The 119,640-nt window shown below is 38.5% G+C and overlaps 2 protein-coding genes across 5 annotated transcripts; both read left to right on the top strand.

Annotated features, from left to right (window-relative positions):
* The first annotated feature begins 6,267 nt into the window (after positions 1 to 6,267).
* lrrc49 (leucine rich repeat containing 49) lies at positions 6,268 to 44,819 on the top strand. 3 transcript variants are annotated; one of them, XR_013971967.1, is made up of 20 exons: positions 6,268 to 6,298; positions 6,406 to 6,527; positions 6,653 to 6,718; positions 6,814 to 6,862; positions 7,317 to 7,517; positions 7,644 to 7,737; positions 8,267 to 8,470; positions 9,293 to 9,359; positions 12,314 to 12,457; positions 16,788 to 16,849; positions 19,578 to 19,725; positions 21,637 to 21,720; positions 23,017 to 23,192; positions 24,124 to 24,219; positions 33,432 to 33,666; positions 34,207 to 34,392; positions 34,978 to 35,087; positions 38,465 to 38,618; positions 40,991 to 42,276; positions 43,183 to 44,819. XR_013971967.1 is itself a non-coding variant. In XM_080885218.1 (19 exons), exons 2-19 carry the CDS (start codon positions 6,444 to 6,446, stop codon positions 41,204 to 41,206), a joined length of 2,376 nt encoding a protein of 791 aa, XP_080741344.1. In that variant the 5' UTR covers positions 6,268 to 6,283; positions 6,406 to 6,443; the 3' UTR covers positions 41,207 to 44,819. The 3 variants fall into 3 exon arrangements, 2 of the variants coding, with proteins under 2 accessions (XP_080741344.1, XP_080741343.1); XM_080885218.1 differs by having other exon boundaries at positions 6,268 to 6,283; positions 40,991 to 44,819; XM_080885217.1 differs by having other exon boundaries at positions 40,991 to 44,819.
* Positions 44,820 to 45,375: 556 nt separating this feature from the next.
* thsd4 (thrombospondin type 1 domain containing 4) lies at positions 45,376 to 95,627 on the top strand. Of its 2 annotated transcripts, none has more exons than XM_080884893.1 (18): positions 45,376 to 45,623; positions 46,547 to 46,601; positions 46,844 to 46,913; positions 48,083 to 48,405; positions 49,621 to 50,053; positions 51,094 to 51,196; positions 54,747 to 54,883; positions 84,981 to 85,185; positions 87,703 to 87,878; positions 88,068 to 88,164; positions 88,338 to 88,529; positions 88,936 to 89,065; positions 89,490 to 89,694; positions 89,915 to 90,088; positions 90,785 to 90,958; positions 91,077 to 91,256; positions 92,358 to 92,502; positions 92,673 to 95,627. In XM_080884893.1, the coding sequence occupies exons 2-18, from the start codon at positions 46,573 to 46,575 to the stop codon at positions 92,813 to 92,815; spliced, it is 2,916 nt and encodes a 971-aa protein (XP_080741019.1). In that variant the 5' UTR covers positions 45,376 to 45,623; positions 46,547 to 46,572; the 3' UTR covers positions 92,816 to 95,627. The 2 variants fall into 2 exon arrangements, with proteins under 2 accessions (XP_080741019.1, XP_080741018.1); XM_080884892.1 differs by having other exon boundaries at positions 45,376 to 45,800.
* The last annotated feature ends 24,013 nt before the right edge of the window (positions 95,628 to 119,640 follow it).

Genomic DNA, 119,640 nt, shown 5'->3' with positions numbered 1-119,640 from the left:
CTGTTTGGGCATGCATACATTAAAGTAATTCTTTCAGTTTTGTTACACTGTGTGTTTTCTCTTATTACACTTTTTTTTCAAACACTGACCTTGTTATGTAACATATAATGATACTGTGGATCATACAATCTGTCTGTAGGCAAAAAGACAGAATTACAGTTATACTTAAAGAAGCACAAGGAAATAAATGTTTAAAATGATTAACCCCTCATTGTCACGTTCATTTAATTTCACACAATCTGTGATGTGACATAAATCGTTTCAGCTATTAAGGGTTAACCAAAAATGTTTGCTAACCGATTTGAATGACAAGAAAAACTGACGCGAACTCAGTCACCCCCTTGCAATCTTTCTCTCTTTTTTTCTGTCTTTCTGTCTTTAACCCAAGTGTTCGCCCTACACTGTAACCATGTACACGTACATGGGGGTTGCTTTTTGTCCGTAGCAGGGAGGCAGATCGCTTCAATATGACTAAAGGGGATCTGTTATATATCCCCACAGCATGAGAAATGCAGGCATACACACACTTCTTTCTTTTTTCCTTTTGAATGTTTAGAAATGATGTTTGTATATCTAGATTTCATCTGTCAGTCAAGGCAAAGGCCACACTGTGCTTTTGCCAACAAATCAGCACTGATGGTACAATTACACTATATTTTGATTATTTGTTGTTTCATGATGAAAAAACACATCCCCCGAGGGTATCCGGTTGTTCAGTGATGACGCGACGACTCCTACTTCCGGGTCTAAAGTAGTCTGCGTTTAATATGGCTTTTGTGTTGTTAACATGTTTAATGTTATGTATTTTCTTCTGTTTGATCTCAAAAAGCTCCTAAAACAGTCAGTGATCACTGACCTCCCTCGGCTTTTATTACCGCTAATCATTTATTTAAGCTCAGTTTTTAAAACCTTAGGATGTAACTACAGCCCAGCCCATGCAGCAGTATATGAATGACTAACCTCGTATTGTGGATGGATTATCTCAGTTGTTCTCCTGGCTGAAGTTTGGTCCTTTTACAGCATCCTGCCATGCGATTACATTTGTTTCTGACCACTGAGAACACTCACGTTAACTTTTATCGAGTGGAAAAAAAGTTAGCTTGTTTATATTATGCTAACACAGCTGTGTCGCTAGCAGTCACGTAGCACATCATTATATACCAGCTAGCCCAACTTCAGTAACCCTACAAACGTCACTGCTGTTTAGTTTTCTGTCTTCATTTATGCTGGAAGTGATAACAGAGATGTACGTTTTAATTTGTTTTCAAAACCCTGCAGTCAGGACATGCTATATTGTATTTAGATAGAAGCTAGCGAGCTAACTCCCTGCTAACTTCTAACTCCATTAAATGTCATAAATTCCGTTTTCATGGATGCCTGGATGTTAAACTCAATTGTTACACCTGGTAGAGCAGAACGCTGATCATTTTATTAAAGATGAAAGACTTTAGACAGTTTTTCAACTCTCAATAATGCCATAGTGATCGTTTGATATATGGACCTGCAGCGGAGTTTAGACCCAGACACGGCTAGTGACGTCAGACTGAACAACCGGATACGTTTCTCTGGCAACCAACAATATATGTACCTTTTGCTGTGTTGTATGTCAGACCTATACAGAATGTGATATTTTCAGGTTCACATTTCAAATGTTTGAGGGCAAGCTGTACTCATTTCATATTTATGTGTGGACATATCTACCTCTTTGATCTTTGTTAACTATAATTATAATCTTTTGTAGTTGTTTTTTGGCCAATTTAAACTTTTGATGTATTAACAAAATATGTAATGGCAGAAATTTGCAAAACAAAAATTTGGTGCTGTGTCTGTTTTCTGTCCAGGAAACAACAATCTGAATTAGAGCACCAAATATCTGTCTATATAGAGCTAAATTTAAATAGTACTTTGTCAATATGGCCTGCCACTCAAACTGTTCATCACCTCCCATCATATGTGTCAGCCTGTGCTTCATGAATAGACAATGACAGGCAGTGTGTGGGATGTCCCTTTTGATGAATCTGGACTTGTCTTCACTTAGCAACAGCTTATTACTGCCAGAGTAAAAAGGGCTGAAAATACATCATAATCTATTTTATGACAATTGTTGTTTTGGCAAGGCTGCTGACTAACCACCCCCTGGATTAAATGGTTCTTAGAGTGAAAAGACTGGTAAATCTATGGATAAAGACAAGGTGCAAAATACCCTCTGTTTACGATATTACAAGAATAAAACAAAAATATAACTTGTATTCCGACTTTGCTCTGTACTTTGTTGAAGCACCTTTGGCAACAATTATTGCATATGATGCAACGAGCTTTATATGCAAGAATGCACACCTATTTTGGGGCAGAACCTCTCAAACTCCATGTGGCTGGATGGGGAACAGCAGTGCACAGCCATTTTCAGATCTTTCACGAGATGTTCAATCAGGTTCAAGTCTGGGCTCTGGTTCTGATAGGACATTCACAGAGTGGTCTTGAAGCCACTCCTTTATTATCTTAGCTGTGTGCTTAGGCTTGTTGTACTGTTGGGAGATGGGGTATTCTGGAGCAGGTTATCATCAAGCATGTACATTCCTCCACCCATCTTTCCCTCTACCCTGACTCAACCCTCCCACTTTTTGCTGCCAAAAAGATATCCCCACAGCATAATGCTGCCACCACCATGCTTCACTACAGGGATGATTTTGGCCAGGTGATGAGTGGTGCCTGGTTTCCTCCAGACATGACACTCAGCATTCACTCCAAGGTGTTCATTCTTTGTCTCAGACCACAAGATTTCATTTCTCATGGTCGAGTCCTTCAGATGCCTTCTAGTAAAGTCCACACAGGGTGTGTTTTTTATTGAGTCCTCTCTACAATACAAGCCTGGAAGAGACCTAGTGGTTCCAAATTTCTTCCATTTGATGATGGAGGATGGAGGCCACTGTGCTTATTGGGTCCTTCAGTGCCACAGGAATTTTTCTGTTCCCTTCCTTGCTTTGACAGGGACTGTCGAGTATGAGACCTTACATAGACAGGTGTGTTCTATGTCCAATCTCATGTCCAATCAACTGAGCATCCTACAGATGGACTGTGAATACTTATGTACTGTTTGTTAATGGTTTTTTTTTTGTCTTTTTTTAAAGATTTGCAAGAAATTCAAACAAACTTTCTACACATTGTCATTTTGGGGTATTGAGAATGGAATATTGAGGTAAAATGAACTGAATCCATTTTGGAATAAGGCTGTAACATGATGAAACAAGTGAAGCATTCACTGGATTATCAGCAAGGGTTCTGCATCATTTTCTGTGAACAAGTGGATGATTTCTGGGAAGAAACACCGTGGATGAGTTTTTCAAAATCATTTTTTTGGCCTTTGAGCACCACAAGGTCATCTAGTTCATTGTCTTTAAGAGAAAAAACTGTACATATGCTCTCCAAAATACACCAATCAATAATAATCCCTCTCAATAATAATACATTTGAAATAGTATTTTTCCATCTCTACTTGACAATGGTCAAGTAGACACTAAAAAAGCAGTTTGGGAACAGGGCCAGTGTATTTTCTTATTCTGATTCTACAGTCATCAACTCAGTATAGCAATTTGTGTTTTTAATTCAGATCCCTTTTTTTGTTTTTTTTGTTTTCAGCTTAGTACTCATACATGTTGTGTACTTTCTGTAGCAGCCATATAAAGTATGGCTATGTCTATAAACTAGTTTAGATCTATTAGGCCTGTGTTACATACACCACATACTTTTAACTAACTAACTGTCATTCAAATTCAGGTAGCTGCACAGATAAAATGTTAAGAGGGCACAGGAAGCTAATGCTGTGGATGAATCAGCATTCTGAGAAATTCCAAAATTGCAGCTATGACTTAGCGACACAGCTAAATAGAACATAATTAGTGCTATGTGTTGCACCTGTGCCTTTTCTTATACTTACAGAGAAAAACAGTGCAGAAGGTCTGCTACGAGTGTTAATGTGTGTTTAATTTTATTTTTTGTCAGCACTGCATCAATTATATGGAGTGCAATAAAGTAGTGAAAAAAAAACCCTCAATATTTTCACAGGTGCAGGTCGAAGTAATTACAGGGTTTTGAAATACTTTGGTTTAATTGTATTCAGAAATTTGATGGGAGAAGTGCATACAATACACAGCTAATGTGTTTTATATGCAAATGTTGTTTAGTTGTGTTACATATTACACATTACACTACAATTAGGATATGCGGAAGATACTGCTGCTCATATTCTTTCGACCTATCTAACTTTCTTCTGTTGGTTGGCTGGCTTGAAAACACTGACTCTACCTCAGTCTCAAAAGTTGGTGTGACTGACCAGGGCAAAGGTTAATAGTTTTTGCTTGGTCTACCTCTATGTCAAAGCAGTGCTTTTTTCTTCTGCATTAACTTTGAGATAGGTGTCTTCTGAGAGGGGATATTTGATTGGCTGAATGCTATCCCTGACCTGTTTAACTGAGAATGATCTTCAGTGTGATGTAAAATGGAAACAAGACTCAATACTCTGTAAACACGGATAGCCCCAAGTGACCCTCGTACTGCCCACTCTCTGTTATTTATGTACTTTGTCAGATGCAGCTTATAAAGTGAAAGACTAATTACAGCAGCTTAGAGAGCCAGTGCTGCTGCTTTGGGATACTACTTTCAGTACCCCAGTTCTACTGTTTCATGATAATTTGACCAAAAACAAATTAACTTGTGACATAACCTTGATGTAAACATGGTATGAAATAATAGCTTACAAGGCAATAATATATTCTATTAAAAGATAAACAAATTAAGGGGTGTTTAGTAATGGATTACATGTAATCACAATTATATAACCCAAACACAAAAAAAAGTAAACATAATTAGCCTGAATTAGATTTGCAAGATGTGAGACCAGGTTATAGTTACAGTACTTGATTGTATTTTGATTACTTAATAAGTAAGTAAAGTTTATTTAGATATTGTTTTTCACAGTCAAAGCACTGTACAACTGAAATGACAAAAGAATGTCGACAGAAGGAATGATTAAATAGAAAAGGTTTTAGCAGTTTTTTAAAGAGTCCACAGTCAGCTAAACTGAACTGATGCGGTCAGCTGTTACAGAGTCTTGGTTCTTTATATATATTATGTATTCTTTCAAAAATGACAATTTGATAGGGAATCCATTGTTTGCTATTTTTAAGGGATTTATTTTTATTTATTTATTTATTTATTTATTTATTTTTACCAACTTTAAGTATCTAGATCAGGATATATGATTTTAAGTTAAAAATTGTATTTATAATTTTTATGTTTAATAATTTGGCAACATTTTAAACATATGTTTAAACAGGAGAATGACAAAAACACTTACATAACACTAAATGATGGCCGGGTCTTTTTTCTTCAACAACTGGGCTTTTTTTTAAAAGACAAAAATATGAATACATGAACACAGCTGAACCTTTTGTGGCAAACTGTGATTATTCCTGACACATATTTTGATAAAGAATTTATTGCGATCAAATTCAGAAGCAGCACAACTTCTGCTGTAATTCTATGTGCATGAAAGCAGAATAATAGCTAAGAAGGATTTAGAAGGGAGAAGGAGAAGGAGGTCTGCCATTAGGAAGTTTTCCCTCAAAGTCTAAATAGTAAGCAAGTTGTTAGATGTTGCTACTTTTCTAGACAATTCTAGGTAATTTTGCCTGCCCTTATTGTGTTAGTATAGATTTTTCTAACATAGTCTACATCATATTTATTCCTAAAATTATTCCCAAACTTAGGAATGGCATGTTTTAAATATATGGAAAGACTTGAAAGAGGGCAGAATTCTTCCTGAAACAGATATGAGCAGTTAAAAACCGGGAGTTGATAAAGTAATATGAATTGTTTTTCCTTGTCATGCACATATTTCAGCAGGCTATTTCTCAAACAAACAAACAAAAAAAACCCCACAAGACACAAAAGCATCAATCAGGCAGGATGCACTCTGACACCAGAGCACAGTAGATGTTTTCTATAGGCTATGTATCTTGACTCACTAGCAGTAATATTAAATAAGAAATATTCAGGATCAGTTTTTGAAAAAGGGTAAGGAGACCCATGTAAATTCCCGATTATTATTAAGTCTTATTACTTAGAAAAACCCACGTTGACTTAATTAAACACCACCGAAGCGGGAAACGTGTTCTCATTTCCTTGCACAGTGCTTATTAGCGACACCGGAAGTGAGTGTAACCAAGCAACGCCCGTCGTTGCCGTGGTAACAGTGTTGCCCTCGGGGAAGTTTGTAGCTGCAGAGGTGAAGAGCTATTCTGTACGAGAAACGAATCTAGGCTATAACTTAGCTGTAGCAGTTGAATTCACATATTTATTTTAATCATTCATAAATAATACGAGTTTTCTTTTGTTTTGTTTTGTCAGGTGTGCTTTAACTGCCATCTTCAATAAACGTTAGCTAGATGGAGCAGGATTTGGCCGAGGGTAAAATCATCCGCTCTCATAAACAGAACACAAGCGAAAAATGGATGTTTCTCACCCCTATGGTAAATACCGTTTTTAATAATTTTACGGACGCTTTCCAAACACTACTTAAAGTGTCGATACACGGTTATGTCTGAGCATATTTGCCTGTGTCTTATTAGATAAACACTGTTCAATATTTCTGTAGATCAACAGCTGCAAGTTGCACCTCACGACTGTGAAATCTCTCGTGCCAGCGAGAGCACAAGCGATGGTGAGTCATTAAAAGAGCACACTGGAATAGTAATGGCTATGTAGTGCTTATAGTTTTCAAGGCGTTTAGAGGTTGGTCTCTTTATCTTTTTTCAGAGTGAATCTCAAGATCATGTAAAAGAAACATTTAACCACTCTGACCTAGGTAGGTTTGACCCACTTAACTCATTCAAGTACTCACCACCCAAGAGGATTTTGTGTGATTCAGCAGCATATTTGCATATATTAATTACTGGGCATGGCTGTGGTTCTCAAACTTTCTCTGGAGATGCCCTGCTTCAGAAGACAATAAAGGTCATCTGGCATGCTACAGTTTTAAAATAAATCATCAACAATAGTAAGTATCTATTTTGGATTATAGAGAAATAAAAGTCATCATAATAGTCTCAGGAAAAATCTGTTTTGTGCATTTTCCCTTCAGAGTCATATTAATTTAACCAAAGTTTACATCACACATTTCTCTGGTTGTCCACAGCCCACTTGCAGTGGCTTAAAGTCTAATCAGTGGGGCCTGCTCCGCAGTTTTAGAACCACTGACATGCAACTGCTGTGTAAAAATGTTTTCTTTGCACTTATTTACTATATTTTATCTTTCGTAGAAAACAGTTTACATGCAGGCATCCAGAAAAGAGTTGTACAGGAACTATTTGCAAGTGACAAATGTACATATAATCAAAAAGTGCTGCTCAGTGGAGCTGCCGTTTCAAATGCTGCATACAAAGCAAGACACACAGCAAGGAGACAAACCCAGTGTACGGGGGAAACTTTTGGCCATGCCTTAAAAAATGCAAAACCTGCAGGTACTATTCAATTAAAAAATGATAGAATTAAGATAACCTTTGCATGCACAGTTTTGTAGACATATTTTATGTTGTGCACTTTGCTTTTAAGTGTACCCTGATTTCAGTTTGTGATATCTATTTCAGGTGATTTTCCTGGATGTAATTACAGTGCTGTGCCTGGTTTTCTCTCCACTCAATTGCCTTTCACATCCAGTTTTCAACGAATTGACTTGGAAAGGTACCCTTTATCTGCCTATGTATTCTATATTGTCTGTAAAGTGTTGTAGTACAGAGTTGTAGTACATTGCTGTCTAGCTTAAAGTCACTGTAAGCTGGAACTATCTTTAACATGTCATATGTATCAGCTGTTCTTTGAATCTTTTACCTGCAAAGGCATTCATATTCTTCTGACATGCTTATGCCACTGAATTTTATTAACTCATTCTGACCTTCACAGTCATCATTTGCTGTAGGAACCATGAGACTAACTAAAATGGCAAAGGCTTAAGATTGCCACAAGGGAGCAGCAGAGTCTCTTTAAATAACTAACCAGTATCTCCAGATAAAATGGCAGTAATTCTGACTAAATATTCTACTGACAGACTGAGCAGAAATCACTTAGTTAATATGTATATTGAAAAACTGATCTAGTTATTTGAATCATTAACCTGAGCTGACAATATTTGTTTCATTAATTCTGTTACAAAAATGTATAGATTTTATTTAAAGTCTAAATCTTGTGATATGTTTTCCCCCCAATACTTTAGACAATCTCTGGAGGAATGCCCACAGTTGGACTTTGTAAAAGAACTGCAGTTTCTCAACCTTCAGCACAATCTAATTACAAAGATCCAAAATTTGTCACATTTGCAGCAGCTGGTTTTACTGAATTTGCATGACAATCACATCAGTGACATGGCTGGCATTGAAGTTCTGAGGTCTCTCAAGATCCTCATACTGGGGAAGAACAGGTTAGTTGCCATGACAGGAAGTGTAAACAAACAAAGACAGCACAGATAGTACAATTATAGATATTATGAAGCTTATTTTTAGTATGATAAAAACATAATCGACTTTGACAATGTGCAGTTCAGTTGTGCTAATGCAAGATAACCACTTGAGTAGCTTTATTGTTCTTTTGTTAAACATCTCTAATAATATGGTCAATATGCAATGAAAGTTGCAGCATTTATTAATAGTTAAAAGGGGTTCAACAGTGCTGCCATGAAATGAAAATGTTGTTTACATTTAGCATTTAATACATTTGAATTAACTAGGTACGGCTACATGGTCAGCATCAGAAATGATTAAACCCAGTTCCATTTGAAAAGCAATCATCTTAGTGACATTTTTGTTTCAAAAGGTCAGCAGGTTCAGGATCAAAGTCACATCTTTTTGACATAAAGATCTTACAGGTGAACTCTGGCATTTCTTCCACTTTCTTTCAAACATGACATTTGTCTTTGCAAATCAGTATCTGAGGTCATAGTAACTGAACAGTAAGAAATTCCTCTACTTTATTTGTTGGCATTTTCAAAAGACCACAGCAAATTATTGTTCAGTGTTATATGATCTCCATCCACATGGAGAGCTCTGAACAATATATTACTGGATATTACCTGTACTGCTGCTGTTCCCTCAAAAACTGCAACCTTTTTAAATTTTCCTGTTGGTTTTTCATTAAGCCAGAATTAACATAATACGTGTTACGTAACTGTTGCCACTCTACAGACAAATTCTGTTTCATGTTGTGTTTTCCCATTATGTGTCACATTTTTCCTTGTACTTTGCAGAATTCATGAAATCTGCTGCCTGGACAGCTTGTCTAAACTGAATATGTTGGATTTGCATGACAATCAGGTGCTGTTCCTTTACCGTCATCCCTCCTACAGGACATGTATATTAAACAGTGTTAATTTAGTTGCCAGTGGTGTAAAGGCTGATCATGGTTGTAGGCTTCAAAGTTCAGTATGAGCGGATTGACTCTTCCATGTTCTAAACCATGTATTAGGAGCAGTTAATTCACTTTAATACCGAGGTTTGTTTTTAAAGCCAGAAATCTGGCTCGTTGTTTTGGGCACTTAACTTCAGCTTTTCACATAGTTCACAGCACTCTAAGAGAAGAAAGCACTGAAAACCATCAGAACCCACAAGCTGTTGTCTAATACCTACTCCCACATTAATTTCCTCAGTGGCCATCGCATAATTTATCGAACAGATGGAACTGGTTTTTTTTATGTTTTCAGCACTGGGTAATGTTTTGAACTCTTGTAGATTATAGTGTTCCTAAATTGTCTCATTCTATTATTATCTATTATTATACTGTTTTGTTCCTTGAGAATAGAGCCTGCTTAATGATATTAAAAGCCTGAGAAATAAAATTATGTCAAATGAGAATTTTAACAACTAATGGAAAAGGAAGACAACATAGAAAGGCTTCCCTTGGTCAAATTAGTGTTTTGCCAGAATGCCGCCTACACGCCTCCTCAGAGAGCTACTCCAGAGCTCTGGTAAGACTTGCTCTCTTTCTGAGGTCGGTTGCTCTTTACACGAGCAAGCATTACAGTTGCCATTCAATGATTGTTAGTTTTACGTTATTTTTCCTGACAGAGATTTCTCTGTTGCCTCAACAGTGTTGACTTGTGCTTACTAACTACATCTATATGGTTAATTTTAGCAGTTTTTATAATCTTGCAGTTGAATTAATAATGAAACTTCTTTAGCTCTTTTGCTCTTATTTGTAATGCAAGCACATTATATTTAGGCTCGTACTCTGGCAGACACCTATTGTGAAGCAGATGATAAATCTATCATTCTCACAAGGCCAGTTTGTCTTTCAAACACTGAACTTAAAACCTTCTGTTTTGTGCAGCTCAATAACTGTTCAGTCATATTTTTAACACATTTTCCAAACTCACAAGAGATCTGACCACCCAAATGTATTCTGAATTGCTGCATAATGATAATTCAAGATTATGAAGTGGATGAATTATAGTTGTTGTTTAGTGACTTTTGGCCACAGAACACCAGCTGCTTGTCTCCCCCCCCCCTTTTGACCACAAGCTTTGCATCACTGTTATCCTTTCTTCCCCCCATCCTTGAGCTGGGAAGCTCACAAACATCTAAAACTCAGCCATTTTACCCATTTATTGCTGTACCAGCGAGAGGTTTCTTTTCCAGTTTGCTGGAGCTATTCAGAATGAGATATTCTCTCTGGGAGTCGGCCTTCAACCCACTCAGTCTCAGTGACCAAGTCTTGGGGTTACAATGTGAACTGAGATTGTTGAATAACCAATTCTTTACTTAGGCTGTGATGTTTTCCACTTGAACAGTTTGACTTAAATGTTCTCAAGAAATAGCTGAGAATGCCCTGTGGGGTCACTGAATTGAAAGACAAAAAATATCACTCTCTTAGAGAAGTTGGCTAAAGTCATGTAGAACTCTCGCTCCTACAAATGATGATGTTGATTAAGTTTGACTCTGTCTGCCATGTTTGGTTGGCACATCACTCTGGGATGAGGTGAAGTTTAGACAGGATTTCCCCACAAGAATATCCGTGACCAACGATACTTGTGACACATACTTATTTTTCCTATGTCATTTGAAATAAACATACCAAGTGTAGAAGAACAGGCCTTTACCTGTGAGACAGAAGCCTCTTGCCAAACTCCGGGTCCTGACCTTCTTCACTGGAAATCACCAAATTCATAGTCTGTAACTTAAGATTCTTATATATTTTTAGAATGGGGCTATCCAAAATCTATTTCAGTGTGTACAGAGATACAGAGTTTATGAATTCATATCCATGTGTCTGTCCGTTGTAAAGGTTATGTCCTTTGATTTTAAAATGCGTGTTACAGAACAATTAGTTTTATCAATTCCCAAAGTGAGATATAGGTAAAAAGTCTACACTTGCCCCTTTGTTTAATGATTCTCAGCAACATTTATTATGGTGGCTCGATTGTTTAAATTGATGAACACTTACAGTGTGCAGACTGTATTTCGGGCCAAAATTCATAATCTATTTATTCCTATTTTAATGAACACCTATCTAAGCTCCCAAAACTGCATTTCGTTGCCCTGTACCTGTGCATGTGCAATGACAATAAAGTTGAATTCTATTCTATTCTATTCTAAAACAAGATATAAATCAGATGCAATTTATGCTGTGGTGCTGACTAAGATCATACTGCAGTGTTTCTGCTTTATATTACTAAATAAATGTCTCTTTAGCTTTTACATTTATAAACACTGATATTTCAGACCATCTGAAAAGATATCCTAGACAAGAACTTTTTTAGTCTCATATTCAATATAGATTTTCAATCCATCTGTTCTGTTTACCATTTAAACAGCAGTTATGTTTGGATTTTGTGTTTTCACAGAATCATCAACTCGTAAAGCATTGTCCGCCTTTTCTTAATGTTTATAGTGTGCACAGTAGGAATAGGCAAATACATCACCATCTTGATAACAGCCACTGGGAATTTGTGTGAAGTATTAAAAATGTCACTCTTACAGAGGTTTATAAATGTTTTTCTCCAAGCAGTGTGATGGAGAAGGTGGGGTAAGATTCCACCATTGACTGACTCTTAGTTATTTCTTTTGTTTTCATGATTTGGTTAGCCAGACAGCATGTGTGTCATTTTAGAGAAAGAAATTCAAATATACAATTCAAGTATGTTATACTCTGCTAATCCAGCCTTAATCTGTGCCTCACTGCATAGAATTGGGTAATATATGATATGATTGCTCTTTTACATGCATTTTAGTTTTGTTTTTAACTAATTTTGTCATACTGTGCTTTCCTTTAGATCTGCAGGATAGAAAATGTGTCTCATCTGAGTGAATTAAGAGTGTTGAACCTAGCAGGAAACAACATCTCCAAAATGGAAAACTTGCAGGGTCTTGACTCTTTGACTGAACTGAACCTAGGGCAGAACTGCATCTCTGTTGTGGTGAGGGAACTCTTTTCCAACTAATTATAGATTTTTGTATGTAAGTGTTTTGCATGCGTACTGTCCTTTTCCTTCATGTTAAAAAACAAAAAGCAAAAGCACTTCCTGCTTTTTGGCCTTTCTTTCTGTTCGCTTATTTAGTTCCCTTATTTCCATCAGTTTGAAAGTACAAATACAAAAATGTTTGCACACTTAGATCTTACATTGTGCATTGATTTAACTTAGCTATATCCGACTTGTAGACCCTAGTGTGATGCAGCACACAGCTATATCCCAACACTACAGCTACCCTGTGGTTCTTTGAAGTTCCTGCAGCTACCAATTATTTTTTTTCTTATTACTGTTCAGAAAATGTGCCTCTGAAGATGAAAGCAATAGCAATTGTACTTTATCTTTCATGTTCAAATTACCACTTGTGGACCAGGTCCCTTGGATGGTTACTGTTACCTTTGCTATGGATCAACATATCAGTTTTTACAGCCACAAAATAACAAAAATAAAAATAACATTAATGGAACCTTTGTGAGAAAGTGGTGGTGGAGTATATCACTGTTGGTGTTACCTAGGGAGACATAACTCATTACCCACAACCTCCCACCGACTTTCTGGCACGCTGAAAGAGAAACTGGATATTCTAAACACGGAAACTTACTCCCTTTGGTTTCTATAGTTTTAATCTGATAAACACAACAGTGCATGCCAAAACAGGCCCCTTCATTTGTATGCAAATCCCCTAAGCCCTTTCATGCTTTTTAAGATAGAAAATAAAAACGGATTTCAACATTTTGAATCAGTTGAAAGCCCTTCCCGTCACTCAGCCTGCCGTCTGCCTGCAATTTCTGATCACAAAACACTTCCAGTCCTAATTATCGGATGTTGTATTTTATTTGATACACAGGAGAGGAAAAATGCTACCCCTCAGCAGTTTCTTGGTCTCTGTCATTATTGCTGCTTGCTGCCAAGTGCTTATACCTTGTACAAACTAAATAACCACGTTCCAGGTGCTCAGGTTTTCTCTCTGTCATGAAAGGGAAAGCAGATAAAAAGTGAAATTCTTAACCTGAAAAAAACACTGACACTGTCTTTCTTTGAAAGCAACTCTTAAACTTGATTACTTTGCACCCAGTCATCCATCCTTCCTCTTAGGTGTTCCTTTCCATTATGAAATTCGCTGCATGTCACTAAGGGATCCATTTTATATTTTTGGCTGTGGGAATGATGATTTGTTTGAAAGAAAAGTGCAGTCAGCTTGAGCAGTGATAAAGCAGTCTAAGAAAAAAAGGCATGGCACTGGCAGACTGACTTTATGCATTAACAGAAGGGTTTGTCTGTGAGCCAAAAGACTACATAGAAAAATGTAGAAACTCTATATTGCTCTTTGGTAGTTTTACTGTAGAGTAATTAATTAGGTGAGTTTTATATATTGACACGGTTTATGGGAAAGAGGATTTTTGGATGTTCCTGAGTAAATAGCTTGAAGTGTTTCCCAAAACAGGTCAGTAAACAGTAACAGCAACTTAGTAATTTCTATGTTTTTCCAGTATGGCCTGGGAACATGGAAACTGTGTGTTATGTTATGTTGTTGCAGGGAGAAACTCTTAACTTCTACAACTTAAAAGCCAAGTGAGGACCACAAAATGTTTTGGCTGACATGTGAAGTGTCTCAAAGGTCATGCAAGAACAACACAGGAGTGTGCCCCATGTCACAGCATCTGCAGTTATAATGCGCAGTCGCATAAAGCAGATGAAATCACATCTCAAGCCTGTGCTATTGAAGGAACTTCCACAAAACCCACCAGCTTACGGTCTTAGAAACCCTCCCAGCAGCAACATGTACCTGTGTTTACATGAGCAGCTTTCTTGCTCTTTTGTGGTGTGTTGGTATTGCATGCAGATGAGACAGCGGTGATGAGAGGTTTTTCTGTGTTTATTGAATAATGCCTCAGCCAGAGCTGAGTATGAGTGTGAAAATGAAGACACGCAAGCTGTCAGTAAAGAGAGGGTGGAGCTGGGATAAAGAGGTGAAGGCACGGGCACACAGATACATAAATACACACCCGCAGGCATACAGGCAAACAAGAATACACACACACACCGCTCTACCCAGCCTCATAAGAGATCCTGTAAGCTGATCTCTTATGAGACTTCCTAAAAAAGGACCACATTGGTGGGCGATTGTTATGCAGCTCATCAGCTCAGTGATGACATCATTCTGTCTGAGACAGGGCTGCTATATTTAGTTTCAGACAGCCAGGAGTGGCTGCTAGTTCACTAGCATCCATACAAAAGCAGGCATAGACAGAGACTGTAAATGTGATTGATGGTTGAGTTGGTTGAGCACTGCATAGCATGACTTGCATTTGTCATAGAAGAAATAAATAAATAAACCCTGCTTATCTATCTATCTATCTATCTATCTATCTATCTATCTATCTATCTATCTATCTATCTATCTATCTATCTATCTATCTATCTATCTATCTATCTATCTATCTATCTATCTATCTATCTATCTATCTATCTATCTATCTATCTATCTATCTATCTATCTATCTCATTTCTATTGAATTATCTCCTTTGAGCAATAGCTCTCGTATGTGTTGTTAGATGTTGCTGGCCCCATGATCGGAAAGTCAGGGGTTCAAATCCACTGAACGTCTACCCTGAGGTACCCCTATGCAAGGTGGATCCCACGGGGATCAATAATGTATAAATGATTATTTATTACATATACCGCACAGGACCCACCTTATGTGCCAATTAGAAATTTGAGTTTACAACCCTGATTTAGTGTTTACTAACTCCTTGTCTCACCACTATTTCATGCACGTATTTCTAATTCAACATTTTTGGTTATCATGACGCAGAAGTCTAGATAAGGAGGCATAGTGTAAACTAATGTAAATTAATGTGTTAAACAAGCTAAAACATCTTGCTAAAATCTCATGCAGAACTTAAAAATTATGTGTAGGTTGTTACTAGCTTAAAAAAGCCAAGTTGTAAATATTAAATGTTTCTTTTAACTGAGTTTTGATGTGTATAATTGTAGGGGAGGAACGGCACAGTGATGCAGTGGTTACCATTGTTAGCACTGTGTCTGTATGGATTTTCTCTCGGTACTCCAGCTTCCTACAGATGATCTTTGGCATTGGCCTTGTGAGTTTTGTGTTGGTCATGTGATGGACTGATGACCTATCTAAGGTTAACCCAGCCTATTGTCAGCAGGAAAAACCTCCTCCCCAGTTTTTTCTGTAGAAATCTTTCACAGTTATCAGTATCTCTAGCACTACTGCTGATGTTGCATAGCCTACTACTCTATCTGTAGTAAATATACTGTATTCAGCTTGTTGGTCTTATATGCAGTTGATAACGCAGTGTTGCATAACTGTGTTATATCTATATGCTTGTGTGGGAGGGAATTTTGTGGATTTCTAAATGACGAAACCTGGCTGCACTGTTCTTCTGCAGGGGTGCTAGCATGACCTGAACACCAGTCTAACCTCATAATAGAACAGAGCCTAGCAGGAAACTGAAGGAGGTTTGTGAGGCATTGGCTGCAGTGTGGGTGGATAGTGACGCAGCCCAGTCAGACTGCTGATGGGAGTGTCCTCTTTGCTTCCAGTATAGCCAACATTGTCCAGCGACACACATAAAGAAAGCCCAGACCTTGATACTAGAGAATGTGATTTACCCCATGCTGTCATCCAAATAGTTTACGTGATTATGACATTGCACTTGTCCCTGTGTGTCCAATTCAGCGTGCCAGCTGCCCAGCTGCTGCTTTTCCCCCACCCCCTCAGTAAATTGTGCATCGATTTTTGATGCTGAGCCTGCCTGATGGTAAAACTCTCCACATCCCTGTCAGTTTCCACTGAATTTTCTCCAGCTATTGCATGATGAGGTGCACTACCTTAGTAAGCTGCTCGTTTTATATCACTATGCTTTCCACTGAGCATTTCAAGTTAGCTTCCTGCAGCAGGGGATCTCTGCATTAGCGCAGCACATTCTCCACTCTCCCCTCCCCCCTTTCCTCCTCATATTCTATCTATTCTCGCTCTCTTCCTCTCTCTCTCTCTCTGTTGCCCCTCCTCTCCATGTGCAGACAAGGCAGCATGCTATATGTGTGTGTGTGTGTGTGTATGTGTGTGTGCATGCGCAGGGTGGATGGGGATGCTGCATGCTGGAGCTGAGAGCTGCAAGGTGACTGAGGGAATGGAGAGGGATACAGAGCCTTGACGACAGTGACGATGCAGTGCCCTCTTCCTGAGCACCTTCTCATCTTCACATCCCTCCATCTCTCTGTCTTCCCTCTCCCTCTTTCTCTTTATAGACTGAGGTGGACCGCCTGCCCTTGTTGCAGCGCCTCTTTCTCAGCTGCAACAACATCACCAGGTAAGAGCTTGTACCGCTTAACTCCCTCCTCCCCGCAGGATAGAAATAGGGATGGTGGCCGGACAGTGCCACGTCCCCTCCCATGGCTTTGGGCAGAGAATACACACCCACAGCCAGACACACTCACAGATTTGCTGTAGTGGGCAATTTCTGCAACCTAGAAAATAACAAATCCTCGATGTGCTCTTTATTGTTAGTATTTAATCATCTGTTACCTAAGAAATGGGTGTGAGAATGTTTAAAGTTATTTGGGCAACAAAGAAGCAGGTTGTGAGAAGATAATTATTGATGACAGATTTGGAGGTTGGATGAATTAATGGAAAATATACCTAGGTAAGGGCATGTAGGATGAATGAGAGGTATGATTTTTTTGTCTTAGTGCTAACTGTCAGACAGCTTTACACACTTTTTTCCAGTATCTGTCCTCCTTTCTTTTCTTTTCTTCTTCATTTCTGAGCCCAGCTCATAGAATAAACTTAACACAGCATCATCTTGGCACTAAATGAGGCCATTTGCTTTATTTTTGCCTAGTGGAGGATAATTTCTGTGGGATCATTGGCTCCCTTGACCATAGTCACCTTGTGCTCTGATAGATCTGAGCTGACAGTCCAAACCAGCTTTGCTGTTCTTGTGTCTCCATGCTTCACACATTGTGAGAATCATGACATAGTCGCAAGGAATAAAATCCTATATTCTTAAACTTCTGATTTTACAGTGACATCTAGTTCCAGATATAATATCTGAATAAAAATATAAGTAAATTTTGATTATGCGAAACATATATGTATCATTTATCCTGCTCCATGATAGGGTATTTTAATGTATCGTCTTTAATGTACTCATGTAGTGGCAGGTTAGCGTGTGTGCACCTTTTTGAACTCTTTAGTGCTGATAGGAGAACAGCTGTGCTCTGTTGCTAGGTAAAGAGACAGAGCACACTCATCACCTTGATGGAGTCAGTTTACTCAGTTCAGGATCTTGGATCAAACATCTCTCATGAAATAATATTAAGACTGAAATATTCATTTGAGCTTACATTGATATTGATTTTTAAAACAAAACAAAACAAAACAAGACACCCTATGAAAATAGGATCAAAGCAGAACTAATAATTACCAATAAGTCATTGAAGAATATGTGCAGGGTAGTGCTAGTATAGATAAAGCCTGAAGCTACAGTTTTCATTCACACCGCACTCTGTACTCACATCTTAAAAATAGTTTTGATATTCACTTTTTATTGGACCATTAGTAGCAATCAGAAACTGGTGGATGGTGCAAGAATTAGAAGTTCTGTTTTTGTAAAGGTTTTGGTCTTCATCATTAATGTTATTATTATTCCTTATTATGAATACACCAATTAGGCAGAATGTGTTAGATGCACTCAAGCATCTCTTTATTATGTTTATTATTTTATGTCTCTTTTATATTTATATGGTAGGAATTAATATTCTGTAACAGAAAGGGTCTAAGCTACTGCAAGTGTTTGAGATTGGAAGACCCCTGGTATCTCCAGCATGGTGTTTAGCATTTAGTTAAACCTCTGGCTAGGAACAGGCACAGTGTACTAGGACTTTGAGTGGTTCCAGGCAAATGATTCATCAAGGTTATTATCATAAATTAGCAACGATAGAATATCCCCTGCTGTGCATGGCGTGACTTTGCTTTTTCATGTTTCCTTTTGCCATAGGGTGATATCAACAGTGTAGCAGATTTGTCTCTCTTCATTGCCCCCTGAGTAATGTCAGGCTGCCAGAGTGCCTGCTGAATTACCAGCTTAACATGGCATGTGTTAGCCCGGCTCCATTCTGTCAATACGAAGCAAGACAAAATGTGTCAGGAATAAAACGAAGATAGTGAGATTGTCTGGTGGATGATTCAGGTTCTGCAAAATGTATTTTTATATATATATTTTTAATATCATTTACTCAAAGTCTCATTTAAAATTGTCAATTTTTTTCAAAAGTGACCTGAGGGCAGGGGACATTGTATAAAACACATGCACAGTTGTCATACAAATTCAAATTACATGCAATAAGGTAAAAATAGATCAAATTTCAAATAAATTACAGTAGAGCTTTGAGAGCAGTCCATTGACCAAGAGTACCCAAATTCCCAGCTGTACAATTTCAGGTCCATCTGTAGCTTATATTTGAAAGCTTTTTTGCCTAATGTTGTTCTGACTCTGGGGAAAAATCCTGGTGAAATTTTGTGAGAGCTAAAGCCATAATAATTTAATTTTTTACACATGCATTTAAAAAAGGGAGGGAACCAGAGAGGGAACCAAAAAATTAGAGACTGATGTATAAAAGCATATAAACATACAGAGACAGCCACTTTTTAGCAGCATATTCCACACTGAACAGTGGCCTATCTGATTTCGACAACCAGTAACAGAGAACATAAAACATAGGGTAAGGATTGTCTAACTCCTTAGCTAAGGTGCTGATCAGTAGTTGTAGATTGCAATGTTTTCTGTAATGTGTAATACAACAAATTATAATTGATAAGAGTTCTTTGCTTTATGAGAATCAAACTTGGATATGACTAACTTACGTTGAGTTAAATGGCACTCAGGCAGAGTGCAGGAATTCAAGTGTCTGCATGACTTCCCAGTATTTGCTACTGACCGTAAAGCATTTAGCGTAGCCAGTCTTTGTACTGGAAAAGTACCCCCCCCCCCACTGAAATTCACGAGTGTGTTTAAAACATTCATCCTTTGTTTCTAGTTTTGACCAGCTAGCCTGCCTTGGAGAGTCGTGCTCCCTTTCTGAGCTCACGCTGGATGGGAATCCTGTAGCCCTGGAGACATGGTACAAGCAGGCCGTCCTGCGCTGTGTGCTTCATCTCAGACAGCTGGACATGAAGCGCATCACAGTAAGACTGACATGTTCGACTGTGTGTGTTTAAAAGTGATAAACAGGACATCAGCCACCAGTTAACCAGTTCAGCTGTGACTGTTAAGATATTTTGTTGTCCTTTCAGATATTTTTATTTTCTTCTTACAACAAATTGCACAGCTACAATCAGAGAACACTGTGTTACACTGTTTGTTTTGCTATATTTTGCTTATTAAAAATAGGGAAGAAATATTCACAAATACTTTTAGAAGCAAAGAGCTGCCTTAAAGCGATTAAACCTTCACAGCTTATGACTTTGCTGTGGTTGATATTTAATAAACCTATGCCATATTCTCATTACACTTGCATGTTAAGCTAATGGTCCAAACTTTTTGTCCCTCTGATGTTCCTACATGTTGATTCTTGAGAGCGACTCATTCTTGAAATAAACGTTTTTATGATTTCACACTTAAAATTTATTTTGAACCCACATAGTTTCCCATTCACTGTCACTCTGTATCACCAAGTTGTACGAACAACGTTACAGTGCTATATTCTGGAGTCTGACTGTGGTACTGCATTCATTATGCTCTGTTTTATGCTAAAAGCAAAGTGGTTCAGTGACTAAGTTATGACTCTAAGCTACACATTTACATATATTTTACACACAGTGTATGTAGCAAAACAGTGATTATTCTCAGAAAACATGAAATCATTTTTGTCGTACAGTTTGCCAGAAATGTGCTATCATGAAATGTCAGCGTGCTTTTAGAAGCTGTCAGGCAGAGAGCACCCAGGTCTGAGCTTGCACTTTAAAGGAATCTGTAAGTACCACACACCTTGCCCTCAAAACATAGTGCTGATATGAAGTAAAACCAAACCCCCAAAAAACAAAACATGTAACTCAGATTTCAAAATGTTTTTACTTGAATCATAAGAGGTTTCAGGATTAGCAAATTTCAGGATTATTGTGGTCCAATAAAAGCACCTCCACCACATTTCAGCTGCCAATTCCTGATACAAATCAGTTACATTTTCAGAGTTTACTTTAGGGAGACACACAGCATTGACTTAATGACAGAAATGTTTGTCTAGCATTGGGGTTTCTATTTCTTTAAGCATATTATAACTGATTTGGAATATATGTCTCCAGGGAACCATACTACCTCTATGCTGTGAAAGCCCATGCCTGGGTGACTGGTGGGTAGACGGTTCTTTAGGAATCAAAAACGGAAAATGAGAATAAAATTCAGATAACACACATCCGCTAGACTAGAGCATTAATAGTCAACTATTATGTTTCAGAAAAATACCTGAATATGTTTAACATTCAAATTTTAACTGGGAACGTTATTGAAAATCTTAACAGCCTCATAACCGAGAGCTGTTGTCCAAACATTCATTGTTTTGGCAAGTGCACAAACAAAGAATGTATTGACACTGAACAATAGCATCCTTTGCAGTCAAGAAGTTATTCATCAGGTTAAAACAGCTTTTTAATTTTGATATTATATGTTGTTTTTATTATAAAATTAATTTTAAGGATTGTTATATGGGTTTGGATTCTTAACTGTCTCTACCAGCTGACAGCATTTTGCCTGTCTTTATCAGAATTGAGCATCATTTTGCGTCATTACTAGCTCGCCATAGACAGCTGAATATCCCCCTGCTCTTTGCTGGCACACTCAGACTGTGTTGGCTGCATTGCATTCTGGGAGTTTTGGCTTTCCCCAACAGCTGGGCTCAGTTTATCTGAGACTGAAAATCAGACAGATAATCCAGTGATGCAGCCGGTTTATGTGAGACTATCTACCAGCCTCCATAATGGTCCATTTCTAGTGTAGAGAACAGTTGTCCTGACAGGGTCTTTTGTGGTTCCCCTCTCTCTTGAATAATTCAGAACTCTTGAATGGAGCGACACTCTGATTGCACCGGCTTTCTTTTTCAGGACGAGGATCGGCGCATGGCAGGTGTACAGGCTCGAAAAGAGGAGGAAAAGAAGAAGGAGAGTCACAAGCAGACCATTCATAAGGTACCAGTTTGACAAGATTCACTCTTGCTGTCTTTAGCTGGCAGGATGCAAATGCACGTTGTAGACGACAGCAACACAACAGTCTGTTAAGAAGTGAATAAACTCATAATTACCCTTTATATAGTTAGTATGTAGAAGGACAATAATAAGCAGTAAGGTTTTAACATTCTTAAAATGCCACATATAGGTGATGATATCTGATTTGTAGTTTATTCATCTTTTGAATTACTCATAATTATGAGATTCAGGTTCAGGCTTAAATGTGCATTTAAAGAAAAAAAGCAGCTCATCAGACATCAGTCTGCCCTTCAAAACATATTTAATGAGAAGGCTCTAAAATATTTAGGTCATGATAAGGATTTTTATTTATGAGTTTATTTTTTTCTTTTGACATATGTCTCTTGGGACTGATGAAGCTCATTAATAGTGTACATATTTTGGATGCTTCATAGATGTGAATTTCTTTTAATGCATTCTCTTTTCTTCTGTATGATACAAAAACCCTTTTAGATGGAATCTGGAGTATTGTACAGAGTTCACAGGGGTACTGTATTTGTAAAGGAGTCTATAAATGACACTTTATAGCTTTAAATGATCTAAGATGTTCTGCTTTGCACATGCATCTGTTTTGCGGTAAATATGTTTGTGTGTGTGTGCCAAAGCTCCTGCTGCTTTAACTGTTAGATGGACCCTATGCCGAAACTCGTTGTCTCTCAGTTACCTAACTCTCTTTAATCCCTGGTGTTGAGAAAATTTTATAGTGAATGCCACAGCCAAGGGTTCACAAAGGCCAAGGACTTACCATGAACTGATACTCATCCCTGCTTCAAGGAGTGGCACATTCCTTAGCTGAGTATATTGCAACTCCAGCTGTCCAAGTAAGAGTAATTGAAATAGAACAGAGAGGCAGAAATCTTCTCTCTTGCAGGGTGGGATGTCACATTTTTCTGGTGTAAAAGGCAAACACTGTTAAATCATAATGCTGTAGTGTGACAAAAGAAGCAAATGAATTGGACTAAGAAATCACTATATAATTTCAAATCTAATATAAATTGAGTTCTATATCTGCTTTAGTAAAATGTCTTACTTTATTGTACTTTATTGTATATGCTTTCTTTAACAATGTATCCCAGTAAAATATATATATGAGGAAGGCAAGAAGGATATGATTTTCTGTGACCTGATGAAAACACACAGAGGTTCTATTAGCATGCTAGCTCTGTCCTGCTCAGGAGATTTGACACTTGAAACCTTCTTTGTTCTGTGTATGTTTGTGTGTGTGTTCTGTTCATCAAGGAGAAGCGGCGTCTAGCAATCCGTAATGCTGCACAGCAGTGGGAGGGTGTCAGGGCCTGCCTGGAGCTCCCATCCACAAATGGCGCTAAAGAAGAAGTCAGTCCAGAGAACAGCCCGGCTCACAGCCCCGCCCAGACCAATGGCCTTACACAGGAACCTTCCCCTGATGAACCGAGGTACACACAGCATGTACAGAAAATTAAGATGGATTTTAGAAGTAAAAATTAGACAGTGACTGGTTAAGATACTGACGTTATGAGCAAACTATGTTATACTACATATTCCTGGTCTAGTTAGAATTGTGGTTTCAGTCATGGTTTATTTTTAACTGTTTTTACTACCTTTTTAGCTTTTCACAATGGAGATTGGTTTCCAGTTGATCGATCTACCAACTTGGTTTTGAATGAAGTAACTCATGGATACATACAGTGTTGCCTTTAGCCAACTTTTTAATTTTCCTTTTGAGCCAGAATTTTGGCACAGCGATTCATGCCTCCCTCAGGAATAATTGTAATTACTTTGGTAATTACATAATTACCAAAGTAATTATGCTCATAATTCATCTACCACCGTAACTGAGTCAAAAAATGTATTTTCATTTAACTAGTTCTATGGTTGATAAACAAGTACATGCAAAACTAAAAACATTTCCATCATTCATGAGTTATTTAAGAAAAAATTAAATATGGCAGTTCTTCCTGACTGTACACAAAACAAATCAATGAAAAACAATTCAATGAAGTTGAGCAGAGCAGTTAATACTTAAATTAGTGATCATGAATGAAAAATGTAGTCTTTTTGGTAACTGATAGAAGTAAATTAGCATCGTGTGTGTAGGTGGGAGGAGAGAAAAGTGAAAAATGCAACAGTGAGGGAACTGTACACATTGCTGTGTAAACTTTTGTGTTGCATATAATTGTCACAGTTCATCCTGTGTGCAGATATTTTTAAGTAGAAAGATGAGACAATATAACAATGATTGTTTTTGTGATTCCGGCTTATTATCACTATTACTTATCTTTTATTACTTATTATTTTTTATCTTATAGGATTTTAGAAAGAATTGTTTTTGTCCGTTGTTGAAAATTTTTGTTTATTTTTCATCAGGCGGGTAAGCCCAGGTTCAGGACCAGAGCGGCCATCTGGGGGAACAGAAATCAGACTCCAGACCAACAGCCGTCCAAACAGCCCACGAGACCCCAAGTAAGACAAAAATGCCACAATGATATATTTTACTTAAATATTTAAAGTGATCACAGGCACTGAAAAAAATCTCACATAATTTGACTCCTGCCCCCTTGAAACATCTATTAACAAAGTACTGTTTGTCACATTTAAATGCAGTGTTTTAGCAGCTGCTGTACCATTTTAACTTATTAACAGATGGCAGAATGGCCTAGACAGAACATGTAGGGATCATTCTGGTAATATATTCAGATACTGCAACAGCTGGTGTGTGAAACATACCTTAAAATATTATTTTACAGCACAGTTACCCCTTTATTTACTTCAGGCATGTTGCCTTTGGTTACTCCTCAGCTCTCTGAACTCTGGTAAGATGAGCAGATGCACATGTAGATGTCTGAAAACAGTTCTTTTCTTTCAAATATTTACAACATGACATTGCAAAAAGTTTAAATCAGTAGTGTGGACTCAGTATAATGTGGAAGTAATGCCCTTATATTCTTTCCTATCAAGACTGATACAAGTCTGGATGAATTATAAGTGGGAGGGTTGAGATGAATGTGTGCGCTGTGTTAAGGGCTATTATTACATGTTTCAAAGAGGGCCCTTTCTTCCTGCACCAGGATATGAAAATGGCCCTAAAGCAAAATCTTCAGTGCCAGTGGTTTTCTTTTACTGGTCTATTATAACTTTACTAACGTGGCTTAACAGGTCATAGTGATGCGAAGTCTGCCATAGTCTTATCAGCTAAGACTTGAATTACTTTGGCTTGTACTGTGTGACAAAATACAAAGGGAATTTACAAACCATGGCACCACTACTAACACGAAAGAGAAGCAACATGTATGAAAGGGTCAAGGGGTAAAAAATCAAAATGCTTGGAAATATGAGAATTAGGAAATTTAAAACTTGTTTTGTTCACCACTGGGTGGGTGTACAGAATGTTGTAATGCCTACACAGTGTGGTCCTGATTACCTCGAAGAGCTGTTGAAGTACTACACCCTGAAGAAAATTACAACATCCTCCCCCATAGAGTGCATGGATACATAATGTCATCTCTGGTTCTTTCTTTAAATACAGAGATAAATCACCCCTTTCCAATGAAAGGAACGAATGAAACAAATGTTGATGCCACTTTTAGCTTGATAGTATCATCGTGCTCCTAAAATTTATGGGACAATAGTTTGTATCATTGCCAAATTATGGCTGTTATGTAGGCTTGATTGTATTCATTTTTGTGAAATCTTAGATTTAATTAACCTCATTACCCCTGACAGATGCAATAAGGGTTGCATGGCAATAGAAGAGTTATTACCCAGAAATTCAGCAATTGAGTTGGGAAGAGATGGAAGGGGCTTTGTAGTAGAGCTGGGCGATAGAACGATAACGATATGTATCGCGATATAACTTTTACTCGATAGAGAAATTAAGCTATCGCGATAGACCTCGCCGCTCTTGTCCTCTTAAAAAAAAAAAAAAAAAAAAAGGTCAGCCAATCCAAATTAAGTAGCGCAGAGCCGAACCAATCACAGCCGCAGCGTCACGTCGCGTGACTTGTTACGTACCGCACAAGTGCCAAGCCGCACGTGTGTTTGTTTGGGAAGCAGCCAGCGCATAATGGAGGAAATGAGTGCGCCGACTAGAAAAATCAACCGAGCGTGACCGAAGAGAAAACCGATGATGGTTCCAATGCCGGAGAGATTGTCGAACAGAAGAGCCATAGAAGTTCCGTAGTGTGAAGGTATTTCGGCTATTTCAAGTCTGACAAAAAATAGAGTAGCATGCACTGTAAATTGTGCCGAAAGCAAGTCTGCAAATACAATAAACTGGTGCATGCGTCACACTGTGCGCCACGTTATTGTTTCGGTGAAATGAATTTCTACAATACTGTTACTGTTAATTCTACTCTCTGCAGTGTTTAAATGCTTACATATACACACAGTTACTGTCCCTCCACACATACGACTCGGTTCTGCTTCTATGCCCCAGCTTTGTTTACTTTTTCCCACCGAGGCTTCTAGACTTCTGATTGGCCAACATTTCTGCACGGTTAGGAATCTAGCGCCACCTGCTGCTTTGGCATGTTCATAGCAGCGTTTTCCTTCATTTCTGCCTTTATGTGTGGACGGGATTATTTTTTTAAAACGAAAACGGAAAATCTCCGTTTTCAAAAATACCCGTGTACGTGTGGACGTAGCCTCAGTCTCTGACTGGAAGCGCTAATTCGTCATTCGGCTTTTGTCAGACTAAAGTAACTGTTAAAACTGTTTGAAAAGCTCAGCTATACAACAAGGAGAGATTGAGAATTTCCTTTTAGTTCTCAGTTTATTTGATATTGACAAAAGTTAGTCAGTTTTGTCTGTTCTTCTGTAAAACAAACTAAGATTTATTTTTAGAATTAATATTTTGCTTCTAAGTGGAATTGACAATTTAGTCTGTTTCGTTTGTTCTATTTTGAAACTTAAACGCTTTAGCGGCTGCCTTTTGTGTAGTTTGCAATATTTGCCTTTATTTATCTGAAAAAGTCTCATGTTCCTTAAGTACATCTACCCTGTTGAACTTATTATGGGAAATAAATATTTAAATAAAAACAAGCTGCTGATTATTTCACATTTTACTTGTGAGCAACGGCACATTTAAATCTTACAAATATAGTTATTTGGCTTATATCGTGATAGATATCGTTATCGCCTGAAATGAAAAAAACATATCGTGATATGAAAAAATCTCATATCGCCCAGCTCTACTTTGTAGTGTTTATACATTGATGAAATTGAGAGATCCTGAACAGGTGTTTGTTTTTTTGAGGCACATAAATCAGTTAGATACCGGAACAATGGTGAGAAAAAGATTTAGTGGGCTATATGAGTGAAGGAAGAACTTAAGACGTTTTAAACCAGTGCAAGCTGTAGGAATACTTTACAGAAACAGGACTGTTCTGTGCAACACTAAGTACCCAGTAAGCCTGCATCTTAATAAATTGCATTCACTTTTTACAAGATGGAAATGATGGAGTGGCGTGTTAAAATTCAGTTGTTAAGAGATGACAGATGTCCCTTTTAAAACCTCTTTTGGATTATGTTAAATAGCGCTAATTAAATGAAATGTTGTTCCCTATAATTCATTGAGCGAGCAGGAGCTGTATAATTGTGATAGATTCTTCACTCCGTCTTCCCCGCCTTGCTCTCTTCTTCTCTCAGCATGTGTACATGGGTTCATGTCATAAGGGGATTCAGGGCCACCTGGAGCCTTCAGCTGTGCTGAACAGTATGTGACAGTGCAGATTGTGTTGATGGCATGCTGCCAGGTGTTTAGAAGTTACTCTCATTCTTGATGTGACTTATCTACATACTACACTCCATCTCCTGCACTGTTCTTCAACTCCTTCTGATTTATAGCCTTTGGCATTCTTGCATCTTGGAGGCGTGGCATGTTCCTTAAATATATTAAACTGCCTTTCAGAGTCTGGCGTCTCCCCGTCTAGTTCCATGTTTTTGTCCATGTGTGCACTTGAAACACGACCCACTTGAATTTTACGGTTTTAAAACTTCTTTGCTACTACTTTATCTAACATATATGCTTGCAGTCAGTGAGATTTTGATTTAGAGATCTTGTCATCTGAAATAGTCATCTATCAATGTCCACACATGTTTTTAAAATAAAAATGTAAAAAAATGGATGCACTCCTTCTACTGCACTTGTTGCAAGAATTATTTGAACCCTTTGTACATGTTGGCATCCATGTTTGTAAGGTTGGTATATGTACTAATATAAAAAGCATAATTCTGACCTTTTGTACTGTTTTTGTACTGTTTTTATACAGTTGTGGAAAAAAAACAATACAAAAAAACATTTGCACAGCAGTCTGTGCAGTCTTGTACAAAACTAAGAACATTCTTAGGAACTAGGAGGATAAGTTGCAAGAAGATACTACTAATCAAATGCATCTAATTAACTGATCATCAGCATGTGTGACCACCTTTATAAGTGTAGAGTTTGTGGCAGATTTCTGGTTTGTAGCATTCAAGTGCATGTTAATGGAATTCCACAGTTTTCCTAGTAGTGGCCTTCCTAGCAAGTATGAATGTTAAATGTTAAAGTTCATGACAGTACAATTATAAAAAGACTGAAAAATTGTGGCTTGTTTGAAAAGGTTACCAAGCAAAAATCTATTTTCTCTGAAAAGAACATAGCAGCCATAAGAATTCTGGAACAGTGTCTTTTTGACAAACATGAACAAAGTGGCGTTGTTTTGCCATACCGCACAACACCACATTTGGCAAAAAGTAAACACAATATCAGTACATTCACAGACCAGCTGTCATTCATAGTAGTGCAGATTTGTGTTCCTTTTACAGCTGCAAAACATGGGTACCATGTAGCCACTGAGTCAACTATGAACTCCTCTGTATGCCAGTGTATTTTATGTGAGGCCATGTCACAGCATCAAATGTACAACAGAATGGCTGAAAAGGAAACAATCAAGGTATTTGAATGGCCAAGTCAATGTCCAGGCTTGAAGGTTGTTCTGCAAGCTATTACATGATGGGGTGTTCCTAGTTTTTCACATGACTGAATACGATGTAATCGCTGTACTTAAGAAAATGCTTTTTAAACTTTCAGGGTTTTTCTTTTGAGTGTAAGTTCAATTTTTGGCCACTGGGGAAAAAATGACAGAAAGGCTGACTGTTACACATATCAGTTTCTTTAATACATCTGTGGAATCCCCCACACCATGACCGTCCCTTGACATTTGACTAACAAGCCACAGAGTGAGTGGTGGATCACATTCGCTATGTTGGAGTAATATGTCTAGGTAAAAACATAATGATTGAGGGGGACACTCCTCATCAGTGAGTGGTGCATTGTGAGAGGTTCAGGTTGTATTACATGATTAATTTAGTTCAGCCTGGAACAGTATAGCTTGAAAATGTTACTTCCAACTGCAAGAATTTTTATATATATATATATATATATATATATATATATATATTTATATTTCCGGCCTGAAATGACACAGTGCCTGATTTGTTGTGATTACTGGAAAGCATAATTTGAAGCAAGTGAGCTTATTTTTAACACTAATTAAACTGTGTTTAACTCACAGAAGTCTTATGTAGACTACTGTATTTATTTACGACTGTACATTAACACAAAAATAAATCCATCACCAAGATCAATCCATCACCTGATGAGAAGCACATTGTCAGTCAGTTGTGTCACTTATTCCCCTAGCAGGCTGAACATGTTATATTGATAACTATAAGGTTTCACTATGACACTCTGATAATCTTATATAATCATTCTCACTGTCTTCACTTTTTAATATAATTAGTGGAACATGTAGTAGTTCTGTCTCATTTTTTTCATCTTATTTGTGTGGCTACACAGTTAATTAATCAGCATATGAATTCTGTAAGTATGAAATTTGTAGACAACACATGGACTTTATGATTTTAATTTCTTCCAATTTGCTTACTGTTTATTAGTTTTAACAGCTTTTAGACCAGTGGTTAATAGATTGAGACAACAAACTGCAGATTCACAAAAAAATAAAATACTAATACCAATATTTCTGTCCAAAGAGTAAACACGTTACAGATTTTGAAAGTATGAAATTACACACTAATACACACAAAAATGTGCAAACCTGTTTTTGTTTGCATTTCCTTTACTTGGTCAAGCTTGTCAATCTAGTTGAGACACAACACTTCCTGTAGCAAACTGCTCATTTTAAAAAGGCATGTTACTGATTTAGTTCAATTATTCATTGACAGTACTTGTTTGGTTTTTAAAAATCTATGGCAACCTTTTTTCAACCTAGGAGAGGAAACTGCACCTACTCGGGGCTATAGAAAAAGCTTTTGTTTGAGGGCCACTCTCCAAAAATGGTGACTTTTTAAACAAGCCGTATATATGAGACAGCCTCACAGAGGTGGGACCAAGTCATTGTTTTGCAAGTCTCAAGTCAAGTCTCAAGTAATGTCAGGCAAGTCAGAGTCGAGTCTCAAGTCACTGGTGTAAAAGTCCGAGTCAAGTCACAAGTCTGAAATTTTGAATTTCAAGTCCTTTCGAGTCTTAAAAAAAAACAAAACGAAAAAATAATGTTGCAGTTATGCTAAATGTAAATATTAGACCATGTAATTTTTAAATCTGTGTTTTTCTCAACACATGACAAAATAGTGAACTTAGAAAATATACACAAATTGTGAAATTGCACCTCTTTAAAATGCAGCTCAATTAAACCTAGCTCCAAGAATAATTTTCACCGACAGTTCTGAGATAAGCTGCATGTTATTCTTGGATGCGGTTGTAGGACCAGCTTTAAAATCGCATGACAAAAATATCATACACATTAAAAAAAACTGTATCACCAACGTAGCCTGGACAACATTTGCTAGTTAGATGAAGTCAGCTATCTCATCGTAGCATATTTATATGCATATTTATAATCATACGGTTCTTGGAGTGAGTGCATACACTCATGAAGTTTAGTAACTTCAGGTCACTGCAACAAGCCCAGGTACAGTTTACCGACGGATGGGTACAGGACCTTGAAATGCACCGTGTAGAACGAAAGACCATCGTACGTATCATAAGTTTACCAGTCTCACAAATTGTCGTCATAAATACACATTCCTTAACCGTTTATTAATAGGACCTTTGAGCTCAACGGTAATTAATTAGTAGTGGAAATAATTTCTGGTACCCATCACAGAAATGTAGCAGTGACAATAATATTGTATGCTGTAATCGTACTGGGCAATTAGTGATACAAAAAACCTGTTTTATCCTGTGAATAAAAGTATATGTTTTTGTCAATGTACCATAATAACAGAAGCGAAACGCAATATCGTGTCAGGACAATTCACTATTTATGCACAATAAATAAAGGAGCATAGCGCGACAATTTCTGTTCAGCGCCAGACTTGCTTGTAACCTATATCACCAATTATGTTAAGAAAAATGACGTATTAACTACTAAAAAACACTGACCTTCGTGTAAATGCTTGGAGCCAGTGTTGGGAAGGTTACTTTTAAAATGTATTCCATTACAGAATACAGAATACATGCCCCAAAATGTATTCTGTAACGTATTCCGTTACGTTACTCAATGACAGTAACGTATTCTGAATACTTTGGATTACTTAATATATTATCATGCTTTTTACAACAACGTGAATGTACTATTGCTGTGTGATTTATTATTATTACTGAAGGTCCGCGACTCCGAACTGTAGTAAAGGGACCTCTGACTAATGCGGCGGGGTCCCTGTCGGCTTGTAGCCGAAAACTAGCTTTACTTTGTTGTCTGGGTCAACTTTTCTTGCGAGAGACAGAGAGAGGCGTTGAAAGACTGCTCCAACAGAACTTATTGTTTTCGGAGGAAAACACGAACACGGTGTACAGTCGAGTCTTAATAGCTTACTTACAACTGGGCTCGTCAGGCACTCTTCTTGGCTGAAGTGGTTATTATTATATTTACATGCTTCCAGCTCCCGTTTTTCCTCGATGACAACTCGTACCTTTCCACTCCCCTTTTTCTCCCTCCTCGCGCTCACAGACCCATAACGTGTATGGCAGTCCATTCTCCCTGCAGCACGGACTACACTGCCCATGATGCTACATTCTTTAGAGCTATGCTTGTAGCATTCTGCCTGTTAGCTTAGCACAACAACAACGACAACAACAACGAAAAGGCGCTCTCTCACCCAGGAAACACACAGTCGCAGAGAGAGAGCGTCGCCCTGTAACCATGGCAACCGTAACGCTGCCGCCTGGAACAACAGAACGTAGCTGTCAAACAAAACCCAAACAGTCCTGACCCGCGACAATATGAAACAGGAAAGTACCGCAGTGTAATCCATTTATTTCAACAAAGTAACTGTATTCTGAATACCACCTTTTTAAACGGTAACTGTAACGGAATACAGTTACTCATATTTTGTATTTTAAATACGTAACGGCGGTACATGTATTCCGTTACTCCCCAACACTGCTTGGAGCAGACTAACCTGTGAGCTGGAGTGTTCTGGGACGTTATATTTGATCTTTGAATGGCTGCAATCCAGGCCATCCGTCGCGTCCTTGTTACTTCGGAAACATGGATTGAACAATTTCTCTTCAACGACGTAATCCGATAACAACCGATCTCTTTACCCGTCGGCTTCCCGTGGCTGTCATGCGACCGGCTATTGCAGTTAATAATACAACGGCTTCTTGACATTTTTGTGTTTCTTTTTATCGCTGTATAACTGATTTTAATTGAAAGCCTGCGTGCGCTAGTACCGCTTGCCACGAGTTCCCAGAATCCTTTGCGGTTCTACCCGTGAATGACGTCACATTTTTAATCTCTATATAATATGCATGTTAAATTTTATATTTGGGGTAAAATATCAAGTCTTTTCAAGTAAACCGGTTCAAGTCCAATTCAAGTCCCAAGTCATTGGTGTAAAAGTCCAAGTCAAGTCACAAGTCTTAGAACATTTTTTCAAGTCAAGTCTAAAGTCATAAAATTAATGACTCGAGTCTGACTCGAGTCCAAGTCATGTGACTCGAGTCCACACCTCTGCAGCCTCATTATGGAAAACTAAATATACTCTTTTTGTTCACATTATATTTTGTGCCTCTGACTATCTATTTAAAACCTATCTAAGGTCACAACTCAAACTCACACTTTCTAAAGTTTGGTCTCTGTGTAATCTTGGATTAGACTTCAGTAATCAAGGGATTAATCTTAAAAGTACTTTGGCTTTCTGTTGCATGTTGTCAAGAGGATATGAAACATGAATAGGGGTGATTTGTCTATTGGCGGCCTGAAGTCAGGATGATCACTGTTGAAGGGTGGAGCCAGTAGCCATCTGATGCCCTGCTATGCTGAAAAGTCCCTTGAGTGTCAGCAGACCCAGACGGAGATTATGTCTCCTTGAGACTCGCCAAGATTCTCTACTCTCACGACTCTCTTATCAGAGAAGGGCACTTCAACTGTTGTCTAGGAGTATAGAAAGTAATTGGGCAGCACAAACAGGACATTGACTAGACCAGTGAGTGTTCTCTTGTGTTCCACTTCTCTTAGCAACAATGCCTGAATTTTCAAGCAAATGTAGCATACACTTTTTTCATGAAGACATTCTTCAAGTTTCACAAAAAAAACCCCACAATTTGCGCATTTAGTATCAGAAAATTAACTTAAGGAGTGTTTTCGTGTGTGTTTGTATGTAATTTGCAGGCTTGTGGAGGCAGGGAGTGGCAGTGTTCAAAGCTTGTCCTTGTCTGACAGTCACCTGGCAGAGCTGGATGGAGACACCCTGCGTTTATTTGGACTTGGAGCCCTGGAGGCCCTGGAGAGGGGCTGGGGTGTTCAGACTGCTGGTGCTGTCACTGTAATAACCTTCCGCTACATCAACTTTGATGCCATAGTACCAACACTGCCACGAATAAGAGTCAAGTTCCCAAATCTGTCGGTGAGGCCATGTTATATTATTAGCTGTGCAGCTGTGATGACTTAATTAATTAATTAATCAGGAAGGAATACGGAAGGAAGGAAGGAAGGAAGGAAGGGATACGCTCAATGCATTTTTTATTTACCTTACTCACCAAAGTTCCATGACATGACACCAAAAGACGGTCTTGGCTAGTGGCTATTTGCCAGATCATAGTACATAGTTATTGTCCCTGAACCTTTAGTTAATTTCTCTTATTACGTAATGTATCTTGTAGAGCGCCACATTAACCCAATATACAATAGACAAATAAATTTAATAGTCAGTGGTAGGGCTCATAATTTATACTTATAGCTGCCTCACAGGTATATTGTTGAGGCAGTGTAAATTAAGGCAGTATAAAAAAATCACATCATTTAATATTTTAATATATTGTATATATCTTTTAAACCCTTTTTGCCAAAGGCCAATCTTTTAAGTCCTAGTTGAATTTAGTGAGTTATTGATATAAACAACTACTTATTGCTTTAACACGTACCAACTTTTGTTTCTTTTCGGTAGCATATGATATTCCTGGAAACCAACATCAGCCGTCTGCCGCAGCTGGCAGCCCTGGCTCAGGTGAGGCGCCTAGACCAGCTGACCATACACCCAGACGGCAACCCAGTGGTCAGTTTGACTCTTTGGCGCTCCTTTGTCATCTATCGTCTTCACCACTTCAACCTGCAGAGGATAAATGGCCAGGAGGTGAGGATTAGCTTGGTCTGTTAACACATTCCTGGTGCTTATAGATAGTGAGATATTTTGGCAAAAGCCCCCTGACAACATGGTCCATGGAATCCCTCGGACACATGCATCCCTCCACCATGATAAGGTGGCGATTCACAGAGGGGCAATTAATTAATTAAAACATGTCAAACCATTAATTTACTGTTGCCAGCCCTAAATGAATTCAATTCAATTCAATTCAATTTTATTTATATAGCGCCAAATCACAACAAAAGTCGCCTCAAGGTGCTTCATAGATACAATTATAAATTATAGGTCTGTGTCTCCTGGAATGCTGTACCTGAGGATATTGCCTCTACATTAGATCCCATTTTAGACTTGATTTGATAAATGACCTTTATCAAAGGTCTTGTCTCTGTGTTAGCTGCCACTTTCATGTCTTATCCTATCTTGCATCTGTTAAATGGTATCAAACCTTTTTGCTAAGCCGAAGCCATGAATAAAGTTGTAAATCTTCATTTCGTATTGGGAAATACATGAAAAAGCTTGTCACTGAAATATATTGTGCTGTGTGTATGTATGTGCTTTGTGTATTCACCTTAGGTGACCATGAATGACGTTATCGCTGCAGAACGTGTATTTGGAACACTGGGCCATATAGCAGCCACCGAAACTCCACGTTGCCGGCTCCTTCTGCTGCTTGAGGAGTCCAGGTGAGAACTTGATTCCAGATGTTTAACCATAACATAGCATTAACTACAGATTAATGGCAGGTGTGTGCTGTGTCTTGGACCATGTAGATTGTTTGTTTAAGTATGTCAAAAATGTGTGGATCCTTAAATGTGTGTCAGATGTAGGCTTCTGTACATGTGTGTACATGCCTGTGCATAGCGTTTTGTGGGTATATGAGTGTGAGTAACAGTGAGACAGAGCCTGGCACTGAGGAGCCAGGGGAATTAGACTATGTGTCTCAGGATAAGGGTGGGTACTTGGCATTTAGACACAAACATTCCTTTCTCTCCCCAGCCAAAAAACTCTTGAGGTCTGTCTCTCAGGGTCAATTAAAAAACATCCTAACAAGGAAAATAAATCTGCTTGTCACGCACAAGACTACTTTGGCCAGATTTCTTGTAAAGACATTTTTTGAACTCAGTGATATCTACCTGGATAATAAATAAATTAAGGATTATATACTTCCCAGATAATTGAATACCTCTTGCCTGTAACAGGTTTTACCCCATGTTGGCATCAGAACTGCCTTAATTTTTGATTGCACAGATCACAAAGGAAACATTCCTCATAGATTTTAGTTATATTGACAGGAAACATTTATTGAAAAAGATTGAAAAAAAAAAAGATTGAAAAAGATTGAAAATCTCTACTGGATCTGGTTCTACTGGATTGAGATCTGGTGACTGTGTAAGTTATTTGAGTACAGTGAGCTCATTGTCATCTTCAAGAAACCAGTTTGACACGATTTGAGCTTTGTGACACTATCCTGCTGGAAACAGCCATCAGGAGATGGGCACACTAATGCACGTTGAATAAAATGTAAACAAATTTATTTTAAACAACCTAGAACTCAATTTCAACTGCCTTTGTATCCTTTGTATCTCACCTCTGCTTCATGGAGTCTGTTATGAATATATAACACACAACAGCCCAAGGCCAAAGATTAATTTCATATCAGTGCAGAAATCTTACTCACTGTTATCCGCATGCAGGATCTTGAATAATTTGTATCCATCTGACTCACTTATTTTAAAAAAATCTGAAAACTGCTGTAGATTGTTTCTCACATAAAATGTGGTTTTAGTTTCCCAGCATGAATAATAATAAAAAAGAAATTACTGGAAACAGGGATTATGAGTGAGCAAACAGTATTAAAAGATGGTAAATTAATGCTGAGCTCTTGTTATGCCTATTTTGTTTAGAAGAGTTACCTTAAACACTAGTGAGGAATTAAGTTCCTGCATGGTCAGTAAGTTTAGGCATTCTGCGCATTTCAGGATTTGTCCCCACTGGGATTCTGTCACTGCAGCGTCTCCTCGATGCAGAGTTATGGATGGCTGCATAACTCTGCATCAGTGCCTTTATCAGTAAGATGTTTTGATGGGTTTCTTTGCAAAATGATTTTAAAAGTTATGGACTGATTTGACCTGCAAGATATGGCAAAAAAATCATGTGCATCACATTTTGCAAAAAATAAATAGCTAATAGAAATACTAAAAATTATTGCACATAATTTTTTATGTAGTCAGATATGCCTCTGGATCCAGGGACTCAATTCATGCAGCATTTGTAGCCGTGGCAAAGGTATGCATTCAGACTGCGTTTATCTGTGCGCCACAGGCGTTCTAGTAAAAAAACCCAAAAAACCCACATCATCCTACACTATGGAATTTATGATCTCATTATAATAAACACTTTCAGTTTATCACACTTTGTTTTGCATCATAAGGAGCTGACACTGGAAACACATGTGATGCTGTTTATATTGCATATATTAGCTATCTGATTTTTCTGTGCACACGAGCTCCTCTAAAATTTGGCATTGAGTCAGTCTATAGTCATCGCTTACTTATCTAATCATTTAATTGCCTTAATTTCATACAAAATCTGTGCTTCTTTTCTTTCCTGTAATAGATGTGAATAGTCCTTTAATGGACCAGAACAGAGATTGCTATCACCAATCAATAATATATATTTTTTTCATTTATAAAATCATTTATAAAATGCTAATGTCCTCTCTCTGTCCCTTGCTTCTCCTTCTCATATAACATGTGTTATACCTGCATTAAGCATATTTCATACTTCCTCTCAGTATAAAGTTACATGTGCAAGATTCAGTAGTGTGTATTCTCTGCTTTCAACAACTGTTCATTTTCACTCATTTGTAGTGTGTGACAGTTGTATTTGTGTTTGTATGCGTTTATAATGGTTGTAATATCCTCGTGGTCATTTCTTGAAAAAGAGAGTTATAATGTCATTTATCTGGATAAGTAATAAAGATAATAGAATATCGTAATAAAGTATAGAGTATAGTAATATAAAGTATAAAATATAGTAATAAAGAACTGATGCACTGTGAACAAGCTGAGAGAGAGAATGGCCCATTTATTGATCTATCTACCTTTAATCAGTTAGGTTAAGTTAAGTTACCTCCCCCACCCACACCTGTCAGGGTTCTTTAACTTCAGTCTGAGTGGTGAAGACATCAAAGGGAAACTAATGCTGTAACTGGGCATGCTTGCTATATTGCTTAAGGTCTCTGATGGACAAAATACAACTAAATTCCTCAGCATTAAACAGATGCCATCTGCATTGTGTTTGTAAAATTCAGGCTGAAACTGTGGGATCATATATCAAACCCAAGGTGTTGTTTCAAGTTTTTTTTAAAATTTTTTTATCAGATCTAACTTCCACGTATCTGTATTATTGTGTTAGTCATTATAATGTGTGAATGACACACACTGATGTGTTTTGGCATACACATGCATTCACACACTCTACAAACTGTCTTATCTTAAAAGGAATGTTTGCCTCCAGCTTCCTCTGAAAAGACAGTTTCAGCATCCTGGCACTGACCTGTGGTACATGTTGGTGCAGTAGTGTATCACATGACATTTACTTTTGATAGACAGCAACATTTGATGTAGTTTATGTTAGAGCGCTGTACTGCTTTAATAAGTGTATTGTACTTCTCTGTGTTAAAGACATTAAAATATTCATGGAAATAGTTCAAAAAGACTATTAACATTTTACATATTGTTTGCCTGTTTTCTTGGATTTAATCCATTATGGTGTTTTTTTGTTCAAAGTATCTGAGTGTTACTGACCTTTCTGAACTGTCAGTGTTTGTTTAAATGCTGTCATTTCTGACGACTTCTTAAGTGAGCCCTTTCCCTTATTTCTCAAGAAACTGTTTTCACAGTATTAAGTTGAGATAGTGCCATTTGATGGATACAAAAACATGCCTTTATTATAGTGGTGCCACTCACTTGCAGCCACTGTTTCTCCCCAGGTGTCTTTGTGTTTTTTCAGTCTATATCTGACTTACTCTTCTTTCTTGTCTTTCTTCACCCTGAAGGAAGCGGCAGTTGCAGTTCCTGTTGGAGGGGCGTGGCCGGCGGGCAGGACTCAGTCCAGAGGAGCTGCGTGATAATGGGAAACTCCTGGGAGAAGGCCTGAGCAGAGCGTTGTTTAACTATCCAAGCAGAGACTGCAGTGCAGAGAGCCCTGAGGTTAGTTCTTATTTATAGTGCTGACTGTACTTCATCTTCAAAAGAAGGTTAAGAGAAAATACAAACAATGACTTGAACAGGAGTCAGCTTCTGGTGTCATTCATACAAATAACACACAGGTCATTAATGCACCATCGAACAGGAATCAGTATTTGAGTTGTTGTTATATTTTGTCAGTTTGTGAGACTACAGGTGTCAACACTGCAAGAAAAGTCTAGTCCCAAAGGACTGACAGAATCAGTCCTTTCTAATTCATGCAGGACTACTGTACTGTGAAACTTGTATCTTGATCTGCAGTCATTTATATTCAGAGAACAAAGCAGGCCTCTGTTGCAACAGTTATGGCATTGATTAAGTCAGATAAAGCAGGAGTGAGCAGTATGGGTGAGATGGACTGAAAGTTGGTTTTCAACTATTATAGCAATAAAAGATATTGTGCATGCTGTTTTATCATCATCATTGCTAAAGGTTTCACTAACAAGTGCAACTAATACCACCAGTGTTGCTTTGCAGAAACTTTGCATTGGATGGCATAGCTTATAAAACACACATTATAAGCCGAAGAAAAAACAGCAATTTCTGAAATCTTAAAATTACTTTCCTCAACCAGATACAGTTAACATGGTTCCACTTGGGATTACTTAATATTACTCAAATTTCTATTTTCTCTTAAATTCAGCAACAATAAATACAGTGAACTTGGGATAACAGCACATTGGAGAAGCCTAAGCCTCTAGCTACTGTAGCCTCTTAGTAACTGGCACTTGCACTAATGCAGTTTCATCCTGCTTTATTTGGGTGCAATTTAACCTCCTTTTACTGAGGACAGAGTGGAGCATCTGACATGTTTGTGCAGATCAGGCACCAGTACCTGTTTTGGCATGACAGTACTCTTGCTTTTCTGCCCCATGTTCAGGTCACCTCTTTCACCTCTCTTTTAAAGTTAGATAAAGGCTTTTTACCCAATTTCATTATAACATCAACGCCAGCATTGACTTTATAATTTAGTTGTATGTTTAACAAAAGCGTACTGCGATATGTAAGACCTCTGTTTCCACTAATCTAAGACACTCCTATCATTTCTGTTTGAAAAACAAATGTATTTATAAGATAGAAAAATGAACAAACCAAATGTATTAGAATTTGTAACGCAAACATGCAAATTATGTTGTTCTGTTCACAGTCTATACGTATGTTTAAATAAGTATGGAAATCATTTGAATGTTGACTCAAGAAACAGCTTAGTGGAATAGAGGAATGGGAGTAAACTATCATCTTAACATCTCCAACAGTGAAGCATGGCATGCTCAATGAAGAAAGATCTTTATTACACACAGTGTAGGGTAGACCGTAAAATGAAGAGAGAGAGTGAGAGTGGCTTGCAGGAAATACTCTGAAGTAGACTCAAACACAGGGCACAGCAGAGAGAAGCATAGCCTTCGGCATATTAGTTGTCTGCTCAACCACAGTGCTGTGAAAAAGAATTTGCCCTCTTAGTGATTTTTTCCTTTTTTGAAAATTTGTCACAATTACATGTTTCAGATCATTATGCACATTTTAATGTTAGACAAAGATGATTCCAGAAAATATAAAGTGCACTTTTACGAGATGATTTCATTTATTGAGGGGAAAAAAGTTATCCAAACCTACCTACCTCCATGTGAAAAAAAAACTGTGGAGGAATTTTTGCCAACTCGTCTTTGCAGAATTGTTTCAATTCAACCACATTGAAGGGTTTTCAAGCATGAGTGGCCTGTTTAAGTTCATGTCAAAGTGTGTCAGTAGGATTTAAGTGTGGACTGTGATTCAGGCACTCCAAAACCTTAAATTTGTTTTTGAATTCGTTTTTTGAGCCAAACAGTTTTTTGAGCAATAGCTTTTTTCGCACAAGGCCAGGTAAATTTTGATAACTTTAAAGGAAAAAACAAAACAACTTTTTTGTCATTTATAAGCTGCTTTGTTTTTCTAGACTTCCCATCTTTTATTAACGTGTCTTACAGGATAATATGTCGTTAGCTGTCCTTGAAACAAAGCTTAGTAGATGTTGGGTGTTGCAGCAGTAGAAAGTGTCAAGAAAGCTTTTTGCACCAGAGATCATTAGAATTGATCCGATCCGAATAGTGCAAATTTTCCTTGTGAACTAAGAATCTAAGGTTTCACTTTTGCACTATGATTGTATTATGGGTGTGTTTAATAAAGACATGTAGGATTATTACTGTCTGTGTGTTATTATCTGAAGTTTGTGTACTTATTATATTTTTCAGCCCATTGTGAGCAGTTCATAGAGAAAATAGACAATCTCAATGGTTTCACATGTTCCCATGCCATAGAAAAACAGAATCAACAACAATGAGCTCTCTTTCCTTTCACAGGAGGGCAGTGTGGAGTCGTCAGAGCGTGCTACTATGGTAGAGCAGTACCTACAGGAGTTGGTCCAAAGTGCATCAGACACCAACCTGAAGGGCGAGGCTTTACACAAGCTCTGGCCTTCCATGTTTGCAGAGATGGTGAGAGACTGTGTCTTGGAGATGAGGGACCAAGCGACCTTCCGCCAAGCCAGCCTGGCAAAGCTCTCTGAGACCAAGTGAAAAGGACCAAAGGTTCACTGTTAGGCAACATACATGCACACGTGGACAGAGCTTTCTTGGGCATCTTCGTCCTTTAATTTCAAAATGGATAACACATAATCACTTTATCAGTTTTAATGCATTTGGAAACACAAGGGTGTATTTCCTTAGTCTGTTGGAAGCTTCTGCTTGAAATGTACGTAGACTATTTTATAGGTGTCTGAAGAAATTGTCTGAATGTAGATTTTTCACTAAAAACCCACAGTTTGAGTCTTCAGAGCTTGAAGGTAAATAATACTTGAAGAATGTTAAAGAGACTTAGTGACTCAATGTGCATTGTTGCCCCTAGGGAGCATTGTTTGCACTTTAAAATCCATCTGAATGACCCTTCTACACCATTAATATCATCAGCTGAAAATGACCAGTGTCTCTTTTCTTGAGACTAGAATGATTTTTCTGTCTTAAAGCCTGTCTCATCCATTGCTCTCTCATTTCTTCCTGCGGGGCATAAATGCAAGGGCACAAACAAGGACAAGGTCTTTTCTTTGTTTACCACTGATTTTCTGTATTGTGCTTAGTATTAAACAATTCTGCATTAACACTGAGATTGTCTGCATAGTATGCCTAATTATTTTTCTGATAAATGTTTCTACTGCAGTGAAGGGGCTAGGTCATCCAGTTAGATCATTTCTTAAAATATGCCATTCTCACTTTGAAAGTCAGTCACAAGCCATTGGTATTTCAGAAGGCGGAGGCTCTACATTCATGCTAGGAGGTCCAAAAACTAGGAAGGTAGTGTGAACTAAGACTGGAATGTCCCCGAAGGTGTAGAGGCTTCACCTGTTTCCCACCACCTGCTCTTTAACCCTACAAAAAATGCTTAACCCTTATTTAATCTGACAGTCAGCAGGGAATGGCACCAAGCCAGAGGAGTAACACCACGAGTGTCAAACAGCCCCACACAAGCTGATGGGTCGTGTTGTCATATGTCATCCACCTCACTGGAGATCAGTGCCTTTCTTGGGGCATTTGACTTGAAGAAGGCAAGAACATCCGTGCCCGGTGGCTATTTCCTGGTAAAAAAAAGTAATGTGAGTGACATTCATATTTACTTTTCTCCCACAACAATCTTCTGCCCATGCTACAGAGTATAGTTCAGCATCTGTTCTGATAGAGCAGTTAAATCTAAGAACCAGAACATCGCAGTTGTTGTATAAAAAGAAACACGGTATAATGTGTTGTTTTTGGGGCAACTGTCCCATGATGATTTCATATGAAGGCTCATTGTTCTGCTTTGACAGGAAAGCTCTCAGTGCAAATGCCTGCTATCAGAAAGCGACAACTTGTTTACTTTGAACACGTCTGATGCACAACATTGCTGCCTATCAGCAATGCACTGTTGTTATATTTTGTCAGTTTGTGAGACTACAGGTGTCAACACTGCAAGAAAAGTCTAGTCCCAAAGGACTGACAGAACTTTGTGACTAGTGACAGCAAACAGATGCAGAGCCACAAAATGAGAGCAATGTCTCATCGCTGGAGAGAAGTCCAGACAGTTTAGTATTTCCTGAGCTCCATCCAGTCTAGAAAGCTACACACATGAATATGTGCTCCATATGTCTTGGTGAGAAATAACTGTCAATCAATCTGCGGCACAAATTAAATACATATTTGTTTATCATAGGACGTTACACTGACATTTGTATTAAATGTGCAATGTGTATTAAATGCAATTTTATTATGTCTGAATATTAAAATATATATAGTTCTTTTTTCAATTAGAGTTGCTGAGTTTGCAGCAAGGATTAGTCTGGTTACATGATAGTAATCTATAGCTGTAATACTTAAAGTGGGTGATTAAAGCATAAGGTTTTCAATTTATCTCAGTTAGCACTGGCTACAGTAGATCATCAAAATAGCTTTTATCTACGCCTGAAAACTGAGCACTTGGATCCTTGCTCACAGTAAATCAATGCACTTTTTTTCTGTCACAACAGCAGCACTGTACGTCTCAGCTGCCAATGCACAGTGGCCATCAGCCAAGAAGAGCTTGGATAATGAGAGGCAAACTAGTGTGAGGATTTCTGCAAGGCTGTGAAGACAATCTCATTTTCAGAATGCAAATAATGGACTAACTTTCTTTCCATCTTTGTGTACCTCTGATTTCTCAGACAACTTTAAACCTCCACGCTACAGGCTTGATTGATTCAGCTGTGGTTTAAAGCTTACAGTTGTCTGTTTATGAGTGTAATGGTGTAATTATAATGTAGACACACGTAGAAGGTCACAGTAAACCCAAAAGGGGGAGTAAAATGAGAGTGAATTCATTATTGTACTTATTATAAAATAGTTGACTAAACCCATGCAATATTATCTGTATAATCTCTGTTTGGGTGAATGACAAGCTAAAATCCTAAGAGCTGGTTTAGAAGCTGCAGTGTTGATATGCTCAACTCTGATAGATTTTTCTGCAGTCTGGAGAGCCGGCTGCCAATTCGTTCCACCTCACAGAACCAACTATTAGTTTCTGCTGGAATGAACCAAGTGTATTGTTTATTGTGAGCCATGTGCTGCAAAAAATAATGATCTGAAACAGTGGTTTGACTTGTTAGTTAATCAATTGCATTTCAGAATTATGAGTTAGATGTAGATTGCAAAATAAATTTCCCCCGAAGATCAACTTACATTAACCCTTAAAAAAAATGTAAATAAATAAAGGGAGATGGTGCTTTACTATAGCTTGTCATTCTACTGCTCCCTTTAGACACATTCATGAAAATTTTTTGAGTGTTGTCCAGAGACAGTGTACATGTTCACCTTGTGTGAGACAGTAGTGTCCACTGTCTTTAAATCTTGTCTAGACAGACTGTCAGCCAATCATCTGAAACAGTATTGTTTGTCTAAGAAAGGTTTAAAAACTTCAAGGTTAAATGCCTGAGCAGTCTCAGCATCTATGCTCTAGTGAGAAAAGTCAGTGGGGGCAAGCTCCCTTTACTTTACTCCCCATACTGCAAAGAGACATGCTGCAGTGCAGTGGTACCTAGTGCCACTAGTGCCACTGGTGATGGATCTCTATGCACAGACTTAGGCTGCACAGACATATTGGTATACTGATTTCACAATATTTGTAGATTATGTTGGCTATACTCTATAATAAAGGCTGCATGTTTATGAAGGATGGCTATAATAAGCTGCTGTGGTATAAACCACTCTGCTATGCATAGCTCTGTTTTTCAAACTAAATAAACAGACTGAAAAGAACAATACACTGAGCTTTTTTACTCTGCAAAAATAAAACAGCAAATGTCTGTGATTCAAGCCTGAAGCCAAATGTTACTCCACATGTGATCTACCTCATATAAAAATGCCTCCAGTTTTCATTTAGCTAAAAAGTCTTTTATCCAGTTTTTGTATATTTGCTTTGGCTGCATCTGAGTACCAATCCCACTTAATGAAGTCTGCTCCTTTGAGACATCCTGGAAAAAATCAAGACAATTCTTGTGAATTATAGTTTAAATTCACTGTTTTGTGGTTTTCTGCATTTTCCCAGTATTGAAACAGTATAGGTGAAGCTGTACATATAGCACTATGAGTTGGTTTATTGGATGACCAAACAATAAATCCATGCAAACAAAACTGTGCAAATTGCATTTCTTTCAGAACAGTTTCTTCAATGACTCTATGTCATTTTGTAGAAGTTAGATAAAAAATGATCATGTTACAGAGGCATGAACTAGATTATCTAATAAGTCCTGGCTGTATTTTATTTGTGGCAAGAAGGGGAAACATTATTTTGATAAAACTGCCCTTTAACTTTGCTGTTTTGTTATTTTATATATTGAGTTTGTTTTTAATTGCTGCTGATTAAAACTATTGCAAGTTTTACAAAGACTCGAGCAATATTTTGAAAGTTGTATTTCAAAATAACCCTCACAAATATGAGTTACTGGCGTCCTTGCGGCGTTGTATGTATGCAGTGTTAGAGAACAAAAGCTAAATGCAGCTAATACACTAGCATTTCAGTTTTTCAGCACTTAGATCCTTTTTGTGACCTCTGTCAGAGACATGGGAGTAGCTTTGACTTGATTAAGGACCTGCAGCTCACGGCGAGAGGAGTGTCGAAAAGACTTTGGAGAGGAACATAAACCCCCCCACTTCCCTCTCACTTTACACATAAATACATCCAAGCTCACCACCACCTTTCGCGGAATTGGAAAGGAGGCGCACACCTCAATATTTACACGAGACACAAACACACACAGTCAGACAACGTAGTCATAGCGGCAGGGGGCGCAGCAGAGGGCGCATTCTGTGGGTTGTGTCAGTTTCCAGCTTTCTGTCATTCAGTGGCTTTGTGCGTAAAAGTAGAACCACCGGAGTCACCGTGATGATTAGAGTCTGGAGTTTACACTCTGCCTGGATTTGTTTCACAACTCTGGTACGGATTAACTGATTTACATGGCTCAGCAGCAGGTTTCTAGAGGGAAGCCCTGCATTTCTACCTGGATTAATGTTTCGACCATGAGGATTGCGCGTTGATAGGACCTACTACTTAGAGCTTACAGTGAGGCAGCAAATAACTTCACCATACACGCGTCAGTAACTAAAAGTACAGGTAGGTGGAGATGATGCTATAGGCCTTTCTGTCATACTGTTATCATTTCTTGTTATTTTTCTTTAACTATAATAAATGAATCCTCACAGCAAGTAAAGTGAATGTGTATTACGGGAAGTGGCGTCCTGCGTTCTGAGGGAAGAATCGCAGTAATTAATCAAACGTTACTGTCTGCTGGGCGACCTTCAAAAAGCATTATTCTATCCAAAAGTGTGCTCTGAGGTTAAACTCTATGATATTCAGCACAACTAATTATCTACCACCCCCATTCACCTTTCAGTGTTTTCCCGGTGTTTGCTAAGTGGCAGTTCTCAGGTCTTTTTGACCATTTCATTTGTGTCAATAAAATTCATGTAGGAAATGTGCAAAGAAGGCCTAGGTTATAGGGTAAGGGGTGACAGGTGAAAGCTTTTCTCTGACCGCAACTCAAACCTGCTGTCAGCGGTGATGCAGTTTTTAGATTCCAGAAGTTAAGAGGTCATCACAGGGTCAGGTGGGTAAAAGTCTTTTTCAAATGGATTCTAGAGTGAAGTGGTAGGAAAAAAAGGTACCAGTTTTGATAGAATCAACGTTTCCTTTGAATATATGCCAAGCTAAAAAGGTAAACTGAGTCTGTTCTGTAGATGGACCGTGATTAGACAGAATCCAACTCTCTGAAGCTTCTGGACTGTAGCCTCACATCAGAGCTGAAAATGTCACCACCACTCAGGTGCATGCTAATGTCAACTTCTCTTTTTACATTTAAGTGTACAGCTTTAAGAAACCAGGAAGTATGAAAGGAGGCTGTGTCTGGACTGTCAGGTAAATTAATATCGGGTGCATTCATTTGTGGTTAACCTCAGATTTATGTCTGTGTTCCCATTTTTTGTGAGACTGACTCATTCTCTGATTATCCTTAATAGAAGCTGAATAACAGTATGTCAGTATTTCAGCAATATTTCAATAGTAGTATCAGCAAATCATAATTTATATTGTAAGCCAATAAACCAGTTGGAGTAAAGCTGTAAATATGACCAGTAATTACTTCTCTCTGGTTCCTACAGACTGTCTATGCTGCTATTGTTACTTTGGTCAGATCCCCTGGGCAGCCAGCACACAACAGACCACAGAAAGGTGAGCATGGGAGATGGAGCTACTAGAAAAAATATGTCAGTGTTCTAACATGTGTGATTTTCTTGATGTCCTAATTCTCATGATGGTAGACCTCCATCAAATGTTTCCTGGAATTTTTCTTTTTGGTGTTTTATCTTTTAGTCTAATTGCTTGGTTGGAAAAAGAGACAGGAATGCTCATCTCCAAAGATGGCATGCATGATTGTTTCTCACCAGCACAGCCAAATGCCACCCAAAACAGTGAATAAGAGTATTCCCAGGGGTAACCTGACCACGGTGATAATCTGTACTTGTAGAGACGGAAAGTGAAAACATCTGTCGGCCTTAGCCAAACAAAGAGGGCTGATTTTAGTTGTCAGCAATCCACCTCTTGACCCCCGCAGAGACACAAGTAATGGAAGATGGCTGACCAACAGAACTGTCAGAAAGAAGGGTGTGTGTGTGAATTGCCTCCGTGTGTTTCTACTGGGGGTCCAGCTGTGTGACCTTTGGGTGACCCAGAGATGACAGTGGCTTTGGGTTACAAAAGCCGAAGCTGCAGAAGAGGCGGAGGGGTGGTCCAGGGCTTCCCTGAATAGCTGCACAGGCTGACTGACAGCAGAAGAAGCTCCCTGCCAACTCTCCCTACTGCTTTTGTATTCTCTTTCCATCCACTAAAAGTCAAAGGCAGCTGAGCTTTTACTACAGCCATGTGTTTGCCCAGAGAGGTTGTTGTGAAAGGCGACAAAGCACTCCTTAAAGACAGGATTTCCACGCAACTTTGCGGATAAAGGCAGCTTGGAAAAGGACTCCTGCTGGCAAATTCCTCAAACAGAGAGCAGAGAGTGATCGCTGCTAATATGTCCCTGGCACAGCGACACAGTCAATAGTGAGAAGCACAGGTAGCCAATAGGGGATAGACCACAAACAGACACCCACTAATCAGCCAAATCAGGCCTTTATTCCCATGAACAGAGGTCTATTTCATGAGCACTGGTGGGGGGCAGAGAGGCAGGATAGTTGTGGTGATGTGATGAGGTCCCCAATGTAAGCTTTTATTCAAAGCCATTATCTTTAAAGATTAAAGTCTTGCTGAGGCTTTCCACAAATCTTTGACATTCAGATCTTGCAGCACTTTTCCACTTCTTTGCACTTTGTGATGCCCTTAATTGATGTTTCATTTCCATGCAGGTTCCTCAGAGGGCAGAGCACCACGAGGAAGTTAGGGCAGAGCATGGAGAAATTCAGGGATCTTGGGGTGTCTGGGGTCCCTGGTCAGCTTGCTCCCGGACCTGTGGAAAAGGAGTACAAGAACAGACTAGGCCGTGCCTACCCGTGTACGCTCCATCTCAGTACCCCTCCAGAGGGGCTGGTGTTCAGCCTCATCAACCAGGCCATATAGTTTCAGCTCTTCGGCCTACAGTTCCTCTGCACCGCAGCACAGTCAGACCCTACAACAGCAGCAGCCGTGGAGAGCTGAGAAAAGAGAAGGAGAACAGGCCTGGTGGGCGCAGGTACACACTTTTAGCAGATATTATTCTGCACAGAGACATGGGATTAATTGTAGGATTGCCAGCACAATAGCAATCTGACCCAACAGACAGGGGCATTGCAAATGAAAAGAAGTTGGGCCCAGCAATTACTGCTTTTAGTCCATATAGCGTGTCATGGTGGAAGATGACTAATGTAGCATCTGGCACAGGTTGAGCTATCCTGACAAAAAGTACAATGTCAAAAATTATTTTCCATATTTCATCTTGCTTGACTGTGACATACTCTGTGACACTGATGGTTAGACACACTATGTAAATATGTTGGAGTGAATGAGGATGTTTTACTTAATTTCAGTCAACTCATAACTGTTTGGCAACGTTATCGGTCAAGACCATTATACGAAATGAACATCATCCTTTCCCCTCTGTGTCTTCTGTATACAACCTCCCCTACCCCCTTTTCCACAACCACACACTAGTTAAAAGGGCAGTCTGCTATGACTTATGACCAGGTTACTGTCAGAATTCATGACCCTGCGACTACTTAAACTACTAAACTTTTTATCTGAAAATTACAAAATGTTTAACATTTGAACAAATATTGCAATTCATATTTCTATATCTATGCATTTTATGCGACTATGTTGATGTGTTATAAGGCACAATGAGCCTTTTTTAAATAAAAGTATTTCAGCTTCTGTGCTTTTTCATTGAGTCATGTATGGCTGTGCTGCATGCTGAGCAGCGCAGCCTAAAAGTGACTGTTTGGAGCCATCATTGTGGGCACATCTGACTGCCCTGCAGTGGAAACTAGTCTTTTATGGTTGGAATCAAAAGCCCGGCTTGTGCTTGGCAGCTTTGTGACCTCCTTCCTGTTGTGGTTGCCTTTAAACAAATAGCACTGACAGCTGAGTAATGGGGGGTTGTTTGAGTTGGAATCGAAGGAGCCAAATAACAACAAAAGCTCCCAGAATTCTGCCCATGAGATCCTGGTGCATCACAAAAGTTGTAGTTCAGAAGACGGGCCTTGACATTTTCTTCAATAAAAGATGGCATTTCGCTAAACCTAAACCTTTCCAATAAAAAAAGATATTGATTCAAGTTTAAAACATTGTCGGTAGAAATACGGTAGCAGACTGGATTCAGTTCTGTGGTATTCGATAGGGACATGTGTAGCCTAGAGATGAAGTGATAACTACACTTGCACACTAAGTGTTAATATGTTTGTGTTTTCAGGAGGGTAACAAACATTATCCCAGGGAAGTATGGCTATGGAAGGGCGCCCTATGTTACTTCACTGCAGACGGATACAGGCCGGGGCTCTAAGATCCCTCGCCCACACAGACACAGACGCTCTGCTGCAGCTAATTCCCACCACCCCACAGCTAGAGGCCATGGTAGCCACAGGTTAAACAACCCTAATGCTTCCAGCAATCTCCATCTCTACAGCAGACCCGACATTAATGCCAGGACACAGCATCCCAGAAATAACCAAGTCTGGGCTCCCCTTTACCAGCCTAGTTCAGCCAACAAGGCTGAGGTCCAACAGGAGCACCATACAGGCAGCCACATGTCCAATCCTAAGCAGCATCAAGTGAGACCTTACAACCCTCTGCCTTCTTCCTTCTGTGCTGGGGAGCATGCTCGCTACAGGATCTGCAACAGTAATGTATGCAAGTCTGCGTTTTGTTTGTATTCTCAGACTGGTTTGTTAGTAATCTGGATTTCATTATTTTTAATGCTCCTTTTGTTTGTGTGTGCAAAGGAAAAGCTAGCATTCAAATTATAAACCATTAGTTTTAACTTTGAAGCCCTATACTGTTTAGACATGTAGTAGATGTGTCCTCTACTACCATAACAGTTTAATTTGGATAATTAGACCTGGTTCAAATGTGTTTAGAGTTTATTAGTCAAATTGTCAATGACTGAGTTGAAGAATTGAACAAGAACACCTAATATTAATTAGAAACTAGAAAGCCTATGCTATTTATTGCACTGTAGTGGACTCATTAGCTTTGGGTGTGAATAGTTTATACTTTTCCAGAGCCACATGGCCACCGCTCAAACTTGAAACCAATCTTCAAAACCATCTCAGAATCTATTTTTGTAAAGTTTTTGATTGAGATACTGAACTTATGAGTGGATGTTTTATAGCAGAGCTCACCAGAGAGCTGCACTTGTCTGTGTGTTTGAATCAAACATTAAACCTTATTTAAATTACTAGGGAAAAACCCATAATCTTAATAACTCATACAGCACCTTCACGAGTTTAACACCAGCTTAAATGCATGAGTATGTGGATAATCTTCTAGGTTATTGAATTGATTCTGTGCATTAAAATGAATTGAAACAACCTCTGGTTCTGCACATTATCTCTATGTTGTGTGATGACAGATATTCAAGTAAAGTAAAGCAGACCAGTCTTGTTTAGACAAATGATATAATGTATGGAGACTTAAAGGAGGTTGGGTTTCACTCTGGAGCCTTCATATATGCTTGGAATCTAAGTGCTTTTGTTAAAAAGACAGCGCTACAAGTGGAGGAGTGGAAACAGTTAAAACAGTGAAGGCTCACTGTAGCAATCAGTAAATCAGTGGCTACAGAGCGTGACAGTGAGACGCGGTTGTAGTTACAAAGGGATTTACCTGTCGGACTTGGTGTTTTCATGGAAAATAAATGCATGTTTGTATTTCACTGGTCCTTCCACAGGCCTGTCCCCCATCCAGCAGGCACATCCGGGCTGTCCAGTGTTCATCTTACAACAACCAGCCTTTCATGGGCAGACTGTACGAGTGGAAACCTTTTAATGAGGGTAGGTTACATTTATGAGCAGTGTGAGCATACATAAACTGTATATATGGTTAGGTTCATAATCTGCGGGACAAAGACAAAATTTCTTGTAGTTTTGCCTCTGTACACCACCATAGTTGACAGTCAATCAGACAGTCGATATATGATCAAAATGTAGAGTTTCTGCTTTAATTCAGAGTTGTCATATAACTTTGTATTACCTGTAAGGATTGTATATACAAGCAGTATGACTTTTTTTCTCTTTAAAATGCAAAACATATAAGCAGGAAACTAATATGTTAGGATTGTACATCCTGACATATTAGTTTTTGTTAGAGACGAGAACGAGATGACTGTCTGTAAGGATTGTATATATTGTTTTTAATACTTGGATGAAAATCCTTTTTAGTCAGTGACCACCTGAGGTCTAGAGCCCATGGACATCATGAAATGCTGTGTTTCCCTTCTGGAGATTCTTTGCCAGGCCTTTTCTGCAGCTGCCCTCAGTTGCTACTTTTTTATATTTCATAACCGAAAAGCATACTCTGTTAGATTGAGATCAGGTGACTGATCCCATTTATTTACCTTGAGAAACTCTTGCAGTATCGACTAATTGACTAGTTGTAAAATAATTTTTCTTAACCATGAAAATAATGGTCATTGTGTTCTTTAGTACTGAGTTGGCCAAAGCACTCCTTCTTTTTAACAATATACCAGATTTTTGATCTGGCTAGTCCTACAGTTTTTTGTTCTCTCTCTGAGGCTTATTTTGGTCTTTCAATCTCATGATGGCACCTTCACTTGCACTGGCATCTGTTTGGGCCTCATATTTAAAATTACAGTGGAATCCTATAAAACACTAATTCAAAACTTTGGACAGTTACAGTTAATGCAGAGTTTTTGTTAAACCCCTTGAAATAAAGCTCAAAGCTCATGGCTTCATTGTCATATAACTGATTTGATTTTAAAATCTATTGTAGTGGTATATAGAGCCAGAGCTACAAATAAATTAATTTTCACTTTATTTTAGAATTAAATGCATATTTACCCCAGAATAACAGATAGCATATAACAAGGACACTGTGTCTCTACTGTCTTTAACTGAGCAAAAAGGGCAAAATTTCCTCACATATGTCAATTTTGCAGTCAGTATTGATTTGGGCTACCGTCACTGTAATGGTCTTGCCCTTGCACTCTCCTAATTTGCAGGTAGATAAAAAATATTCTAATCCTAAGTCTGACTTTTTACTATTAAAAATTTTGAGTTAATGATGCCACTTGATGAAAAGCTGAGAGGCCGCTAACAGTTCATCCTGAGGGCAACATGATTAAGTCAAAAGGCTTGAGCCATGAAATCTCTTGACAGAGACAAACGTTTCAGACTTTGAGACTGACAGTACTCAATTAAGCCCCGTAAAAACTAAAGCAGGGGTTTAGCGCTGTCAATATTAGGATTATTTTTTGCTTCTTTTGTGTATGTATGTCACATACACAAATGACTGAATACCTGTAAAGTGTTGTTGAAGAAGTAATAAATGCTGCTCAAAGTCAGTAGCTTCACCTAACCCCCTGAGGTCATACATTTCACAGTTAACTGCATGTTCACACTGTGTTACACCATCCACAACCTAGACATCTGCATTACTCATACTCTCATAACACATACATATAGGGCCTTGGGGGTGGACACGTTATACAGCATCCACAGGATGGTCTGTGTATTCAAACCCACCTCTGGTGCTGGTGCCCTACCCTCAATTTTAAATGCACTGAGGGTTTTCGGGAGGAGCCTGCTGCTCTCTGGCAGGAAGCACCATGCCCTCCTGTGTTTTAAATGCACTTTAGAACAACACCCAGCAACACTACATATGAGCGGGCGGAGGGAGGTTTGGGGTCTCCACTCACCCCTGTTCTGTGAACCGTCAGGGCTGAGGGGCTGGGAGGAGGTGCTGGCCATTTCTTTTCTTCCCCCCCTTTCTCACCATTTCTTCTCCCCTCTATTTTTTTTCTCTCCCTCTCTTTCTTTCATTTTTTTCTCCCTGTCCTATCCGCCAGTCATGTCTGTCCCGTCTGTAACAACCAAAAATCTAATCAAATAAATACATAATTACAATAAAGGTCAATCATATGGACCAATATGGCAAGGCCATGATGATCCAAATGGTAAAGTAAAGCCGCTTGGCATCTTTCTTGGCCTTCAGACAACAATTCTGATGGCTAAAGATCCAAACGGGACAGGCAAAAAAAAAGAAAAAAAAGCAAACCTAAACCTCAGTTTAAAACACAGAGATGACTAAATACCTGTAAAGTGTTGTTGAAGAAGTAATAAATGCCGCTCAAAGTCAGTAGCTTCACCTAACCCTGAGGTCACACATTTCACAGTTAACTGCATGTTCACACTGTGTTACACCTTCAGCTCCCTGACCCATGACGTATTTAAACTGATGTGTAGCTTGATGTAAGGACTACGGTATGCCACCTGTCCGTAGGCTTACTGATGAATGTTCATACGTACGAACTCATTTAACGTACTCACCTGAAGTATCCAGGCAACAGTCAAAACAACTGACTATCTGTCATTTGTCTGAGCTAATGGAAATACCAGCCTCCAGAGATAATATCCTGTCAAACAGATGTGTATTGTGAGATCTTGTCTGTGTGCTGTGGCCTTAACTGATGGATAAGACAGATATAAAGATTAAATAACCTCAGGTACACATACGAGGTTAAGTCTGGGTCATTTGACACCCATCTTGAGCAGTGCTTAAACATACTCTTGTACATCTGTTTAAGAAATGCCTGGCTTTTGGGCTTGTAGCATATCTAATTGGTAAAGCACACGAATAAAGGAAAGCAGAGGTTAGACTTTGCAGCTTTTATTGCATCAAACATAATCCTTTGTCAATATTAAAGATCTTTTTTTGTAGAACATGTTTAACATTTTAAAGAGAGAGAATTTGTCCTTTTAGTTTTAAAACAGCAGCCAAGGCCAGTCCAGTGCTGTTTTAGTTCTTTTCAGAATACAGCCACAGGGTAAAACTGTAACACTTGTTTTTTTCACAGAACTCTAATGTTTTGGTAAATTATGCGCTTAAACATTATATTGTAATGACCATAACAACTCTTATGATTTAAAAAACTTGGTGAATATGACCATAAAAGGCAAAAACAGTAGTTTAATATGCCTGGTCAGGATGGTGCCTGGAAAGTGTCCAAAAGGATATGTGCTTGAAAAGATTAGCAAATTTAAATATATGATCAAAGTACAGTTACTCCCCATGTATCATATATGCATATGCAATTTATTTCAATGTGGATTCAGTCTTTAAATCCAGCTGGATTTCATGTAGTTACAAAATAATAAATTTAATGGTAAAATCTACGTTTATTTCATTCACACAATGAGAGTGTCAAAACTTTTTACACATATTTAAAGATGGATGTCAGCACATTCATCAGTGATGTGTTGATGTTTTTTTTAAATTTACTTTTGTTTGTGTGTATTGTGAAACCAGCATATTTTCATATCTTGAAATATGTCTTTATATCATGATACCTAAATCTGTTTACAGTTCCTATTGAGCAGCAGTGTGAACTCAACTGCCGGGCCATAGGGTTCAGGTTCTACGTGCGACAGTCAGAAAGGGTGATCGACGGGACGCCATGTGGACAGAATGAAACTTCTCTCTGTGTGGCAGGAAAGTGTACGGTAGGCCACACACTGACCCTTTTTCTGACATACTGTAGAAAAGAGAAGGATTTTGTATTATTTATTGTAATGCTACATGCTACATGATTACATCTATTTACAAGATCCTGCAGGGCTTTGCTGAGATGGGCAACATTTTGTTCTAACTGTTCTCACTTGTATCAAACATAATATGTCATCATCAAGCTCTGTATGTTTTCATGCTGCATTTCTGCTGCATCCTTCATGACCTTAGAGTGGAGCTTCACTTTCTCTTCATGACCTCTTTTTTGGGTAAAGCAGCAGTGATTCAAATGTACAGATGGAGTGTAAAACATTTATAATATAAGTAAACCTTTACACACTTAGGCGGTAGCACTGGTGTAAAGATGGCTTTGAGCACCAGAGGGCAGCACAGCATAAGAATCATGACTGTACAGTATCTGTGACGCAAAGCAGCAAAAATAAAAAAATTACCCTACTGGAAACAGGACGCTGTTGCTGTGTGGGCTTATAGTTAGGTATGTATTCATTGTGCTGGATTCACTGTGACTGTTGTTTGATCAGGGTTTAACTCCAAGAAATGTGTTTAAAACACGGCTCAATTGCAATTGGTTGTGCTGACCTTACTCTTTTAACCCAGTGTCTTTCCCATGAACTGTAATCCAGCAACAGTCTTTGCGACATTAAGATTTAATCAAGACAGAAAGCCTTCTGATCTCACATTTCACTGCTAACGCACACTATTCATCGGCATTGTTATCCTTCACATGGGTACTGTTGAATCATCAAAAATAAATTGTTTTGCGTGTCTGAATCAAAAAATGATTAATCTGCAAATGCCCATTTATGTTCCAGTTTCTCATGTTCTGGCTTATTATTTAAAAACTGAAACTTATAAGAAGTTTTTTCAGAAAAGGAGATTTTGTTCTGCATCTCTTTCTCCACTGAGATTTTCTCAGCTGGTCCAGGCTTCTGAACAGGACATCCCCCCAGCTACAAGCCAAGATATAATGTGAAAACATCTGGATAATTTAATTTAATCAGAGTCATGATTGGAATTTCATATTATTGTGGGAATTTATAAATGTTTGCAGTTGACGCTGAAGGTTTTCCCTCCCCTCCTGGAGGTTACAGGACCTTGAAGATATATACCTGACATATGGAATATACATAATCTCTGAAACAAGAGATATCATTGCAACTATATTGATAAAAAAAGACCACAGTAGAAAGAGGCAGGGCAGGTAGAGGGGAAAAGCAGCAGATCCAATCATAAGTAGCAACAGCAACAGCATGGAGCAGGAAGGAATCGCGGGGAAGTTGGCTGCTTGAACAGACTGTTTGAAGTGTCAGTCATCATTGGTACCTCTTTGGATCAGCTGATAGTCAGCTGGTTTGATGCACTCTGCTTGACCCACATGATACCCTGTAGCTTGTCAAAATGCTGCAATAACTAATTGATAAAAAAAAAAAACTAACCTAAAAACCTTTAATAATAAAGGTAGTTTTTATTACCTTTGGGTGCGCTTTTCTAGGCACCCAAAGCACTTTACAATACCACTATTCATTCACTCTCACATTCATACACTGGTGGAGGCAGCTACAGTTGTAGCCACAGCTGCTCTGGGGCAGACTGACAGAAGTGAGGCTGCCATATCGCGCCATCGGCCCCTCTGGCTAACACCAGTAGGCAAGTAGGGTAAAGTGTCTTGCCCAAGGACACAATGACCAGGACAGAGAGTCCACGGATCGAACCGGCGACCTTCCGGTTACAGATGCGATTCCCAACCCCCTGAGCCACGGTCGCCCTAAGTAGAATACATTAAAAATCAAATCAGTAGCACAATGTTTGTGAAGTCAAATGTATTAGTGGTGTCAAGTATTTCAATAATAAGACTTTTTCTGATGAAGATTGTATTGATCCCCACAGGATTAGTCCTGCTGACATAAATGTGATCCTCTAACTTGATCCTTGTCTTCTAGAGTCACGTATCATAGCTATTGATATTCAGTGGTTTGCTCAGGATATTAAGTCCCACTCAACATAAAATTTTAAAACTTTCTACTCATCTATTTTTTAACGCGAGCAACAGATCAAAATACCAAATTACTCAGTGATTTAGTTTGCTCTGCTGCTGCTCTGCTTTTAAAAGCCCAGTTGGACCCAGGAGCCAACCAACTACTATGCTCTATAGATGAGCAGAGAGTACTGCAAGGTCAGGTCAAGTATGGAAGTAACATTTCCATACCTGACCAGTAACTGGCCTAAAACCCAGATTGGTGATGATAATAATGATATTTTTATTGCCATTCACTCTATATCTATTTTGGATATCCATGCATTGTTTCCTGTTAAAACGCATTATAATGTATACTATTTCTGGCATTTTATTGGAGAGGAAATGTCAATCGTGCTGGTGTGATAGTGGGTAATGTGTTACCTCTGAAATACATAACATTATTGCCACTTTGCTGAGTTTTTTTGGAGATTGAAGCTGCATGATTGAAAGTTACAACAGGAGCGCTTTAGAGTTAAATACCAGATTGTATTTTACGACATGTTTCATACATTCATTGCTGTTTTCAGTTGCTTCTCCATGGTAATCCACATGGAATAGAAAAACACAAACCTTTTTTTTAAATACTTAATTCTGATAATTACATTAGAAATTTTTGAAAGAGACAAGTAAATGTTATAAGACATAAAAAAAACCCAAATGTTTGGCATAAGTCATTTCTATTTCTTTTCCATATGGGAAGGCCAAAAAGACAACAACAATGGCAGGCCAAGATGGATATTATTATTATTTTTTAGCTCATATGGGAAATGTTGGCTCTAACAAATTGAGTTTGGTCTGTGTTTGGATGGTTGTTATAGCACCACTTAAAGCTCTGTGTTTCTTTAATTGCAGTTTTCCGTGTTCTCTTTGTCTCATCAAAATCTGCGTACTTTCTTTTGTCTCAAACAGTTTTCGTTGGCTATTTGCTAGACTAGACTAAATTAATATAAAGTAAACTTAATACTTATTACATTTCTGTGAAGAAAAAGACTCTGACACCAAATTAATCAGAAGATATCTCACACAAAGCTACTGCACAAACTGTTAAACTGTCCCCAAGGCACAGAGAAGTGTTACGGATATACTCCTAGAGCTCTGCCAGAGACTCTGATGCTTCTGTATTTGGATGAGAGCCAAATCATACAATAATTTTTCACCAGTTATTCAAACTTAGTCGATCCAGCAGGTCAGAGCCCGTCTGTACATAGCACATACTACTGTTGTACATTTTTCAACACGTCCAAAGCACATTACCAGAGAAAAAAGGTATTTGTCCAACTGTGTGCTATTCTCGAGAAGGAAAAAATTGTTATGTGTAACGTTTGCTGTTTATAGTTAGTGTTTGTGTATCATGTTTCCAAAGTAAATATTTAAAGCATTCATCATTTTAGCAAATGATACCACAGATGAGAGAGGGGTTCAGAGTGTTTCCTGAAGCACTATAAATACTCTCAAGTCCTGCATTAAAAATGGGTTCATTAAGGGGGAGGCATCGGTAAATATCACTAAAAGTCCAAGGTTCATGCATATTACACCAATGATTAGATCAATAAATTATTGTTAATCGTGAGATAAAGTGAAAGCCGAATATTGTTGTTGTATTTAGTTGAGTTGGAGCAAATGTTTCATACAGGACTGTAGGATCATTTTTATGGATCTTTTAGATAATGTATCAATTTTTTTACTTTTTTAAAAATTAAACTAAATATGAAAAGTGACAAATCTAAAACTATGTTTTCCTTTAAACAAGGGCTCAAACAGTTATCCCATTTTTTTCAGATAACTAATAGATTAATTATTTTTAGTTTAACTCATGTAGTTGTTTAATTTATATCCAATCATTACATTTTATGAATTTTTCTTACTTTTATTGTATAAATAATTGTACTTGTAACTGGAGCTGTTAGATAATTGTCATGCCCTACTAAGTACATTATTTTCCTTTAAATTCTAATAGAATAAAGCTTGATAAGAAGAACACATTTAATTAAATATGATGCTTGATTAAAAGTACTTGCATACGTTGTTGTATATGGATTGTTACTGGATAACTTGGGCAGTTTTTTTTTTACAGTATTGATTGACTACCCCAACACGTTCTCTTACACCTGACAAGATAAATTAATATAACATTTCTCAAATGATACATGGTGTTTTATACATCAAGCTCTTCGTTTTGTAGAATGAGGAGCGCAAATTATTGCCTCAGGTGATTTTTTTAAAATTAATTATTATTAGGCTTATAGTCTATTTTCTGACTGAGTGAACCTTCCCTCTGTTGGAAATTCTCTTTTTAAGCTGTGTGTGAATATGTGTGCATCATTGTGCTGGAACTAGACCATCTCACACATACTGAAAAAGGATCAAAATAACCCCTAGCATTATGCTCAAGGCAACATTATACTGAGCAATCTCTAGGGAGATTACTGCAGCGACTCTGCTGCTGGTAGTTTGATTCCAGTGCAATGTGTTTTATATGTGACCTGTTCAGTAGTGCATGAGATAGTTGGCAAGATGTAGGGCAATTTAACTGTCAAAATAGCATTTGGGTTATTGTAACGTTAATAACAGTTTCAGTGTAACCTTTACCTACATTTTGATTCATCCAGTTTATGGCTTTTTTGCTTTATCTAAGTCCTCGTGGCCGGCAGGAGGAAAAGGCTGCCCACCCCTGACATGTAACAACAGAGATGAGCGGTCAGGAAGAGCAAGGGAACAAAGTCATGAGTTTAAATCATTGTTACAGTCCCATGTTACAACCACTACCTCACAGTTCTTTAATATCTCTTTAAATCTTGAGCTGTTTTTCTTTTTTTTCTTCTTCTTCTTTTTTTTAAAAACAAACCCCACAAACCTTTGCACTAGTGTCTGGACGTAATTTTAGCTGTGGAATTCATATTGGTCTCATTGTGGTTTGCAACCGTGACCACAGGCAAATTTTTGACACTTAATCATAATAATGAAAAATTAATTCATAACATTTGGACTATATTTTTGGGTTAGGAGGAAATGTCTCTCAATGAGTTTGTTATTTTATCTCTCCATATTCAAACCATAAAAGTTATGCGCTTGCTGTGGTGATGATCTGTTACTGATTACAGAGAAAACATGGCCTTTTACCACACAGTTCATAGTTACTGTGGTCCATGACATCTTTGATATTATGCATATAACTGCCCTCCTCTGTTCTTTCTCTTCCTCTGACCTTTGGACTTGGTCACATATTTTTTAACCTGATGGACAAACACCTAATTGATTATGATTTATTTTCTTCTGATTGGACAAATTTATGGTATTTTATTCTCAATTCACTGACTATATTGAAATTTCTTGCTGCATGTGCACTTAAAATGGCATAACATTTTGGAAATGTGCTTGGTTACAGGCTTAACGCATGCCGCTCGTGGGTTTAGTGGTCAGTCTATTATTGTGGGTAACATGCCCCAGAGATTGGACCCTTTGGTTGGTGGCTTCACATGGATCATTTGTTCTGTATGGTAAAGTGCTTGGCAGATTTCAGGATTACTTTCTTGTTCTTGCCCTTGCTTTCCATTTGTTTTTACAGTATCCATCCAGCAATTTACTTAGCCTAAGTTCCAGTTCTCGTCTCATTCATCCTGGATAGGTCAACATTCCTAGAGCCCCCCACAATATTAGTAAGAAAACCCCAACAATCAGATGATAACGTATGATCGAGCATCAGGTGACAGTAGTGAGAAATAACCTCTTTTAAATTGGATGATGCGTCAGCTATCTACTGTGATCACTCTGGGGTGAGGGGTAAGAGAAGGAGAAAAAAAATGAGACCATTAAAGAAAAAGGACAAAATACAAACGATGGGAAAGAGAAGATAAATGAGAAACACAGACCACCATTCATGCTCTCATTGACTCCTACAGCTAGTTCAGGTTCACCAGTGAACCTAACGTGCGTGTCTTTAGACTGTGGGAGGAAGCTGGGCTCCAGGAGTCCTCATGCATGAGGAGAACATGCTAACTCCACACAGAAAAGTCAAGCTAAACAGTTAGTCATTGTTCAGGACATCAACACATAAATGGCTATGGACATGTAATCAAAAGGTTCTTTTGGTTCCATAGGGATTAGGTTAGACTGTTTAACACTTTACATGTGACATATATAATAGTTTAAGAAACTGGTTAACAATTTTGGTAAAATTATAAGACTATGTCTCTATGATCAGAATTTTTGACTTGTTAAGGACATTTAATATCCTGACTGATAAGTTTTTGTACGATCACCTTTATCTTTTAAAAGCCGAAACATTTAATATTTCCAATGAGCTGTATGTGCCATGTGCACATGGGAAAGTCCAGGTCCTATGAATGTAGTTACTCATTTCAGATGAACAGTGAAAGAAAGATCCCTTTATGTTGAGAATTCAGTGCAGCTGTGAGTTCTCTCCTTTTTATACTGAGGAAGTGCATTTGAGAAGGGTGTGTATATTTTTAAAGGGCGATCACTGACCACACACTTTTCTTCTGATGGTGGTGGGCCCACCTGAGGAAAGAAAATCTATCTTTTCTAAACTATTACAGAGGCAGTAGTGGATTTGCACTACTCCCTGCCGTTCAACACAGTTAGGCAGGAACCATCTAAATCAGGAAATCCAGTTCTGAAAGCTGAAGTTTAAATTTTCTTGATCTGTGTGGACAATAAATTGATTATGTCTCGTATTGGTCTTTAAAATATTTTTGATTTGGTCTCTCTTAGGATTAATGTTTGCTGATAAGAACTGAAAGGTTGACCAGGCAGATTCCAGTACAGGTTTTGATGAATTGTTCTTTCCTAATGAAGATGACAGAATTATGGGATATCCAACCCGGTGCAATGGTGAGGTCTTAGCAATGGCCTTCCTCCCTGACTGGCATGTTTCCCAGCATCCAGATCCCAGAGCATGGCTCAGGCCAAAACTCATCAAACAACAGCCAAGGCCACTCCTCACTTCTTTACTCTGACAGCTGCATCTGTTTTATGCATCCCCAACTGTAGTGGACAGACAGACTTGTTAAAAAGGGGATCAGAGCTCTGCAATGCTGCCAACCTGGCACAGACTGGCAGAGATACCTCAATCCCATCTCTGTCAGTACAAGCCCCAGCTGCACACTCATAGGGTGTTCCCCGTCATCACTCACTGCATGGTTACAGAGCCTGTCTTCAGCTAATAGACATACGTCAAAAGATATGATATGAAATTCTTACTTTTAGCTCTTCTGATACTTCAGCATGGTGTATGACCTGGCATGGAGGTTAAAGTGTTTAATATAAAACTTGAAAAAAGCACATTAAGTTTTTAAATGTCTTTTCAAAGCATCACAATTGGATATGATTATGGACAATCACTTGGACCCTGAATTTTCTTTCATTCAGTAGTGGACTTCCTAGTGTCTTTATAATCACTGCTTGAGCTTCAGGGCATGAACCCATGGCTGGACACTATCATCCAGGATTTTCTGGTAGAAAACAGAATTACCTTAATGACCTTAACTGAGAGCTGAGAGGCCTCCAGTTGTTTAGATGTTGTTCTGGGTTCTATTGTGACCTCATAGATGAGTCGCTGATGTGCTCTTGGAATCATTCTGATAGGTCGGCCACTGCTGGGAAGATTCACCATTGTTGAAGTTTTAACCATGTGTAGATAATGGCTCTCAGTGTAGTTCACTGGAGTCCCAAACCCTTTGCAGACTGATAGGTGTGAATTATGCTTGTCAGCTGTTTCTTTAGATTGTGGCATGGTGTGTTGCTTTTTGATGCTTCTGTCAAGTTCCTGGGACTTTGAACCAGTTCTGAGTTTTTGTATCCATGTTTTTTTTGTTTTGTTTGGTTCTTTGGTGTGGTTGGGCCTGCGTTTACTTCTTTGTGTATTTCAGTTCGTTATGGTGTATAGTGGTCCATCTTGCCTTTGTTGTCAAGGCTTTATATTAGGTGTCTCTCCTAACACAGACACAAAGCTCTTGAAATGTGCTTGTAATTCCATTTTTAACTCTGCATTTTCAATTTTTTAAACAAAATGTAGCATAAAATGTACAGAAAACAAGACACAAATTTCTTACAAAATTCCTGAGACACAGGTTCTTGCTCTATTATACAGGGAATGGAACGTCAGGTTCATGTATACAGCCACAGCACTGGACCTACCAGAGTTACTGAGACACTTGTTATGGCACTTGTCGCTGTCAGGGGTCTTGGATATAGAAATTCCAGTTGGATGACAGTTAAGACAAATGAATATAAAGATGTGAGGGAGATGACAGATTAATGTCTTAGTCAGGCCTCAGCTTCCTGGATCTTAATGGGCCCCTGCTGCCCCCCACCGGCTCTAACTGGCCCACATCGGCCTGGTTACTGCCTCTGTGTGACCTGTGGAGCTTCAGCAGGCTTCAGCACTTCAGGTTCGGGGTCAGACACTTGTTCTGCTCCATCACGTCTCTCCTGGTCTCTGCTGGTTTCTGCTACAGCTCATAAAGTCTTTCCTCAGGAGATTGGGGGTATTTAACCTTGGGCCTCAATCAAGCTGTGAGAAAGAAAAGTGTCTGCATTTGATGGGATCTCCATTTGATGTATTTCCTGTATTTTACTTTTGGTTAAGTGAGGAGTTGCAATGACATTTTCAGATAGAATCTTGATAACCTTAGCTTGGTTTTCCATTTGTGGGGTCAGGTTTGTTTGGTTTTTAAATAAGAAAATGTCTTGGCAGTTATTGAATTACATTAATTACATGGCTGATACCTAGAGTGACTAATAATTTTGTGGTTCGTGATTCTTTTATGTTTTGCCATCATATTCAGACAACTGTTGCTTTGATTGGCATTAAATTTGGTATACTCATTAATGCCCACGGTGGGCAATTTTATTATATAATAGGTTTCCTTAACTTTTACAGGACATTTCAATTTGTCCATTAGTTCATGATCAAATGTAAATGAATGCTAATCGAGGGCTTTTTGTTTACTTCAAATTAAGAGAAGTTGGCATATTAACACATTAAACTGAGTAGCTGAACATAGTAACCATCAGTGTCAGTGCTATAAGGTTACTGTAAGAGCTGCTGGACTAGCTGTAGACTTTTGTTGCTGTGTTGTCTGAGTCTTTAGCCTCCACATGGGGCTATATGACCACAGGAAGAGCAAAAGTGTTTGAACTTCCATTTCCTGATCATATTCTCACAGCTCAGCTAAACAACATCTGGGCTGGCACATTAAATATGGGTGTCAGCAGAAATAAACTATTTGTACAAGCACTTTTCCTCTTAAAATACCTTCCCTAGATATTGGTAGATAAATAACTTTACATGATAAGCAACCAAAAACTAAGGAAAACGTTGACTTTTATGAGGAAATTATCATTTATATACTAAATACTTACATAATTGGTTTTATAGAACCACATTGTTTCTCTGTATCTACTGAGCTGTAGATTTAATATTGGTCTCATTTTTCAGCCTGTGATGCTTTTTTTTTTTCACAGTTTGGCACTTTGCCTTCCACTAACTAAGCTGTGGGCTCAACATGTTTGGTTAAGGAGGACACCAGATAGAAACTAACGTTTCTAAATAGCTTTGAATAGTTTTGGAGTTTCTGTATAGGAATGGAATAGCTGGAAAACAAGGCTGTTGGAGGTAGGGGGATAATTGGCTGATACAACAGATTAACAGCAATGAGTGGGCTTTAGCTAATGTATGGTACATTAGATGGATGATAAACAACCTGTTGAACTACAAATGGAGCAATGACTCCTAATATCTCCCGGTCTCCCATACAGGTTTATGAGGCTATACTATATGGATACAAAACTGTATTTTTAGCACTCAGGAGTCACAGAGGTCTTCTTCAGAGAGACGGCTGTTGACAGTAATTTGCTGCTGTCTGGGTGGCTGTCAAATGAAGAGACAGTTGAGGACATTTAATGCCTCATCGGTTTGTTTGGAATGTCAGTGATCTCAAGCACTCAATATGTGGTCAGGAGGACTTATTTTAAAATAAGTTAAGAACTGCAGGTGTGAATAGGTATGTATGGGTTTTCTGTGCTCTCTTCCAGGTTCTTGCTGTTCAGGGTCAAACTCCACCGTGAATACGATTTTATCTGATGACGTCTAATTCTAACAGCTTTATTAATTAAACACCGCCAGCAGATGTATAAACTCATTTGACTTTGACATTAGCTATCAAAAACTCTTATACGCTTTCTTCACTTATCACTTAAGCAGGATAAACACTGTGCAGTTTTGAGCTGCCTCATACAAAAGACAAGACAATAAAAGAATTATAGTAATATCTTTGGCTGTGGTTTCACAACTGTGGTCCATCATACATGGTACATCATAATCACCAGGTTAGTGAGAGAGGTTCAAAGTTGTTTAAAGACACTGACACCAAAGATTATCTGGGAAAAAATTATGACAGAGCCAAAAAATGAAGATACTCATGTGAAAGACTGAACAATCAATTCAATTGTGAAAAGCAAAAAACCCACAACAAACAAAATATGAAAAAAAAAACATGTTTGCCATTAAAGTAAAGAAGTAAAGAAGTCTAGTGTAGTTGCGGCAGCAGAACTTTGTTTTTATGTTTGACAGCAGCTGTTGTCGTGACTGTACTGATGAGAACACAGCAGGAAGACAAACTGTCACTGTTATTGTAGTGTGTGATTCACTAGGTATTATTATAGTACACTAAGCATGCATTAAATCATCGATGTTGCATGAAATCTCACAGTGTGTGGGAGCCCTTAGAAAGGTAGTTTATGTGAACATATTGTGAAGAGCTTTGATTTAATATCTCCTCAGGCTTTGTATTTTAAAGTCTGGTTTAAAAAATGATATCGTTGTGAAGTTTGTTTACGGAATCCTTCGTTAGAGACTTTGGGCTGTTGCATTTGAATGATGTAAACAGGGAGGGTCTAATTAAGAACTATGAAAATACATCATTCCCACATTACATTCCTCCGTCTGCAGTTTCTGTTTTATCTTCATCTGTCTCAGATAAAGGTATTGATATTATCAAAGCAAAAAGGTATTTGTTTGGAATGTGATTGCTCATGCAGAGGCTTCCCATTGCTCCATAAGAAAATACAGGGAACCAACCCCCACCCCACCCCCCTACTGACTTTACTGACCCACTGAATTCAAATTATTATATATCTGCAGAAATATTATTTACTACAATTTGATATTGTCATCTAGTATGGCAACATGTCATTAGGTTAGTCCTATAAGAATCAAAGTAAACTTTGACTCTATCACATCAAATCTTATTTCATTACACAAAAGCATTTGCAGTCATAGCGCCTATAGCTGTGGAATAATTTACCCCTACACATCAGACAGGCTCCTACTGTCAATCTTTTTAAATCTTATCTTAAAACACATTTGTACTTACTGGCTTGTATTACAGCATGAGAGTTATTTGTTAATTCATATTTGGTGTTTTGCTATCTCAATACTCTAAGTTATTTTATTAGGTGTGTTGTATTCTTGTACAGTTATTTTATTAGGTGTGTTGTATTTTTGTACAGCACTTTGGTCAACGCTCCTGTTGTAATAAAATGTGCTATATAAATAAATAAACTATAACTATAAACTATAAAAGTGGGTGGAGTTGAGCAAGTCAAAAGAAGATGAACCTATAACATGAATGCAGGTACTACCTCTGACATTTACAGTAGATGTACAGTATAGCATCAAGCTACAGTGATAGCCACGTAGGAGGACACGTAGTCCATTATGCTAATTCAAACAGCACAGGCAACGATGAGGGACTAATGTTTGACAATGGCTGCTATAGTGTTTAGTGAAGACTTTTACACTTGGCTTTGCACAGCTCGTGGCAGGAATATAACTTCAGCTGCAGAGTCTGTCCATCACAGGCCAAGGACAAATAGAAGCAGCAGCTTACTTCAGCCACACCTTGCCCCTCCCATCCTAACTCCCTTCTCAGCCTGCTTTATTCATTAACTTGCCTTCCTCCACTCCAAACCTGCCTTCTTCAGTCAAACACATTGCTTGAAGGGAACAATCATGGGACCTACATGTCTGGCCTTGCTGACTAATATGTATCCCAGATGCACCAAAATGATGATGTTTTCTCTCCTTCCTACTTTCTGCCTTTTCTTGACTTTTACTGACCAAATTAAAATCAGTGTAAAGTGTTTACAAGAGGTCTATAAAGATCATTGGAGGGGTTGAATTTCTGCAGGTATTCTTCTTTCTACTCTAAAGTAACACAAGGAAAGAATGATGTAAGTGTAAAAGAGTAGTAACAAAGATATTACAGCTGTCAGGTAGACAGTCCCTGACGACACACTTGCTAAAAATGTTTGCTGTCAAGTTTTGGCTACTTAACTTTAGATTTAAATACCACCCAAACAGCAAATGGCAAGAAATTAAAAACATGACAGAGAATAAGAACAGAAGCTGAATACAGGGTTATATGAGCATGTGTCTGTTGGACTCTGACAGTATACAGTAATGTTGAGCCCACCTGCAGTAGAGCATGACTCTGGCGTGTGTGGGCTGGAAACTGGAGGAATCAGTCGCCTTAAGCCAAGCTTGCTTCAGAGCTGACCCACTTGTAGAGGGAAGGATCCTGGGATATACTGGAGAATCAGTCTGGCTCTGTCCAACCTCTGGGCTATGCCTCCGTAATGAAAGAGAAACATCAAGGGAGAAGAAGATGATGTCTGTATGTTCATCATGACAGATGTGCTGCTGAAAGGGGCCATTCCCATCCTACGTGTCTGCAGCTGTGCTTGACTGGAGAGATTATTGTCACTTGGTTGCTTACTGTGCAAGATGTACATGCTGGTTCATGGTATGTACTGTATGTGTGTGGCCCATGGTGAAAAAAAGCAAATCTGGAAATCGATCAGTTTTAAGGAGAAGATAAGTTTTAACTAAAGGGGAAGGTTAGGGAAGTAGTAGCTGTGTTTACAGTTAGAGTGGTTCAATACAATACTTTGTGTGCGTGTATGTGTGTGTGTGTGTGTTTGTGCATGTGTGTGTTTGCTGACATACTTCCAACACAATCGAAGCCAGATGCAGGTGTGCAGATATTTGTTTCTTGGTCCTCCTTGCACTCAGTGCCTAGCTCTGTGAAACAGTTTAACAGCATATTAAAAAGAAGGTGGTGGAAGGGTGTGATTTATTAAGAATACTGCCAAAATACATATCATTACCAAGCAAATATTTGGCACGCTGTTCAGCTCACTTAAAACATGTGACTGCACACATAAATTTTAGGTTCCAAGCTTCATAGTAGCTAATAGTTTTACTGGAAGCAGATTAGGCATGAGCTGCTGTTGAAAGCATTTCAAATTTGCAGTTAGTTGTATCAAGACAAAGCGAGTCTTGGTGTCCGGTTATTCAGTTTATTAAATAAACATTTTCAGTTCTTCTGTGTAAACCTGTGTAGTTTTTTTTATCCTGTTCCTATTTCCTGAGATTGTAGTAGTCTTTTAAAACAAGTTACATATATGTATTTGGTTAAATTTCTTTCCTATCAAGCACTGAAAGGCTTTTAAAAGACTTTCACTTCTGAGGAAAGCATGTCACTAGTCCAAGTGATCAGTGTAGAGAATAACTAAACATATTACAATGCTCTTTCTCTTCTTGCCCCTGGTGGAAATTTACAGGAAGCAAAACTGTTGTACAGTGGAGCAGAAGGAGAAGGGGCTTTTGGCTACAGCTGCATGTTGGAGTGCTTTGTTCTGAAAACCAAAAGAAAAAGAACACACGGCATAATGTGGACAAGAAACTGGCTGACAGAATGGAAAGCGCACACCTAATGGCTGTTGAAAATGTTCACGTCACTGAGTTTTACTATTTACATAGCCACCCCCCCCCCCTCCCCCCCGTTAAAGTAATTCTAACCATTTTCGGAAACAAAAAAAGAGACAGAAACTGCCTTAAGTCAGCTGTGACTGAATCTGAATATGACCACCTTACACTAAACAGTTGTGAGGCAGAATCGCACCTCAGCTTAAGGTGTCATGGTTTTTCCCAAAAAGGAGTGGCATAAATGCTGAAGTCTAAATGCTGTGTTACACAATGATACGATTGTTTGAATAAATGTCTGATTCCGTTTCTTGCAAACATATCATGTTTTCAAAGTAGTCACATGGTATTCATCACAAGGCTCACAAATACACATCACTGTCAAAATCTTTGAAAACAAAGAATCAGTGAGTGACTGGTCGTTTGTAGTAATTACAACTCATACCTACAGTCTCCACACACTTTCACAATACAACATAAATAACAATATGTTAGATATTAAAACATAAAGTCTTGAAATAACTTGCTGAACTTTGGGCACAAGATTTAAGGGCTTTATCAGTTTAGTTTTTCTTTCTGTTATTAAACAGAATGTCTGACCTTTGTTTGCTCATCAGAGGTATAACCTTATAGTCAATAAGCCATTTGCAGCAGCATGTTTCCATGGTTTCCATGTGCCTTTTCAAAATAGAAAAGTTTTCAATTATCTTAAGCTTATTTCTGGCCTGTGTTTGCAAGGGTCTCTTTGTGCTCCGATAGGTCCAGCCACAACGGCCCCAATGTGCTTGTGCTGTGTATATTATATTATGTGAAAACCAACTGTCACATAGTATGATGAAGAGTGTCTTCCTTACCTCAAAATGTCCTGGTGAATTAGGATTTAATGTTGTGGAAACAATGGTGGTGCAATATAGGAAAACCATATGATGAGTCAGGTCTTCTTGGCTGCAGCAGTTATCCTTCCAGCGCTGCAATGTGGCTCCAATAGGACACAAGAATCTTATTGTTTTTGAGTTGTTGTTCGCGAACAAAATGTGTTTTTCATATGGGGTCTTTTTCACTTGTAGGTGAAGTTTTTTCTGCATTGTATCATTGTAGTATTAGCAACAAGCATGAAGGTGAACTTCTACTTAAGTGTGTAATTCTGTAATTGACTTTTTTTGGCATCTTTTGAAGATTGCATGCCTACCTGTCGTAGCACATAACCCTGCGGGTTATCTTACACTTTCATTTTAGACCCTCAAGAATTTCCTTCCTCTCTTTTTGCCAAACTGAAAAAAAGTCTTCAAAACTTCCTCTCTAACTTCCAATTTACTGTAGCTGCCACACTCTTACACTCTGCCTGCTTTTCATCTCTTTTCTCTCTCCCTCCAGTTCATTCTCTACCGCTCACCCTCCCTCCTCTAAAAAAAAAAACAAAAAAAACCTGGTCCCCCTTACCTCCCCCAGCTGCACCTCCCCCAGCTCAGTTTACAAGGGGAGCTCATAGAGATCAGTTCAATAGTGAGAGGGTTCTTTTGGCATTCTCTGAGCTACAGCGGTATAGAAGAGGCTGACGGGAGCAGCCACTGGACCCGTGTGGACGCCTCAGTGACCGCTTGAACATTTCCGTGCCCACATGAGAGAATGCTGTCAGGACTGGCTCTTCTGCTGCTCGTCTGCCTCCACATGCGTGTGCAGGGGAAGCTGCGGTCACAGGTAGGATCTGCCTCACCTCTGAGTCCTGGGGGAACCTGGTAGAGAGGGGCGATTTTCATTGATACCAATACTCTGGCCATGACAGAAGGGGGATTTCTTCATCTTTTTCAGTTTGTTTTGTACTCTTTACAGTTGCTGATATGTTGCTGATATGTGGCTTCATGCCTGTCACCATGAGAAATGCTATTTACTTTATTGATTAGAGGTCTGAGTAAAACATCCAAATCTATAGAGTTAGTTGCAAGTAAGCCTGGTACTTCTTTCCATCTAGTGTCCTGTGGTTGCAATTAGTACTGGGCAGTGTCACTCCATAACTTGAACTGTCATTATAGCCCCATGATCTTGTGGTCCAACTACTGAGTGGAAGTATTTACAGTATTGCTGTTCTCACTGTGGCTCTGCTTGCTCTCTGGGCTGTTTATTTTTCCACAGCACATTCACTGGCTGCTTGTGGAGTTAGATTTCCCTCCTAGTGGAAGACTCAGTGAGTCAGGCCTGTCTTGGGACTATAAAGATGTACTTAAAGCTCTATTAAGGATAGACTGTCATCCTGCATTAGCCTGTCACCACTTGTGCATCAGCTCATCTGGTTTTACATCACCTGTATTTGCCTGGAATTAATGAGGCCAGTGTGAGATGCCTGCGGGTGTTAATGTAAACTCATGATGTGCCAACAGGCTTGATGAGGATGTCTTTCCAAATTTTATATGACTTTAAACTACATGCCTATCAAGCTTAACCCTCTGTAGAACCTGGGACCATTTCGTGGCCTTTCCGTTTTTTAATTCCACGCCATTTCCACTGTGTTTAATGGAGTATAGCCAAATTTTCAAACATGTATTTTTTTCCCATTTTATTTTAAAATTTCAGTCTGAGTTTTTTAAATGAGCTTAAATGGCTGAATAAAAGGCATACATCCACTATCGAACCTCGTGGCCGATTTGTGCCCCATTGAAACCCATTATAAACGCTATTTTTCACGCCAGAAAAATTACGGTCAAAGGGATCGTCAGGTTTCCAGCTTAGGTTTCGTTTTGGACTACAGGCCTTAGAGTTGTAATTTTTTTATTTGTCCACCGGGTGGCGCCCTTGCTCCACATGTGACGCCTGCTGGAACATACACATGTTCTCCAGCGGCCTGCTCGAGACAGATACCCGGAAAAGGCAGACTAATTTCCCGCGTACAGCAGCAGCTTGGCCCGCTGCTCGTTCCGGACCATTTTCTGACCTTAGGTTCGTTTGAGGGTGCATTCATTTTTTTTAATCAACAGGAAATGACGTATTTGTTTTCACGTGGTAGCGGAAGTGTGTGCTGCAGACACGGGAACCGAACCATATGCTCCGGCGCTGCGCGAAACACACCCGCGGCAGAGGCACTCCTCCCCGGGGGAGCAGGAGCAGCAGCGCCGCCTGGGGACATTTTTGGCTTCTGCAAAAAAAATTAAAACCGGATCGAAATTAATGTTCGTGCCAATCTTTTGTCCATCTAAAGGCCTAATTATAATAACAATAAAATATTACTTCAAATGTTTTTTTTGGAAAATATTTTATGTTTTATGTTTTATGTTTTTGGGGCAAAAAAAGCAGTGCGCTCATGTGACGAAACCGGGATATAAAGGGTTAAAATCCGCGAAATGTAATTAAAACTTGACATGAATATTTCAAGGAGAAGTAGGTCTAAAAGATTGGCTAATTTAAAGTGGAATAAAATATTAATATATAAATTTTTTATAGCACTTTTTGGGCGTGGTCGATAGTGTGCATTTTATGAAATGCGCTCCTGGAAAAAAAATAAAAGGCGATCGAAATGACTGTTGGTGCCAATCTTTAGTCCATCTAAAGGCCTAATTATAATAACAAACAAATATTACTTCAAATGTTTTTTTTGGAAAATATTTAGTTTTTTGTTTTTTGGGGCTAAAAAAACAGGGCGCTCATGTAATAAAACTAGGATTTAAAGGGTTAAAACAATGAAAATATAATTAAAACTTGACATGGATATTTTAAGCAGAAGTAGTTTTAAAAGATTGACTAATTTAAAGAGCACTTTTGGGGCGGGACCATTTTTTGGTCCCGAGGTTCACGAAAGGATGGGATTTTGAGGTTCTACCAAAGGTTAAATAAACATTATAATATATCAGTACATAAACAGTTGGTAAGACGTGGCTGAATTGATGAAAACCCCTTTGATGTTAATTTACATTCTCAATAACTACAGGATAAAGACAGCTGACACTGCCTCGTGCAGGAATAACTCTGTTATATCTACTATTTGCCTGTATTTTCTGTGAATATCTATATGATATTAGACTGACCCCACTGCTCTACTTGCAAACACAACATTTAAAATCAACTCAATTCATATATTTAGTTTTCCTTTAGATAGTTTTATTTTGACTTTTTTGTAAACCAGATATGTTGACAAAACAGTAGAATACAATGATTTTACTTGCCACAAAGCCATTCACAGATAATTGCAAAACAATTGTCAGTTTCATCCTGATAAAACTGGCTGATAAATGTATTGCTGAGGAAACCCCCAAATATACTGGCTACATTAAGCACCCACTGTGAAGCATATATAATGCGTAATGAATGTTTTGAGGCTGATTTTTGTTAAAACTGGGACAGTAATTGACAGATGGAGACAACAGAGCAATCAGCTCATATTCAGTTTTTGAGTTCTTAAAGGCCACCTGAAGTCTCAGAGGCCCCCAAACAGAATATTATGGTTACAGCAGTATTGTGGTTTATATCACATACGTTTTACTGGCACACACTGCAAAATTCTGGCAGTATTTAGTTTGTTCAGCCCCTGTGATTAGTCTCTGTCTTTTTGTGGATGTTCTCAGCAGGAGCTGTTCAGAGTCTGTGATTCTCTTTCCAAAGCAGTTCTTCTAAATCAGGGCTGTGAAGTCAGGAGAAACTCTATACGTTTTAATGGCTGTAGATTGATCACACTTCTATTTCTGAGTGTTTTACAAGCATGGATGCCTTTAGTGAAGTAACTGTGCCCTTTGCTCTATAGTCTGTGAGGGCATTTTGTGGTTTGGATGAGGCTTCTTTTTTACTGTTGGGATCAAACATCTTGCCACTCTCTCTGTACATAAAAGGTTACAGATGTGCTTTCATGCAGTAGCCTGAAATCAAGTGTGGAACCTTGTAAATTCAAAAATAACATTTTGGTAAGTTGCTTATTTGTTTATTTTATCAGCAGAAACAGAAATGCAATGCAATTTGTATTTTTTTAAACCACAGGTGTTTTGTCCTTACTGCTTATCCAATGTTACAGTAAATACTTTAATTCCAGCTTGTCAGCCCATTTTGGTTGAACTTTTTTTGTTATTGATTTCAAAACATACTGTGTTTTGGAGAGTGGAAGGCTGAGTGATTATCATAAAAAAAACCCACTAGAGCTTTGGTTTCTATTTATGGCTTCAAACCAGCATATTCGAGATAGAAGCAAAATCTGAGAAAAAGTTCTAAACTGATCAAATCTGCAAGTATTGAGATATTGATGAAGTGATAGCTATATCTCTCTATAGATAGCTATATAGCTATCTATAGAGAGATATATAGCTATCTATAGAGAGATATATATCTCGGGTCCTCTACCAGAGGCCTGGGAGCTTGAGGGTCCTGCGCAGTATCTTAGCTGTTCCCAGGACTGCGCTCTTCTGGACAGAGATCTCCGATGTTATTCCCGGGATCTGCTGGAGCCACTCGCCTAGCTTGGGAGTCACCGCACCTAGTGCTCCGATTACCACGGGGACCACCGTTACCTTCACCCTCCACATCCTCTCGAGCTCTTCTCTGAGCCCTTGGTATTTCTCCAGCTTTTCGTGTTCCTTCTTCCTGATATTGCTGTCATTCGGAACCGCTACATCGATCACTGCGGCCGTCTTCTTCTGTTTGTCTACCACCACTATGTCCGGTTGGTTAGCCACCACCATTTTGTCCGTCTGTATCTGGAAGTCCCACAGGATCTTAGCTCGGTCATTCTCCACCACCCTTGGGGGCATCTCCCATTTTGACCTCGGGACTTCCAGGTTATACTCGGCACAGATGTTCCTGTACACTATGCCGGCCACTTGGTTATGGCGTTCCATGTATGCCTTGCCTGCTAGCATCTTGCACCCTGCTGTTATGTGCTGGATTGTCTCTGGGGCATCTTTACACAGCCTGCACCTGGGGTCTTGCCTGGTGTGATAGACCCCAGCCTCTATGGATCTTGTGCTCAGAGCTTGTTCTTGTGCTGCCATGATTAGTGCCTCTGTGCTGTCTTTCAGTCCAGCTTTGTCCAGCCACTGGTAGGATTTCTGGATATCAGCCACCTCCTCTATCTGCCGGTGGTACATACCGTGCAGGGGCCTGTCCTTCCATGATGGTTCCTCGTCTCCCTCTTTCTTGGGTTTCTGCTGCCTGAGGTATTCACTGAGCACTCGGTCAGTTGGGGCCATCTTCCCAATGTATTGCCCACCGATGCCTTCTTGTTCCAGTAGCCCACTTTTCGTCAGGGTGCCCTGGTTCCTCAACACCTGACGCGGACCTTGTTGATCCGGGCGACGTCCGAGCCGGCATGCCTTCATATTTATCTGTCTCACTCATGTCTGCGGTAGGCTCGCTTAGCATAGGGGGTCTAGCCTTAGGACCCTTACTGGATACAGACGCCCCAGGCAGGAATCGAACTTGCGATAGATATATATATATATATATATATATATATATATATATATATATATATTTATTTATTAGTGGCAATTGACCACTTGCTAAGAACATGCACTTTCTAGGTGACTGGTGTAACTATAATGAAAACACATTGATTGCACGAGTCCTCAACCCCAACTTGTCATGGCAGATGGCTGCCTCTCCCTGAGCCTGGTTTCTTCCTGTTAAAAATGAGTTTTTCCTTCCCACTGTTGCCAAGTGTTTGCTCTTAGGGGCTAATTGTTGGAGTTTTCTCTGTAGGGTCTTTACCTTACAATATAAAATACCTTGAGGCAACTGTTGTGTTTTGGTGCTTATATAAATGTAATTGAATTAAACAGAACTGAATATGATTGTTATCTTGAAATAATTAGGGTTAGAGTCAGTGGACAATCTCAGTTTGTTTCTTTTCTACCATGTACACTTAATGTTTAATTAAGCTTAAAGACGGGCTGTTCAGTGTTTTTTGTTTTTTTAAAGGAGAAACTTGTAAACGAACTCTTAAATACTGCATAAGCTTGATAGCTGGACACATTATATTGTGTTAAAAGACTCTAGCTTTCCCTTATAAGGTGACCTTTGCAGGTTTTTGTTTTTGTGCAAAGCTGTGTGATAAAGAGTGTTTGCTGGAAGTCTGTTTACTCAGCCTTTTGTAACTTTGGTTTTTAATGAATATGCTATCATCCAGCACTAGCTGTCACCGCAGGGAGAAATAGTAAACAGTGTATGAGGTATCAGAGTGGGTCTTTTTTTTTTAACTGTAACTTGCTGCTTTATATTTTAATGCAATTAATATTCCTTGTCCTCCTTAACTAAGGCTCTGCTGGTAATAAGCTGAACAATAACAGCTTTTTGTTTTGGGGTTTTAAAGGACACAGAAAAGACTATCCTTCAGTCTCTTTAAATTCTTGTCTGAAATACTACAACCCCAAGGACACAGACATGTGGACAAACTCAAAAATAAAAACAAGGCAAACATTGTTTAGAGGACTGGCTTAGAGAAAAGTCATCTCTTTTTTTATAAACCAGATTTCCAAAACTAAAATAAATCTGCAAGTTTTGGTCATATTGTTGATTTACTTCCAGAAAAGTCTATTATTAAATATAGAAATTAGCATAAAGGTTAATGTGATCTGCAAAACAGTGAAGGAGGATTTTCTTTCTCTGTTGTTAAACTAAATTGTTTACACAGGAAAGACTAAATCATTCGGTCATGTCAGTTTATGTTTAAGATTGTCATGCGAGAGCTCAATAGTAATGTTAACTCCACAGATACAGATGTGTTTGAAGTGCTGACTGAGATAAAAGCAGTGTCGCAGGCCTTTCCTCATTAAAGCCAATTAAAGTTCCATAGCATCTTAACATGTGGGGGACAGATGCTACTATGGTCTGATGTGCGCTTTGTGTATTTAATTTAAATCCAAACCAAACCTCCAACCATATTTGATATCAATCTTTACAGATTTTTTGTTTTTTGGTCCTAGAAATGTTTGTACAATATCCATAATGTCATTTCCAGACACAACATCACGTCTTGAAATGACTTCCACTGTAAATTCTTTGTCGTTGGGATGATACTGCCTCTGTATTCTCAACCTGGAAGCCAAGTCGGGGCTGTATTGAATTTCCAGATGAACTTGAGCGTCACAGCTGACCAAGTCATGATCACTTCATTGGCCATTTTCCAAAGAATTTTACAACCTTTCTATGTGTGAATCTGTAGAAATGCCCAACATGTGCACCAAACAGGCTCCTTTAACCTTATGCTCATAAATATGTTTTACAGTACTGGACTAATTCCATCACAGGATGCAGTTTTATGTAAGAGTAGTTTTATTGTGAGAAGCGTCTTGGTGGAAAGCACGATGTCTAATTCATTGTCAGTTAAAGAGTTAAAACCTCCACTTTTGTGTCAGTTTTGTTTACACAAGTGTTAGTAATATTGCTTTGGTATATTTGGTATAATGAAAATAGAGAAAAGGAGACAGCAGTTCATGGCTCACAGTATTGTTATTTTGCTTTTCTTTTGGGGTTGATAGGAAAGCTGAGGGAAAAACTGCCAAAACACAGGTTAAAAGGTTATGGTGGGGATCCAGTGTGGATTCATGTGGATTAAGACTTGGGGGGGCTTAACCACCGCAGCCTCTCCAGACTGAGAAAACATCCTTTTATTCATAACCGCCTCCATTACATTTTTTTTTCTCTGCAGAGTTTGGCCAAGCAAGATGTGAGTTATTCAGGGTAAGAAAGTCAGACCTGAGAGTTGTAATTTTAAACTCAAATTGCCATAAAAAAAAAACCAACCGCAGAACAATGTGATACAGCCACTATGTCACCCTCTGGCTTATGACCGTCATTGTTTGATGCTCTGATTTCTTTTTATTTGTTTTATGGGGTTTTTTTTCAAGCCTGGAGGAAGCATATTTTCAAGTGGAGTTCTCCGTTATCAGCTAACACTATAGCTTAAAACAATAACACAGTACATATATCGACTGTGGGTGCGTCCTACAGGCGTGTGTATCGTACAAATAAAACAAATAAAACACTAGAATTTTACTCACTAAAACAGAGCACAGGGGTCTTGTACCGCCTGACTACACAGTGTGACAAATTATCTGTCATATCATTATTTTAATGCTAGCTTTTGAAAACAGTCTCAACTGCTATTTCAAGGAACTGCAGTTTTACTCACTTTAAGGTTTTTTCGCTTTCTTTTCTTATAACTTGCTGCCAGCTGTCTGTGCTTTCTGCCGACCCTTTTATGTACTGTTGAAGTCAAAATGCTTTACTGCATTCATATCATTAAACAGAAAGAAGAAAGCTATAGGAATGACATAAATATCATACTTGCAGTAGCTGTGTCCATGCTATGTGTGTAAGACAGTTGGACAGAATTTACTTATATCTGGACATAACAAATAAACAAGTCTTTGAAGCTGAAATATGCAAATTTATATTGGCAATGCATAACATGTAAATCACTGTGTTATGTTGAGCCTAAAACTGAAAACACATCAATGGACCTCATGTAGTCTCCTAGATCCTAGTTGGTATAGTGCAGCTGCCCACATCTGGATGCTACGTTGCAGTGTAGCTCGGTGGTCTAGCCGCAAGCATGTGCTGCTGTAAGTCAGTCTGTCACCCCAGGACTGGATGTGTCTGTCAGCTGCAGATGATTCTGTCTCAGCACCCTAAACACCATCTGACAATGTGCAGAAACTGGTGCCTTTGTTTTCCCAAGCTTGGAGCTTTGTAGTTCGGGTAGTTTGTAAGAAATAAGATGTAGGCCACTGCCTTCTATAAGCCTGTTAATGTCAAGAATTTATTTCATGTGAGTAAATCATGATGTTGAGAAGTAAGCATCATTTCAACCAAGGATTAAATTGCTTTAAATGTGTTGTCAGGCTCCAGACATGTGTCACAAAGAGCTGTTATCCCTGTTAATATGTGGCAAACTTTCAAAGTGCAAAAACACAAATAACCCTGCCTGGCGAAACCTCACAAAAGATTTAGTTTCTGCAGCAGTTACAGTGTTTTTCTGCTTTGAGAGGTTCCTCTGCCAAGGAGTGCCTGTTTTCCATGACATTTCTTTTCTTTTTTCTTTTTTCTTTTTTTTTGTGTCCCGTTTGGATCTTTAGCCATCAGAATTGATGTCTTAAGGCCAAGAAAGATGCCAAGCGGATTTATTTTACCAAGTGGATCATCATGGCCTTGCCATATTGGTCCATTTGATTGACCTTTATTATAATTATGAATTTATTTTAATTTCGGTTGCTACAAACGGGACAGACATGACTGGGGGATAGGACAGGGAGAAAGAATGAAAGAAAGAGAGGGAGAGAAAGAAAACCAAAGGGGAGAAGAGACGGTGAGAAGGGGGGAAGAAAGAAACCAAAAAAACCCCACAAACAAACAAAACACCTGGATCACCTGTGTGGAGAAAAAAAACAGAAGAGAAAGCAAACAAAGAGCAACATAATAAAAAAAACAGCACCATCACAATAAACTAGCTAGCAGTAGATAACAGTAGATACTAAATAATAAACGATATTGTGCAGCACGCACGATAGACAGCGCACAATGTGCTTTGAGGCAGCAGCCAAGAAAGGTGTAGTCCGCATCAGTGAACACCCGTGTGTACACCTGTGTGCACATCTGTGTGGATCAGCATGCTTGTATTCCAAAGGTTTCTCCATGTAACGATCTGCTAGGGAGTGTGGGGAGCCATAGCCCCGTCCACCAGGGTATGAAGCAGGTATGGAGGAGATCCAGGCCCCAGATATCCAGAGGCCCCAGAGTACAAGGACCCGAGGAGGACCACCAAAGGGGGGGGGGGAACCGTGCCACCCTCCTGGGAAGAGCTGAGTAGAGCCCCAAAGGAGAGGTCATCCCACAGCTACGGAGCAGAGACCAGAGGGGGTTGCAGTGGCGTGCCCGCGGGCTCTGCCGGCAGCCAGCTGTGCCAGAGAGGACCGAGCTTCAGGCCCAGAGGCCAGAGGCCTGAGGGCACCCCACCCCCCGGAAGGAGCCCAGCCGGGCCACAGGCGCCCGGCCCCGCCAATCGGCCACCAGGAGTGAGCCGGTACAGCCCCAGACGACAAAGACCACCAACACACCAACGTCTGAGGGCATCAGCCACCGGCAGGGAGTGTGGTGAGGGGAGATAGGCCTTCGTACTTTAGAGGGCCTGAGATGTACCCAGAGAGGTTGAGTCTAAGACCCAACCTGACATATAGACACAGACGAACAGGCGCACGCGGACACAAACGGACACAAACAAAATTGAGAGTAGGGCACCAGCGCCAGAGGTGGGTTGGAGTACACCGACCATCCTCTGGATGCTGTAAAACGTGCCCACCCCCACCCCCATGACATTTCTAACTTGATTTACTACAGTACAGATGAGCTACATCTAGCACTGTTGTTAATTTCAGGATGATATCATTCAGAGCATTAACTTTTTATTCATAATGTGTAGCCACAAACCAGGCCTCCAGCATGGATATTATTGCAAGGTAATTGTAAAATTATGCCAGCTGCTATTAGGAAGAAAATATCATTTCTTTGCATTCTTCGCAAATCTGATATTTTATTCATTCGCTCCCTCTAAACATGTATTGCCCTTACAGCTGCGTGGCCTCTGTAAGAGCAAAATTGCAACAAACTGATCATGGGCACTGTGTTAATCATTTACTGTATTGTCCCTTTATATCCTTTTAATATAATGTTAAACTCATTAAGAGACTTATAAGAATTTAGTTGCAATGTTTTGATAAAGGTTTTAGTTACAATAACAATAAAGAGTAGTTTATATGAGCACATGTGACATCAGATTTGCATATTGACTCTTTTAAACACTTTATAACTTCAATAATCATTATTTTACATTAACAGTGCACAACGTGTCTCTGCAGTACAGTGTACAGATTTGCTCACTTTGTATTTTGGTTTTCTGTGCCAAAACTGTAGATAATTCAAATCCATTTACTGGTTTTCTTTTCTTGTTATCATCCTAATTTCTAGGAAGTTGTTGTTGAAACAAAGATACAGCACTGTGTGGTGATAAATCCACTGCAAATTATCACCGTGGTGCCAAATTGTAGACTAGAATGTTTAGCAGCTTACTGGCGGATATAGCAGGACATTTGTTCTATCTGTAATTATTTTAAATTGACATTTAACTTCATAAAATAATTTTATTGCTGTAGTTCAAAAATGAGAATTTTTAATCTACACTAATGGCTTCTGTGGGTTTTTTTGTTTTGTTTTTTTGTTGTTTTTTTGTTTTTTTACAAAATGTTCATTTTGGTTCTCAAATTCTGCAAATATATATGGATTAGTCAGTTACAGACATAGATGTATACCTTTTTAAGTCTAGTCTGTCACCAGTTTTTTAGTCATCTGGTTGTTAGGTTAATTAAAACAGTGTACAAAAAAGATCCAAAAATAATATATATCTAGTAATGTCCTGCTCTAAACTATAGATCAGGACACACTCCCTTGTTGGCCTCGTATACTCTCTATACAGTACTGTATACTGACGGGAGTTTAGATAAACTGGAATATTAGAAAAAGCAGCTGATTATGGTGGTCTACAGTCACTGTTATCACGTGGTTGATGTTTAAAATTGATAATTTTTTAGGTCAATAATTATAAGATAATTAATATAAAAATTGTTTAAGAAATACTTTAAGTCACAGGAAGCCATTTTTGGGTTTGTTTAATAAAAAAGTATATTGTACTCATAAATGTACATTGTTAATTATGGCTTCCAACAAAATGATGCATTAATTGATCCATTCTCATTAACTTGGAATGAATCCATTAAAAATACAATGGTAGGGGTGCTGGTTTGTGCCACGTTGCCCACCATCAGCGCCTGAGATGGGCATCACTGTTGTATTATTATAGAAAGAAAGAAGGTATACTTCCTCTCTGCATTTAAACCATTCACTCAGTGAAGCAGTGGGCAGCAATGTGTAGGGACGGTACCTTGCTCAGGGGTATCTCAGGGTAGCCATTCAGTGGATTCGGACCACCGACCTTCTGATCATGGGGCTTCCACCCTACCTACTGAGCTTTCCCTGTTAATAGAGTGTTAACCTTACAGTATACAGTGCCTCAGGGCAGTTGTTGTTGTAATTTGGCACTATATAATTAAAACTGAATTTAATTGAATTGTTCTGCCTAATGGCTCTTTATGTATGTGACTAGATAGGTAGAAACGTTCTAGGTAAAGGTAAAGGTGTAATTGAAGAGCATTGGACTCCTTAAAGAATTTGAACCGTCTGTCCAAAGTAAATAGACGTGAACACACATTGACAGCTGACAGCAGATCGAAAGCCTTCCCTCAATACAGATAAACAGAGCTCTACAGACGCCACCATAGCTAGGATTATGCACTTTAATTGAGAGGGGAAAACAGAACTTAGGTGACTGCAATCTGCAGTCTACTGACATCTAGTGGTGAGATTTTACACACTGTAACGTTTCTATTTTACATACTTCTACTACAAAATCGACTTAATAACAAATCTAAAATAGAATTATATATATTGTCTTGACCTATTAAAAACATAAATAATCATCTGATGACAGCAAAGTTATAAAGCTGGAATATGAACAATAATACTACTTTTAATGAACAAACAGTGTCATATATGAGTGGCCGTAAGAAGAAGACATGTATTGGCTATGCAATAAAGCATTAAAGCAAAGGAGTACAATAGATTATTGGGTTCAAGAGGTTAATGTCTCTGCATTTACATGACGTCATTAGTGTTTTATTATTTATTTATATTAAATCATTTTAGGATTTTCAGTCATGACCACAATACTAAGCAGTGGGTCCTGAGGTCTCTGCTCTACTGTTTTTCAGTATTCAAATATTAAAGCTGCAGCGAGAAGTACATTGAAATATAGGCCACTAAGGATAGACTTGCTATTCAATAAGAAAGAGACTAACTTCTCAGGCTCACTTCTCAGGATCTGTGTCTAATTCTAAATGTCTTGTTGTGTTTTCTGGGAGTAGATGATATCTCCAGTGACAAGTGCCTTTGGCAAAACTGTGTAGAATTCAGTTTGTTACAGAAAACTCTGCAATGTGATGACTTTAACCCAACTGCATTGCATGGGAAAATATCATCAGGATCTGCTTTAAGATGATGCTGTTTTCAGTGTTCATGAGTTAACTTAAGGTCGACTCCACTGTCCTGACACATGTAACCATTTCCAGATGAAGGTGGGCTTTAGCGACATTTTCAAAATCCTGTTACAGTTCCACTAAAAACAGGGTGGTTTTCCTCAACAGATGGCACAAACCACCCACAGAGAGAAGGCGAAAAAAACATTGACGTGTTCTCAGACTAGGGTGAGGTTTAAAAGTTGTCTCTTTTTTTTTAACAGCCACACTGAGATTTCTGTTTGAGTTTAACTTGTAGCAGCTAGTGATATATAGATGTTAAAGATGTATTAAAATGTCACCGTCTTCACATCATTTTGATGGACTCATGTTTGTCAGAAAAGTATGCAGAGCAATGTTAGTGCTTTGTACAACTTACAAGACCAAAAAAACCTTGATTTTAATCGAGATATCGATATCGAGAAATTCCTTACCTTTCTAATATGTGTACAGAGTGTAGAATCTCTTGGCCCTTCCTCATATCAGAAGAATGAAAATCCTGATTGTTTTTACATCCACAGTCACATAAATTCTCCACTCCTACATTAACGTGTTTTGGTTTAAACATTTTCCCATCCAAACGTCCACAGATAACCTCTCACCATGTCAGCATCTGTTTTATGAGAGGAACTTTTTTCCCTTTTTCAGGCAAATGCTGCCTCGCTTCTATAATGGTGTTGTTTTAGTTTGAAGGGATTTACGATGAAAATGGAGATGCAGAGGAGATATTCATTCATTGGTAGTCATTTAAACAGACAGCCCTACTTGACTCCATTTTAATTTGTTTTCCATGGTAGATATGCTGTGCTGTAGCCAGTTTAAATGTCCTCAGATGCATTTTACCATATATTATGCATTTCGTTACAGCCAGATTGTAGCTTTTGAATTGCTCTGTATTCGTCGATCTGTAAAGTGAGATCATAAAGTGCAACGGTGCTTCTCTGAATGTTATTCTGTTATGTTTAGTGATTTTCATACAGAGTTTCCAACATAATTCCATGCTGACCACCAAAGCTTTTGGGAGTTTTATTTAAAAAAATTTCATCACTCTTAGTTTGCTGTTCTTTTCTCCCATCACTTATTTCCTGTGTTGAAGAAGGCATTTCATGTTTGCTTTGGCCCAGCTGATGCTTTGGCCAAGAGCTGACTGGCCTGCTATGGGTGGGAGAGAGCAAGAATTTCATTTTGAGTTCACCCCCTTAGTCCACCCATGGCCACTATTTCTTCTTCCACCTCTCCGTTCTCTCTCTTTTCATCACTTTCTTATACCCTTCTCCACCTGTTTCTCCATTTTCCACTGTGTTTCTGTATTTTCACTGTTCTGCAACTGATTTATGGTGATCTATTTCTGCAAAATCCATGGGGATGATCCTATTTTTTTCTTATATACTTCCTTTATTTTTGTTTAGATCATTTCACTACAGGAACATATGTGAAATGGTGAAATCGACCAGTATTGGTCTTCTTCGTTGAGGGTTATATTTAACAGTTTTTTATGCTGAGTGGAGTATGCTGGGGTTACACCAAGTGGAATGCATCAGCTGCATCTGTGAATTTACATTAACGCCTGGTGAAAGTTGTAATCTGATTTAGAGTTTTGAAGGTGGCTCTTTCGTGTCACAATTTCTTTCCCTACCGTTATGTTGGTAAATGTGGTTGTACTGGACTTAAGCTTGTCAGACATGCTAAAGCTTAGCATGTCTGACTGTACGGTAGCGCACTGCAACCAGTTTTGACTTCTGGGCCACCTGTTTAACAGCGACAGACTTTTACTGCTGCTTTGACTCAATTTATGGATTGCTGATGTTAACTGTTCTATTTTTACTGTGACCAAGTATCCTGTAATTTATTGCCACCAGTGTGATGAAGAAACCTCATACTGTCGAGAGGAAATTTGCCATCAATTCAGAGGCTGTCATTCCAAAACGATGCCTTCTGGAAAGTAACGATGATCATGCTAATTAGCCTTTCTTATGTTATAGTTAAGTAAATGACTTCATTGTGTTTATTTAGCAGATTTTTTGATCTATATGATCTGTGTTTATTCTGCATAATCTCTGTTATTCCTATTTTTTTCACTAAAAATGTTTTATGATTAGCACACTTTACTGCTCTTTCACTAAGTAAAGATTATCACTATATCTCATTACCTCATTACTTCTCTCTCTGTCCCGCAGAGTCTAGGATGCGATGAGTATCTCGGATCAGGAAGGGTGGTGGACAAGTGTGGCGTGTGTGGAGGTGACAACTCAACCTGTAGGCTGGTTTCAGGAGTGTTCAAACATAGTTTATCCAAGATCGGCTATCACAAGATAGTGGAGATCCCAGAAGGAGCCACCAAGATCAATGTTACTGAGATGGTGAAGAGCAGAAACTACCTAGGTGGGTGGTAAACATACTCACAGGATACTGTGCTGTGGCTGTACTGACGAAGAATAGCCAGTTAGTGCAGTTTTGTCTTCTTGCTCATGGCTGGTTTCCTTAATTTTATTCTAGCTGCTGTATTGCAGCTGGGTGAATGTATAAGTTAAGTTTAGCATTTTAGCCAACAGAACTGCTTTAGCATTTCACTGTTTTGATTATGAGCACTAACAAGTAATTTAAAGCACCTAAATTAAAATTACACCCTTTTTCCCACTTTTTTGTTACTCTTTATTAGTTCAGCATTCGTTCAGGCAGTCAAGATCAGTCATAATCTTCAGTGGATCTCAGCTATGCTCTATATCAACTAATACACTCTGTGTTTTAAGCTGCATTAGCCTGACCACAGTTGTGCCTGAAGTCGCGTTGTAACTCCCCTCGACTCCATCTTCCTTTCATGTTCTTTCGGGGCCATACCTGTTGTCACTGAAGCCTGATGTTCTGTACAGTCTTACAGCTGGTATCTCCTCCTGTGGCTTTGTGGAATTGTGGAGACGTGTGCTCTCCTAATAGAGCCAAAGAGAGTGTTATTTCTTTCTACAGTAATTTAAATGTTCTTTTGACTACAGTGGCCCTGAATGACCTGTAATCTAAAAGCCCCACCTTCCTCCATAGTGCTTACTCCTACTCAGTCTTTACTCTCTGCCATGCTGTGCTGGGCATATTCTTTATTTAAACGCAGATGCCAAATATAAAAATGTTTCCGTTCACATCACATTATATTTCATTGCATATGTGACAGCTAAATGAATTATGTTTGGGAAAAAAATAACAGAGATCGTTTCTTAGCAGCACATCAGTCATACTATAATAATATTTTGACATCTGCTAGTTTGCTTGAGAAAAGAGGTTTTAGGTATTAGTTGCTAAAACTGTGTGAACAGTATAGAAATGCTTGAATGTTGGCCATATACTTTAAATAAGAGGCCTCTAAGAGTGCTTGTCGTTGGTAACTGCTAATTTAGCTGTCTCGCAGCAAATAGAGCATTTTAGTTTCCATCCTGGTTTACAGTTTCATTAGTCACAGTTTGCTGCAGAGTTCTGCTTTCAGCAGCTCAGAACATACGTCAGAAAACCGCCATCTGCCATGCGTAGTGTTACATGTATGACACCAGTGAAAAGAAAGTCATGAAAAGAAATCATTAAATGATGAATGTGAGAAATGTTTGTTACATTAGCACTAAATAAGCCTGAGCAGGTAGGAGCTGTTTTGTTACATTTGTTTTATTAAACAGCATTTTGCTTTTTAGGATTTCTTTGGCCTTATGCCTATATCGCCACCCACTGTGTCTTAATGTTGTTTAGTGGAGCCTTTGAGTGACCCACACTTTTTACTGAGGTGCAACAGTGGGACAGTAGAGGCTTATTTATTCAGAAATGGCTGTTGGAATGTCAGACATTGTTTAATGAGAACCTTGCCCTGACTCAGCATTGGGTTTAGAGGAAGAGGAGAGCAGTCCTAGTCCACCCCACCACCCCCCATCCACCCACCCGCAACTGCTTTCCCTGAGGAAAGTGCATAAACATGCTTTCATCAGAGGATCTTACCCTTCAGGACTCACAATCTTTTTTAATTAAAGTGCGGAATTTCACCACCCAATAAAAAAAATAAAAAACTGGAAACATTAAGACGACGAATTCAGTGGCTGTCTTTCAAACCCCAGCTGCTTAGATGCCAAGTATGCTCAGCTTTCTTTAATTTGAACTGACCATTTATATACACAAGTACACAGAGTTATGTACAGACAAAAAATACTAGTATTTATATGAAAAACTTTGCTGCACCTTATACAGCATTTACAAACTCTTCATTCTTCATTCACACATAGCAAGAAAAAAAACGTGTGTTCTCTAAGTGGATATGTTTTCAGTTTAAAAATCTGTGGCACATTTATAAAGGTAAAATAAAGAGGAATGATCTGAAGGTGTTATGCATTGAATTTATAAAAAGATTACACAGTTCCAGGGAGCAACATATGTTTTAAAATGCAAACAAGACTAGAATCAGGCAGGAGCCATCAACTATATCCTCATCACGTCCCTGATTTTCCCTTCAATAGGCCTTTGTTCTACGCTCTGCATCTCTAATAGTGCTTTTACTTGTCCAAACACTCTTTTACAAGCCTGTCTAATGTTACACTTCTAATGTCTTTCTAATGGCCCTTTTGTATTTAATCCATGAAATCAGTGGAAAAACCTCTTGGGAGATTTTGTTACAGGATTTGCATGAAAGATTTGCCAGCACAAACAGATTGTCACATTTGAAAAAGACATTGCTCTGAAAGTGCATGTGAGAGCTTTTATTCAGTTAGCTACTGTAATTACCTTTTTGGGTTTGAGCCACTTTTAAAAAGAATACAGATCCCATTATGCCAAATAGTTTTACATTAAACAATAATTATATAGAAGAGCTTTTTGGTTACATGTTTTTCTCATGTGTTTGTCAGTCTTGATTGTCAGTCTCTCTGTGTCTACCAGCTTTGCGAAGCCGATCAGGGCGATCAATCATTAATGGAAACTGGGCAATTGACCGGCCAGGAAAGTATGAGGGTGCAGGGACCATGTTCACCTACCGCCGACCCAATGAAATCAGTAGCACAGCTGGGGAATCCTTTCTCGCTGAAGGCCCCACAAATGAGATTCTGGACGTTTATGTGAGTAAAAAAATCAGCTTGAACCCCAAGAAAGTTACGGTGGTGGGTCTCCTTGTTTTGTTTTTTTTTGTTTGTTTGTTTTGTTTTTGCTGACCTGAGAAACGGCGTAAAATTTTGAAAGTGCAAATGTTGAAAGGCTTACAGTTCTGTTTTGAAATTGTTGTCTAAGTCTCATCTACTTTCACTCAGATGATCTTCCAGCAGCCAAATCCTGGTGTTCACTATGAGTACATTCTCCCATCTGAGAAGCTCGTGAGCCCTCAGCAACCAAGCCGCAGGCCGGAAGGTAAATAAGACCCACTTTTGGCCCCTCCTACTGTGTACAAACGACCAAGCAAACAACCAGTGGAGAAAATAACTTTTAGATAAATTAATAAGTGCGTGTTCGTTGCAGGCCTATATATAGCTAGCTATATCTATCCATAGAGTATATCAAATTGATGACACTTCACATCTTAGGGAATGCTGTGAATGGACAGGATGGATACGACCAGCAGAATCATCAGGAAAACTTTAATCCAGCTGGCAGTGGAAGATATTCGCCTCCTCCCACTGAAAACCAGGTACCCTCCGTACAGCCACCCAGACGTGAGAGAGAATACAACTGGAAACTGACTGGTGCTACAGAGTGCAGTGCTTCCTGTGGTAAAGGTCAGTTAAAGAAGTTTATGTTGAGCTTTTTTTTTTCTTTTTAGTTACAGAGAGAGTAATAAAATAACAAAACGGTGAAAAAAGTTTGCTTGAGGTTTTACAGTTTTTTTTTTTGATGTGTATATATATCTGTTTGTGATGCAAGTCTGCATTTATATGGCATTAAAATTATGTTACATCCAGTTATCAATTATGTAAAAATTATGTGTCTCCATGTGCATGTTAAACTATACCTAAAGTCAAAACTCAAAAGTTGCATTGCTAAAACATTAATCATTTGGTCTTTATGACATTGAGTAAAATATGACTTTACTGAACTTTTAATTGCACAAAAGATTTTCCCATGCGGTATATACAACAATCAAAATTTGTTTCAGGAGTTAGTGCCTAAATTTCTACTTTTTAGGTTTCAGATATTCCATCTTTCACTGTGTCAACCGGCTGACTCAGGTCCAGGTATCGGACTCTTTGTGTGACAGCAGCAGCCGACCAAGTCCACAGGAAGAGGCCTGCAACTTGCAGCCCTGCCCAGCATTGTGAGAAATTTATCCTCTGTTTCTAGAGTGCAAATTGCAGACGTCTAAATTTAAAAAGTGTTTTTTATTCTACATGCAAGTTGACTTAATAGTATGCATGTACGCAATGAAGCCTTAATATAAGCTGTAAATATCACCCCAAGGTTCAATCCTTTAAGCAAATTTTCTATCCAGGCATTTCAGATCACACTGAGAGATGACGAGGAAGAATGTATTTTAAATTTTACCATCCATGTGGAAATATTCATACAATTTTTTTTAAACTGTTGTTTTAAAATATAGAAATGGATGATTTTCAGGTGAACCAAGTTTTTTACATCCTCTTAATTTTGTACAGTTTCTGTCCCTAAAGGAACAAATCACAGAAAATACAACAAATGAATGTCGCATTTTGGACACTAATGCTTTTCATTTTATTTAATAGCTGGGATATTGGAGAATGGTCAGAGTGCAGCAAAACCTGCGGTCTGGGCATGCAGCATCGGCAGGTCTTGTGTCGCCAGGTTTACGCCAACCGCACCCTCAATGTCCACACGAGCCGCTGTCGACACCTGGAGCGGCCTGAAACTGCCAGTACCTGCCAGCTAAAGATCTGCAGTGAGTGGCAGATTCGCTCAGAGTGGACTTCTGTGAGTGGCAGCAGTCAGACTTAATTTAACTTACAAGACTTTTCTGAACTGACCCTGAAGTTATGAAAGTTATCTTGAATCTGTACTCCTGTTCTCTACTCTTATATCTTATATCTAAATTGAGCAAATAAGCACACTCATGAAAAGAAAATGGTACAGTCTCCTTAGCTATACATACCTCCATAGTACAACACTATCCATGTAGTATGTATCTTCATAGTGCTCTGTGCCATGTGGGCTGGGTCAGAGGTCACGAGAGGTACACTGTGTCAGCAATGTGGGCGACTTTGTTCCTGATGAGGAGTGCAACATGAATCTGCGGCCCAATGATGTGGAGAACTGTGATATGGGAGCTTGTGCCAAGAGCTGGTTCTACACTGAGTGGGGCAACAGGGTAAGTGTCAGCAGGAGACACAGTAACTTTCATTCATTTCTAATAACAGAGCTAGTCTTTGTATACAGAAGGTCTGTCTTCATCACTCAAGTAGCTATTCTTGATGGCCAGCTGATATAGATACCTTTTGATGATTTTGGCAGGGAAACATACAACTAAGGTCAGGTAGAAAGTTTCATGCCTATGAGGAAAACTATGAGAAAATAAAATCAATAAAGACAGTGGTTGCCACGCGATCATAGGCTGTGCTTTAGGCTGTTCCTGCTTTCAGGTTACATTGCATGACTTTTGTAAGCAGCAGAACAGATTAGCCATGAACAAATATTAAGTTCTTGCAGGGAAAGGAAGACCTCGGTGGATGACATGAGAATCCAACAGAAGCACGTGTTTTTTGTTTTACAGTGATGATACCATTTAACTTTACGGCAATACAATAGGACTAAAAGAAGAAAGTGAATGACTTTAATTTTGCAGGATTGCCTAGATTCCTCTTGATTTGAAACATACGAACTACAAAGCCAGCTAAGATATGAAGTTTCAAAGTGGGCACAGTTAGGTTCTCTATTTCCTCCTCACAAACTCATACCACCTTTGCACACATTTGACTTGTGTGCGTTCTCTTTAATGTATTTTTCACCCTATGTTTCTACTTTGTGCAAAAATTTGACCTAAACTCTAATACGTTTTGCTCCACAGTGCTCAGCTGAATGTGGTATGGGTGTACGGACACGGGGAGTTCTCTGCCTGACCAACCAAATCAGCAGTCTCCCTCTGGAAGGATGTGGCAGCGAACGGCCCGCAGACTCTCAGGTCTGCAACAACGGTCCGTGTGAGAATCGAATTGAGTGGTTCACAGGACCCTGGAGCCAGGTATGAACACAACTGGAGGTTACATTGTACGTACGGGGAAGTTGTCAGATATGTAGGACTTTACATTAATATGTCACATGGGTTTTTCTTTCCTGATTTTGTGTTTAACTGAACATAGTGCTCTGCAGAGTGTGGCACCGGCACCCAGCAGAGGTCAGTGGTGTGTTTGATGAAGTCAAATGAAGGATTCACTGTCATGCCACCATATGAGTGCTCATCCCTGGACAAACCTCTCAGGCAGCAGAGCTGTAGCCTCAAGGCCTGTGGAGCAAAGTGGTACCACACTGACTGGAGTGCTGTGAGTAAGATATAAAACCCTCTATCACAGTTTAGATGCTTAGAATCCTCACAGTGCTTAAAACGACTGATAAGAAATCACTTTAAATCTATCGTAGATGGTTGTTTGAGTTGTACATAAAAGTGGTGTAGGCACAGTGATGTCACTCATTGGTTTGTGGGCACTTTGTTTTGAACCCTTAGGTACTTTTTTAACCGCATATCACAACTGGTAGATCTGTCTCTGTGGAGACTTCATAGCCAATAGCAGCGACTTGCCAATCACACATAGCCCTGCTCTAAAGCCAATCCTATTTTTGTCATTTATTTTACTCTAAATAGTAATGAATGTCAAGCCTTATTAAAATTTCTTGAAACTTGCCCGTGAGATTGCAAACTCGTCAGGATTTTGAGTTTATATATATTATATATTATAAATTATTTTTTCTTGGCTTTTATACTATCTGTCTTTTTAAAGCAGAGGAGTCGCTCCCTGCTGTTCATTAAAAAGATTGCAGGTTTTAGCCCCTTTCCCATTCCGAGAGCTAACTATCTGTGAGAGCTAGCTGATGAGTCTCCTGATTAATAGGTAATAAGTAGGTTATAAATATAGGTTATAAATAAGATTTATAACCTATATTTATAGGTATCTTATTTTATAATAAGATTTATAACCTACTTATAAATACTTATAAATAAGTAGGTTATAAATCTTTATTTGCTATGTACCATTTTTGTTACCGTTTAATATGTAACAGTTTTATTTAAACCCTCTAAAATGTGTCCTGGTGTTTTTGACATTAAATAAATGTAAAGTTTAATTAATACTAATTAAAGGACATCAATAGCACAATTTCCCTTGAACCTTTCTTTTCAGGATTCTGACTGGTCAGATTTAACTGACAGTACCCAAGCAGCCCACTAAACTCGGATTGGTGCCTAGCATCACCTTTTTACATCTGACACCTCAAAACCAGATTATCCCATTTTCCCTATTAGAAATTTAATTGAAATAGTTGATCAAATTTTGATCGTAATGTTTAGAATATTCGCTGTGATATCCTCACTGACTTTAGGGCAAGCATATGAGAATGATTACTGTCACTGACTCTTGCTCTTCAAGTGCTCCAAAACATGTGAAGGAGGTTTCCGTGTGAGAGAGGTGCGCTGTCTGTCTGATGACATGCTGTCCAGAGAGGGCTGCGATGTGCAGTTGAAACCAGAAGAGAAGGAGGACTGCAACCCAGAGCCCTGCATACCTCTGATAGGTCAGTCAATGTTTTATACGATTGACCTGAATGAATATTTATTGATGATTTTTAGCATCAACACATTGTGAGCATAATAAAGGGAATGTCCTCCCAGTTTCCCTGAAACTCTGTGGCTCCACTGCCATATCTTTATTGAATTATATTATCAACTCTTATTTTGTATTCAGATGAGAACTGCAGAGACAAATACTTCAACTGCAATGTGGTGGTCCAGGCTCGCCTCTGCGTGTATGATTACTACAAGACAACATGCTGTGCTTCATGTTCCCGGGTGGCCCACAAACAGTCGACCTATCGCCGACAAAGCTAGCGCTCTCTACCAGGGTCACTCCGCTCCATGGTGGTCCAGAGTCAGTACCTCCTGGAGGCCCTCTGGTCCTGTGGCAGCTGGGAAGAATAGACTGGCTGGACCTTGCCTAAAATAGGCACTTGTTGTTTTTGCCAACTGTGGAAAGTGAAGAAGGGACATTTTTGTTGGTTTATTTGAAGACAGCTGTTATGAGGGGAAAATGGTGTGTGCCAAGAATCCACTCACTGCAGATGTCAGCTGTGGTGAGAGGCATCAGTATCAAAGTGGAGAATCTAAAACACTTAAAGGATTTGATCTGTGTCTTATTCAAAGAATCCCTCTTCTTTGCTTCAGTGGGAACAGTTTGCAGGTACTGTTTACCGACAATGACGCTTGTGGATTACTTATGAAGAGGAGAGCACGAGCTGACTGTGTAACATGGACCATATATGGTTACACAGCAGAACTCAGATTTATGGCAGTTAATGTAATCGCACATGTTGTCAGTTATTTCGCATCCACTGCTGACCAAAGATATGTAACCTCACCAAACTGCCGACAGTAGCAGATCACCACCTTTTCCTGAAAAACAAATACTGTGCACCTTCCCTGCTGCCAATTGCATATATTTGACTGTTTTCTGGCAAACCATGTCTTTTTCTCCCTACACAGCTACGAGGTCCAAAAGCAGCCTATGTAATATGTATGTATAAATGTATGTATGACAATGTGAATGATAAAAAAAAATGGTTTTCAGGCTTCTTGGACAGCCCAACACTCTGCCAGTAACTGAAGAGAAAGAAAAATCTCCCTCTTTATTTATTTGTGTGGTTCCCTGTTGTTACATGAACCACCCGTGGCCTCTTTTTAGCTGTGGTGATAAAACTTTTGTTGCCTTTAAACTAGTCACAACTTTGAACTCGGTGTAGGCATTTCACAGCCTGCTGGATGACAGAAGCAGATAATCAGAAAACTTTTGCATTTTTGGAGAGTTGAAACTAACTGTACATATTTCTTTATTTCTAGTGGGATATGATCATTCCACACTGTGTAATTCCTATGAAAAAAATATACTGAATTATCTATAATATATTATTTACATTTGACTCTAAAGAGAAATCATTTCAATGTTTTACAGTTCTTGATATGGTGATACATACATCTGGTTTGCATTTATAGTAAATCCTTATTAGTGACCAATCTTTTTCTACCATAAAACAGCCATTTTCAGTTTTGTACAAAAGTGCACACAGTACCTCTGAAATGCTCGGCTCTTGTTGTAAATGCTATTATTGTTTCCCTCCAAGAAAGATTAACTTACCTCTGATTCATAAGTACTGTATCCAGATATTTTGCAGATATTTTCCTCTATCAGAGAAATAACTATTTTGAAGTGTCAACATGATGGCATGATTTCTTTTAAATCTTAATTCAATCATGAAACAACTGAATTAAGTATTCAATATATGACTGCAACTAATAAAACATCTGTATTTGCTTTATTTTAGATCCCAGCTGTTCCGATGTTAATTTTCTTGAGGAAATTTTCTCTAATAGGCAGTAGACTTTTCAGCAGCTTTTCCTTGTGAATCAGTTTCACATCACATTGTGCATTCTTTTTTTGCAGCAGTTAGAGTTTGGCATGTAGACCCTGAGCTCAGCACTCCCAACAAATATAATCAGCACAGCACAGAAATTGTGGTAGATCCTGGAGTGATGGAGAAGGAGCAATGCACTAATTACTTATAGTCTTTCCTATGAAGATATTAACACTTTAAAACATTGAGCTTAAGCATAAGCATTGAACTTGCAAAAGTGTTTTTGTTTTGTTTCTGGTCGATTGAAAAGATTAACAGGTTTAAACTAATGACATTTCACTCTGCCATCTAATCTGTATTTATTGTATTACTGTAAATAAAATTAGTGAAGCAAATTATTGCTCACAATATGAGCCATTAATATATCCACTGACTTAGCCCTGGTTCACAGCATTTTTCTTCTGCTAGTACGCATTCAGTAACTCCAGTGGAGCGACAGCGTTTCTGTATTTAGCTGTCGAAATTGTGGAAGTGTGCAAAAATCACCACAGAATGAAACCATCTGTATTCAGAGCTCAAACAACATCTAATCTTCCCCTCACTCCTGCCCTCATCATGAACTTCTTCCTGCAGCTTGACCCCTTTTTATTGCCCTCTCACTTCTGCACCAATCTTTTCTCTATTATTGATGACACATCAAAATTCCAGGAACAGAAAAGTGCTTTCATCCTCTACTGTCTTGAAACATTGGCTATTAGAGGAATATTTACTGACTACATGTTGTGATGCAGACAACCATAGAACTGTGTTCTGTTCTAACCTCAGGGTAACCTCCTACGTCTTGCACATTGGCGGTCAGTAGGTGTCTTAGACTATGAGGCATGAATACAGAGCCCACGGTGAAACTTCATTATATCCTCCAAACTGCCATACAGAATAATGGTCTCCACAATCTCTTCCGGGTGAATTCTTAACCAAGTGCAACCTTTACCCAGTCTGTGTATGCATGAAGTACTCTTGTACGGTCAGACTACAAACTTCTTAAATAAAGAGCAGAAACCCATTTAACTTCTTTGGAAAAAAAAACTAAAATTAAATTATTTCATATATAGACCATGATGCAGGGATTAAATCTTTGCTTAACCAGTGCATAGTATCATAGGGGAGCTGCTGACAAATACAGTTGACAAGATAATAATGACCTCAGGTATAAAAATTTGATAAGACAAACAAATACGTAATACAATTTTACCAGACTGTACATTACTGTAATATAGTGTATGACTTTATTTTGAACATTTTAAAATAATACAACAATATATATAGAAAATATAATACTTATTTTTTATTTATACTTTCTTTTAATCCCGGCTCCTTCAGTAAATAATACCCAGTTTTTCTTTTTGTTCATGCCCCACCCTATCATAAATCCTTTCTTACAATTTGTTACATGTATTTGGTTGTATAACTCCATTAACATATAAATTTACAGATATTTAATACACATACACACAGATATTAACTGTAAATGGCACAGTAGTAGTTATAATTAACTATTTAATTTAACTACAGTTTTGTTGTAAATCAAAATATTGTCCAAATTATTTTTTTAAACAAAAGTTATGATTTCCATTAAGCTGCATATTGCATTTTTAGAATTGTATGCCTCTAAAAAAGAGTGGCATTTATTAAGAAAATGTGGTTTGCAGGACTCTTTCAAATCAATTTTTAGCTAATAAGCAGTTAAAAAATGATGTTTTGTTTGTTTGGACACAAATATGCCACGTTGATGCAAGACAACTTTTCTTTTGAACAGTTTAACTGGCACATGAAACTGTGTGAAATTTTGCTATAACTGGCGTATTAATACTTGAGTTCCCAGTAAAAATGTGTTCTGCAAGGTCACAGTAGCCCTGCCCAGATCATTTCATTACTGAGGTCGAGTCAGCATTTGTCTGAAATCTGAATAAATATCTGAATAATTTTCCACATCACTAAGTGACAATGTGTTCTGGGATTAAAACAATTAAATAAAGTATTTCAGTCCATAATCATATGGATTGCAGTCCTTTAAGTGTTTAAGTCTTTCTTAGATTTTAGTAAAAAAAAGAAAAGAAAAAAGAATCCAACAACTATGCCTCTGTTTTTTAAGCTCTCCATGACCGAGAAAAACACTCCAAGAAATATTCATTACTTGTGGCCTTCATTCTAAGACCAAACTATGACTAGAAGCAACATCTGAAAACACTTCTTCCATGACAATGCTGTGTGCTGACAGTTAAAAACCTTATGTCCCACAGATATTTGATTACGACAAATCCCTCCAGTAGTGTTCCAGCTTTCTGACAAGCTGAAAGGTAGAAAAAAAGCTAAAAATAAATAATAATAATTTATCAAAGGAGAGATCAGAGAATACATTTCTTTTTTTTATAAAGGATTTATACTGTCCTCTTCCGCCTCCATTCTTTTTAAAAATTAATTCACTACTCAATCTTTTATCATCACACGGTCAGGCACATCAAACACTTTTATGGCTCTTGACAGCAACATGTGGTGTTTTATTGTCTTCTCATTAGTTTCCATTGGTAAAATACACCGCTTATTATCAATTTTAATACTCTGTTTGTCTAGCCTTCACATGCTTCTTCTTTTGTTGGGGGAAAATGCAATCATAATACTAGATTTGAACAAATCACAGTCTATAATGAGTTTATAAGGTGGTGTATTTGCTATTAGTTGTTAAACAATTTACTGTTACATTATAGTTCAGTTGTAACCTATTGATGCCAACATTATTACAATGGAAAATCCTCCTTGTTTTTGTAGTGAGCTTTTTAATATGTTCAGTACAACAACAAAATTCTCACTGCTAAGGGATTATTAGAAACTTAGAAGCACAACCCCATTCATTAGTGGATTTAATAGCAGTATCATCACTCAGTACAATCAAAAAGGCATGTTTCTATCAAAACACTACATCTGAATTAAGTGAATTTCAACATAAAATTAATAAAAATCTTCCAAACCTAAAGCAATAAATGTTTGCAAATTTTTTTTACATTGAATATAATTTTGTCTTTGAGCTGTACTATTATAGAGCATAAAGTGCCCCATTTTAAGTGATATTAGTCTCTGTTTTTTCAGGATTTGTCTTATTACACACGTGATTAAACAGTCCATTCGTTTACTCTCATAAAGATAATAAAGTTACACTTCTGAAAACATTAGGAAATGATTTATTACTTATTAATAGTATGTATGAACGGCCTTAAATGTCTTATCAGAAAGCTGTGCCCTGGACTCAAATGCTTTGTTAAAAAATATTTAGCATAATATCCTCATCCTGTTGATGAAGGCTATAGTGTATGTTGCTTCAACAGACTTTTTACGATGTCATTCCTAACATCACCATGTGATGGCGCCAGTGTCAGCCTGATTTGCCTTACCTCAAAGTGGATTCCCTGCTCCTGGAGTGAAGCCCCTGCCACACGAGACTTTAACATTCAGATGCAATGTGGGGCTCGGGGAGAACTGTGGCCTGCCAAGTGAAGTCCTTATCTCATGTGTGGTTAAGATTTTTTAGAGTAAACATAAAACATTTCAAGGAACTCAAAAAGTACAAACCCTGAGGAGCCTGAGCAGAGTTTTCAAAAAGTTGAGAAAGTCAATGAGTAAGCCCTCAGGCACTAACTGATTTACTGTTTATTATTGCACAGCTCCAGAAGAGGTCATAACTGAAATTTCGTGAGACAGTATTGCAAATATATTGCTCTAATGTTACAGCTTATTGGTCAAAGGCAATTGTGTTAACTGCTCTGCTCTGAGCACTTGTGTCAAGTTCAAATCAATACCACTTAAACAGTTTGCAGCCTTATGGGATCCTAGTATCTTGATTCATTTAAGGTATTCCGTGTTTTAGTAGCTATTAGGAAGGTTTCTGATGGGAAACCAAATATTTGGATTCTTACTCGTTAAAAATGACAGAATTCAAGAATAGAAAGTAGTTACAAGTTAATCGAGGCAATGCTCAGCGTACACTGACAGCTTTATTAAAAAAAAAATCATGAAACATTTTCAACAAAGATATATTATTGCCAGCTTTGACAGCATAGTTGGTACTATTTTCAACTTGTGAGTTTGTCTGCAGAAGTGTGTACGTTATTCTGGCAAAAGTTGTCCTGGAGGCGCTGGTAGCTTAGTGTTTTGAGTTGGCATTTTATGAATTTGTCAGTTCAGTTCTGCTAAAATTGCACAAAGATATGGCTATACGACTAGAAAAAATGAGGGCTGAATTGCAGCGTGTGATCTGAGATTTCACTGGGATTGGAGCAAAATGGTTTTAAGGTCTTTTCCAGGCAGCAATGCCACCTGAGTGCTGAAAGGCTGCAGCTTTGTGTATAATTTAAATGAAATGCTGTGCTAAATATATTTGGCTAAAAGCAATTAATTTTTAAATTTCACTTTTGTAATTGAAATGAAGTAAATGGATTAAAATGGATGGAAGGTCTGGCTACTCACCTAGAATTTAGTTGAAATTCATATTGTATTTTGTGAGTCTTCGTGACTATTTTCCTGTAGCTGCTATCTATATATCATGCATACTCACACACCTATACATAGTTTGGGGTTAATTTAGGATTTAAGTAAGGTACATCAATATGTGCGCTAGAGAAGCCTGTCCAAATGTTGATGACCTCCTCTACTTCCTGCCACAGCCACCCTTGTTGTCCTTTGTAGAAATGTCATGGCTCATGTCATATCATCAAGGTTCAATTACTGCACAGAAAAAAAGGTCACATCAGACCTGCAGTAAAGACCAAAACCAACACAGACTTGCATCACGCTCCACCTCATAAATGGCCTTTTTCATGTTGAAGTGGTCTTCAGGAACGATCCTGTCAACAGATGCAAACACAACTGATAAAAGTGCAATAAACTACAGAAAGAGCTTAGTTTCATATTCTTGTTTTTAAAAGAGGTCATGTGATAGTATGGGGGGATAAAGGATCCGTGTGAGGAGATGAACTAAATTTACAGCATGTGTAGTCAAAAGTGTCATGAGATTATTTGGGTGATAACATAAAGACTTTGCCTTTGAGCTAGTTCGCAGCTGACATCTGTGGACTAGCTGATGATGACTACTGGCTGTGCACACAGCTCTTGGGGGATTAGTGTGACTTACTTTCATCCATATTGTACAGCTCTCATGCAGTTTTTTTCAAACCAAAAGGATGGATTTGCAAGAGGCCCCGTCAGTGGCTCCTTAGCAGTCATGTTCAGTCACTGCAGTACTGCTGATTCACATTTTGAAGGATATTAATAGGCAAGTAAAAGATCCAAATGTCCCAAATGGCTTTAAAGTATAAAGTAAATATCCTACAATATTAGATGGGGCCAACCAACATGATTAGTGGTAAAGCAGTCATAATTGTCAAAAAGTGTGTGAGAAAGAAAATAGGAGAAAGAAAATGAGAAATATGTGGACCATAAAAGAGATGGCCTAAACAGAATGCCAGTCTCAATATAAGGAAACCTATTTCCTCTTCCTATAATGGCTCAGCAGATGGTTTAGTCCACTTGTCTGGGTTTCTGTGTTAAATCTTATGTTAACTTCACTGTGTAGACAGAAACCTAAATAAAGATGCTGGGAAATAATGTGTTGAGGGGGGATAGCTTAGTGTTTAGCAGTGTTTGTGCTAACAGGGAGGGAATGAGTAGATAAGTGAATCCATTGATTGAATCATAAAAACTGTATCCCAAGAAAGATGATTTTAATTAATATTAATACTTGTGTTTTCCACCAACCTGAAACATCCAATGTTGAAACAGTACACACAGCTGGATTTCAGGATATTTCAGAATATTGCTTTTTAAATCAGCAAAACATTATAACATGTATAACTGTGGGATGCCCTACAACCCAGCCAGAAGTCTGGCTCCCGTGGACCTGCCAACTCGTTATGTATATAAAACACAACTGTAAATACATAGACAATAATTTCCTAGAGGATTAATAAAGTTTTCTGATTCTGTTGAATTAGTTCTAACCTCTAACATTCTAACCTCTCCATCATTGTGGGCAACACCAAAAAGCTGTCAAAGGGCATTGCAGATCTGCACAAAGCTGGAATGGGCAAGAACCTGGCGAGAAGGTAACAACTGTTGGTGTGATTGTTCTAAAATGAAAGAAATATAAAATGAAGGTCATATAAGCTATTAAACAACAGAAAATACTTGAACTCACTGTTTCCAAGCTAATATTGACTTAACTTTGAAGTGGTTGAGTTACAGTTGTAATGGTTGCAAATTAATTCTGAACTATCAACTTGTCTTGGACTCTGACATCCTGGAAATTCAATAATCAAGCTTGCAATTTAATGTCAGATGTGTCCTACTTAGCATGGTGTCTGACATTTTGTCAAATAAATTTAATTTCAGTTTCAGAATGACAAAGAGGATATTGATCAGTGCTTTCTGTGATGGATTCAATTATACACAGTTCTGTATATCTGACATTTCGGTTTAGCCATCAGCAAAACGGCTTGGAAGCTGCTTTAGGGATACTTTACAAGAAAATGCAGGTTGTGGGTTTTGATAATTTATTTAATTGAAAAATGACAGACCCCCAGACTGAAATGTCTGAAGTGTTTTTCTCTCCTTCACTTTGATAACATGCCAGACAGAGAATTACACAAGTATGAATAGCTCATAAAGGGTTTTAGGAACAACTGTACACAAACCCCTACAAAGCTGCAGAAGTGAGCCAGCACTTGGTTGCTGATGAAGCAGTTCAGGGAAGGGTTAGCGGGGCCTAATCCAGCAGGTAGTTGATGTCTGAAGTATATGCCAGGCTCTGCTATGCTGATAACCCTCTGATCCTGCACCAGGTGGCCCATCAAAACAGTGCCAGTTCAATATGCTTGATGCCCCTAAAAATAGGTGAAATAATATTATTAGTTTCACAATTTTCATAAAATGTTGGTGAACATTGATGCAGCTCCACTGGAGTAGCTGTTTTTCTATCTTTACTTGTCAAATGGGAGGTGTTGTGTACAAATCCTCCAACACAGCATGAAATCAGACAACTTGTTCCTTGCAGCTTGGCCTCTTTTTGTTCCCCTCTCACTTCTGCACCATTGGGCTCTTTATTATTGATGTCGCATCAATATTCCAGGAACAGAAACGTTTTCATTCTCTACTGTCTCGAGAATGCTACAGAAACAACTACTGACTACTTGTTGTGATGTGGGCAATCTCAGAATTTAAGAATTCTGTTCACATGTAACCTCATACATCATACACATCCCCAGCAAGTGTCGGACGGCACAAGGCACGAATACAGACCCAGTATGGTGACCTTGATCATGTCCTCCATGCTACAGGCAGCTTTACATGTTACTTAGGACTGTAATTTGCAAAGACGTTACTTTTCAGATCACTCCAACTTTTGTGAATACAAAATAATACATATTTAACTGTACTTAAATCCTGAAAATATAATCCTGGAACTATAAAGACTAATTTTGGCCCCTCTAGGGAAGGACAAAAGATTCACTTTTAATGACATTTCCTTAAATCTGGTTGTTAAATGAAGTGTCCTTAGTAAAACCGATAAGAATATGACCTGACAGCAGTGATTACAGTGTCTAAGGATTTCAGGATGGGGTCTTAGATGGTCCTCAGGTCAGGGTTGAACTTGCTGTTGGTTGGGAAGGAGCACATGATAACAGAGGGGTAGCAGTAGTACTCTCCACAATCTCAAACAGACTGCTGGGCACAAAACATCAGGTCATTAAGCAGACTTTATTTTAAGGGCAAGAAATGTAAATAGATGGCAAAGGGACTTAACAGCACAAGAACAGTAACAATAGCGCTTGAAGGGATTTGCTGAAGGGTATTTTAAAAAGACTGCTGGTTGGAATGTCTGGCAGTAATAAAATAGTTCCTCATTTAGGAGAATCTTTATCATGTTTAAGTTTAAAGCAGGAAGCCTGGAGTGCTGAAAATCATTGAAAAGTACTACCATATCTCCACCTGTAATTGTCTTGTCAGTGGGGAGAGCCTTGATGGCCATATGATAGAAAATTATTGCCCCTAGTGGGAATAAATAAATTAAAAAGAGAAATAACAATATAAAACTATTTTTCTTCAAAATGAGAGAATAATCTAAAGCAGCAAATGTATTCCAATCTCATGTTTCAAGCTATTATTCTAAACAGGGAAATCATTTACAAATATTGACCACTAATCCCTAGAATGTACATATGCATGGACTTAAATAGTAATGGCAGAGCATGATTAGCACCGTCTCACAATTTTTCATCTTGATGCTTTTTCATCCAGGTACCCTGTTAAAGGGAGGATGTTAATATAGTGTTGTAGTGATAAAGATTTAGTTTTGACCACAACTCACCTGGAAACAACAACACAGTGCTCTCTAAAGGTAGGAGTAACAAAGAGACTTGTAATATATTCTGCATTATGCTAAAAAGTATATTTTTTTTCACAAGAGTGCCCAGTGAAACAGAAAATGTATGTATAAGGTGCTCTAACATTGAGCTGTAGTCTTGGAGACTAGTTGATATGCTACAATTGCTGGAATTAATTTGTAAATTAAAAAGGTACAACTCGTCAACTTGGAGTTAAAATGTAATATGCTGCAAATACTGACATTTTATTTATAATTCAGTAAGACAAATAGGGATAGCAGGTATGTACAGATAATGTACATACTTCCACTGCAAAATGTAAGTATAACTTCAGTCAGTTTTAATTTGATTGCACACCTTTCTGATGTCAACCGAAATAAAACAGGCAATGAACTAACTGATAAACCATTACATTGTACAGAGGCAGGGTTATGAGTTGTGTCAGTAGTGCTGTAACAGATTGCAAAGAAAGAAGAGAAAACACTAATCAGCTTCTGTTGCCCTTTTTCTGACTCCCTGCTTTTTAAGAATTCATTCTGCACACAGTCTTTAATCATCACACTGTCAAGCCCATCAAACACCTTCGTGGATCAAGCTGTGTAAGATGTTTAATGGTTCCTCCATGTAATCATGCAATTAAGTGAGCATGATGGAAAGCCGCTCTGACATAGCAATATTAAAAACATGAACAAATCAAACTGAAATAATTAACCTTATCATCCTTTTTTTATTTTCTATTTCAAGCCTCTGACTAAATGTTATAAGCCTGTGTCTGTTATATGTCTGCTAATGAGTCCAACATGACCACAACCATTTTCTGAATCTAGATCAAATCCCTGACCAGTTCTCTGTTTCATGTATTCTTGGCAGTTCCTGATCTATCACAGACATTACAGGCCAAACATTACATAATACTGTACCACACCTATAACCACGGCAATTATTATTTATTTGAATGTAGTTAAAATATTAGTAATATGGTATTAGTAATATATCTATCTATCAACTTATCTATACATACATACAGTAGATGCATTTACATAAAATATGCTTCATTGAAAGTGTGGTAACTTCATTTGCATTGAAGTTGTATAAAACGGGACTAGTTGAAAGTCAAGTCAAATAAGGACTGCTTTAATTCATGCATGCACTGATATAGCCAGAAAAGACAGATATTGTCATGTCGTTCTTGGCATCCCAGTAAATACATATTGATTGGTGGGGAGCTGGAAATATTTCAATCCACTATAAAATGTACCAGTATTTTTTGCTTAAATCAAAACTTTGCTTTTTTCAACTGCTATCATTCCATATTGTTCTTATTTGTTTCTGTGTTCACTTGTGATTCAAGATTTCTACACAAATAAACCACACAACTAGTACAAGGCACTCATAAGAAACATTTAACTAATTAAAGCCTACCAACAACAACAAAAAAAAAAAAAACCCTGCAGGAAGAGGGATCAGAGGGTTCAGTCAAGCCTCGCTCCACATGAGCTGTGCCTGAAAAGCATTTCTCCTCATCACAGGCAGGAAACATCAATTCATCTGGAGAGTCCAATAATGCCAAGGACAACCAGGTGAGCACAGAGTCCATTATGTAGTTCTTATTCTAAGAGGGGGGAAAAAGGACAACAACAACCAAAAGAGAAGCTCCTATTTCTTATTATGATGGCAGACACATAATTACCTGACCGGGCTCCTGTAATTGCCAAGGTTTGCAAGAATCCGACTGATCAACCTCTTAGGCAAAAACCATTTTGCTCTTATCGCAAATGGGCTTTCTTAGTAATACATTTTAATTACTTACCATTCCACAATGACTGGGTGTATAAGAGTGTTGTTTACTAAGAAGCTAGTACAAAAAAATAATAACAGAAAAACAACAAAGGATCACATTATACTTAAAAATGCAATATGGTACAAATGGTTACATTTCGTTTAATAAAACAACCATCTCAGACTTTTTTTCCAAAAGGGTTTAGGGTCAGATTGGGTTGATTTAAAATTGTTAGCACATACAGTTAACAAAAGAACAAATACTAGTGCAAAGAAAACAACAGTAACATCATTATTAATCAACAAATAAAACAAAAGTAAAAATGCTTGCTTAATTTAATTATATATGAAATTATGTTAATCATCAATACTCAGTACATCTAAGAGTTTGCTGCATCCTTAAATATAAATAGAAAAACAAGATCAGCAAACAAATTATAATTATGTTTATGCAATTTGATGCCAATTAAACATACTAACTAATCCCATCAAAGGAGTTCTCATGGCAGATGCTCCCTCTATTTGTATTTTGACGTCACTGCAGAACAAGAATGCAAACATGCAAACAAGTCATCGTGTCCCCATCAAGAGCGTTCAAATGTTTACAGGAATCAGTGGTTTACATTTGTTCTCACACCACATCACAAAAAAGAGGTAATGGGAGTGAAAATGTTTGAGAGCGATCTACTAACAATGCAGCAATTTATATTTGCGTAATGACTAACACAGTCTGTGTAGATCAGTCCATAATTACACATTCTTACAAAAGGGTGGAATCTTTAGTGAGACGGGGGGAGAACTGGAGAAACCAGATACCCAAAGAAGGGCTGCTTTACAAGCAAACATTATTTCTTATCAAATTCTGACCAGTCAAGTGTTTGTAGAGTTAATGCATCTGTTCCCTATGTTCAGAAAATATGGACTTTATAATGTAAAATACTTTCATCTTTTTAAAAACTAGCTTCTTAGCTGGGTAACCCCAAAGCACTGTCCACATGTCATCTCTACATTATGTACTCCTGTTGAGGTTTTACATACTTCCATAAAATATATTCACCAATAAATCAAAGTTTATGACTTTTCATGAATGTTCATTCAAATTTTAAAAAACGTGTTTTATTGAAGAGATGCACATGGAACAGGACTTACACTAATGATTCATACAATCACAACTTCTAGAAGATTGTAGTACAAACACTATATCTGGTGCCACAGATAATTTTTTTTGTTACAAAGAGGTACAATTGAAATGACCACTTTCATATTTACAAACACTATTACTGTTTTCCAACATGAACTCTGGATAATGTTGGGCCAATCAGATTGGGAGAATTTTTGAAGTTGTCCTCCATCAAAGGATAGGATGACTTGTTTCAACCACATTCTCACCAAAGGAAATGTAGTTTAGAATCTGGTAGAGCATACAGGTAGTACGGAGCTAGCAGGTTAAAGACAATTTAATCAAAATTCTCTTCATAGTCCTGGGTCGGAGACCTAATGTTTTAAGCTCTGGTGTTATTCTGTATTATGGGTTTTGTTCTGATTCTCTAGTATTGCTGTTTTTGTTACCTGGTGTTTCTGTTTTATTCCCATTAAGAGTTTAGCTCTTAGGTTTTGATTCTGTGCTCCCTCTGTTCAGTGTCTTCTTTGTCTCTGTGCCTCCCTCGTATGCCTGGTGTCTTATCCCTAGAGAAGGTTTAGTCTGTTCAGTTTTACGTTATGTGCTTGGTGTTAAACCTGTCATGTCCACGTCTCTGTGTCAAGTCTGCTTTTGTCTCATGCTTCCTGTTTTTTTTGATAGTCGTCAGTGTGCTAGAAGCAGATCTAGTCACTTGGCAGCCCTACTAATAAGGCCATAGTTATCTAAGTTTAACTTTAATTTTAGTAGTCACCAGGATATAAAAACTGATGTATATATTCACCAGTAAAATCTGACAAAAACTGCTTAAAATATTGTCTCAGTTTCCCCAAAATAATGTTTTGGGAAAAATAATTGTTGGGGAAAGCTTTCTTCAGCTGGAAGTTATCTGTCTACCACAACAGAATTCAACTTTGGATTCTTTGAGTGCCATTTCTTTCTCTTATAATGTCTCTGGTGGAATGTAGGGTAATGTCTAGAAAAGTTCAAGGATGCGGCGCAAGTGTTAAAAAGGCTTATTAAGGCACTGATATCCTTTAAGATATGTCTTAAGTTATTAAGATATTAACATTAAGGTTCAGTAATGGCACAGAAAAGAAGGTCACACTAGAACAGCTGGGCTTTAAAGATCATGACAGACATTTCTTGTATTTATTGCATAATATAAGAAATATAAAATGCTTTTTTCTTTACACTGTATGTCAAGTGAAAATAAAAATGAACCTTTAATATTCCAAAATATTTCTGGTCAAAACAAAATGCAAAGTGTGCAGGCTGGCCTACAATTTTGTTTCAGAGTATAGTATGGTGATTATGAGTCATAAGGAAATTTTCAAACCCTGACTTTGAATAGGTGAGATCGTTGTGCACTCTAATAAAATAACCTCTGAGTGGCGCAGTTATCATCGACATGACAATAACCAGCCAGCAGATAAGTCTGAGAAAACACAGACATCTGATGCTCTTTACCTGACTCTTGTGTCCAAAAAGAATTCATTGTAATTATATCTCTGGATGTCAATAGAATATTTTTTTCTGGTTGTTTTGTTTTTTTGGTCATCCTGCCAAAGGACTGATGAGGTTCTGCAACGGCCAGTCATCCATCTGTTTGTCCCTCCAAAATTCACAAGAACTGCTAGTCCTTCTAGAGTTTGTCAGATTTCAGTGAAATGAATTAATTTGTTCTGAATTGAACTGTTTGTGAACCTCCTTGACTTCTGAATGGATTTTAATTCTTATCTTCTCAGCTAATGTCTGACTTACCTGGTCACTGGTAAATGTCCTGATGATCCAATCTGCTAATCTAGTAGATGGATTAAAACCACCTGCCTGATCTTGTGTAGATCTCCCTTGAGGTCAACTAAACAGCTCTGACCCACTGAGGCATGGACAGGGGACCTCTGAGAGTGACATATCTCTCTGGCACCAGGATGTTGCCAGTGGATCCTTTGGGTCCTTTGAGTTGTGGGCCTGGGCCTCCAAGGATTGGGCTTGTTTTGGTGCATAACACGGATGCTTGATCGGATTGGGATCCAGGGAGTTTGCATCATCAGTGCCCCGGGCTCTTTATTGTTTTCCTCAAGCACTGCTGGGCATGTAGATGCCACTTGGGAGTTCTTGGAGTTAGTCTACAACATTTTTTAAGTGGTTAGTTTATGTCAAGGTAACATCCACAAGAATACCAGAATTCAAGATTTCCCAGCAGAAACTGCACTGTAAAGAAGTGATCGCTGCTATTCACTGCGCCTGGCAGTGATATTAATCTTTTGGCTGACTGGTATAGATGTTATGTGATGTTATTATTTCATTCCACAATCAATATTATAACTATTATATCCAGAGTAATTACTCTGCTCAGCAAAGATAGAAGCTCTAGCATGTTTTTAGTTGTAGCTGGAGGTAATCCACAGGATTTGTTCAGTAGAGCAAGATGATACTCAGTCTGACCTTCCTTCATGAAGAGTGAAAACACAAGATATGGACCCATCAACAAGCAGGTAGGTGAGGTTGTAAATATAAATCTTGGTGTCTGACTGGATCTTGCCTGATATCTGATTCAAAAGGATAATATATGTTCTCATAGAATTTCATGGCTGGCAGGTTTAGGTGTAATTCTGGGTTGAATGAGTTTGGACGTCTGTGAGAACAGTGACACCTCCATTAATAAGCAAGGTAGACACAACAATGTAGTAAATAGTAACCCAACCACCCTTCATGGTAATAGCCTAGAAATCAGGAAAATACATTTTTGAGTAAAAAGTGTATAACTGAATTACCAAAAACAGGTTACTTTATTTTCCTGACACCCCCCCCCCCCCCCCCCCCCAAAAAAAAAAAAAAACAATGTGCAAAGACACCAATAGAAAATCGATCAGGTTATTTATCACCAAGGATTCAGTCAATAAAATTAATTCCCCTTTGATTTGCTGACAGTCTAAAGCAATTTTCACATTTTCTTTATTAGGCTCTGGGACAGCAACCTTTAATATTTAAATGAATCTCATTTCAGAGCTCTGCGGTTCTCAAATTAGAAATACACAGCAGCGAGAGCACACTCAGTGTTAAAATAGTAAACTTAAATTAAAATGTTTATTTCACCGCTGAGCTAACGATTTTCTGCAGCATTAATTTCTTCTGTTATTTGCAAAAAGGCTGCATTTTACTGCTGTATTTTCAAGTTCTTTATAGATTTCGAATTAGGATTACCCCAAGGGGGAAAATGCATCTTAAAATTGAAGCCAATGTGGGAGTGTTAAAAACTGCAGTTTCTCTGAGTGGGACTAGAAGCTAGATGCAACTTTACAGCATTAGAAAGATTTAAATCCTGGTTTAGAAATAGTTGGTGCTCTATGGATAGTTTTTGTCTTCAATTTTATAACTCATCCACCTTGATAATTGAGTTAGGGGCAGGGCCACATTGATTGACAGGTGTCCTGACACTTCACAATGCAGAGTCCAAAACCAGTGATAGTTATTACAGTAGCTACATCTCCTATACTCTCTATGAACCCCTGAAGTGTTCCAAAGATAGATGTGAGGTGTCAAAAATGATAGAGAATGACAATGTGAAATTTCATGCTTCCTTTTTGTGAAATGCTAAAATTCCATAAACTCTTCAACCTTACTTTTAAATGTTTTTAAAAAAATGTTTTGAGGGGTCACACTCATTGCATATACATTTTTTATTGGATTTTTGAAAATTCACCATCTGATGCAGCAGTTTGTGTCTCTTCTCCAATTCTTAGTTTCAGAAAATAAAGTTAATATTTCACATGCTTCCAGTTTGACCTGCTCTGAAAATTTAACTTTTATAGACAATAAATAAAATACACATTGCGTCTATAGTTTAGAAAGGTCTGAATGTTTAGTGATGATAGATTTATCTGGCATCATTTAATTCACAGATAACTGGCATCTACAGTTAAGCCTATAAGTTTCTGGACAATGTGACAATGTTTTGTTTTTTAAAATATATATACTTTTGTCACTTGATTTCAGACTTTAATAAACAGTAATTCTTTGTAATTTGTTAGAACCCATTAGGGAAGGCTGAAACACTACACTTTAATCGGAGCCTGGTTGTTTGATTTAAAATCTGCTGTAGAGGCAAAATTACAATAAATTAATAAAGAGACAAATCTAACTCAAGTTGGCACTAGAGGAAAAACACTTTGGGGCATTTCTGTTGGCTTTATTTTTCAACTCAAGAGTTTGTCTCTTGGAATGGTGCAAAGCCAGAAAGGTAAAAACAACCTTTTCATTAATGTTGTCAGAAAGACCTGCACCAGCTTTGATCCATGAACATCAGAGAATGCAAAATACAATTGCGTGTTTAAATTACCAGACACAGGCAGACTTGTCCAAAAAAAAAAAAAATTGTTAAACCGATGAATGTGGCTGTATCCTGATTTGACATAACATCAATATTCCAGCTATTTCAGAATCCAGAGCATGTCTCGAAAGCAAAAGGCTTGAATAGCAATATTATAATAAAGCTAAAGGAGAGCTGAGGGAGCTCTCAGAATCCATGCATCATATGTGACTATCAATTTGCCTGCTCTCTTTTGCTCACCTATCCTTTATGTATGCAAGATACCCACTTTTCCTGAAGAATAGACTCCTGGTGTTATAGAAATGTAAAAAAAAGAAAAGGTGGAGCAGAGGGGTATCGAAAGAAAAACACAAAAGACAAAGGTGCAACTTATTGTTGGAACAAGGGCCAGTCAGGGAACAGATCAGCCATAAACACTAACAAACATTGTACATTGTGTATGAACTGTTCAGCACTAAGTTGTACTGAAACCTTTGATAGTTAATAATCTAACACACATAATAGTTTCAATAATTGTGTAATTTATCTATTTGTACAGTTATGGCCACAAATGTTCTATCCATATTCACGCATAGTTTGAGTGTTTATTATTTACCAAAAACAATAAATAAAAAAAACTATAAAAACATGTAAAAAGTGAATATGGCAGAAAATAGAAAATCTAGCCCCCATCCTGAATTTGATAAGGGGCTAAGATAATCGATGGATGAAAGGATGAATGAATGGATATAAAACCTAGATAATTTCTTCTGTGCTTTTCAGGTCCTTGTTTTTAAGCTTGTTTGGATCAGGAATAAAACCCCCAGGAACTATTCATTACGCGTGACCTTTATACCAAAAGGTTAAATCGAAATTAGAAGCAACATCTGAAAACACTCCATCCATAACAATGCTGTGCGCTGACAGCTAAAAACCTTATGTTCCATGGATACAACAGAGGTACTAAAAAGTGATTAAACAAATTTAGCAAATCGGAGAAAATTGATAACTATCAGTCTTCCTGCTTCTTTTAAAAATTTTCATTCAACACTTAATCTTGTATCATCACATGGTCAAGCACACCAACACTTTTGTGGCTGTTGACACCATAGCAAAGCCATGTAGAGACATAGTTTGTTTTCCCATTCTCCACTGCTTCATTCACGTTTCATAATCATTTAGTGCAGGTTTCACATGCTTCATGACTTACAGTGGAAAAAGTAGAAAAATGAAGTGTTTTGCAGTCATCGACTACTGGGCCAAAACACACCGCAGTTTAAAGTGAATTTGTATTTATTATTAATAATAATAATAATAATGATGGATTGGATTTATATAGCGCTTTTCAAGGCACCCAAAGCGCTTTACAATGCCACTATTCATTCACTCTCACATTCATACACTGGTGGAGGCAAGCTACGGTTTTTTTATCTACCTCGGGAATTTACATCGGTCATTATAAGTGCCGTTTATATTCCACCACAAGCGGACACGGTCACCGCCTTATGCGAGCTGCATGAGGCACTCACACAGCACCAGACACAACACCGGGACGCTGCGCTTATTGTGACGGGGGACTTTAATAGCGCCAACCTCAAACGCGCAGCGCCGAACTTTTATCAACACATCTCCTGCCCCACCAGAGGTGAAAGGACACTGGACCACTGCTACACTACAGTCAAGGACGGCTACAAGGCACAATCCCGCCCTCCTTTTGGCAAATCTGATCACGCCGCCATCTTCCTCATCCCAAAATACAAACAAAGGCTGAAACAGGAAGTTCCGGTTCAGAGGAAGGTCGCGCGCTGGACGGATCAATCGGTGGCCGCGTTACAGGACGCACTCGATGACGCAGACTGGGGCATGTTCAGAAACAGCTCCGATGATGATGTCAACGTGTTTACGGAAGCGGTTGTGGGATTCATCGGGAAACTAGCGGATGATACCGTGGAGACAAAGACTATCACAACGTTTCCCAACCAGAAGCCGTGGGTGGATAAAACCATCCGCGACGCTCTGAGATCCCGCACCGCTGCCTACAACACGGGACTCATGACGGGGGACATGGACCCGTACAAAGCCGCGTCATATAACGTGCGGAGGGCGGTGAAAGAGGCGAAGCAGCGCTACGGGAGGAAACTAGAGTCACAACTCCAACAGAGTGACTCTAGGAGCCTGTGGCGGGGACTAAGGACAATAACGGACTATAAAGCACCAACAACTGGTATGACGAACGCGGCCGTGACTCTGGCAGACGAGCTGAACACTTTCTATGCTCGCTTCGAGGCTGCAGCTAAGGACTCCAACAATGCTAGTGTTAGCGGCGCTAACGGCTGCAGACAGGAAGATACTGCCAGCACCGGAAACGTGCTCGTCATCTCCGAGCATGAAGTAAGGAGAGCCTTCAAGAGAGTGAACACCAGGAAAGCAGCTGGACCAGACGGCATCCCAGGTCGTATCCTAAGAGACTGCGCATACCAGCTAGCTCCTGTGTTCACTGAGATATTCAACATCTCTCTATCTCAGTCAGTGATCCCCACATGCTTCAAAGAGTCCATCATTGCTCCTGTCCCGAAGAAACCCCACCCTGCTTCTCTCAATGACTATCGCCCTGTAGCCCTCACCTCAGTAGTGATGAAGTGCTTTGAACGCCTGGTCAGAAACTTCATCATTTCTTCACTACCAGACACACTGGACCCACTACAGTTCGCTTACCGTCCAAATCGTTCCACAGACAATGCCATCTCTCATCTCCTCCACACATCACTCACTCACTTGGACACTAGAAGGGGGAATTATGTTAAAATGCTCTTCATAGACTACAGCTCTGCATTTAATACCATAATTCCCTCCACACTCACCACCAAGCTGGAGCATCTGGGACTCAGCTCATCTATGTGTCTGTGGATCTCCAACTTCCTAACTGGCAGACCACAGGCAGTAAGGATGGGCGGACATGTCTCAGCCTCCACCACTCTCAGCACTGGAGCCCCCCAGGGGTGTGTTCTGAGCCCCCTGCTGTACTCTTTGTACACATATGACTGTGTGGCCACTACCAGCTCCACCACCATCATCAAGTTTGCTGACGACACCGTCGTGGTGGGCCTGATCTCTGATAACAATGAGACGGCCTACCTGAAGGAGATTAGGAATCTGGAGAACTGGTGCCAGAGGAACAACCTCCTTCTAAACGTCAGTAAGACAAAGGAGCTGATAGTGGACTTCAGCACTAAGCAGGAAAGGAACTACCAGACCCCTGTCATCAACGAGTGCCCAGTGGAGAGAGTGGACAGCTTCAAATACCTCGGAGTTCACATCACGCAGGACCTGTCATGGTCCTGTCACATCAACACCGTGGTGAAAAAGGCCCGTCAGCGTCTCTACCACCTCAGACGCTTGAGAGTCTTCCAACTGCCCTCCAAGGTGCTCAGGAACTTTTACTCCTGCACCATAGAGAGCATCCTGACGGGAAACATCTTAACCTGGTTCGGGAACAGCACCATGCAGGACAGACGAGCTCTACAGAGGGTTGTGCGGTCAGCTGAGCGCACCATCCGCTCCGAGCTCCCTGACCTGCACTCAATCTACAGCAGGCGGTGCTGGACCAAGGCCAGGAAGATCGTGAAGGACCTCAGCCATCCCAACAACAGACTGTTCTCTCTGTTGAGGTCAGGAAAGCGATTCCGCTCCCTGAAGACCAACACAGAGAGACTGAGGAGGAGCTTCTTCCCGCAGGCGATACGGTCTCTCAATCACACCACCACACAGTACTGACCCACACATACAGTTCTTACACACACACTGGACTTTCTGGACTTTGTTTCACTTCATTACTTAAATCACGCTGCTGTTATTGTGTATATATTTATTTATATTTCTTCATACATTCTTATATAGTTCTATATTGTGTATTTTGTTGTACAGTTATTTTATTTTCAACTTTAATTTATATATTTTATCTTATTCTCCCAGTTAAATTTACCCTTCATTCTAATTTGTATTGTACAGTTATTTCATTTTTAACCTTAATTTATATTTTATTCCTTCCTAGTTAAATTTACCCTTTTTAATTTTTCATATTTATTTCCTATCTTATTCATAGCCTTTTCCTTTTTTGTTTTCTTTAGGTCACGAGCAGTTGTCCAAGCATTTCACTACATATCGTACTGTGTATGACTGTGTACGTGACAAATAAAATTTGAATTTGGTTGTAGCCACAGCTGCCCTGGGGCAGACTGACAGAAGCGAGGCTGCCATATCGCGCCATCGGCCCCTCTGGCCAACACCAGTAGGCGGGAGGGTAAAGTGTCTTGCCCAAGGACACAACGACCAGGACAGAGAGCCCGGGGATCGAACCGGCGACCATCCGGTTACAGATACGCTTCCCAACCCCCTGAGTCACGGTCGCCTATTAGTTAATATTGATGCTTAATTTGAGCATAGCATTTTTGATTCTAACTTGACAATGGTTACATTATTTACTTATATAATTAATAGGTGAATGAAGTAAAAAAAAAAAATATGTTGATTGACTTCTAGCTCAACTATGCAAGGTCTGAGCACTAGTTTAATATTAATTCTTCTCACTAACATGAGTTACAAATAATAGAATAACTGAAGGCCCTAATGTTATTTATAGTGATGTCATGGCTCATGGCATTTCACTTCACATCACCAAGTCCACTTACTGCACAAAAAAGTCACACAAGATTGACAATGAAAACACAATATGAAATTGAAATTTCCCAACATGGTTCTGACACAAAAATAAGTTAGTTTTACACCATTAGTTAAAGCTAATTTGTGATTCTCCATAATCATTTCCAGCTCATAAAGTTGTTTATAAAATCTATAAAAATCTAGGTTCTGTTATGACTTTGAATTGATCAAAAATATGTTAAAATGTTAGTTATTCAATTCATTCACTACATGCAACAGTGTCTGACTTGTCCACACCCAAAGCAAGTGATTATATGCAAGTGTGTGTTTAAAGACAAGACAAAGTAAAAAGACATGGAAAGTCAGGCCTGATAGACATATTTTAGAGATAGTTGGGCTTTAAATTTTAAACTCGCTGATGTATTCATGCTTAAAGTGACATTATCCTGTCTTTATAGCTTTTTTCTTCAAAGTTGCACATGTGGCCTTTAGCAAATCATGAAAGAATACCAATCCTGACATACTGCAGTACAAGTATCAAGTGCATACTTTGTGCTGAATTCATTTCTGTATTAGTTGGCCCTATGTTCTGTTACCATATTGGTCCAACATAAACAAAAAGAAGCATACTAATCCCGCCAAAACCAAAGAAGTGAGCCAGCACTTGATTGTTGATGAAGGAGCTCTGGGCAGGGTTAGCCAGCCTGGTCCAGCAGGTGGCTGATTAAGTATGTGCCAGCCTCCACCATGAGAACCATCCATTCTTGCACCAGGTGGCCCATCAGAAGATTCCTCGATCCAGGCTCGTTAATTCACTCAGTGCCCTAAACAGTAAATAACAGTAGTGGTGAATGTACACTGACTAAATTGAGGCTTTTTTTACAGTACAGTAAAGAAACCAGACTTTCTTGTAGTTTTTATATTGGTCTTTAGCAGCAGTTCCCCAGGATTCCTGAAAGAATTCAAAGCTTTTCTCTGGGTGGTTTTGCTCATTTTCAGAAGAAGGTTTTTGTTTGTTTGTCAAACCATTTAAGAATGATCTGTCATTCAAGGATTGATCTGGCGGCTGTCAGAAATAACGCAGATTTAAGGTATTTCCACACTCGGTTTCTTTTTTTTCCAATTCAATTAAATTTTATTTATATAACGCCAATCACAACAACAGACGCTTCAAGGTGCTTTCTATTATACAGTAGAGCCTACAATAATAGATACAGAGAAAACCAAAACAATCATATGACCTCCTATGAGCAAGCACTTTGGCGACAATGGAAAGGAAAAACTCCTTTTTAACAGGTAGAATCAGGCTCAGGGAGGGGCGGGGCCATGCTGCAACTAGTTGGGGTGAGAGAAGGAAATTATTGTAAATTATTGGTATTTTACTCGGCCCTGAAAATCTTAGAAATATGGTATATAACCAGATTCTTACTCTGGATGGCATTACCTTGGCCTCCAGTAACCCTGTGAGGAACCTTGGAGTCATTTTTGATCAAGACATGTCCTTCAATGCACATATTAAACACACATGTAAGACTGCTTTCTTCCATTTGCGCAACATCTCTTAAATTAGAAATATCCTGTCTCTGAGTGATGATGAAAAACTAGTTCATGCATTTATTACTTCTAGGCTGGACTACTGTAATTATCAGGAATTCCTAAAAACTCCCTGAAAAGCCTTCAGCTAATCCAAAATGCTGCAGCAAGAGTACTGACAGGGACTAGAAAGAGAGAGCAGATTTATCTTGTATTGGCTTCCCTTCATTGGCTCCCTGTTACATCCAGAATTGAATTCAAAACCCTGCTCCTCACATACATGGTCTTAAATAATTAGGAATGCTGATTGCATTCAGCTGACCCCCCCCCCCCCCCAAAAGTGTGTTTCTCTTACTGTTGATTTTAGCTTGTGAAGATTTAGCAGTTCTACTGGAAATACTGTTAACTGTCTTCTTTATTTACTGCATATCAGTACAAATCCCTCCACTGCAGCATGAAACTATTTATGTTCACAGTTCAAACAACATTTTATCTTCCCCTCACTGCTGCCCTCATCCTGAACTTGTTCTTCACAGCTTTGCCTCTTTTTGCTCCTCTCTCACGTCTGCACCATTGGTCTCTTTATCATTGATGACACATCAATATTCCAGGAACAGAAACGTTTTGATCCTCTACTGTCTCCAGTCTAAGACTGTCCTGGAAATAACTGCTGACTAGTTGTTATATTGTAGGCCACCTTAAGAATTTATGAGTTGTGTTCTAACCTCAGGGTAACCTCCTACATCCTCCACATCAATACCCAGCAAATGTCCAAGGCCATGGGGCATGATTACAGAGCCCAGGTGGACCTTCATCATGTCCTTCACGCTGCCATGTAGGATGCCAATCTTTACAAGTTCTTCCAGGTGAACCCTGTCAGCCAAGCCGTGCATGTCGGTTCACTTCACACCTTCGAAATACACATTTTTGTCAATAAACAGAAAAAGTGTTAAAAATGTAACTATGCATGTTATTTAAAATTTACTGAATTGTCAGTGTAATTCACAAGGACATTATTTTCAAGACTCCAACTGTATATTTTTCTAACTACTGAAAGATTTTAAAAAGACATCACAGTTATGATTTGTACTTAAAAACAAAAGCATATTTCTATAATATATTATCATGTAACCCTTAAGTTTTTCTACATGACCATTTCCATAGTTGATTAGAAAATAATATAACCTGGTCTGATCGCGGCCATTACAGCATGTGAAGATTTCAGGATGGCCTCATAGATGGTCCTCTGAACCTGCCGTTAGCTAGGAAGGAGCAGGTGATGTCTGAGGACAGCAATAGCACTCTCCACCCATGTCAAACAGACTGCATATCTTACATGCTTGAGTGCAAAAACGTGTATAGATTTCAGAAGTCACTAAAGGTCACAAGAACCGTAACCATGTCACTTGATGGCCTTCACTAAATATTGTTGAGTGGAAAAATTCCTCATGTAGGAGAAAAAGCCCCCACCCCCCAAAAAGGTACTCACCACATATCTCCATTTGTAATTGTCCTGTCATTAGGAGCCCCAGGATGACCATAATAGATGACAGACGGATTAATGACACTGGTGGGAATAAACAATGCATACATTAAAAAGACAACTAGTAATAAAACATAAATAACTATTAATCTTCAAAGAAGAGAATACATTAAAGCATCAAACAGATTCCAGTCTCTTGTTTTAAGCTCCTAGTTTAACCAGGAAAAATGCTTTCATCTACGGGCAACTAATCCTTACAATGTTCACAATACATGGCCTTTAACACAAAAGGCCAGAACATGATTAACAACATCTCCCAATTTTTCACCCATAATGATGCTGCTAGGTCACAGCTAAAGGGGGGATGTTAATGTATTTTTTTTAATGAGCACGGTTTGTTTTGCCAACAAGTCACCAGGGATACAGAAGAGATGCATGGAGCCTGCTCAACTATGTCATAAACTCAGCATTTTGTGCTCTAAAAGAACAAAGGAACAAAGTATGTGGTGCTCTAATGCCTAGGGCTATGGTCTCAGGGTTAGCTGCTCGAATGTTTGATCAATATGCTACAATCACCGACATTAGACTCCCAAAGACAAAAACACTACATCAATGATCTTTGTTCATTAATTTTTGCACCAGGAGGATCAGACTGAAAATACCTTTTTAACTAACTTAACCTAAAATGGTCCAATTTATTTCACGTTTATATTTACTAAACATCTTCTCGAGATTAATAGATTTTATATTTGAGGAGTCGTTTGTGTGGCTGTATTTTGTTGACAAAGATGGTCCAAAAGTGAAATCTAAACTTTGCACCAGTTGTGCTCAAGCATCTCAACAAACATGGCATCATCTAAAAACTGAAGGCTAACTTTTTGTCTGTCTTAGAGTGCCACATTTGGTGCAGACATAAAGCAGATATAATTAATTATATCATTGCAAGCATTTGACTGATCTAAGTGCAGGTACATCTGTACTTTCTTTGTTTGTATGAAGTCCTTAGAAATAAATCAGGTAATGGATCAATTAATAAATCCTCATGATGCACAGATACACATAAGTAAATAAGTAAATAAAGTTTATTTATATAGCACCTTTCACAGACATGTGTCACAAAGTGCTTTACAAGAAAGGTAAGAAAACACAATACAGTTATAAATACATCATAAAAACCCTGGTCTAATTAAAAGCTTTTTGAAATAAAAATGGTTTTAGCTGCTTTTTGAAGGTCTCCACCGACTCCAGACACCGTAGAAATAGTGCATTCCACAGTCTGAGTGCAACAGCTTGGAAAGATCGGTCCTTTCGAATTCTAAAACGAGTGTGGGGGACCATTAAAAGGTTTTGATTCGATGACCTCAGGTTATAAAAAGAGGTATGTGTACGAATCAAATCATCAATACAGGGAGGGGCCTGTCCCTGTAGTACTCTAAAGGTTAAAACTAGAATTTTAAAATGGAACCTAAATCTGATTGGTAGCCAGTGTAGTGACTTTAAAACAGGAGTCATATGAGCTCCCTTGTTTCAAGTTCACTTGTCCTCTCCTGGAAGAAGAGCACACATATACGAATTGTGACACATTTCTCCTTTAGTGTAGCAGTAGAGTTGGAAGAGACTGCAAAGAAGAAAAAATAATTTTTAGCAGAAGAACTTTTGCTGTCCTTTTCCTGACTCCATGCTTTTTAAGAATTCGTTGAAGTCATTCACTTTTTAACCACCACATTGTCAAGCACAGGAAATACCTCAGTCGCAATACTCCACACCTCACCACTGTGCTCATATGTCCTGCACCACCCTCACATACTTTTCTGCCACTCCTGACTTCCTAATACAATACTACAGTCCCTCTCCTGGTACCCGATCATGTGCTTTCTCTGTATTTACAAAGGCACAATGGCATTGTGATATTCTCTTGATACCTCATATCTTCATGGTATGGCTCATCACTTCATCCATAGTTACTACAGCTCCT

The sequence above is a fragment of the Rhamphochromis sp. 'chilingali' genome, assembly GCF_963969265.1.
Source record: "Rhamphochromis sp. 'chilingali' genome assembly, chromosome: 6".
In the NCBI taxonomy this organism is placed as follows: Eukaryota; Metazoa; Chordata; class Actinopteri; order Cichliformes; family Cichlidae; genus Rhamphochromis; species Rhamphochromis sp. 'chilingali'.
The sequence above is the reverse complement of the archived record's forward strand: the minus strand, read 5'-3'. Positions and strand labels throughout refer to the sequence as shown.

Excerpts from the sequence above, each read along its gene's own strand:
- lrrc49 (XM_080885218.1), top strand. The coding sequence starts at position 6,444 with ATGGAGCAGGATTTGGCCGAGGGTAAAATCATCCGCTCTCATAAACAG. Across the intron at positions 6,719-6,813 it reads CAGCGAGAGCACAAGCGATG|AGTGAATCTCAAGATCATGT; the intron begins GTGAGTCATTAA and ends ATCTTTTTTCAG. Across the intron at positions 9,360-12,313 it reads TGGATTTGCATGACAATCAG|ATCTGCAGGATAGAAAATGT; the intron begins GTGCTGTTCCTT and ends GCTTTCCTTTAG.
- thsd4 (XM_080884893.1), top strand. The coding sequence starts at position 46,573 with ATGAAAGGAGGCTGTGTCTGGACTGTCAG. Across the intron at positions 54,884-84,980 it reads GTGTGGCAGGAAAGTGTACG|AGTCTAGGATGCGATGAGTA; the intron begins GTAGGCCACACA and ends TCTGTCCCGCAG. Across the intron at positions 90,089-90,784 it reads ACACTGAGTGGGGCAACAGG|TGCTCAGCTGAATGTGGTAT; the intron begins GTAAGTGTCAGC and ends TTTGCTCCACAG.